At 36.5% G+C, this 139848-nt stretch overlaps 4 protein-coding genes and 2 long non-coding RNA genes across 11 annotated transcripts; 2 read left to right on the top strand and 4 right to left on the bottom strand.

Annotated features, from left to right (window-relative positions):
• Positions 1-3259: 3259 nt before the first annotated feature.
• On the top strand, positions 3260-4644 carry cldn2 (claudin 2). Its single transcript, XM_065287379.2, has 2 exons — positions 3260-3466; positions 3569-4644. Exon 2 carries the CDS (start codon positions 3640-3642, stop codon positions 4456-4458), a length of 819 nt encoding a protein of 272 aa, XP_065143451.1. The 5' UTR covers positions 3260-3466; positions 3569-3639; the 3' UTR covers positions 4459-4644.
• A 4802-nt stretch (positions 4645-9446) lies between these two features.
• Positions 9447-13006, bottom strand: rbm41 (RNA binding motif protein 41). Its single transcript, XM_065287378.1, has 7 exons — positions 12950-13006; positions 11781-11897; positions 11445-11646; positions 11163-11367; positions 10656-11086; positions 10212-10359; positions 9447-10078 (listed from the first exon to the last, which is right to left on the bottom strand). The coding sequence occupies exons 1-7, from the start codon at positions 12967-12969 to the stop codon at positions 9864-9866; spliced, it is 1338 nt and encodes a 445-aa protein (XP_065143450.1). The 5' UTR covers positions 12970-13006; the 3' UTR covers positions 9447-9863.
• A 6136-nt stretch (positions 13007-19142) lies between these two features.
• klf8 (Kruppel like factor 8) lies at positions 19143-63479 on the top strand. 2 transcript variants are annotated; one of them, XM_065287375.2, is made up of 6 exons: positions 19143-19938; positions 40140-40244; positions 52745-53207; positions 59112-59223; positions 60353-60495; positions 60737-63479. In XM_065287375.2, exons 1-6 carry the CDS (start codon positions 19912-19914, stop codon positions 60916-60918), a joined length of 1032 nt encoding a protein of 343 aa, XP_065143447.1. In that variant the 5' UTR covers positions 19143-19911; the 3' UTR covers positions 60919-63479. The 2 variants fall into 2 exon arrangements, with proteins under 2 accessions (XP_065143447.1, XP_065143449.1); XM_065287377.2 differs by lacking the exon at positions 19143-19938 and adding an exon at positions 39718-39827.
• Positions 63480-66650: 3171 nt separating this feature from the next.
• klf5l (Kruppel like factor 5 like) lies at positions 66651-82646 on the bottom strand. Its single transcript, XM_065287374.1, has 4 exons — positions 82372-82646; positions 76015-76807; positions 75620-75679; positions 66651-68248 (listed from the first exon to the last, which is right to left on the bottom strand). Exons 1-4 carry the CDS (start codon positions 82501-82503, stop codon positions 68070-68072), a joined length of 1164 nt encoding a protein of 387 aa, XP_065143446.1. The 5' UTR covers positions 82504-82646; the 3' UTR covers positions 66651-68069.
• Positions 82647-86198: 3552 nt separating this feature from the next.
• Positions 86199-139478, bottom strand: LOC135776919 (uncharacterized). The gene is made up of 3 exons (XR_010544231.2): positions 139411-139478; positions 88170-88366; positions 86199-86478 (listed from the first exon to the last, which is right to left on the bottom strand). It is a non-coding gene; the product is annotated as an uncharacterized lncRNA (long non-coding RNA).
• LOC135776570 (uncharacterized) lies at positions 96726-103724 on the bottom strand. Of its 5 annotated transcripts, none has more exons than XR_010544119.2 (6): positions 102564-103724; positions 102024-102047; positions 101506-101932; positions 100612-100770; positions 100403-100498; positions 96726-98924 (listed from the first exon to the last, which is right to left on the bottom strand). It is a non-coding gene; the product is annotated as an uncharacterized lncRNA (long non-coding RNA). The 5 variants fall into 5 exon arrangements; XR_012335398.1 differs by having other exon boundaries at positions 101506-101794; XR_010544120.2 differs by having other exon boundaries at positions 103452-103724.
• Positions 139479-139848: the final 370 nt, after the last annotated feature.

The raw sequence follows: 139848 nt of genomic DNA, 5'->3' as shown, positions 1-139848 counted from the left end.
ATTACTGAGACGTAAATGATAAATTGTAGATTAAAGGCTCTTGCGCTGGAATGAGTTTATCTCCCATGTTGACAGAGATTTACGATTAAACAGAAATTTTATGTAGACTGCAACTAGGGGGCGAACTCCGACAGTCGTGTCCGAATGTAGCGTACAATGGAAAGGTGGTTTAGCCTATATCTCTTTAAAATATTAAAAAGAAAATATGAAGTGCGATTTTAGTCATTAGAAGAAAGACTATATGTGAATACTTGAAAAGTAACAATTTGAAAGTTAAACAGTTAAAAGTGTAATACAGTTAGTGCTATACAAAAATATATGTGTTGATTATCATTGCACATTTTTGTGCAATGTTCATGGTTGAACTGTTAACATTTGTCTCTCACAATGTTAAACTGCAATTTTTTTTTAATATAAAATAAGATAATATGAATTTTCAGTATTTAAAAGGCAAAATACTGAATACAAGATGTGTGCATTTTTGAAAATGCATGTTTTTTAATATATATTTAATATATATAAAACATCAAATTTTGTTATAACACATATAATAATAATATATAACAGGAAGAGTAAAAATATAATTAAATGTAAAAAATAGGGGTAAAAGTTTGGCCTGCATCATATTTACATTTTTTTTAATCTGGCCCTCGAAGAAGAGTAGATGAAGAGACTATGAAGCAAATTCAGTACTTCTGATGCTTGTTTTTCTACCTTATATTTGAGTAATTTGGTATTATATATGGTTTTTAACGTTTTATTTTCAGACTGATCTCACAGGAAAGTCATGTTATAGTGGTGTAAAATTTTTTTATAAATTTACCATGGCACGAAATTCAGCTTTTTTGTGTGCTTTGAGCACAAATGTCTTTTTCTTGACACTTGAACGAATTTTCTATAAAAAGTTTTTCGTGTGCGTTGCATGACTTTCTTTTTTGTTTCATTTTATGTATTGTTTTCTCCTTTTTTTCCTTATTTTCTTACCATTGTCGCTTGTGGTTAGAATCACTTTCTGTTACATTTATAGACATCCAAACCTCAACTCTAACTCCATGCGAGAATAGTTTTAAAAGCAGAAGAAAAACATGTAGAAACCATAACTACATAAAAGTACATCCTATCCCAAACCCAAAATCTAACCCCAACCCCAAGCGACAATGATTTAAAAATAGGGTGAAAAAAGGAGAAAACAATACATAAAATGACACAAAAAGAAAGTCGTGCCATGCACTGTATAAAAATTCGGTAACTTACCGTAGATTTACATTTATGTTTTTTACTGGCAACATTTTGTTCAAAGTTAAATGAACATTAAACATTTACAAGTCTTTATCTTTACAGAGTAAAACTAAAAAAAAAACATCATCAAGCAAAACATTCTGGGAAACAAAATCTGGAGCAAAAAAACTGAAAAAGGTTGATGATGATTTCTGGTTCCCAAAAAAGAATGCTTTGCATGAGGCTGTTATTGTATAGTTTTATTCTGTAAAGATAAAGACTTGTTAATATTTAAAATTTATTTAACTTTGAACAAACTCTTGCCAGTAAATAACATAAATTTAAATCTACGGTAAATTACCGACAACCCAGCTGCAATATTATTGCAATTTCTATGGATTTTTTTACAGTGTGGGCACGAGAAACTATTTATAGAAATTCGACTGTCACGAAAAAGACATTCGTGCTCAAGGCATGAATAAAGCAGAATTTCGTGCCATGGACACAAATAAATTGATCAAATTTTGCGTAACTATTACACGGCTTTCCATGGGATCATGTTGTTTATTTTCCACTCCCTACAAAACATTTAAAGCCACAAAATCATGAAGACAATCATATTTTGGCATAAGAGAATTAAAATGGTACAAAAGTTTAAAAAGTTCATATAATGTACAAAAGTGTACTTTTGTACCCTTTATTCTGTGAGCATATAAACCGTTTTTGCTGTTTCCCAGTTGACCTTTCCAGTAAGACTTTGGATTATTAGTATAATCTTATTACAGTGAGATGTGCCATGTGATTTAACTAAGATTGAATTGCGTGTTTAGTCAAATCTAGTTGAAACACACACACACACACACACACACACACACACACACACACACACACACACACACACACACACACACACACACACGGTCTTAGTGAAAGATAGGACATTTTACTTGCGTGAAGATTTACCAACAGCATCGACTTGAAGATACAACTAACCAGGTAAGTTTAAAAACGTTTGCTGCAGGGTAACTGTTGTATTTTTTTTGTGTAATTCTTAATAAACCATGTTAATGAATTTGTTTATTATCATATATTTACAATAAGTACATTTTACACTCTAAAAATGCTGTTTTTTTTTCAACCCAGCGTTGAATCAAAATGGGACCAAACCCAACCCTATTTTGGTGTAATTTAACCTATGCTGGGATGATTTAATCAAATTGTTAAGTCAAATATAACAATGCAATCTCATGGCAACTCTTACGCATTTTACAAGGTGGCTAATTTGTGTACGTTTGTATAACCACACAAGGTTTTTATTATTGATTTTTATGATAATGGTACATTTTTTGTACAATTGACTTCAAATTCATACAAATAAACCAAGTCGTAAAACATGTAAGAGCATATTAAGAGTATTCAAGATTAGGCTGAATATAATATTTTTTTTAGGTTAATATAGCCAAACAACTGGGTTTGTCCTTTTTGAAACAACTTTGGGCTGAGTCCTAGACAGCGCATTACTCTGGGCCAGATCCGAACCGTAACTGCTAACTTCGGTACGGATCCGGTGCTGATCCGGCCCGAAGTGTCTGCTGTCTGGGTTAAAATGTTTAGCTCATACAAGTTACATTATTATGCAATAAGTTATAAATGATAAATATAAATTCATAGGCATAGCTAAACATCTTTTAAGGTTCTTTCCACTTACTATATGCTTGTAACTGTAACAAAAGCGAATAGCAAAGTTATTATGATACTGAAAATAAATGTGTGCTATATCTAATGGCTTATTTACACTGATCCAACAAACTCAATTTGGTTTAAATGCCAGATTTTCAATGCGGTCTTTGACTTCTGGGCTCCTTTGTACATATAATAAAATATTTAATAGATATTTATATAAAGGAACAAATTATAAAAATTAGTCATTTTTAAAACTTTAATTATGTTAAGGTCATAAAAGACCTTATTGTACACATGACAAGACAATAAAGTTTTTTCAGTTACTCATCTAAAACAATATCACTGTGGTTGCTCTTTCCCACAGTGGCCTTGTTTTTTGGGATGGGTACAGAAAAGATTAGTTTTGGGATTAGTTACGGGTAAATCTTTAACTTACCTTTTCCAGAGGTGCCTGTGTGTTCGTGAACTGGGGCAGCTCCTAATATTTAAAGAGATGATAGGAATCAAATGTATACATACAGTACAGACATAAACAAGTGAAGGCGGATAACATCTCACTTCATCCGTAAGTACATTTTCCACTTCTGCTTTATTCAACGTATTAAATTGAGTCCTGCGCCCTTTAACAGATTTCATAAGCTAAGCGTGAGTTGTTATTTTGTTACAGTAAACAACCAAGAAGCACAGTTTGTTTGACTTTGTAACTTCTTTGGAGAACACAGTGATTTTGAAGCCGACATGGCTTTAGCGGGGCTGGAGCTGATGGGATTCTTTTTGGGCCTCTTTGGCATGCTTGGGACCCTGGTAGCCACTCTTCTACCCTACTGGGAAATCTCGGCACACATCGGTTCCAACATTGTGACTGCGGTAGAGAATATGAAAGGTCTCTGGATGGAGTGCGTGTATCAGAGCACCGGCGCCTTTCAATGCGAGACGTACAACACAATGCTCGGGCTCGCCCCTGATCTACAAGCAGCCAGGGCTATGATGGTCATCTCTTCGATCTTTTCCCTCTTGGCTTGCATGGTGTCGACTATCGGGATGCAGTGTACTACATGTATGAGCGGTTCTTCGGCTAAAACCAAAGTGGCGGGGGTAGGTGGTTCCCTGTTTCTCCTGGCAGGGCTTTTGTCTTTGATCCCTGTATCTTGGAAGACCCATGAGGTGGTCCAGACCTTCCACATGAGCAACATTCCAGACAGTCTTAAGTTTGAAATAGGTGACTGTCTGTATGTAGGATTGGCTTCTTCGCTTATGTCCATGTTGGGTGGTGGACTGTTGAGTGCATCTGGTTGCGATGACTTAGACAGTAGCAGGGGTACCAGGCATTCTTACCCCTACCCTGACCAAAAAGGCGTTGGGCGCGTTCCACATGCAGCATCCCATTCGATGTCCTTTCGTCCAGCTACGTTACAAACCAAAAACACTGTCACTGCCAACAAGACCCAAACCCTTAACAGCCAAACCAGCACCAGTACCCATTCATTTGTGCCGGCCCAGGATTCAAGGAAATCACAAAACACAGCTGCCAGATATGATGTCACAGGCTATGTATGAGGATTTATGTGATACTGCTTGTACTTTTTTGTCTCAAACCAAAACAGACTCCTATAAAAGCAAAATTGTTTTGGCACAAGAATAACAGACACATTGCTAAAGCGTAAGTGAACTGAAAACATGGCACATATGTTTATTTCGTAGTTTAGGGACAAAATTTAGATTTTAACACAAAGATGTTTTTTTTTAAAGACACCAATCAATATGTTTGGGCAAAATGTATGGGAGGCGTTTTGTCCTCTTTGCAAACATTTCACAATGAAGTCTATCTGGGTCAGTCCTATAATAAGCCGTGCACTTAAACATAAACTCTTTTTGTATGTAGAAAAACATTATTTGTTATTTTTTTTGTACATTTACTGTTATTGTGTTTATTTTGTTTGATTATTGTGTGTTAATTTGGTCAATTATGATAGAATTTACACAATTTTATAAATAAACATTTGGACTGTGTAAGGAATAAGCATCCTTTTCTCGCATAAAGGCACGCTTTATTGTTGCATGATTTTAATGTTGTATTGTGTTTAGATCAGCCACAAAGGACTCTCTGTACTTATCAGAGACAACTTTAGTTTTGGAACATCAAAGGGACACAAGCACAATGATGTCATGTTCATTTCTCAAATGCACATAATAAAATTAATAATATAATAAATAATTTTGGGGTGGTTTCCCAGGCAGAGATTATTTTTAAGACAGGACTAGGCCGTATAGTTCAATTAGGAAAAATAACTAGTTTGAACAAATATGCCTTACGAAAAACATTACTTGTGTGCATTTTGAGGCAAAACAAAGCATATTTTAAGATATGTCAGTGATAGCTGCTTTTAGTTTGGACAGCTCTTGCATTTATTTTAGTCTAGGACTAGTCTAATCCCTGTCCGGGAAATCCTCCCTATATATAATTTCACAGCACAAGGTTGCTTACCTAACAAAAAGTAAGCAAAGCTTTCAAATCTTAAACACTTTATAGACAGTTTTAGCTGCAACAAATTGCTTTTGTAAACCAAACTTATCTTCTGACAGACTTCCGCAAAGAATCAGTAAGTTAACAACAGAGTCCCTAGAGTAGATTAATTTAAATAACAAGTTAATAACCTTAGTTTAAATCATAGCTAGAGTATCAACCACTAAACTGAGCTAACGTTACTGTGTAAAATTAATTTATACAATGTTAACTAGACATTTAAAGGAAAAGTTCGGTATTTTACACTTAAAGCCCTGTTTTCAGATTGTTTATGATGAAATAGAACGGTTTTGACTTAAATTTCTCTATAATGGGTGTATAGGTGCACTGGAACAATCCTTCCTAAAATGCATGAAACTTTCGTTTACAAAGACGTGAAACTCACCGAGTGGTCAGGGGTGTTCACTGATATGCTCACACAAAAATCGCTGCAAAAGATGCTTTTCAACAGGTGTTTTAGCATTCGTTGTAAACTTGTGGACCTATTTTTCCAAACGCCTCACACCCGTACATTCTTCCGCTTAGAGCCTGAATAATAGACACTCCAGCCCAGGTGGTGGCGCTAATCCGCCATTGCCAATTGCAAGAATAGAAACAAAGTTGCCGGCGCGGAGTAATACCGTACCTCACAGCACATCTATTACAAGTAAATGGAGTTGGACAAAACTACGATAAATCCTGTTGGAAAGCATCTTTTGCAGCGATTTTTGTGTGAGCATATCAGTGAACACCCCTGACCTCTCGGTGGGTTTCACGTCTTTGTAAATGAAAGTTTAATGCATTTTAGGAAGGATTGTTCCTTGTGCACCTATAAAGCCATTGTAAAGGTGGGAGGTGATACAAGAAACACCCAAAAATTCTCGGGCCAGCATCATATGTCGAAATTTCAGTCAAAACCGTTTTATTTCATCATAAACAATCTGAAAACAGGGCTTTAAGTGTAAAATACCAAACTTGTCCTTTAACTCATTCCCCACCAGCCTTTTTTGTGATTTTCACATTTCTTCTATAAATACATAAACATACAAATATATCAAATGAAAGAACTCTGCTTTCAAACAAACAAAACGGAAAAAAGGGTTTCATCCTATCTTCATTTGTGCTCTTTTTATAACATCTATATATGGGTAAATTTCTTCAAAAGTACCATATTTTGAGCAAAAAGCTGAAATAATTGCATTTTTGTAAAGGAATTTTGTTAGAGATCAGATTCAGAATGAAGATCAAAACATACAGAGAGTTTAAGTTAAATTAGTTTTTGCTTCAGTTTTTTATAAATTGGGTAAGAGCGACATCTAGTGGATAATAGCAGATTACAAATTAACGTAAAAACTCATCAGGAAAGCGTAATTGGCAGGGAAATGTTTTCTCCTAATTTATGAGATAACTCATTAATTGCGGGGAAAGAGTTAAATTCTTGCCTGGCTCTTTTTCACAACAGTGATCCGTGCTCACAGTCTCCCCTCATCTTTGGAAAACTGAAACGTTTCTGATATAGTGTACTCAAACTTTTTATCTTTGTTTAATCATTGTTTAAAATGGTTACATACATAAAAGAAGCCAAGCTAGTATTAAAAAAAAATAAAATAAAAAATAAATAAATAAACATTAAAATTGAGCATATTAATAGAATGTGCTTTGGCAGACAACTCGGTGTGGGCATTCTGGTGCCTGTTGGAGAACACTGCTTTACATGGACTTTAATAGAATATTCAAGCTTTTGATGCTGTGCCCATACGTCAAAAAGATATGAAGAGTTTGGTTCCAAAACGCAATAAATGCCATTTTTGAAAAAAATGAGTTACTGCTAAAATTAGTATTATTTCAGGTCAGTATTTGAAAGTAAATTCTAAATTTTACACAAAATCCAATATCCGCCGTGTTATTCTGTCATCTTTTTTCCCAAAAATGCAAAACACGCCACTCCTCCTTTTCTACAGAATGCAATAAATCCGCTCCACAAATCACAGCGCACCATTCCACGCAATGTAAACAAACAATGGCGGCGCGTTGAGTACACAGAGTCCTAGTTTTCCTCATCTACTTTGTACTTCGTGATCAACAAACAAACAAAAACGAAATAATACTTTAATAGCATTGATAAACCTGTGGTTTTCTGACGGGAAAGAAACGTAAGCCATCAACATCTACTAATTTACGCGAGAGGCACTCGGGAGACGATCGCTTGTTCTCCCGACAGCCTCTAGCTTCTCTCATGCTAACACATTGACCCCAGGCGATCTTATGAAACACTTTCCATAATTTTATTACTTTAAGTCAACGAGAATCACAGCTGATCGCTGTGAAAAATGTTAAGCGATGACGTCAAGTATAACCACAAAGCAATGACAGTGTTCTTAATATGACGAAGTAAGTGTTTTGATTAATGACATTAATGTTTATTTTTTTAATCTGTGTGTACAACTGTCCAACTAAATGAATATAAAATGGCAAAAATTAATGCACATTTATACATTGATTGAATAGATTTATAGAATTTTGAAAAAAAAACTTATTAATAATTCGTTTTTATAATAAATCTTTGAAAATCAAGTAATGGATTTGAATTTTTTATGTTTTTATAACCTAAAGATGCTATGTGAAAGTTTGTAACAGAAAATAGTGGTTTTCATCTTGTCACATTTTTACCGAAATTTGTCAAAATGGATTTATTGCGTTTTGGAACCAAACTCTTCATATTTTCTTAAAATTATTTTGAATAAAATTATTTTTAAATATATTTTAAAATATAAAAAATGGCCATAAAATATATGTGCTGACATATATTTTGAAATGTATATTTTTACCAATATATTTTATTGGCCTTTATTTTATATTTTAAAATATATTGTAAAAAAAAATATTTATTCAAAATAATATATTCACGTTGCATTGGAAGAAAAACTTTGTATGTTACAAACCTGTAAAGGTTCAAATTAAATATATTTTCAACTGCAAAAATATACTTATAATTTTAATATTGGATACATTTTATACAAATATATTTTGGCCTGAAAATAAATCTATTTTTTTTGCCATATGGGTTGTAAAATTAGAAATGTATTTGTTGCCTCATTTTGAAATCTCAATTATGAAGGTTAAAACTTCCGTAAATATATTTTCAAATTTAAAAATGTTTTTAATTAAGCTTTACTTCCTACAAAATATATTTATCATATATTTAAAACATATTATTGGACAGAATCTGTATGGGTGGACATATTGGTGGGGATGTGCATAAACTCTTGAAGTGTAATACTGCAAGTGAATAGTTTGTATTCTGCCACTGATTTTTAGCTAAGAGTGAATTGCATTAGTTAACATAAAAGATCACGAGGGCCTTAAAACTTACGTGAACAAGGAATTAGTCTGGAATTTGCAATGTTACAAATGGTTTGAGTACGAGATTCATTTTATGGCTTAAAAATTATTTAAACATCACAACAAAACAGATCTGACTGAAGTAGCATATTAGTTTTGGTAGTGATGAATTGTAATCAGAACTCCCAATTAAAATGTACAGTATTGCTTAATGTTATTTACTCAACATTGTAAGTGGCTGTTTAAGTGTGTGTGTGTGTAAATGCTTGAGGTTTCACACTGATCTTATCATTTGAACAAAAGTTACAACCCAGATGAAACCCAACTCAAGTGACTATCTTGATTTTAATGATTAACTATGTGGGAAAGATGGTGTGAATAGCCCATTGAAATGTAATTTGCGTGACTGACTGTATATTGTGTATATAGGCCAAAGCCTGGCAAAAGCTGCCAACAGCGACAGATGTAGTGTAGTTTCATTCTACTACTGGAGCTGATCATGGCATCTTGACATTTTTAAGAGAAAATTGGTCTCCATAATGCTGATGTGTGGTGAGCTTTGCCTTTCACTGTCTGCAGAAAGATAACAACAGGACATCTCACTTTAACTAAACACAATTTGAGGTATTGTTTAATGTCAAGCCACATGCCAAATTCTTGTTACTGTTTTTAAAGGTTTTCACAGATAGGAAACACAGACTAAAAGCTAAAAACACAGTATATTTAATGGGGAATGGGTGACACCTTGTGGTCTATAGAAGTATAACATTTTTTTTTAAAGGGATAGTTCACCCAAAAATGAAAATTCTGTCATAATTTACTCACTTTCGTGTTGTTACATACATTTCTTTGTTCTTATAAACACAAATGAAAATATTTTGAGGAATGTTTGTAACAAAACCATGTGTGAGCCCCATTGACTTCTATAGTAGGAAAAAAGAAAAATATCTACATTTGTGTTCATCAGAACAAATTAATGTATATAGGTTTGTAACAACATTAGAGTGAGTAATAATGACAGAATTTTCATTTTTGGGTAAACTATCCCTTTAAGAAGTTTGGTTACACAGTAACATTTACAATATTATTATTTCCAAATAAATAGTTCATAAAAATGTCATTTTTTGTCATAAAAAAATGAACAGCATTGTACAGGTTTCTTATTGCAAGATTGTGCGTCATTTTGTGTTGATGTGGTGTCGTCATCTACAGATCCATCAGTGCCTGCTTTGGTCTCTTCATTTTTCTTCCTGCCAAACTCAATGACCAGAGGTTTATCAAGCATCATGTATCCATTTAGCAGATCAAGAGCTGCTTGCGCACTTTCAACATCTGTAAAAAGCAAAAGTTAGCAAAAAACAAATGTGTAAACATTGCATGCGCTTAGATGTATAAATTTAGTAAATAAACAATTATAGTTGAATAATAAATGAAGGGCACATCTTTTATAACCACTTTCTCTTACCGGAGAGCGTAATGAAAGCTTGTCCCTTGAGTCGGCCGGTCAGTAGGCGGTACAGAATGGGCTGTGTGTCATCTTTCTGAAACCGTGAGAAGAGAGAAACCAGCTGGGCCAATGATGCCCGCGGACTCATGTTCTTCACACACAGCACCTACACACATCAAAGCAAGACAGAAATGCATTCAGCATCTTTTTAGATTTTAAACAGTATTTAAGTGGTCTGCTTTATCAGCGTGTCCTTAATTCATTTTCCAGCAACGATCTATAATAATACATTTGCAAGTCTGATAATAAAAGTATAGCTCATTCCCAACACGTTTTTATTAAAAACGAAGCATGGCCTTAAAACTAAAATGAACAGGACCTATAAAAAAATCTTTGCATATCATTATCTCATTTAAACAGTGGTTAAAGTTGAACATCTTTAATCAGTCATGCTGGCCTTACATTCGATGGCGTCCCTTTCTGATAGTTCTTGAAACGTCTAATATTCCGTATACCGTCTTCCGTTTCCCGATTGCCCTTGATCTCTTCCTCTGAAATTTCCTCTATTTCTCCACTGATAGTAACTGGTCCATCATATCCTTGGACAAAAGTAGGTTTTAATGTACCAATGGACTGGCCGATAGTAATTTTCCTAGGTGCAACTCTGGGCTGTGGCTGGTTAACAATGTCCGACACTGAACTTGTGTGTTCATCATTGTGTGAAGCTTGTGATTGGCTCGAATCAGAGCAGGACTGATCTGTCTCTTCAGTGCTTGTTTTTGGTCTTTGTGAAATATCAGAGTTTTTGTTGTTATTTTTAAGAAAGTCTTCATAGAAAACGTCCATTGCGTTGGTGGATGTCGCCCCCTGCTGGCTGGCCTGTGAATCTTCCTCTAGGAATATAAAAAGGTCACTATTGAAATAGGAAGAACGATGCTTGTGTGTAATTATGATTAGTATTATTTTAACCTTGATGGTAAAGGGCCGTGAGAAAACTGCTGCGGTCGCTGCCCTGAAAAAGTGCCTTTTCTATCTCCATTTCCCTGCGGGAGAGCGGGCGGCTACCCGAGAAACGCTGGGGTCGGGACAGCAGCTCTGCGTGCGCTGCCATTTTATCCCGGATGGCCTGCAGACGCTGATTCCTCGCATCGGGTGCCACACAAACCCCTTTTTCCTGAGAAAATCATGAACAAGAAACATTACATTTGGTAAGATGACCTTCCATCCATCAATTGCTTTCAGTCTTCAGACCTTCCACAAACTCTCTGGCAGGTCTCTGGATCTCCATAGCTCGATTTCTGCATCAGTAAGGCCCAGGTCTCGAAGAGTGGCCAGCTCCTGATCCCCATCCTTCAGGGCTTGAAACTGTGACAGACTCCTCACACCAGCTGCCTGCTCCCCAAAAGGCTTGTATACGGCTGATGGGGCAAAGCATTTCTTCTTGGCTACACACCTACAACAATTTCATATCATTACTGCATGCATTCATTAATTAATATTAAATGTTCTGCATATAATTTAGTATTTTATATGCAGATCTTTGTTTCAAACAGTAGATAAAGCCTAGCTTAGATATCAGACACTGACCTCTCAATATCTACATCTGTGTCTAGTTGCTGTAGTAGTAGATTGTGTAGTTGCCTCTGGCCTTCGGTTTCCTGTTCTTCAGGGATGGGCGCATCCTCACAGGCATATCGAGTCACCCTGAAAATCCAAATTAAACTTTAAATTAATTCTAGAAAACTGAATATAATAAACCTGTTTGGGTCACATTGGGTCCCCAAAAACAGTTACCAAACATATAGCCCAACCCACCAAACATCTTCAGAGTATTCATTTTTGAGGTTTTTTAAACAATTTGAAAGGAGATCCCATCTATTTTGCTTCTTATTGGCTTTTTGTGCTTCGTAATGAAAGAAATTAATTTGTTGAAATAATTGTATATGTATTTCACATAACAATTTTCAAACATACAAGCATCTGTATGCACACAAAGGTTACAAGCAAGAAATATATTAGGGTCATGTGACCTAATAGAAGTGTACATAATCCAACATACAACACATCCATAAAGAGTTTCTTTTTAAAGCAACACTATGTAGTTTCCATGTAAAAATGACTTACAGCTCCCCCATGTGGTTGAAAAGCGCAACAGTGCCTGGTATCAGACACTCTTCTGCAGGCAGGGGGAGGGGAGGGGCTGTGTGCTCTACCCTCCACCGCCACTTTCAGAGTGTGCTTGTAGCAGCTAGGAGGCTGCTTAGGTTGCAGCAACAGTACAATTTGTCCAGTTAAAAGTTGTTCTATCACTGAAATAATTTTAGAGACATTATTTAAAGGTAAAAAAACTACATAGTGTTGCTTTAAAATGTCACACATAAAAATAAATATCGTTTGATGAAGTACACCTCACTGGAATTAAATTGACAGACGATATTTCAACAACCGATAAACAAACACCCATATATTAGAAAACGGCAGGTATGTTACCCATTATAAAGTAAAAAAAGACCAAGTTAATGTCAAACGTTGCGTTTTAATTCATGACTTTGTAATCTGCTGTTGATCATACGTGATGTATCGAGACACCTGCAGCATTTAATATAGCAATGTTAAAATACATTTCATCTTTTTCATGAAAAGCGTCAACTATATATCCAAAATAGATATCCGTATTAAGTGAATTAAATACCCAAACGTATTTAGTCACTCACTAATGAATAATAAACCATTTTAAAGTAAAAACTAACCCCTACCGCTTCATGTTTATCACCATTCAGACATTTCCGGTTAAAACCGGAAGTACGCGAGGATTCTTCTACTTTTCTTTTAATGGCGGTTGGCAAACCCACTTTCCGCCACCTGCTGGACTGGAGTGTGGAGCATGATTTTGATTTGTGACATTATTGTATTTACCATAAATAAAAGAATAAATAAAAATAAAAATATTTACATATATATATATATATATATATATATATATATATATATATATATATATATATATATATATATATATATATATATATATATTATTTCATATTTAAACAGTTATTTACTTCTTTATACGTTCTTAAAATTCTATTAATTAGTCATATTGATTTTAAATAATTAATAATTGTGTTATAGATTTTATACTGTGCTGGAGCATTCTCTAATATCATCTTAATTGTTGTATATTTAATACTCATCATAAGTAATTAATCCATTAATCTTCCTCGCAAGGATTCTTCTTCTATTGACTTTTTTATGGCGGATGGCAAACCAACTTTTGGTGCATTTACCGCCACCAACTGGACCAACTTTATATAAATTAAACTTTAATATATTTTATAATATATTTTATAATAGCACCATAGATTCTACTTTGTTTTGCATGTTTTTTCAAAAGACTTATCAAATTGAATAATTCAATACCCATGTTTTTAACTTCATTAATGATTTTTAACCTTTCTTTTTCATACTTTTTATTTTTACATTTTATTAATACATGTTCTATAGTTTCTGTCTGATTACAAAAATACATTGACCTGATTCATGTTTTCCTATTTTAAACAGAGAGTGATTTAATCAAGTAATTCCCTATTCGGATGCAAATTTTATTTTCTGTTCCAAACAACATTTCTTTCATTTCCTACTTGCTGTTGAATATTATACATAAACCTGCACTTTCTATCACATTTCCATGCCTCTTGCCATTTGTTGTTTATGAATTCTTTAATTTCAGTACATGAGGATTGTGGGAAATGTAGCTTAAGTTGGCATCTAAATTGGGCATAACTGTGCAAATGAACACTTGAGTGATTCATAACTAAATCTAAATATATTTTGACATATACTAGTCAACATTTAAAATATGTATATATAAATATGAAGAGTTTCGTTGCAAAACGAGATTTGGTTGTGCATTCCAATTAATATCAATTCAACTGCAGTTGGTTTGTTTTGATTTAAACATTCATAACTTAAAAAATACAGCTAAGTAGCACCATAAAACACAATAATAACATAATAATAAACATGTTTTGACAAAAATGTTAAAAACGGATTTATCTCGTTTTGCAACGAAACTCTTCATACACACACACACACACACACACACACATATATATATATATATATATATATATACCCCAAATATAAAATGTCCATCCTATGCCATTTATGGAAACCATACACTGTAAAAAATAGGTCATTGAATATCGTCATGGTACTGACGTCACAGCCGTGAGCACATTAACATATGATCGACCACATGTATTAAGGAAATATGTAACTGCAGAAAAATATTATTATTATTAATTTAGTCTGTGACTATATATGTGGGGAAAAACCATCAAACGATGTGCCATCCCTGGCTGTAGGATTGAACCTGTATCTCATCATAGCCTGCCAAAAGATCCCAACTTAAGAAACGAGTGGCTCAAGTTCCTCTTTAATGCGATTCCTTATCGTTACAGTCCGACCTTGACGATTTGTTCCGCACATTTTAGTCAGGACTCTTTTGTGAACCTGCCACAGTTTAATGCAGGCTTTGCAAAGAAGCTCTTATTGAAGGAGGGGAGAGTGCCGAATATATTTGACCCGACACCAAACCCGCAATCCGTAAGTCAAATTCAGTATTTTTCTGACACAACACTGTTGGCTACCCATAACAAATGTCACGTAAATGTAGAAATCCCAAAATAACCATTAAAACACATTAGTAAGTGATTTGCTTCTTATCACCTCACGCTCCCAAATAAACTTCCCGTTTTAAGAGGAAGTAGTATTGGGAACATGGAACGAAAGAATTGTGGGAAATGTAGTTTAAACCACAGGGACGCAAACTCCTCGAGGGTGAAAAAAGTGACAAAGATGCGAGCTCGAGATGATAGATAGATAGACAGACAGACAGACAGACAGACAGACAGACAGACAGACAGACAGACAGACAGACAGACAGACAGACAGACAGATAGATAAATAAATATAAAGATAATAATATTTTTGAGAAGTAAAGTAAAAGTGACTACGTTTTTAGTACAAACAACTAAATAACAATTAAAAGGAAAAGGATAAAACCTAACAAAAGCTAAATGAAACATTTATCTACCAAGGCATCAGCTGTTCAAACTTTCTTATATTATAAAATTTTACAATATACCTAAAAAAAAATTGGGTGGCAATGTAATATGGAATGTTACAATTACAATATTATAATTGATATAACATAATATATACATATTTTTAATATTACAGGACTGATAAATTCAGAATGTCTTTTTATTGGAGAAATATATACCATACAGATTTAGCCTAATCTTTACTAAAAAAGATCCTCCATATTTCTTTATGCATACATATAAAACAAAATAAGGTAGTGTCTTCTGACTGGGTTGACTGTATAAAATGTCTATTAAGATGCAAATGAGACTAAATTTTCCAGACCATATAAATAAATAAAAAGTCCAGTCAACAAAGGCTGTTTTGTGGAATTAACCTCTAGAAGCAAACAGCACTGAAGGGATCTCAGCTGAATCATAGGAAAAGGGTTTAGCTTAAACATCTATAAACTATTCCATAAGTGTCCTGTGTGGTTAAAAACTGTAAACTCAGCGTAGCTACCTGGAAAGAAAGGGACTAATGATAATACTTAAATGCAACCAGAGAGATATTAGGCATATCAATATATTTCAAGATGAACGGGAGGTCAGTTTTATTAAATATAGAATTGGGAGTAACAAAGCAAACAGAAGACCTAAAGACCACCTTAGTGGTTCTCAATAGTCAACCTGGGAACCCACTGCTTTGCACATTTTGTCTCCCTTATGTAAAACACACCCATTCAAATCATCAGCTCATTAGTAGAGATCTCCATGAACTAAACTGAGTCTGTCATATAAGAGACATAAAAAATATGCAGATCAGTGGGTCCCCAGGATCGGTATTGAGAGCCACAAGTAATAGAGCTTTTTTTCTAAACCCTGAATAATTTAATTTAATTGGTGCATATTTTGTTGTAAATACCCATCATTTGAATGCATCATATTAATTTTTAGCCCTGGAAAGATTATATAAATGTTACTTTAATGTTACATTAATGATAATGTTGAGTTTATAGAATTGTAAAATTTTGTAATATTCGTAATTGGCCTTTCTACACTACATACAGTTATAACCCCTACCTCTTTCTAAACTTTAGAATTGACTCGATGTCACGCCTCAACCCAAACAATCTGAACCGAGGCACAAGTGTCTTATCTAGCAAAACAATCATAATTTTCACCAAGAAAATAAAAAAAGTACTTTTAATCAATTACTTGCATTAGCCGTGTGATGCGCCAGCAAAACTACTGCCCCAGTGTTTACAAGTGTGGAGATACAACACCGTTCACACTAATATATACTAATAAATGTCTTTGTGTCAGTTTATTGTTTAAAGAGCACCTATTATTCGATTTTCATTTCCTTTGGTGTGTAAGTGTGTACATGTTAAAAATATGCAAACGGTACAAAACCGTCTATTATCGTCTCCAACGTAAATCCATTTTCTTCGACTACAACAAACACACAATTTGTAGGCAACAGTTTACTTCCTGAGATTAGTGATGTGGACAAGATCGACATTATTATAATTTCTCCCGCTTCAGACTCACAGCCTGTAAATTAACTCCTGTTAGCATTGCATTGTGACTTAATCCAAAGAGTATAGAAGCACAAGAGGGGAAACTCTCATTCGTTTTTGGCAACAGTCACTAGGTGGCGTTTCAGTAGCGCAGCCGCCATTTTGGAATGAAAATTCTCACAGCCAATTCATTCTCAGCGAATCTCACAGGCAGCCAAATCAGAAGCGCAATAGTAAATTTCTTGAATTAAAATTTTGTTCACTTGCTACACCTACACGAAATGCTGTATTGTCTTGTATGTATGTGTTGTGTTGTTATCAGTTGTGGAATCCAATCATTAAATAGATACACATTTGAGGTAGTTTTTTCTTGCTTTATTATGTAATTCTATTTTATGCTACTTTACACATATTATTAGTTTCCAACTCCACTAGGTATGAAATATATTTTGTACATATTAATCCCCTAGATCCCGCTACAAACATTATAATCTTATAGAACATGATGCATTGCTCTGTCTGTTATCCTACAGTATAATTGCCACTTTTGGACAGTGGCTGTTTTTTTTTTACTTAATCCATTTCAAGCAATTCAGATGTATGTGTGTGTATATGTGTATGTATATGGAGCCAAAATATTATGTGTGGATGAGTGTATGTCAGTATGTTGTATGTAAAATTAGCCTATATAAAAGTGAAAGACTTGTCTAAATATCTGAAAATAAGCTGTAAAAAGGGATTAATGATCACTGTTCTGATTGTATGTTATTCTGTGTTATCATCATTCAGTTTGAATTTGATCTTTTAATGTACAAAGTAGCTGATATTGCCATTACTTCTAGTTGACTCCCGAGTCGCTTTCATTCCAAAATGGTGGATTTGTAGGGCTGCAGCTGGGTGCTGGTGTTGCAATGGAACGTTCTATTGAGTTTCACTTCTTGTCAATATAACTTCTTTGCTTAATCTTTCAAACATGGTAAGGAGCGTCACATTTCCAGCTGACGTCAGAGAAATTCAGGCCAATCACAATGTACAGATTAGCTGGCCAATCAGGGACACAGCGCTTTTCAAATCTGTGCGTTTCAGGAATAGAGTGAAATCTGGAGCTACAAAAATGTACGGCATGTGGAAAATAATGTGTTTTTTGAACCATAAACCATGCAAACACATTGTATTATATCAAATACACAAAATAACATTGTTTTATAGAAATGAAATAGGTGCTCTTTAAAATTGTCTGCAAGTGTGTGTTTCACATAAGTAATGCGCAATCTTTCGATGTGATTACTTAATACGTAGGGTCACGCTGGCGCAAGACGAGAAGTTGTGGTTTAAAAGTACTTGCTTTTTATTTTTCTTGGTGAAAATGACAATCATTTCACTAGATAAGACTATTATGCCTCATTTGGGATCGTTTAGACTTTAGAGCCTTTTAAAGCTGCATTGAAACGGCAATTTTAAACTGCATTGAAACGGTAAACTGTAGTGATGCACCGAGGTATCGGCCACCGATATTTATCGGCCGATTTTTAATGAATTTGAAACCATCGGCATATCGGCAATAGCACGAGAAAGGCCGATACCGATTGTTTATTAATTAACTGCATAAAGAAATCAATTATATGTAAAAATTTGTTAATGTCGTTAATAAAATAAATGCTGAATAGCAAAAACCACCTTTGAAGGTTGTCATGTTGTCTTATTATATTTGTTTTAGCTTAATTTATGCCTCTCTTATTATGTTGGTCAGTTGAATGTTAATTAGATAAAATCCATGTTCAGTAAAAATAATTTGATGCAGAAATAAACTAGCTAATAGACCAACTGTATAGTATTGTATACAAGTGTTTAATATCGGTATCGGCCAGAAGTTGTCTGGTTAAATCGGTATCGGCCCAAAAAAATCCTATCTGTGCATCCCTAGTAAACTGTTAATAAGTCTATTCAAAAATAGAAAAATCCTGGAATGTTTTCCTTAAAAAAACGTAATTTCTTCTCAACTAAACAAAGAAATACATCAACATCTTGGATGACATGGGGGTGAGTAAAATATCAGGGTTTATTTTTTTATGAAAGTGGAGTGTTCCTTTAAGTAAAAACTTTAAATTTTTGACATGTAATAAGGATTACATACTTGTGTCTTTATACAACTTTTAAGTATATTATTATGTATTGTACATAAAGTGCAGTAATTACTATAATATACTACAGTACAGCTTACAATTATACCACAGTATGTTTTCATGTGGGGTGTGATAAAACATGAGTAATTGATTTATTCACCCAATGAAAACACGAGAAACAAAGTAATTTTAAATCAACTTGACACCATCAAACGTAACAACAACCACTCAGTAATAAACACACATCTTCTACATTAGCTATATGATTAATGCACTCTCATAAACACATTACTAGATTCAAGATCCTATACCAGGCAGACCCCTTAACCTTAAAAGAAACCTGTTGACCTCAAAAATGTCCCCACATCTCAGTTTCTTTTTTACAGTATCTTTAGGACATAATTGAAAATGTATATCTTGCAAGTATAACCAATGAACATCAGGTAACTCAACTAACGGAAAAAGCCACAACAGTTAAGCCAGCCGCCGAGTTGAGCAGCCCAGAACATCCGGTGCAGCCTGACGTCATTAGGTGAGGTGACATGTTCACAGTAACTGTACCGAGCATTATGACCATGACGACGATAATGACGATAACACTGAAAGACTATTATCGCGATGGGTGCCGCTGCTGGTTTGTGCTTCACTTACGCACACACAGCGGCTCTGATTGACACAGTGAAGGGGTGGGGACGCAGGGTGGGGTCAGCAGCAGGGAGAGGCGGAGGAGAGACTCACAGCTCGAGCCCAACCCTGAAACACGGCAACAAACACTCACACACACTGAAAGACGGCCGGGTCGACGGAAACAGGGTTTATTTCTCGACGCCGGGGATATGATTTCTGTGAACCACAGAGGCAACCAGCGCACCTTTGTCCTTAAAAACTGAGGTGGACAAACTGACATCGAGATCACTGTTATTCAAATATCACCCCGCCCGACCGACCCCCCTCCACTCCACCCCTTCACCGCCGCTTAGCTACCGAGATGCACACGGAGACTCGGAACAAAAAAGTAAGTCCGTTTGATCGTTCGCTATCCACTCGTTTCTAAGCTAACCGGCATGTGCATTTTAATCAGCATGACTTCATATCACTATCGCTGTACGTTTGCGCATGACTCTGTTGTACTCCAAACCTCAATTCCTCATTTATGTTTCGGTTTGCACACCGGTAACCGTAAATGAGCCGATAATGTACGAGCTGCTGATGATTAGCGCACCTATTACTTCCTTTCTGCACTATTGCCTCCTGTGCACGCGACTCTGAGCCCATGCTTATCCGGAACCTCTTAACCACACACCTAATGCACTATAAATACGTATGCATCTTATGAACAAGGTCGATATATGTCACATTTGTGTGAATCGGACTCGTCGCGTCTGCAGTGTTGTTTTAAAAGCGGCCAAACGCAGGAAGGAAGCGCGCCGAATGCAGCTCGATCGAGACACCATCTTAGCAGCTTTCTTAAAGTGACAGCAGCCTCGCATTTGCATGCCATGACGAAATTGAAGTCGGTCCTGTTATTGATCTTTGTTTATGCTGTGTTTTCTGTTTTTAGGTTAATTAAACTCTTCAAGAGGTCAATGTCAGTGCGTTAGTTAATTGCAGTGCGTTTCCTGATACAAAGCTGCAGCCGGTTGGACTCAGCTATGATTTAAAGGGATAGTTCACCCAAAATTGAAAATTCTGTCATCATTTACTCACCCTCATGTTGTTACAAACCTGTATAAATTTCTTTGTTTTGATGAACACGAAAGAAGATATTTCGAGGAATGTTTGAAACCAAACCGACCATGAGCCCCACAGAAGGAAAAATAGTACTATAAGTGAATAGGGTTCATGAACAGTTTGGTTACAAACATTATTTAAAATATCTATATTCAGGTTAATAAGAAAAAAGAAGGTTTGTAACAACATACGGGTGAGAAAATGATAACCAAATTGTCATTTTTGGGTGAACTAAACTGAATTCACATCATTCAATTTAAGAAGGATTTTATATTTGTAATATGCTTATGTAATTGTGTTTTTATTTTATTGGTGGACAGAGATTTTTTTAATAACAACTATCTAAAGTGCATGGTAGCTATGAAATATAATTTCCCAATAGCAAGCAAGGAGTACTTTATCCATCATCCAGATGGTTTTTGCATCAGATACTAGGTGGAAAGCAGTCAATCTGACATGATTAGCTACTGATTGCGATAATCTCAAAATGACCAAATATTGGCTTTTTAATTGATCTGGTCGATATGTCAATCTATGGCTACAGAGAAGCATTGCAAAGGCATTGCATCTTTAAATCGTCACCCCTGTGTTTATCTGCTCATACGGTAGGTGGATCTACTCGGTGTAACTGTTTACCGTACACCACGGCTCTGCTATGGATATTATGGATAAGGATGTTGTTGTGGTATATTCTGGTTGTCCTGCAGGAGCTGATATTGGTGGAGTCAGGGAGGTGAACAGAGCGAGACATTATCATTGGATGAACAGTGAGTGCTCTGCCCTGGGTGTGCCAGACAGCTGCTAATCATTAACAGCTATGGACAAACTTTGGTCGAACTGGTTAAACACTCAGCCACCTCTAGTCTGTACGTCTCAGAATTTGGGTTTTGTCAGGATGACATCGCTATGTTGTAGCCTAATAAAACTATCCAGGGGGTGATGTGGAGTGCATCTGTTTTTAGGTGTTGAGACAGTTAGGCACTGACGCTGTCCTAGAGCACAGTTATTTTTAGGTGCAGGGTGCAGTCGGCCCTGGGTGTGACTGAGGTTGTGTTTTTGCAGGGCAGCCTTTCACGCCTTAAAGTTCCACTCTCTATCTCTCACTCCCAATTTTATATCGTCTTTCATGTTGTTGACTGCACTCGAGTGTCTTCGCCACACCCTTAACCTGTCCTGAAGCTTAGCTGTTAAAGGGCAATACAAATTAGTTGGTGTTCTGTTTTGTAACTCAATTCTTTGTAATTGAAGTTGGAAACTTCCTCCTTAGATATGTCGGTTAAGTCAACAACGTGGTGTAATGCCTAAACATCATACGCTTTGTTGACCATTGCCCCCTCCTTTAAAGGGGAGATATCCTGAAAATGTGCTATAATTGGGTCCCCAGTGGATCAATCAGCTTAGAAAATGTGAAAAAGATCAATGCAGTAACTTAGTTTTGGTAAAGTATTTTCTGCAAGCATGTGAAAAAATAGGTGATTGAAATTGGCTCCACTTGTGATGTCAGAAGGGGATCTTATTATAATGATACCTCCCCTTAATCTGCACTATCCAACCATGACACTACCATTAAGTGCAGAAAGAGAGAAAATGATTGACAGCACAATTGGGTTTCAATTTCAACAAACCGATCAGTTTTTGCATTTCATCAGCTCATTTGCATTTAAAAGGACACACCCAAAACCGGCACATTTTTGCTCACACCAATAAAGTGCCAATTTTTACATGCTATAATAAATTATCTATAAGGTATTTTGAGCTAAAACTTCACATATGTACTCTGGGGACACCAAAAATAATTTTACATGTTAAAGTCTTGTGAAATGTTCCCTTTAAAGCCTGGGATATACTGCACGGTTTATGCCTGTCTCAGATTTCTATGATCGTGGCTTTTAATCGATGGTCCTATGTCGTACAGTGAGAAAAGTTCAAAACAGTTGTTTTCCCGGTCTTGGGACCAAAGATAGCCCACCATAGTTTTCAGACAGTGTCCGAAATTCAGCATGATCAACACACATTGTGTTTGCTGCTACGACCTGCATACCGGTATTTGTTGTCCAGTAGCGCATGCGGATGACGTTGCACTAACGTGTGTCGCAGACGTCACAGCCAACAATTTAATAGGTGTCATTGTACAGTCTATGCTTGTCGTACCCAAGTTTAAACGCTCCATGTCGCACAGTGTGATAAGGTCTCCTGCAATGTGTCCCGGGTTTAAGCCTATTGTCTCTACTGCATCCTTAAGGATAGATGGATTGTCACATGAGCAATTTCGACACATATTTATGTCTTGTTTTGAATACAGTGGGATACAGTTGGGACAATCCCGCTTTGTCTGTGATCTCAGATTCATTCAGGTGTAAAATCCTTTATATTCTAACACACTGTGGCATGTGGTCAGCTTTACACCTGCAAGTCGATTGCTTACTGGTTTGCTGTTGAAGGCAATTGAGTATAAGTTGTACATCGGCAGCTGCATTGTTTTTCAATGACCTGTCCTGCAGATACTTTCACCGCTGTTAACAAAATGCTTCAAACATTATTTAGTGGTTAAAAAGTTAATACATTCATTCTGATGAAGAAGCGTATGTTAGTCTGTGTCAAACAAAATCCTAAAAGGAAAATTAATCCGTCTTGTGTGATGTTTTTAGAAATGACAGCTTAGTATATGTAGTAATGCACACCGAGCTTACGCTCCAAAAATGTTAATTTTAGCACCATTGACTCCAACTGTGCGTCTTAAGCCCGGAATACACTGCACGATTTTTTCCCTTCTATAAGATCATTACCTTATCACACTGCGCGACATGGCTCGTTTAAACTCGGGTACGAGAGGCATGTAGACTGTACGATGATGACACGGAAGCTTCGGCGGCAGCGTCACACGTTGCGCAACGTCACCAGCATGCGCTCGTGGTAAACAAATACCGGCGCGCAGGTCGTAGCAGCAAACACACTGTGCGGTGATCATGCTGAATTTCTGACACTGTCAGAAAACTATCATAGGCTATCTTTGGAGGCAAGACCGGGAAAACGGCCGTCTTTGAACCTCTCTCATTGTACGACATAGGACCACCGATGAAGAGCCACGATCACAGAAATCGCCAAGATTGTTTCACGATGGCAATCTTTCGTCTGGGACAGCCAATAATCGTGCAGTGTATCCCGGGCTTTAAACCACATACTGTGACGGTACATACTTAAACCTACTCATCGACCATTAAAACGGCATGTTTTATATAGTTTAAGTATGGATAGTCTGAATGAAATTCGCACGTACTACATCCGCCCCCCTTGTGCTGGGTTATTTTTAACCCATTGCTGGGTAAATATTGGACCGAACATGTTGGGTTAATAAATAAACCTATGCTGGGTTGTTTCAATGCAAGGCTTATTTATAACCCAACATGTTCTGTCCAATATTTACCCAGCATTGAAAATAACCCAGCAGAATTTAGAGTGCATGTTAAAGCATTATGTGACGTACGTTGTCATAACAACAAGTGAGCCGTTAACGTAGATGTGTTTAAGTGAGCGCAATTTAACCATGATTATCAGCTATTTTTTATGTACCGTATTTACATTTGAATAGAGCCGAGTTACCGCTTTTTGACATTTTTGAATAAGGCAACACCTTTTCTACATTGGGTGACTTCTCTCCGGGGGGGCCATCGAATGCACACTTCAAAATCTTGCCGAAGTAGTAGGTAATTCGGGTACTTTTCACCTACTGTTTTCCGAAAACTTGAAATTCGGACATGCTTCGCTCCTCGCCTTGCTTTTCGCCTACTATTTAGAATAGAAGTAGCTGGTTTCGGACACAGCACAATACTACCGTTTGACCCTTTGTAACGTTCAATTTCTTGTAATCTTACTTTCAAGAAAGTGTCTTGTCAAGTGTTTATTTTATGCTATCTTTCATTTTCACCTCATTGGCTAAACACACAACACCATTTTATCTAAAAGCCTGGGGTCTCATTTATAAAGCGTGCGTACACACAAAACAGGGCTTGAAACTTGCGTACGGCAGTTCCCACGCAAAGTTTGTGATCTATAAAAACACACTTAATGGGTAAGATCTAAGGATGATTCATGTACATACAACTTGCAGGTGATCTTTGATTTATAAAGGGATACATACGTAGACTTTTCGTAAGGATCCTATGCACAGTTTTATAAATGAGACCCCTGGTGTTTCCACATACGTGGACATCACATTTTTTGTTGTTTGCACCATAATACTTAAATCTGTGTAACTGAAATCTGTTGTACACAAACATGGACAATTACACAGCTTCATGTTCAATGAAAAATATTTGTTTATTATATGTATTGGTTCTTCCTAACCCCAAATAGCTGGACGAAATCTAAAATGCAAGCCAAACCAAAGCTCGGGTCTTAGGAGGTTAGTCCTTCACTTTTAAAGTCATTGTGAAACAGCTTTTGCAACCCATTAGGTGATATTTTTGTGTAAAGGACGATGTAGGATTTGATTTCAGGAGACACCAAAGTCAATTTTATCAATCAGTAATGAATTAAAAGTGGTCTATATTTAACCGGTGGATGTAGGGATTGAGTAATAAAGGCTTGTTGATGTCAGCCAAAAATGAGTCCTTCATTGGTGAAAGAATTAATTATCTCTTAGTTATGATTTTTTTCTTTGGAAGGATGTGAACTGATTAGATTTGCATTTAGACCAGGAACGTTAATAAAATTAACATGAATCTTAAATTCAAGTTTAAAGACATAAATGTTATTCCAGGAAAAGCGCTAACGCTGGGCTCAGAATACACAATACCAGCCCAATTCTGGCACTATCAATTTGACATAGGGTGTCTTGGTGATTTGTAAATGATGATAAGGCGCAAGAATAAACTGTTTTATTATGTGATGTATGTCATTGCGGATGACAGCCAGAAACAATTTGCACTCAATACTCCTGCCTTCATGATGTTCGTTTATACTCATGTTTACTAATGGTGTTAGTACCGCCTTCTCAATGACATCATGCATGTTGTTAAAGATGGCAAGTGAAGATTGGTGGCAATGCAACGTAATTTGGACTGTTTAAACTATTTTTAGTAGTAATAGGCCAATATGTCAGCCGATATATAGATTTTTTTCTAATACTGGCATTGATACATCACCAGCATAGCGGCCAATCAGCCACATTGCTTTCTTTGTATCGGTATCAGCGTTGGCCATTTAAACATATATCGGTTAACCACTAGTTACTTATTGCCTAGGAAACAAACATGCAGCAGATATAGTCAAGCTTTTTTGTCTGTTTTAAGAGAGCTGCCCAAAGAGTACACAGTGTCCAAGAGGATGTAGCCTAAGTCACCAGTTTAAAGGGATTCGCAGCAAATGTGGTTTAGCTCCCAGACCTAAAACAAGTAAAGTACCCCCCATCATCAATTCCCCTCAAGTTGGAATGGGTGAGAGTGAGATTTTGTCCGGGTGGGGGCTCCGGATCGAGTGCGTATGTGTGTGGTACGGGACTGCGAGGATATTGTCCATGTCTCCCCAGATTAGAGGCGATGTGACAGAATGACCCCCTACCATTGCGGCACAATCATTAACCAGGGAAAGAATCCCGTCCCCATAGCAACCCCTGCAGTTCTGCCAAACTGTCTGCAATGAAAAAGAGGGAGAGGAGGTGAAGGGGGTGGGGTGCTCGGGGTGGGGAGGGTGTGTCTGAATGTGTGTGTGTGTTGGAAACAGCATGCCAGCCCATTGCTCACTATGTGAAATTACGTGATCTGGAAAACTGCGTGCGAACCTTTGTTTGAGCAGTCCCCTCTAAATGTATGCAAATGCCGGACATTTGCATCAGCCTTTTACTGTAGCCTAATTGTAAAGAACGAGGCGTCAAATGTGTGCGACCGCATTCTTCCAGGGATATGGCACTATAGGCGATCCGCTCAGGTATGTGCTCTGGGAATAGCAGCCTGCCCCAATGCCTCAAAAGTTGACATCACCGACTCGCTTTGTTTTTAACCTCTGTGCTGCTCTGCAGCATCGATGAGGTGGCTTTTAGATGTTAAAAATCATCTTCCTTCCTGTCTCGGGTGTTAATTTGCCCCAGGCCAGTCAATGGGTTAAATGTTGAGGTTTGCATCACAATGGCAAACCCATTATCAATCGTACAATCACATGATCTTACCACTAAGAAATGTCGTTCTTATATACTGTGCAAATCTTTTCTTGAGTAAATGAAAGTGAAGGAATGAGCCTGCTAGTACTTTGTATGTGTGTGTGTTTTAGGGTGGGGAGGGCTATGGGAAGTAGCAGCAGAGTTTGCGTCAGAAGGGTGTGGTGAGATAAGAGCAAGTTCACTGCTGTGGTGACTCTGCCAGCCGTATTGAGAAAATCTTGTGTGTGCATTTAAACACTTTGTATTTATTTGTAGCTGTAACATTGACAATAAATAGTTGTATGTGATGTCGTCACATATAACTATTTATATGCACTGCTAAAGTCGCTCCATCTTCTGACAGAGTGAATGAATTAGAGATAAGCTCGGACATTTCTATTTGATTCTCTCATTTGAATCTTGCCGAAAGAAGAGTAAGTTTACTGCATAATAGCGATGCCTGGTTATGACAAAAATACTTGATGATTATTTACATTGATATTGTAATTTGCGAATAATAGATTAGAAGTTTTGAAATAGCGATAGACCGATATATCGGCCGGCCGATATATCGGGCCGATATTTGCGAGTTTTATGTGTATCGGCATCTTTTTTCCGGCATTATTTACAGACAGAGTGCTGGAAGCCGCAGGCGATTGCAGGTCATGTGACTAAAAACAACCATCCTTTCCATGACAACATCGAAAGCTCGGCCTAACAGCTGATCATAGCTGAACAAAGCAGGTTTTTATTTCTCATTTGTATGGGGCGGTTTCCCGGACAGGGATTAGACTAATCCTAGACAAAAATAAATGTAAGAAACGTCCAAACTAATAACATCTCTCTTTAACAACATGCCATTTTTTTACATAATTTTTATGATGTAAATTGAGTGAGCAAAAGGAATATCGGCTCAAGAAAATCGGCAGCCTGTATCGGTCATCGGCTAAGGCTGATGACACAAAACTCGGTATTGGCATCAGCAATGAAAAATCCATATCGGTCGATCCCTATTTTGAAATGTTTAATATCTTTCTGTGAAGCAGATGCATGCTAAATTCTAAACATTGAAAACTTAAAAATCTAATGTAAATAACAAATAATTATGGATGTTATGTTGTTCGTAAAAAATCCAAAACGAATTATTAAAGAGCACCTATTGTCCGATACATGTTTTTACATTTCCTTTGGTGTGTAAGTGTGTATTAGTACATGTTAACAATATGCAAAGGTACAAACCCCAAAGCAAACATAGACGCGAGTTATCGTCTCCAACGTAAATCTCTTTTTTTGGACTGCAACAAACACACAGATTGTAGGCAACAGTTTACTTCCTAGGATTGGTGATGTAGACAATTATTTCTCATGCTTTGGACTCACAGCCTGTAAGTTAACTGCATTGTGCGCGAATCTTTCAAACATGGTAAGGAGCGTCACATTTCCTGCTAGGCCAATCACAATGTACAGATTAGCTGGCCAATCAGGTACACAGAACGTTTCAAGAAGAGAGTGAAATCTGGAGCTACTAAAATGTTCGTTATGTGGACAATAATATGTTTTTTTAACTAGTGTTGGGCGATATGCCCCATTTTGAGATCGTCCTATCGTCAGCCTGTGAGATCGGCGATACACGATAGTATCGGGGGGCGGGGCAGTAGTTTACTCATTTATTTATTTGTTCATTTATGACAAGACTTGATTGGTGGAAAAAAGATCAAGAGCAACACCGTCATGAATGCATCTTTCTTAAAACTAATGCCATTAATCTGAGCGCGTCATTAAAGCCAGACGCTCTTTGCGTACCAGAGAGCGAGAACAGGACACGCGCTGGTTTTAACCCTCTGTGCGCTAACAACCTCTCTAGTGCAAGGAAATGTCAGAGATAGGGCTGCTCAATTATGGGAAAAATCATAATCCTGATTTTTTAACACGATTACTTAATGACTGTAAAAACATGCACCTGCGCAGACACACGCAGCGCACATAAAAATAATTAAATGCATTTGTTTAGTGCTGTTGCAGAAGGTTACACGTGTCAAGCAGTGGTGCTCTCAGAGGTGCTTTTTAAACACACTGGTCCAGCGGAACACGATCATATTTTAAACACGAGGGATGTATTGCTAAAACTCCTTGAAAAGCATATCATAAACAGGATTACTATCTGACTTCAAGTTCAGACAGAGCGCAGCTCTCTGCACGTACGAGAGAGTGGCGCCAATATGCAGCGGGTTATATTTTAAACAAAAGGAATAGTTTGCCTCAGCTCTCATGAAACGCATTAAACCGCACAAATACATAAGGATTACTACTTTAGTTTATGTTTAGACTTCGGACAGATGCGAGAGCGTGTGCATGTGAGACAGAGGGAAGCGTAGCTGCTCATCCACGTGCTGCTGGATTAAGGTGCTAGAACGAGTCCGAGACGCGCACATGAAGTCCATCTGCGTGCAAGAAGGAACTCTCTCTCTACAAGCTCTTACCGTAAAGTGAAGCACAAACCCTCATGCGAGGAAAAGCATGCAAAACTATGATGATGATAATAATAACAACCATTCGCCAACTATCGTCATGACTATCGCCATGAAAGCCTGCCATTGGCGATATGTCGGACGATCGTCGATACACGATACTATCGTCTATCGGCACAACACTATTTTTAACCATAAACCACACAAACACATTGTATTGTACTAGATACACAAAATAACATAGTTTTGATTCTGATTCATCACTGTATTTTGTGGCCAAACATACTGCCGAAGCGCACAGAAATGAGCAGAAATGGACAGTTGTAGTTGAGGCTTTTGGCAATTATGTAATAATTGTTTCACATGTAATTGTAATCCCGATCAGGTTTTGATTAATTGTGCAGCCCTACTTTATTTGTCTTTATGCTTGCTTTGAAGAAAAGTTATTGTTACTGCTGTCACTTTCCTATTTAATTTTTGGGCTTTACCTAGCTTCCTCTTCTATACGTTGCTTTAGTAATACGTGCAATTATAATATTGAGTCATAGCCGCAGCAAATTTAACTGCTCATGCTATCATGTATTTTGTTGTGCTATCTGTCGTTTTCTGTGCTTTTCACTGCTTCTATTTATGTAAAGCTGCTTTGAAACAATTGACTTTTGTGAAAAGCGCTATATAAATAAAATTGAATTGAATTGAATTGAATTGAAAAATAATTGGACATTTAAGAGTAGTTGACCCCAGAAAAACAACCAACATGTTTAACAATCAGTCTGGATTTACGTTTACTGAGTTCTTCAGTGTAAAAAGCTCGTTTGTCATTGCCAAGACCACAGAGAGCCCATTCCAGTGACTGAGCAATATTTTTAAACTTGCTGGAAGTTATATTTGAGTCGGTTGAGTTGTTAATGTGTCAATGTTAACACCCTCCCATTTGAGAGACGTGGCTGCACATAGAATCCTTCTGATTTTCCAATGACTATGCAAATTAATGTTATGGCTGACACAATTTAACCCCATTCACACAGCACTTTAGTCCCAGAAAATTTCTGTACAGAGGCTTCAGTGTGAACACAAACACGTCCTGTTAATGTTCTGCGATACATAAAGAGGACTTAGTAACATTGCCGTAACATTCACGGAAAGCATTCTGTGTGAACAAGAGGCAGAAACAATGCCGTAAGGGGCGTGTCGTAGTGAGGACGCGCATGTCATTACAACAAGAAGTTATGGTTCAGCTCTTTGACACAGGATTTTAAATGCATATGAACATTCACGATGAGAAATGTAAGCAAACTGGACTGAAGCAGAGATCAGGGAGCGCGCCACTATCCGCGCTGAAGCTGAGATCATCACCAGGATGACAGAACAGCGCATCATGTGCTCCTTGTTATGATCTTGTCACAAACTAAAATTCTTGAGACTGAAATCACGGATAATTACCCAACATCAGACGCTGTGGAAAAAACCTACCAAGTGCAGGACTTTAAACACATCACATGTCTTTATGGGATCTTTACGGTATGTGTGTGAATGCATGCACAGATTCCATAAAATCATTGGCAGTGTGAATGAACTAGAAATCCAATGATTCCGGAGAAATCCCGGAAGCATTTTCAGTGTATTTTCCAGAATCTCTGTGCAGGTTTTTCACTGGTCCTTGAATTCCTTGAAAGTTTGTGAATCTGGGGGGAAAAATTGAAGGCCCTGGGAAGTTTTTGAAAATATACATGCATAGATACATTGAAAGTGCTTGAATCTATTTTATGCAAGTTCTGTAAAAAAATCCATATTATTCCCATTTGTAGTGTAGGATAATATCATAAAAAAGACTTTTTAAGCACACGTGCTAATCTGTTCGCTTTAAATGCTTATATCTTCTGTATGCGGATGTTGATTTATACCTAAATGCTTTTTGGCATAGTTGTGTTTGACACATGAAAATGTCTCTGGTTATGTATGTAACTGTTGTTCCCTAAGAAGGGAACGAGACGCTGTGTCTCCCTTGTCATACTTCCTGCGTCCCTGTAACGCCGTCTTTGGCAATATTTCATATAGCGATATACTTCCTGAATCCAGCGTCACCCTGTCTTTGTCGTTAAGCCTCACCATTGGTTGAATTTGATATACACATTCAGACGCACTTACCCCTGGAGGCGTCCCCAAAGTGTCACCGCAGTGACGCAGCGCGAGTTCCCTCGAAAGGAAACTTTAACAATGTATCTTTTAAGGTAACATAATGTAACTTTGCTCTCACTTGAAATGTGTCCTTGAATTTGAGGGTATTGGACCTGGCAAGTCCTTGAAAGGTCCTTGAATTTGAAGTTAACTAAGGTGTGGGAACCCTGTCTGTGTGAAAAGGGCTTTTTAGAGAGGCTCTTTGTCTTCAACTGATATTTTTGGACCTTTTGTACGCCAAATATGTTGTTTACAGTGTGACCTACTAAAGTTACAAAGTCATTTTCTATAGTGTGATACAACTTGGTTTGCTTTGCACTGCAGTTTAGTACCTCTTCAAAGTGGGTAGGGTTATGGACTTATCGATACCCCATATAACACGGGAGCAACGGAGTATATGTATGGTGTTCTTGATTCTCGGCATGTAGATGGTCTTCACTGCTCTTAGGGAGTTCGGGAACTTGTACAACAAACCGCATATGCTGACATCACTTGGTTTGCTCGATGGCGCACTCGATTGCATTTAGCTATAACGCTGTTAGTGATGATTCTCTCTGGCCAATCATTGATCTGCAGTGTTTACACGTCACATTTTAGTATCAGTTCGCTCGGTTGGAACATCTACTGAAGTTGTACTAAAAAGTATCTATTGGTACTGTAAACAGTGCAAAATCCCCCAAAGTGAGCTATACTGGGCCATACATATTAGGCTATGCAATGGAAAAGCTCTATTAATTGGTCTTGACCTTTTCGAGTGAGCCTTACTCTCATTCTCAACTCACAAAGCTTTTACTTTCGCTTTTCTTCTACTGAAGTTTTCTGAGACTGCTTGGTGGTTCTCGGTTTATCTCCCTGCAGGCTCCGCTGAGGCAGAGCGGTCTGCCCTGTATGTTGCACACAGCCCTTTTGTTCAAGCCTGACTTGTGTGAGACACAGCAGTGTCACTTTCAGACAAACATCTCGCTGAAGCGGAAGGGTGGAGTCGTCGGCAGCGAAGAGACTTCAGTCAAGGCCAGCCAGCATCAACGTCTCAGACATAAAAGCATCTCATGTTAAACCTATAGACTTCCTGTGGTTGTAGTCGTGACGTGTATGTGTCTAACTCTCTTTGTCCCAGCAGTCTTTTCTGCTATCTGCATCAACTATATCTAACTTTTTGAAGTTTTATAAAAAATTTGTGATGCACAGAAAGGAAAATTATGTGCTTAAAAAAAAAACGATACACAAAAGTCTGGATGCACTTGGCCGAAAACCGAAAATGACAAAGTTTTATAAAAAAGTTGTATAATTATTAGACTTTTTGTTTTATTAATTTAATGAATCGGAGTTGTACTACAAACTATTAACTACAAACCAATAAAATAATCAAACTTGTAAGTAATGCCTAAATTTTTTGAAAATAAAACAAAATTAAATATCCATTTAGTTATATACAACAGAATCAAATTTTACAGCTTTTTATTTAAATAAAGTTATAGAAAACTTTTAAATGCAAAACGGTAGTAAAGTAATGCAGAAACTTAGCAGCTAAATTTAATTAATTAATATACAATAATTTTATTGAAATTAATAATTTTATTAATTTTATTGACAACAGGCAAGACACAGTATGATAGTGAGTCTCTGTTTTGCATATGTCAACAGGCTTAAAATGATCTTCAATGTCGTCCTCACCTGCCGCATAACACTCCAGCATGAGTTACTGAAAATTGTGCACTTCATCATCAGTTACTGACAAACCTGATTAACTTTAACAAGTATATGATACCCTGTTGTGTTTCAAACAAGGTCTTGAAAGTTTAAGTGCGATGCTAGAAATGTGCCGTTTTTCTTTTGCTCGAGAAACGATAATGCCATTTTTGCCCCCAAAAAATTCAGGGGCTAAAATTTCAATGCATCCTTTTTTTAAAAATCAGTTATTTCATGCATAGCATTGTGATATATGCGATATTCCAATTTATATTGCAACCCCACTTTACATTTACATTTATGCATTTGGCTTTCTAAACAGTGCATTAAAGGTGTACATGTTTGTTAGTATGTGTGTTCCCTGGGAATTGAGTCACAACATATGCACTGCTAACACAATACTTAACCTAGCTACGCAAAAACAATTCGATACTACTTCAATAAACCAGACCCATGACCTTTGTGCTTCTAACATTAAGTAATGCTTTCCAAATGAGCCACAGGAACAAAACGTCCCGACCATTTGGTACCATCACAATACACAGTCATGTTTTGAGCATAGTACTATAATGGAGAAAAGCCTTGGACACAGTGAGGTGAGGTCTTTGGACAAGAGTGACGTTGTACCTTTAAGAGGGTAACATAATGACCCGGAGGGTTGTACCGAATTCTTGCACCACAGCCACTACTCGGTGTGTGTGTGTCATCGAACCTTCTGCCTGCTCAGCCCCCCACACACCCTGCACAGCTGTGACCTTACATGTGTATCCTCTCTCTCTCTCCACTCTTTTTCTCTCTCTCTCTGTCTCTCTCTCTCTGTCTCTCTCTCTCTCTTTAGCTTTTGGTCCGATGAGTTGATTATATGGAGGGACGCAGTGACAGTGCTGGCTGGTACACGGAACAAGATGTGCCCTAGGCCTTAACAGACTGCATTAAAATTACACTGTTCTGACATATTAAAACAACAGCAGCAAACATGTACACATGCACACAGACCTGTACCCACATAACTATAGACCTTGCATCATAAAAAAATATCAGCTCCGCCCCCCCCCCCCCCAAAGTGTTGCAAAGTCAAGCTTCCTCTGTGAAGACTGAAGGAACATCTCGTTTGTTTTTGTAGACGGTCCTTATTTGGCAATGCGTGTCGTGGAGTGACTCTGAGAAAAGCAATGGCTAAGTTTACTTGTCAGCCAATTACTAAGAATTTGGTTCGATTTACAACCATGCCACCAGTTATTGCATACAAATATTATAGCAAATAAGTAGAGGAAAGAAAAATATGTTACCCTGTCGATGAAATGCAGGTTAATGTTTATAATTATGAGTTTAGGAGCATCAATGTTTGATTTCACATTGATTTCAATCTCTGATGTGGGGTTCCTGTGACTCTGTTTTACGTTTTACAGACAGCAGAACTGATTATTAGTGGTTGACATGTACTAAAAACCCATTGAAATGGCCTGGTATTTGACTATGCATAGCTTTTTTCCTCTGTTGATGTATTTATATTGATAAAGGAAGTTAAGCATGGTAAGGGGCGGGACATATTAAAGATTATTTTTTTTTTTAATGGTAATCTTTAGTTTTAATAATGAATTTTAATTTTGGCCCTGAGTTTTGGTTGGAAATGTTTTAGTAATACTGTACTACCTTTGTTCTTGTCAGCTCCTAAATGCATACAAAATTATTATGTGGCTCAATTACAAAACAATCTCCTAAAAGCAAATAAAAAAATAAACATATATATTATTAAATACTGTGTAATGCATAATGTGTTTAAAAAGTTTTGTTCATTGAACAACATTTCAGTATATTGTAATGATTTATTACAATATTTTTATATCCCCATTCAAAAAAATGTCAGGTGGTACAACCAATCATTGTCTACTTGCCAAAGAAGCTTTAATGCGCTCCCTGTGTCATGCTCAGTGTTTGTTTATTTTATATTTGGCATTTATGATCCTAAAAATAGTTTGAAGGTGTAAAACAACCAGAAAGTGTTTTTATTTCTCAGGGGCATTCATAACAATTGCACCCTTTGACTTTCTGGTTGCACCACCTGACCTCTACAATGAATTTACAATTATTAGACTTCTTCTTTAATGTGTATGGCTGTGAAATCAATCAAATTCATAAATACATTTTTTAAATAGAATTAAACTGTGTTTGATAAAATAGCTTTTTTCTAGTTTTACATGGGTTGCTCCACCTGACACCAAATATGTACCAGCCTACCCATTACATTAAAGTAGCTATTTTTTCACTTTCAAAGAGAAATCTACAAACTTTACAGTCATAAAGACCAACTGGGGTTCACTGGATGATATGATATCATGTTAAGTGTTTATACTTATTACTAATAAAAGGCCCATGATTGCGGTTGTACTACCTTGACAATTAAGAAAATCCAAATTGTTGGACAAAAGTTTTTCAATTTACCTTTGCATTCCAAAAACTACTGATATTTGTGCACTTTGTTTATAAGAAAGTTTTTGAACATTAAAAAGCCAAAATATCTTATTTTTAATTTTTACTAATTTAAAAACCATTTTTAACAGTTGTCTTGAAGCGGTTCACATTTCGCATTTAAAACTGCCAGAAAAACAATCGTTGGTTAGTTCTTAACCAAGCCCTTGCAGCATTTTGAAAAGTTGAGTTTTTTTTACTCTGTGCGGTGCAGACGTGCCTGGAAAAAAGGAGCGCTTCGCATTGCGTCGCGACTGCATCACTTCCTATGGGCGCGCATACAGCGCACACCACGCACCTACAGTTGAAATAACGAACTTGAGCGTTGAAAATACTGAAAATGTATTTAAACTAAATAGAATAAATAAAATACCATATCAAGTTATTTTTATAGTACATTATGCCTTTGGACACAACAATGTGCCTGTTATTTCATTGACCCATGTACATGCTAAAGTGAGCAATAAATGTATCGTTTTTTTGTGCGTTTCTGGAAGTCAGGATCACACATCAGCTTGTTTCCTTCAGTCATCTTCTCGTCTGTTTACTCTGACAGAGATAAAGAAAGCTGAGCTCACAATCTCACATGATGTTTTTCCTTTCTGAACTTATGGAGCAGCGTACGAAACTGTAGACCAATGTCTGAATACTGGTTTATGTGCCGAGCACTCTGCCAATGCCTCTGTTTATGTCTGAAGCAGAAACGTCTGAGATTTTAGTTTCCCAAAAGTTTGTTCTTTTAAATCTTTCTTGAGTGACATCTGGTTAAATGATTATCCAAAAGAACATACGTCGGATTAAATTACAATTCTGTCATTATTTTCAAACTGGCATACATTCTAGTCCACAAACATATTTTGAAGAAAAGTTATTTTCCACTTAGTGACACCGTAGTGTCCTCTATCCTCTTGGAATTTCACAACTTTCCTGCTCAGATGACATCCACACGTCTTTATCACCCTTGCTGTGTAAACCGGAATTAGTTTGGGATCTAATTTTTTGGTATTTGTTGGTGTTAAAGGAATGGGCTTTCCTTGTTGTCCAACACCTCATTAGTCAAGCATCTTGTCAGTTAAACATTTGTACATTCTTACTGGCAAATACATCCCTCCCACCTCCATCTGTCTCCATCACCCATAGAAAGCCGGTCTGAGAGTGGGGCAGCTCTTGCACTTTGGAATTTGGGCAAAGGTTTAACTTGTGTACTTATAGCGAAGAAACACTACACAACAGCAGGGGAGGTGGAGAGACCCAGCCCACCTTCCCTGCTGCTAGGGAAACTGTCCCACACTGCTCCGAAAATCCCCCCCACACCCCCTGTACACTATTCCAAGGGGGTCCAGTCCGGCCCAGCCTCGGAATGGAGCACGAGCCCATTTTCAATCTCGGGTTACACGATTGTGCAACACGGACGTCTGAACAGACGTTTGCCCCATCGCAACCGAAGTCCTCTATCTTCCTTTTCAGGGCCTCATGTATAATGAGTTTATCCCATTTTGGTTTTAGTAAGCCTCATGGTCTTCTGGTAGAAACCACTGAACGACCTCAAAAGAGTTACTGCAGATCTGAGATTTGACTTGACTTGTCTTAGTTGAGAGTCAACTGAGAATTGCCAAAAAAGACTCAGAAGCCCCTGCTGTTTTTGCCTAATTGTACCCGAAAGATTGTGTGTCATGGTGGTATGATTCGGTGTTTACAAACTAACTGTGCGTTCACACCAGGCATGGAAGAGGCGGCAAAAATGCGTTATTCATGCGTAGTTGGATACTTGAACATTTTGTGTTTACTTGCTTCATTCGCGCATTAAATTCTATTCATATAAGACATTCACGCATAAATTTGTGTCATGGGAGGGGCTTATATAGCTTAAATTGAATAAACTTAGCAGATTGTTCGACCTCCTCACTCACTTTCTTCCAAACAAGATCCTTTTAATTTCTGTTATACTACGAAGATGTCTAGTAAAGTGATGATGATTGTCCTCCATTGTTGTTTTGTTTTTCTGCCTCCGTCTGCTTCCTGTAATCATGTCACTGCTAGAGCAAGCTCCTGATTGGTTAACGCGGCGCGAAAATCCGCCAAAGTTCAGATTTGTCAAAGCTCAATTCGCATGGAACGCACATTTGCGCTTAACGTGGCGCAGGATGCCTATTCGCGTGTAAATCACTCGTGCTTGCCGCCTCTTCCGCATCTGGTGTGAATGCCCCATAAGTGAAATCATTGCCGTTGCTGTTTTTTGTTTGATCAGTTTGCTTGCCAATCCTTAAAGTAATTAAGTTATTGTAAAAATATTCTTTGCAAATTGAACAGAAAAATCAAATTATTGACCTTGAATTGCACCACTTGAAGCAACATTTAGCTTCATACCGTGTGGTCTGTAGGAACTTCGGTCATCATCCAAATGACTGCACCTCTTCTTAAAGCCTAAACATTATTGGGATTGTTAGGTTAAGATTGAAGGATTGTTAAAGTTCTCCACTGGCGCCAGTACTCCCTAAATGTGAGTACCAGTGAGTATGACTCTTCGGGGAAGGAGGGTTGGACAGAAGGGCGTGTGTGGTGAGCTATGCAGTCCCAGAAGGCCACTCTACCCACACTGCACTGGGGCGGAGACTCGTTGCCACAGGGGCTTGGGAGCGACTAAGCGAGAGAGAACGTCATGACCCAGATTGTGATGGTTTTCTGTCCCCCACCCCCATTCATTCTCTCTCTTCTTCACATCTTCTCTTTTCTTTTTCCTATTCTGTTTTCTATCTCCACTGTCTTCCAAACTTTCTACTTTCCTCTCTCTAATCCCTCACATTCCCTGTTTCAGTAACAAGAACCCCCTCCTCTGTCCATAACTTCCTGCTGGGATGTAGAGGGGCTGGGGTCACACCCACCCCACCCTCTTTTATTCCTGGAACTACCCACTTCACAAGCTCACAAGGGAATTTTTGCACACACATGCACTCTTTGATAATGCTTCCCAACCAATATGCATCATCATCGTCATCTCTGGGAAAGATTGGGTGAAGAGTATTTTAGCAGTTGAAGAGTGTAGATACTCAATGTCAATGATGTGGTCTGATCTTAACTTTATTAGTTTAGACTCGTTTAATTTATGCCACAGATGATGAGCGAGTTAAGAATTTTTACCAGTCAAAAATTGTAACAGGTGAAAGATTCATTGTATCTATGACAATAGGACAGTGTAGCTTTTTTGTGCATACTTTGATAAATGTTGCACGTCATTGAGTCTACATCTTGGTATAAATGCAAAGAACATTTTTTTTGTCTTATATTTTTGCTTAGGTGCATCAAATGGAGCACCAGAGGACATTGACATAAAAAGGCGACATAAAAATAAACTTTAATGATAGATCTTTACATTTACATTCATGCATTTGGCAGATACTATGATCCAAGGTGACTTACAGTGCGTTACAAGTTATACGTGTGTTTTATCAGCATGTGTGTTCACTGTGTTCGAACCTGTGACCTTTTGCACTGCTAATGCAATGCTCTACCATTGAGCTATACAGGAGAAGTAATTTACTGAGGAGTATGTTATGTTGTTATGTCGAAGTCTTTGGCTTGAGTGTGTCACGTATGCCAAGTAATGGTCATCTCGTATTCTTTTAAAGTTTCTCGCCATTTGGCCACTAGCACAGTTTGATTTACTCTCATTTGGCGAGTGTTCGTTTTGGATCTGTTTACAGATGTCCTGCCGTCATCCGTTGCACATGAATCATTTGGCTACGCTGGTAATTATCAGCCATCGAAGAACAACATAAGCTGTTTATAGTAATGCATATGTGTTTGTTTCATTAGTGCATGTGTTTGCAGTGTGTGTCTGTGCCAAGTTGGGGGAGGGGCACATTAAGCACGGCCACACCCCAGCTTATGGGGGCCACACCCCTTTGTGGAATCTGCTGCAGCTGGGTCACATGATCTCAGTCTCCCACCCCCATGCCTAAGCATTACCACATTTCTCTCTCTCTTTTTACTAATACTGCTGGCCTGGTGTGTGAGACTGGACCTCTCTCAGTCTCTCTCTCTCTCTCTCTCTCTCTCTCTCTCTCTCTCTCTCTCTCTCTCTCTCTCTCTCTCTCTCTCTCTCTACTCAAATGTAAAGAACTGGGTGTGACTCTGGGCTTAGTTGACGCAGGATTGCTGAATACTCCTCCCTTCTTTTGGTTCGCTCGCTCTTTCTGTCCCTCAGTATTTCTTCAGTTGGTCAGTTTTTAAAACCAGGTTAGGCTGCATTTTATTTCTCTAAATAGGAACTCTGCACCTCCATTCTTGATTGATATCCTAGTTTCTTCCTTTTCCTTATCCTTAAGAGTCTTTCTCTTTTCTTTCCTAATATTTTTTCCTCATCCACCCCCAACTAACTCAAACTTTAAAGAGTTTAACTTTTTTTTTTACATCGGTTTGGTGAAGTTTATTAATTCTCACAACTCGCCAGGCAACTTTTCTGTTTTGTTTTATTCATATCATTTCGCTTTTTACACCTTGATGCTCAGATTTCTTCATAAACGTTCTCCTTTTCTGCTTCCTTTGCAGTGTCAAACGAGTCCGAAGAAATCCACTGCAGCCACCTCTGAGCCTGTTGAAGAGATGCCATCCATACAGATCAAGCCAGAGCCAGAGGAGGTGGCGTGTGTGGTGGTAAGTGGGCTTTTGTAATGTGTATTATGTGTGTGTGTGTTGGGGGGGATGTGTTGAAATTCGTAGTATGGGATGGAGGTTTGTGTATAGGGGGCTGTGAAGACCAGAGTTATAGGAAGGGGTGTGGTGACCGTGTCATGGGAATAAAGTCAGTGGTCCTTACAATTACTCTAGACTGGGGGAAAGTTGGATCTCCTTTTCATTATTAAGACCCGGATGTTTCTGAACCTTTACTCTGCAAATGTGATGATTGCAACGTTTGACCTGGTGCTCATTAGTGGATAAGCTTTGTATGGGAGCTGGAACCATACTTTTATCCTCTATTACTAGTTGCTAACACTAACATTAGTGGCACGCCCCAATGCGAGTACTTCCTGTCACTCGTGAAATTTAGAGATAAGAAGACTGCTTTCTAGCATTCAGGGTGTAAACTCAAAAAGAAAAACAACTGCCATGAATCTTGTATGGTCGATACAGTATTGGCAAACAAAATATCCCGATGCACACGTATTTAGCATAGATCCGATCGACCAAAACACATCTTAAAATTGATACTTTAGCTAAATATAAAAATTATCCCATGAAGTTCCCTCTTAAGCAATCTGAGATCCATATGTCCATCATCTTTTAGACGAGTAAATGTCCTTGCTCTTTCAAGCTTTATAATGGTAGAAAACAGGGATCAACAAACAACATGTGACTTTAAACCCCAAAATGTGCATTCATCCTTCACATAAGTAATCCACATGGCTCCAAAGGGTTCATATAGATCTTTTGTGGGTAATTGATGTGATATTGTAAGAAAAATAACCATATTTAAACTTTCAAAACTATAATAACTTGCTTACGGTAACTACGCCATCTTGGACTCATGCGATTCATGATAGTTGCTGTGCAACGTACCTATGGCAATGAAATCTGGATATTTTTCTTACGAAATCGCATAACCCCTTGGAGCCATGTGGATTACCTCTGTGCAGGATGGGGGGTTTAAAGTTAGAAGTTGTTTGTTGATCCTTGTTTTCTACCATTATAAAGCTTGGAAGAGCAAGGACATTTACTAAAATAACTCCTTGTCTGAAAGATGATGGACATGTGTATCTCGGATTGCTTGAGGGTGAGTAAATCATGGGGTAATTTTGATATTTGGCTTGTGTATTGCTTTAATACCAGGTGTAAACAGCCTCAAAGACACCTTAAAATAATGTCCATTAACACAATTAGAAGCTGTCCAAACACAACTGTCGGGTGAACTAATAAAAATCTAAACATTTTGTCAATTTAAAAGGCGGGGTGCATGATTTTTAAAAAACACTTTGAAAATGGAGTCGGGTCGAGTACCAGAACACACTTGTGGCCAATCAGCAGTAAGGAGCATGTCTACTAACCGACATTGTTGCCTGGGTTGTGTATGTATGGGGCGGGTCTATCAAAAGAAGGTCCAGATTCCATTGGGGTAGGGGCGTGTTTGTTTAGGTGATTTCAAATGTCAGATCATGCACCCCGCCTTTAAAATATTTATTGAGTTTGCACCTTGAAAACGGTTTCACATCTCCTCAGAAAAGTTTAACTTGGTGTTTTGGAGATTTTTGGGGTAGTTTCCCAGACAGGGATTAGCTTGAGCCAGGACTAGACCTTAGTTTAATAAGGAAATATAACTAGTTTAAACAAACATGCCTTACTAAAAACATTACTTGTGTGTATTTTGAGGCAAAACAAAGGCCACTGATGTATTTTAAGATATGTCAGTGCAAGATGTTTTCGGTTTGGACAGCTCTTACATTTATTTTAGTCTAGGACTAGTCTAGTCCCTGTACGGGAAACAGCCCCTTTAAGTTTGTTTGTTGTTGTTTGGTATATTGTTTTAAGAATATGTTTTCGAAATAAGCTAAATTTGAATAGACATATTTGTTATTTGCTAAAAACATATGTTTCGATCGTGTCAAGATTTAAAAGATTCTTTGGCCGTTTTATTTAAAACTAGGGATGCACCGATATGGAAATTTTGGCCGATACCGATAACCGATAACTCTTTATATTTGGGGGCTGATAACCGATATAAATAGGCCGATAAATATTCATATTAATTTCACAATGAAAAACTCCCAGACTGCGGACATCTTGTCTTTGCGCTAGACTAGCATACTCTTCTTAAGCCCGCAACACGTGTCATCTTCGTGCTATGTCACAGAAAGCACCAATCAAAACTCCACATGGCCAGCAATGAGTAAGTGAAGTGGTTCAACATACCGAAATAATCCTTCATTTATCTGCCAAATTTTGCTATCAGACCGATAACCGATAATATTAAGAATAAGCAGTTATCGGCCGATAACGATATGTCGGCCGATATATCGTCCATCCCTATTTAAAACTAATCGTTTGCAGAAAAAAGTTTTTGTTTACGTCATATATGTGTGTGTATTGTGTATAATAATTATGTATATATAAATACACACATACATGTAAAAGTTAAAAAAAATATTTGTATATATTAAGTATTCATATTTATATATTATATAAATACAAATATATATGCACATGTAAATATTTCTTAAATATATACATGCATGTGTGTGTATTTATATATACATAAAATATTATACACAAGACACACAAATATATGACATAAACAAAAACAAAAACTTTTATTCTGCAAACGATTAGTTGCGATTAGTTGTTATGCAACCCTAGTTTTATTTCCATTACAAATATTTGAAAGCACTTCTTTGGAGGAATTTAAGTAGTTATTGCTAGCTAACAGTTTACAACAAATTGCCATACCAATTTTAACATTGTTTTATCTGTATGCGTGTTCCCTCAAATCCATAATTTTTGCATTGCGAATGCAATGTTCTACCAAGAGGAATACTATTGACATAGTCGAATAACAAACTAAAATGTCATCATACAAACCGAAGTTCAACCCGATAAGAACATAAAGCACAATTTTTTTTACTTTGCTAGTGCTGCGTGCTTATCTTTTTCTATCGATTTCCGTTTCGGTTCTTCTATGTTCCCTTCCAAGTCGCGCCAAAGCCTAATAGGATATATCGAGGGAGGCTTCCGTTCTCCTGTAGTCATGGCAACGAGGCTCTGGCGGGAGTTGGAACGGCTGTGATGTAGCCTCCCCACACCCCTCTGCCTCAACACACACTCGTACACACACACACACACACACACGGACACACTACCCCACCCCCTCGCAACACTCCCACTACCTCACAAAACACTCCTTGAGCCATAATGCACGCTGAACACCACATACCTGCAGGGCTGTAGATACACTCACATACATCGTACATAACCAACAAAACTGTACGCACGAAAACACACTTACATCAGTGCTAAAGGGGAGCATTGGTGCACAAAGATGTGCTCCACACCCTTTATCCTCATCTTCTTCTCACACACACAGCTTTCTCTGTGTCTAATGTGCTTTCGCCCAGCCAGCCCTACATAAAGACTCCACTCACAATCACTGTTTATTCTAGAAAAGCTTTACTGGTCAAAAGAATCTATTTTTGTCTAGTGACGCTTAGTTTTTATCAAGGTCAACCGTTTTCCATTTTTTTGGAAAAAGTACCTCTGTGACGGTTAAGATCTGCCGTTTGGTTGATATCACCTGCGCAATCTGATACGCCGGGCAACTGTGAAAAGGAAGTCGAGGGCTTGCTGTTGGTTGCCAGGTATTCCGAAACTCAGCACTTAAACACACAGGCGTTTGTTTATTGAGTCATTTCTCAAAACCAGTATAATGTTGTAATTCCCCGCCATGGAGCGGTTCATATTGGAAAAACATCTGGACACACCTTGGTTGTGTTGCAAACGTTGTCTCTGCAAAATGCTGCATGTGTGATTCCCTTTTACCCAGTTAGGGCTCCTGGTTGGCATCATGTTTGTAGGAGTGGCCATGTGACACTCCCTCTTAAGCGATGGGCTGGGCCGCAAACACAGATGCTAATATCGTTCTCAGTCTGTTGTATCCTGCACTCCTATGTTTTATCATCTATATCACTGCCTTTACACCACACCCTTACAAACAACAGCCCTGACTAAACATCTGCCACAACATGCAAACTGGACCATCGAGGATATATGCTGGTTTCTACTTTAAGCATGAATCTGGAGAGCTAATGGCCATTTAAATTGAGTTAGTTAGTTTGCCTATGAATGCTTTATGGGTTGTACTGAGGTCTTGTTAGAATGATGACAAATGTTTAGCGCTGGACTGGAGAGAAACAAAACTGAAGAGAAAGCGGTTTAATGAAGCTCCTGTTCCCCAAGATGGTATAGTGCAGATAACCAAATGCATCTTTACAACATGACGAGATAGCAGATGATGGATGAATCAAAATCATGATAGATATTCGGTGGTATTCATTACAGAAGTATCAGTACTTTAGAAATTGAATGCTAAATAAATAAATATGATAGCAGGTCTTGCTGCAATATTATACCTTATTTAGTAACCAAGTCTATGGAAATGTCTGCACCTTCTTGGAAAAACAATAGTACTCTTTAGGAAAAGCAGAAGTTGTGAGGGTCACGTAGCTCACTTGGTAGAGCAAAACGTTAGGCATACAAAAGTCATAGGTTTGATCCCAAGAAACACAGAAATGGATAAATAAATGGGTTGAATCCACTTGTAAGTCACTTTGAATAAAAGTATCTGCAAATGCATAAATGTAGATGTAATATCTAAATGTAGAAATTGCTTGTAATGTTTTACGTAATTTTAAATGATGAAAAAATTGAAAAATATTATTATAATTAGGAAATGCAGAACAAGCAGAGTCTGTAATATTTTCTCTCTATAGCTAATTGACTGCACTCATTAAAGATCATAATGTTTATTTGCAAAGGAAAGTTAATGGTTTAATTTATTACTGTATTCATGTTCATTTAAAGAAGGCTTATTCAAGCTGGTAAAATCAGTTCTTTAATTATGAGCAGGTTGTGGCCTAGTTGTCTTTTAGTTTGTATGGGTAATGTCAGCATGATAACGTTTGGCTATCATTAAGGGGACATTTTTTCCGAACCGGCCCTCAGCCCAAATGGTTTTGACACCCCTGACCTTTAACTTAGCATATTGCATAATACACTGTCAGAAACAAGTGTACAAAAGTTACTTAAAAAGGCCTTAAATGTACCATTTAGGTAGAGATGTGTACTTTTTAAGGTATCAAAATGTTTCTCTGAAGTACCAATATGTATTTTTTGAGGAACTAATATGCACCCTTTAGATAAAAAAGAAAGTGTACTTTTTGACAGAAGTGATCTTTATTTCTGAAAGTGTAGGCATTAGTTGATCCCTGATCTTTTTCGTCACAGAGTCAGCCTCTCCCTTGTGCTTCCTTTTTTTGGGGGGGGGCATTTGGTTATAAAAAAAATTGGCTAATGGTGTATTTTTGCGACTGTAAACATAACACAAATTGTTTTTTTTTGCTTTTTGTTTTGTTGTTTGTTATAATAATGAGTTTTATTTGTATTGAAGTCTTGTGGGTTGTGATGAAACTTGCAGCCTCATTGTAAATATTAATGGCCACTTTCCCTAATTAATTGTCTTTGGAAGGTTTAGTGTAGAGTCATACTGTTATCATTTCTAACAATCTTAGAAAGATTTTTTTTCTTGACAAATACGTGACCATTTCAACTGTTCTTTCCCTACACTGTAAAAAAAGATGTTGGTTCAACTTAAAAAAGTAAGCTCACTCTAAAAAAACAAACGGTGCTATATAGCACCAAAACAATTGCTTTGGATCGTAACGATAGAAGAACCATTTTAGTGCCATATAGCACCGGTGAAGAACCAGTGAAGCACCAGTGAAGCACCAGTGAAGCACCAGTGTAGAACCATATAGGGGCCATATAGCACCACATATGGTTCTACATAGCACTATATGGTTCTACACAGGTGCTTCACTGGTGCTTCACTGGTGCTTCACTGGTTCTTCACTGGTGCTATATGGCACTAAAAATGGTTCTTCTATCGTTACGATCCAAAGCAACTGTTTTGGTGCTATATAGCACCGTTTGTTTTTTAGAGTGTACCTGGTTCCCTACAATTTGAGTTAACTCTAAGAGGCTGTTTACACCTAGTATTAAGATGCATTTTGGTTGATCGGATCACAATTAGATGATGCTAAAGACAGGTGTGAACGAGGTGTAAAACACTTTGAGCTCGTCAACTTTCTACCACATTCAGAGGGTCGTCGAAAACGCATATGACCGGATTGCTTTTGTGGTGTAAAGGTGCATGTGGACGAATTGGTGATTCTCATGAAATCCAGATTTAGAAGGTGTCTGGCATCAGAATTTTTAAAAAGCCCTTGAATCCAATTTTTTTTTGCACATATAAGATTAAGGTCTGAACTTACTATTATTATTTTTAGAGGATTTAAAAATATTTCCTATAGAATTATTTTTTAGATTATCATTATCAAAAATTTTCATTACCGCAACATGATATTACATTAAATATATATGCATTTACAAACTCATGTTTCTGTAATGAGAACTAAAAAGTTGTCTAGGTACTATGACAAACAAAATTTCATCTTTTATCTGGAGAGAAAAAATAAGAACTGCTTACCTGGTAGCCATCTTGTGTGTCACAGTCAATTATGTCCATTACAACAATAATTTTTGTTTTTGAAAAGTTAGTTCCTTGATGGCTTAAAGAATGATTGAAAATTGTTGCGGAGGATGAGAAAATTGGTCTTGGACACATCTATTCCTTATTATTGTCTCTACATTTACCAATGATGTTTCTTTACTGTAAATGTTTATAGGATAACATGCACTGAAGCTTTTTATTTTTTTTTTTATTTTTTTTATTATAAATTTTCCATGTCAAAGAACCCAAATCCAGTCATGGACACGTTGCGGTAATGAAAATTTTCCCCTTAAATGTGGAAAAAACAACAAAATTGGTTTGTATGATGTCATTTGAAATCATGTGCATAATAGTACGTGAAGAGATGTTTGTAACTGTATGCTTCTTATTTTGATACTCTTACTTTGTATTTACTTTTTTTATCAAAATGTTTCATGACACCTCATAAGTCTAATTTCGCGAGAATCACCCGGATGTGTTTGAAAAGCCACAAAAGACCGCCCACTTTCCATCTTTCATTAATTTAACATGTTTACTTACAACACAAGCAGCGGACTCTGACATAATATTAGTTTGCGTCAATGTAAACCCATTATCTCTCCTACTCGTGTTTAAACGAAAGCAGACTTGTCAAGCAGTTGACAAAAGAGAATGATTAAAATACCAGGTGTAAACGTGAATGTGTCTCTCATGTCCAATTGTGATCTGATCAATGGAACGCATCTTAATACCAGGTATTAACTTATTAGTTATGTGAACTTATATTTTTAAGTTGTATAAACTAAATATTTTAAGGCAACCAGGTAACTTAATTTATTAAGTTGAACCAATAATTTTTTTTAACAGTGTATAGACAATGGAAAAAACATAAACAAACGACTTTTGTGGTGCAAACTTCCGGTAGACGTCCGCATAAAATCAATAACAACACTCTACTCTAGAGCAGGGATTCCCTAAGTGTGGTGCGCGCACCCCCAGGGGTACGCGAGCTGCCACCAGGGGGTGCGCGAGAGGAAAAATGTAATGGCGGTCTGTTTCTTTAAGTGGGATTTTTCCATACAATAAATAAATAAAAAAATGAACAGTAAACATTTCCTTTGTAATCGCTTTTATTTTAAATAAAAAACTATAATTAATTTGTTTTTGATAGAAACGTAGAAGACAGCTGCTGTCTTTTTCTACGCACTGCTCTTCTGTTATGCACTGCAGCCGCTATGCGTGCCAACTCGTTTCATTCGTTCCATATATATTATAAATATGCTTAACTGACTGAAATCAGGGAAACTGTCATGTGGGACGTCTTATGATAAAGTTGTTAGTCACGAAGAGGAGAGGGACCAAGAGAGAGAGACTTTTTTATGGCAAAAATAGAAATAATGAAATATGATGAGACATGGGCACAGGATACGCGAGCAATGTGTTTTCATGCATGGTAAAGAGACCGCCAATGAATTATATAATAAAATACATAAATACTTACTGTAGAGAACTTATTAAAAGCTTTCATTTAATTTTGTTTTAAACCTGAGCTGTTATAATGAATCCGCAAACTATTATACACCTTTTGTGCGAACAGTAAAGGCTTTCGTGAATGATGGGTCTACACGTTACGCACGCATTTAGAAAGAGAGCGCACTGGTTAACATGAGGAAACTCTCATATATCATCTATTAGCTGACGGCAGTAAGTGTAAGTTTTTAACCATAGTAAACTCGAATGGCATCTAAATATCACAGTGGTTAAACGCATACATGGGGGCGCGTGTCACCTATGCTGAGCGTAGCTGCGTCTGGTCGTAGTTTCAGATGGTGCAACACGCGTAAATATTTTTCACAATGTCAGACGCTAGCTAAGCCCGACATAGGACTTACACCCAACTTCTTAACGTCCGGCTGTTGCAACCAGCCCCTGGTTATTTGCGCATGATTAAACATGAGTCTTCAAAAACAAATCTTTTAGCGTTATATATTTTTTTTTTTTTAAGTGGGGATTGGGGGTGCGCCAACCCGGTTGGGACATAGAAGGGGGTGCGCAGTAAAAATGTTTGGGAACCCCTGCTCTAGAGTATAGTAGTTCAAATCATAGCTGAAAACATAACTACTATGCTGAGCTAATGTTAATATGTAAAATTTATGTATACAATGCTGGCTACAGCTCCTTGAAATCTTGCCTGTCTGCCAAATCCATTCTCACTGTCTCCACTCGTCTTTTGAAAAAAAAAATCCGCAAGGTATTTGTTCTAGAGGTTCATTTAGTCACTATCTAGGCCGATAAACAAGCACAGGCCGGACGTAAACTTTGGGTCAGGCGTGTAATTGGGGCAGCGTGTGTACGTGTAATAAAACGATGTCAATAGTACTTTATTGGGATAATTGTTATTGCCAAAGCATTATACACAAAAAATTAATGGCAAAAAAAACAGTATTGCAATTACAAACAATTTGGCAGTATTAAATGGGATGTTGGGTAAAGCATAAATAAGATAAATAATAAAATATGGTCTCTCCCTCTCTCTCTTTTACTGCTAACATGTACCATAAGCTTTTTATTCCTGAGAACCTGAAGCTCTCTTTCATGTCAATCTGAATTTTTGTCCTAACCAGCCACAACAAGCATTAAGTCAGGATGTTTTGGTTTCTTCATCCATTACATAACGTTGAGTCACCAACAGTGAAATCTCATTGGTCTGAAATCCTATATGTTAAACATATATGCTCTGATTGGTTGTTCATTTTTATTTTTAGGTGGAAATGTTTTTTAATTTTCTCTGGAAGCACATGCAAATCCTAACAGGCCATTGTCAAACACAAAAGCAAGACATTGTCTTGACAAAGTTTTGAATACACCTGACAATTTTGATGTTGATCGACCACAGTGTGGTGCTTTTGCAATTCTTTGTTTCGCCCATTTAACAGAGCCTCAATTCAAAGTCAGTGTGAAAAATCCCGCAGCCTCGACACAAAATCTATAGAATTGGTTTTCGTAATGACAGCCGCAAGCCTGGTCCTTATCACAACATTCACTCGCCACCGCAGGCCTACAACTGCTAATAGATATTGAACACACTCAATTAACAACCCATACAGCACGCTAGTAATAATTGGGTCACTTATCGATGCCGTCCTCTCGACTTGAGTGCCACACCTTTGCGTGATGTGTTTTGGTTAGACAAATGTAAAAACAACTCATGGCTATAGAAAAGGTGGAGTGGATGCAGAGAGAGAGTGAGGTGGCAGGGTGGAGAACCGTACAGAGAAAGAAAGAAGCGGGCGGGATGGAGTGAAAGAGGGAAAAATGAGTCAGCTGATATACCTCCCAGTTTCCATGGCAACCGGAGGCCTTTCCCACCCACTCTCCCCTTTTTTGCTGTTTCCCTAGCCCACTCGCTCCTGCTCTCTCTTTTCCACCTAACACCTTTACTTACTAACTCCGTACATCCTCAGTTCATACCTGTCTTGATGTTTTATTGGTATAGTTTGACTTCATGACATTTTATGTTTTACGGGAGTGCCACATACATTTTTTTAATCCCCTTGTGCATGGATGCTCTAAGATGAAAACAACGTACTGTATAAAACAGGTTATTTATCCTAATTGGCATGGAGACGTTTGAAGTGTGTGACTTTAGCAAACCAACTGATTGCTATTATTGTTCATAATTAAGGCTAGGGATTTGAGAGCTGTGCTTTTTTAAGATAAGATAGACTTAAGTCATAAGACTTTAATTTACTCACCTCACACCATCTCAAATGTATATGACTAAAGATATTGGGTGAAATCCAGTGTCCATTCTCACGAAATCCGTGTCCAGCATCAGAATAAAAAAAAAGTGAAACCAATTCTGAACAAGGTCTGAACTTACCATAACCATTATTTTGAGAGGATTTAAAACCTATTTACTATACAATTATTTAAATTTTTTAGATTATCAAAAATGTTCATTACCGCAACATGATATTACATTAAATATATGCATTTACAAACTCATGTTTCGGTATTGAGAACCAAAAAGTTGTCTAGGTACTATGACAAACAAAATTTCAACTTTTATCTGGAGAGAAAAATAAGAACTGCTTACCTGGTAGCCATCTTGAGTGTCACAGTCAATTATGTCCCTTACAACTATTTTTTTTTTGGAAATGTTAGTTCCTTGAGGGCTTAAACAATGATTGAAAATTGTTGCGGAGGATGAGAAAATTGGTCTTGGACACATTTATATTCCTTATTATTGTCTCTACAATTACCAATGATCATCAAATACCTCATGTTTCTTTACTGTGAATGTTTATAGTATAACATGCACTGAAGCTTTTAATTTTTTTGATTTTTTAATTATAAATATTTCCATGGCAAAGAACCCAAATCCAGTCATGGACACGTTGCGGTAATGAAAATTTTCCCCTTAAATGTGGAAAAAAAACAACAAAATTGGTTTGTATGATGTCATTTGAAATCATGTGCAAAATAATACATGAAGAGATGTTTGTAACTGTATGCTTCTTATTTTGATACTCTTACTTTGCATTTTTTTTTTTCGCGAGAATCACCCTATTGGATTTTACAAGATTGATCACTTTTATATTACTATGAATAGGAGGGCAATTCAATGCTGGCAACTCTGGCAACAGACGTCCCATTTTCAAGTTAAAAGAACCAATCATTAATTTATTATCTGTAGGAGGGGCTCTGTACAAAGTTTTGGGAGGCATTTGCCAACCTGTGCGCATGCGCAGTACCTGAAACAACCTCTAAATAGGTGTTTTTAGTGCAATTTGAGCTTAAAGGGAAAAATATAGAAACTCTTTGGTAATTTTTGAGCGCAATGCTAATGGTCTAATCAGATATAATGGATTATGCTAAGCTATGCTAAAAGTGGTACCGCCAGAGCAGGAGATCGGCTGAATGGATTCCAAAACGGTAAAAATCTAATGTTTAACTCAAGGGGAGCTGGAAAATGAGCATATTTTCAAAAAAGTGGAGTGTCCCTTTTAGAAACCAAAGTTCAGTGTTTACGCAAGGTTACCTTTGATGAATTGGTCACTGTTAATACGAGTGTGTATTGGTGGCTGCCATTTTTCCCCTTACTGGGGACAAAGGCACATAGGTTTAGTGTAAAAAAATCACAAATTCCTCCTTTTTGGGTCTCCTATCTGACAGAATTCTCTGGAAGCATAGCCAAGAATTGTCTTGTCGGTTAGCGCATTTTATTCAGTATTTAAGCTGAACAAAATAAATCACTCCCCTCTAAACCTGTGTTTCCCTAAGTGTGTGATGTCACAGGAAATTATTCATCGTTTTATCAGATTTGCTAAAGGTGTGAACACATACAACACATAGTCGATAGACCGTTTTACGAAAATGAGCGTGGATCACAAGACATTCAAGAACCAGTGATATATGAACTACTTGCTGTTTTAATCTGTTTTGTATCTCAGCGTTATCATCCTCCACTTTGATCTTAGCATTATCATCCTCCACTTGTATGATAATGGGTTTTTTGGATGTTCGGCCAAAATGTGTTTTATTGAAGAAACCAAATAAAACGATTCCTACAAGGTTAGTTAAGTCTTGCTGCAGAGGGAGTAACTACACAAACACAATCCGAGGTCTAATTTGTCTTTGTATGTCTGTTTATAAATGTAGAGTTCCTGGGCTTGGCTGTGTTGAACTGGACGGGTGCCAGGTTCAGGCCTTCTCTGCAGCTCGATCTAGCCAACCATTGTTTTTGTGTTTGTGAAGCTGCTGCTGAACAGCTGAGCTGCATAATCATAAGCTGATCACCTCCCTCCCTCTCCTAATCTTTCCCTTGCCTCGTTCACCCCATACTTTCCTTCCTTATCTTATAGCCTCATTTTTTTTCTCAATTGTCTTCTGTTTTCAGAAAGAGGAGCCTTTAGACGATTGTCCCGAGCCTACGAACCTCGCAATCAAATCCTCGCCCCCTCCGCTGTGCGCCATCAGCATTCAACCCGCCGATGACGACCAGACGGAACCCGTTGACCTGTCTCTCAACAAGCCCCGCCCATCCCTTCCCGTCGCCACGGCAACCTCCACCTCCGCAAACCTGCCGGCCCATACCATCACGGCCAGCGCCACCATCCCGACGGTGCTGACGCAGGGATCCATCCTAGCATCCACGCAAGGGATCGGGGGTCAACAGATCTTGCACGTCATCCACACCATACCCTCCGTGACCATGCCCAGTAAAGTCGGACAGCTTCAAACTATCCCCGTGGTGGTCCAGTCCTTACCGGTGGTCTACACGACCTTACCCACAGACGGAATGGCCACCGCGGCCATCACCGTGCCTCTCATTGGGAGCGACGGGCGGTCGGAGGGATCAGGTGAGATGTCCGGGTCCCGTTGCACATGTGTCCACCACTCTCATGCTGTTCTTTAATTTAGTACAGTGCACATTTCGCAGGTGTCAGGTGGCAACCGTGTGCACGCTGACCAATGAGCTGGAACCTCTGGGTGTTCCATTTACACATTAGTCTACATAATAGCCTTGTGATAAAATCTTGAGTAGTTGGGTTAGAAATCGTAAACCAGTTTCAGTTTGTGTGAAAAACCGTAACTAAAGGTTGTCATGACGTCTATGGAAACGCACCTTGGCATGAGATGCATCACTGACAATCTAAAGTATGGTTAAATGCAATAACAAAGACAGTGAGAGAGCAAATTTATGTAATAAATGTGAGCGGGTAACAACATGTTTGTTCTGATTTGTTATTTCTGTTCTGCTTAAATATAAAACCATCTCATCATTCGACAGAAGTGGCGTAAAATGCAATTTTTCAGGTTTGTAATATTAATTTTCTTGAGGTGATATCATAATCGCTAAATTGTTCCCATTCCTAATGAGTAAAGCTCGTAGCACCATTCGAAATGTTCCCGTTGTTATGCACTAACAGCGGCTTTGTTGTGACAAGAATGCAAATATGAGCCTAGGACAGATATTGTCTCCTCTATTTAAAACTCTTCATATGGAACTGCTGATCATCTGACCTTCTTTATTTCTGTCATTCGGTTTCCTTTAGACAGTCACACCCTCGGTCTCGCCCTCTTACCGTTTTGTGCCAGTGCAGTTGAGCTATCAGCATACAGACACGTTTTCCCACACGTATGTGGACACGCACGAAAGACACAAAAGGGCGGGCGAGGCTGAAACTGGCTTAAACTTTTAATTAAGAAACATAATGAGGCAAATCTTGCATCACTTCATCGGAGTGAGCTGCTATTAAATAGTCTCAATCATGGAGGCCTTTTAAAGGGTTTCTGTTGTTTCTAATTGAAGCCGTTTTCATGAGAGTGATGCTCGACTCGCAAACTAAACTACTAAATGGTATTTGTTGGAAGTTGTTAGTTACAACAGTAAAGAGTTGAGTCTTGCATAAAATGTACATGTTAAAGGTTAACAAACAAGTTAAGACTTCATCAACTTTTATACGTTTTTTTATGTAGACTGTACAGGGCACACAATTTTGGCATAACAAGGAACAAATACTTTGGTACCTAGTTTATACTGCTTATACTTAAAGGATTTACTCATGTACTTTTTGTGGTTTAGGATTTCTCTAACCCTGTTACTCTTTAAGAGTTTTAACTATTAAACTTTGGCATTTAACTTGTTCCACACAATTTAAACTGTAGACCTAAAGCAGCAGGCAGGTTGTTAATGTGAGATTTACTACTATTGCTTTTCTATAAAATCTGACTGTTTTTATCTGGTGATTGATAAAATAGGGAAAAACTAAATAACAGGTGTAGATGAAAGAGACAAAATCCATATCTTAAGATCAGAATAACAAAGACATTGACTCTTAACATGGAATAGAAAGCAAACTGTCAACCATCTTGCAGTTACGAACCATTTTTATCATTTAGATTTTGAGTAAACCATACATTTGTTTTATCGCATGGAAAACTCAGAATTCAATGGATTTTCCTGTCCACCATTGGCAAACACACCTTGGCCTATGATAGTATTAGCAGCCTGTGCTGTGACAGTTAAGGAGATCTCGCTTGTCTCTGTCAAATACGTTACGGGACAGTCAGCATACGATCATTTGAAATCTGTTTACAAGAAGATTGCTCTTGTTATGTTTAATTTAAAGTTAAATTTACATGATGTTGTAAAAATTCTGAAATTACCTTTATACATGCTAAAGTCATTCTAAGAATAGCACAAGCTATTTTTTATAATATATGAGACAATAATATATGTAATTTTATATACAAAATACAATTCTATGGTCTTGACATGCACATCATCTGGTTCATGTAAGGTTAGTTTAATTCAATTCAGATGATTCATTTGGTTTGTTATATTAATTGTATTTTTATTATATAATTATAAATCAATAAATAAATAAATGTGTATATACACACACACACACACACACACATATGTGTATATGTGTATATATATATATATATATATATATATATATGTGTGTGTATATATACATTTATTTATTTATTTATTTATAAGTAATATATTTATTTATAATTAAAATATATATATGTATATATATATTCCAGATTTTCAATTATTTATATATATATATATATATATATATATATATATATATATATATATATATATATATACAGGGTTCCAGACTAACTTTTTTTACTAGGAGCACAGTGGCCCCAACTGAAAATTTTAGGGGCGCAATCAAAAAATTTAGGGGCACACACCGTAAATCAATATGCTAACCAAATAGTCACATTTCTACAAATTTCCACTGTATAACTAATAAATACTTTGATGATAGATGCAGAAAATACAATGTGCTGTTTCAAATTCAGTGTCACATCACAAAAAAAGGTCACATTTACTGGTCGCAGATGTGCAACTGGATGTAAAATTCAGTGGCACACTCTCAAATTCTGGAGCCCTGATATATATTATATTTAATAATTTAATTTTTATATTTAATTTAGAATTTTCTCAGATCTTTTTAACACATTTAAAATCATACAGCAGAATTTCCAAGATTTTTTTCAAAAAATGTTAGATGTCTGCAGATTTCATCTGGCTCTGGTGATATTAAGTTAAGTTATTGAAAGCTTATTTTAATTTTGGGAGAATATAATGTTTCAATCGTGTGTTTTATATGGTTGTCTGTTAGTATGTGTTTTATTATGTAATTTTTATGTACAGCACTTTGGTCGACTTTGTTTTTTAAACAGTGCTGTATAATTAATAAACAACCCAGCTCAGCAAAGCTAACTTTTGTTTTGGAAAATTTTTAAAGAAGAAAAGTAAGAATAGTAACTGATGTTTTTGTGGAAACTTTTTAGCTTATATTTTTGGAAAGAAGAACCATCAATATTAAGTTCTCTTTATGAATTTGAGCGTTTTCCAAATGGATGTCCCACACCCATCCCTGTAGAGCATAACGCTTTGGCCCGCCCCGGTTTTCAGTTTTCCGTTAAATCTCATCATTTTCAACTTTCCTGACAGGTCTTGGAAAGTAATAAGAACATAAAAATATTAAAAAGGGTGGGTGCATTTACTGGAAAACTCCACCCAAATAATGCTGTGATATAAGGCTAAAGGTTATTTAATGCACAACCCCTAAGTCTGACCTCAGGGCGGTGTACTGTTTGCCCCTCTTTTGAGTTTTTAACTCTTTTCATAGCTCTGTACACCTAGTTTAAAGTCATGGATAGAATACATGGATCCATTTGGTGAATTATGTTATTTGGGTGGAGACCATTTTCAAAGTGATCTGTTTCTTTTGGACTCAATATATGTGGAAAATACAGAGGTGAAGGCCTATTGAACTGACCCATATTAACCAAAATGTGTTTCTTGAGTGATCTGAAGCAATTGTGGTTGGTGGGAGGAGACAATTAATGAATGAACTGCACCCTTCCCCCATTCATTTCATTTAAAAGATAATCTTTGTATACTACGGAGCTTCTCCCTAGGGGGTTAAAGGTCACATCAAGAGAAAACAGCCCAGGTTTCAATCGACCACACCCTGTGTCAATATGAAGTTTGAGTTTAACTTGCATTATTTGCATTTGATATTTTTTTTGGAAATTAGAGGTCTTAAGTTTTAATAATTAATATTCTGAATCATTAGCTCCTGGATGTCATGTTGTTTGTATTTAACATCAGCCAGAAAGTCAATGAACCTCCTTTCTGTCTTTGTTGTAATAACTTGCTTGAAGAATGGGCTTAGTCACACATCATTTTAATTGGAGGCTTTTCAGAAAATCTCAACATGCCAACAGATGTAGAATATACAGTTTGGTCCAAACTTCTGAGACCACACTGGAGATTTGGGTTCAAACCTTGGTCAAACACTTAATTAAAAGGAATAGTTGGAAAAATGAAAATGACCTAATAATTTACCTTAAAGGAATAGTCTACTCATTTTCAATATTAAATTATGTTATTACCTTAACTAAGAAGAGTTGATACATCCCTCTATCATCTGTGTGCGTGCGAGTAGTTATACGAGCAAGTTTGGTGGTACAAAATCAAACGTAGCGCTTTTCTAAGCGGATTTAAAAGAGGAACTATATTGTATGGCGTAATAGCACTTTTGGGAGTACTTCAACTCGCCTGAAAAGTCCGCTCCCCTTCTCCCTCTCATAATGGGAGAGGGAGGGTGTTACTGCGCCGAGTCGAAGTACTCCCATAAGTGCTATTACGCCATACAATATAGTTCCTCTTTTAAACGAGGAACGGTTAAAATAGAACGGTTTTGACTGAAATTTCGACATTTGCGGCTGCCCTGAGAATTTTCGCGTGTTTGTGTTTCAGCTCAGACCTCTACAATGGGTTTAATGGTGCACTGGAACAATCCTTCCTAAAATGCATTAAACTTTCGTTTACAAAGACGTGAAACTCACCGAGTGGTCAGGGGTGTTCACTGATATGCTCACACAAAAATCGCTGCAAAAGACGCATTCCAACAGGTTTTATCGTAGTTTTTGCCAACTCCATTGACTTGTATTAGTTGTGCTGTGAGGTACGGTATTACTCCGCGCCGGGAACTTTGTTTCTATTCTTGCAATTGGCAAAGGCGGATTAGCGCCACCACCTGGGCTGGAGTGTCTATTATTCAAGCTCTAAGCGGAAGGTATGTACGGGTGTGAGGCGTTTGGAAAAATAGGTCCACAAGTTAACAACGAATGCTAAAACAGCTGTTGGAAAGCATATTTTGCTGCGATTTTTGTGTGAGCATATCAGTGAACACCCCTGACCACTCGGTGAGTTTCACATCTTTGTAAACGAAAGTTTAATGCATTTTAGGAAGGATTGTTCCAGTGCACCATTAAACCCATTGTAGAGGTCTGAGCTGAAACACAAACACGCGAAAATTCTCAGGGCAGCCGCAAATGTCGAAATTTCAGTCAAAACCGTTCTATTTCACCATAAACAATCTGAAAACAGGGCTTTAAGTCTAAAATACCGAACTTGTCCTTTAAGGTAATAACATAGTTTAATATTGAAAATGAGTAGACTATTCCTTTAAGCCCGATTTTTAGCCGTGCATAAGTTCGGCGTAGGTTATCCGTAGCCTGTGCATAGCTCTGCGTAGCCTGACGTGCACCTCGCAAAATTTTTAACAGCGTGTCAGTTCTACGAGGACCGCAAGCGATGTGATTGGTCCACCATAACCCCTACCGTCTGGTAAAAAAAACTGCATCAAAGGTATTTCCGTTTGGGACGGTGAAAACAAAGAATGGCGAAGTTGAGGAGTGATTTAACTCAAACTGCAACAAAAGTCACTGTTTATTTACTTCCATCATTGCTGGTCTTCTCGAAACATACACAACAAGTTGCTGTTTCTTCATTGTTTGTGGGTTAACTTGCCAAGCTTCTTTTTCTTTTTCTTTGACCGTCACGCTGCTACTGTGCGCGTGCTTGTACGACGACGCCAAAGTATAAATGAAAACCGATGTGGAACCTACGCCGTCGCGCTCATTTTGTAATGAACTATTCCTTTAAATTGTATAATTCCTTTTGTTGAAAATGATTTCCATACAAGAACATTCAGAAATCATGCTGGGAAAACATGGGTCATGCAAGTTTTGCACACACTTGTGGGTTACATGCCACCTCAAGCATCTGATGTCACTAAAGCAAAGTAAACCAAACATTTATAAAACATTTATGATAATTGTTCCGTTTAATTCAAGACATTTTCCCTAGTGACCTTAACCTTTGATGTTTTAAATGACCGTAGCTAATTCTTTTACTTGCATCTGTCTATTTTCAGTGCGTATAAAGCCAGGTTCAACCTCTCCAGTCGAGTATCAGACTGACAGTGATGCAGAGAGCGGCACAGAGTCTGTATCTGCCTCTCTTAGCGTGCAAGGGATGGAAACCAGGTGAGCGGTCTTAATATATCCTTGTAAATTTCTGTTGGTAAATGTATTTGTAATTTTATGTAAATGTGTGTGTGTGTCTCATAAAATATTTCCCAACTGCCATCCTGGTGTAACGGTCCTACCACACCACCCTTTCAGCGTTATGTAACCCCAACACACTGGAGGCCCATGGCTCTACTTTGCGCTGATTATAAGCTGAATACGTCCTTTTCTGATGGGGGTGTGTGTTGCTGGGCAGGGTTCTCTCTAGACTGGGTGTAAACAGTGTTACATAACTTGCAATACCGTCACACCTTATAAATGCTATGAAAGCAAGAGTAAAATGCAAAGTAGAGAAGTGGAAGAGAAACTGGGAAGGATGGAAAACAAGGGGGTCTTTTGCTAGTGTGTATAATTGTTTAGACGTCTGGTCAAATGATCGCTGGGAGAGAAAGAATAAGATGGAAATGAGTTAGGAGAAAAGGAGAGAAGAGGGTGAACTCATTTGCTGGCGGGGAGGGGAAAGGAAGAGGCTGAGAGAGAGAGAGAGAGAGAGAGAGACACAGGAAGGAAAGGAGGGGAGAGAGACAGGCAGAAAAACACATCGCGGGAGGGAGGGGAAAGGGAAAAGGAGAGAGATCGGCATTGAACTGGAAGCTGTCCTGCTGTAGAGAATGTAGACACGCATTCAGCTCTTCGGCGCCCCCTTGTGGTCATTTTGAGTAATTGCACCACTGTACTGGGCAGAATGTAAAGACTACAGTGCCATGGTGCAGTATGTTTATCCTCATACTGCTGTTTTGAAAAGTATAAACCCTCTGACTATGGTGCGTGTCAAAACATCGCTCTTATTGTTCGATCAGGCAGGTCTTCCCTTTTGTAAAAGTAATGTTAGGAAAAACGTTTTTGCGACTTGAAGAAGAATGTTGCGATGAAGTTTGTATTGCATCACTTAATGGATGATTTGATCACCATAATGCGAAGCCGTTAGATGGATTTATATGTGTCATTCATGAAGATGGCTCTGAATGAATGCACCTGCCTTCACATGTCTAAGGGCTCTTTTAATCTTTAGATTATCAGTCAGATTTAGGTATGACAGAACTGGTTTCTACACCCTAACCACCGACATGTCTCATCTCATTCTCAGTATAAATACAGATGTGGACATCCATGTCGACCCCGACTCTCCAGACATGAAAAGAAGGCGCGTGCACATGTGCGATTACGATGGTTGCAACAAAGTTTACACCAAGAGCTCGCATCTGAAAGCCCACCGGAGGATACACACAGGTACACATTTTTTGGTGCACTTAATCTGCAGAAACAAGTATCAGTAACCTGTTTGTTCGTTGCGTCATCAAACTATTGCTCTGTTTAGGTCTTTCAACCAGCCCTATAGAGCAACATGTGCTTTTGGGGCGGCATGATTCTTGTTATTGTTGCAGACAGTTATTATAGCCATTATTTATTTTATGTACAACCGGTTTGTATGCTCCATGTCACGTTGACTGATGTCATGATGCCTCCGCAGGTGAAAAGCCATACCAGTGCACTTGGGAAGGTTGCACATGGCGCTTCGCCCGTTCGGATGAGCTGACGCGGCACTATCGCAAGCACACGGGCATCAAACCCTTCCGCTGCACCGACTGCGACCGAAGCTTTTCCCGCTCCGACCACCTGGCGCTTCATCGACGGCGTCACGTCATGATGTGAAACTCACTTCGGACTTCCCTCCCCAGCTCTCACGTCCACACCTGCTCCTCAGGAGACACATACACACCAGTTTGGGGGGTCCCGAGAGCTCCCTGACCCTATCTCCAGATACAGACATACATGTGGAAGGGGTGACACAATCATACTGGTCACCCCTCCTGATCAGAACATGGCCACAGTTTTTTGCCATGCTTCCGAAAGCCACAATCCCACCCGTCCACAGTTGACCTCCGTCGCCATCTTAATGCCTGGTCATTAGCAGTTACTTGAAGGAACTACAAATAAAGGCAAACTGCAAGCAGTACTGCTTTAAGCAGAATGTGATGACTGGGGAAGGTACCTCTTGTTGAGATGATGATTCTTTTAGAAGAATGGATATGATCGGAGCTTAAAATCGATAGAGGAAATGAGTTTATGTGAGACGATAAAGGAATACAGGTTTTTAGTCACGTAATAAATGTGTTTATTTTAATGAGAAGTTTAGAGATGCATCTACAGCTGCCTTGTTAAATTCTTACTTTTTATTGTTTTGTTGTCCTAAATGCATTTAAAGTCTGTATGTTGTCGAGAGTGGATGGAAGTTGGTATAAAGCAATTTGTGAAGTCAGCTGAAAATGTACCGTACCCCGTTGTAGTGTATTACTATTATGATTATTATTATTATTATTATTATTATTAGTTTTAACAGATCAGCTTGGGTGCGTACTGTCTTTTTCTTACATCTACCCTAACCCAGGTAAGACTTAGAGGAAGAGGGCTGACACAACTGTGAATTTTTGTACATTTTATTTCTGGATAGTATCTGTTGTCTAACCATCTTCCCAAAAAATTTCCTGCAAAAACAGTATTTGTGTTCTTTCAAAAGTCACTTTGTTCTCGTGGATTATGGCACCTAACAGAATTAACACCCATCGAAAGATTCTTTATCTAATCATCAAATATTATTATTTTATAACGCTGTGAGCATTTTCTTTAAAAAAAGAGACAAATCGCAGGGAAAGGTGAGCTTAATAATTTAGTGTGTATGTGTACGAGTGTCTGTGTGTGTGTTTGCATACAAGCACACTTGTTTGCCTATTCATTTAAAAGACATAATCAAGAGTTATAATAGTGGAGGTGGCACATGTCCTTACTTCTAGCCCATCAGAGCCTTAATTGAAGTAAATGTGCAAACCTGATTTGCACAAGAGGTTTTCGGGGTTCCTCTGGGTTTTGTACTGGGACCTCACCTGGTTTTATGAGGCACTCTGAAAATCCATATTTGCACCTAGTTAACACGATAACAAAACATGTCTTTATCAGCTCCTGCCCTGGGTTCACGTAATTATGCAAAAACCCCCCCTTAATGTTGTTGATGCTATGTGCTGTTGATGTCCAGACTTCGAGGAGACGGCTCTCTTGGATGCGTTATATCTTCTCTTAAGCGAGCACTCATAGCCATGGTCATAATTTCAATCGCTAGCAGCTGATAGCAAGTGTGCGTTATGAGAAGCAACGCTTGATTCCAGCCTTTGAGGATTAGGTGCATGTGTGCAAAAGCTGCACAGTCTTTTGTCCGGAAAGCAATGCAATCTTCCGATTTTCTATCATTCTCTCGCTTCAACTCTAAAATGTTACTAAGCACATCTTTCTAGAAGAGTATATGCATTTAATTGCGATCCTTTCTTTTTTTAAACTGTTCATAGACATACAGACAATTAATGAATAATGAAAGAATTCATGTATATAATGTATATAATCTACAAAGTTCTGAAAAATGTAACGGGTGGATTTCTATTTTTTAACACTGACTAGATAATGTGAAATACCCTTCCTTTCTGTTGTTGTTTTTTTCTTTTTTATCCCTTTGTGTTGTACATCCCTAATGTGTTGCATGGAGAGTAGACTTTTCTTTGTGAAGTTGGTGAGCATGTCGAAGCATTGGTGCCCTGACTTTGGTGTCGTGGCCTATAAGCACTGATAATCCACATGAAATTCATGACATTTGACATTGCATGTGCAACCATGGCCATCCGTTGCACTTGCACGTTCTGTTTCTTATTACATTTCTTATTTCATGCTGTTAACTCTTTCAGTCCCAAAAAATATACTTTCATATCTCTGGTATTTATTACTCCTAGAGCTCAGTGTTTAAGTGCCCACGACTGAAATTTGTGACGGCCTCGTCTATATGAGCATGTTTGCTTACATCACTTGTACCTGATTTTAAAAAGTGTGATCTTATGCTCGAACCACGGCAGGGTTTGGGTTTCGTGTGACTGTATGTGTGCAAATCATTAATTTTTTCTTGAAAACTTTCAGAATCATAGGTATTTTATATTGAATGCAGTAACTTATGGGCCAGTACTATATTACTCAGTGCAATGCAGTTATCATTATAACAAGACAAGTTATTAATGTTATTTCTTTTGTATTTGTACAGAAAAAGTGTGTAAAGATCAGCGAGGAAAACGCGCGCTTTTTGATACTGTGAGAAATGGTGTTAAAAGTCAGTTTCCCCTGTACAGTTGTGATTGCCCACTCCTTTTATAGAATAAACTGTTTTTGGTGCAAAATGTTTACATTTTGTGGATTCATTTGTAACAGCAAGATTTCCCCACCAGGGGGCCTCAGAATGACATAAAGTAATATTTAAATATATAAAATAAGACAAAACATGCCTTAAAACATGTAGCATCTATAAATAAATAAAAAATCAAGATTTTATGAATATCTAGATATTTCTTATTGTGATAATTTTTTTTTATACAAATTTACATCATTATACATTCTAAAAAAATTGCTTACATTTTAAATATAACCAACTTGGTTCCACTTTGATTTTTTTATCTTAACTAGTGTTGCTGTGACTTAATAAAGTTAAAATAACTTAAGCTAATTCAACTTTATAAGTTACAGTAAGTTACATCAAAGGTCACAAGATTTGTAAATGAAATCCAAGTTGATTTTACTTAAAAATTTAAATGCAGTTTTTACCGTGTACTTAGGCCAAGCCGTTCACCTATTAAACCTGTTATGTAATATAATACATTTTATTGTTGTAATATAATTTTGAGGTGGACAATGGGCGAGGAGGTGGTTTGGGGTGTGCTTTATGTCAATAATATTAAGACGCACTGATTAATTTCACGCCTTCTAATAGATTCCACTTTAACCCCCAAACCCTTTAACTGTCACTGTCCCACAGGTGGGACGTTTGGCATTACATATTTTAAAACAATAAATTAATAAAACAATAATTTATTGTTTAAAAAAATACACTAATCTTGACAAACTATATATTGTTTGAAAGCTTACCATTTCAACACCATTTTCCAACAACAAAAAAATGACGTAGTAAGAGTAATTTTCCAAAATGTCGGGGGTGAACAGGTGGCCCCAAGGTGGTATTACATATTTATTTGTTAATTTCCTATAAACCTGAAATAATCTTGACAAATTATATATTGTTGGAAGTCTCTAGGAATGTAGTTTTCATATTTTAAGGCCATTTGATGATAGAAAATGTATAGTGGCAGTCATTTTGTTAAATGTCACTGACCCCATAGGAATACATAGGAATGATTATATATTTATAACTAATATCCTATAAACTTGAAATAATCTTGACAAACTATAAATTGTTGGAAAGCTCTAGGATTGTAGTTATCATATTTTAAGGCCATTTGATGATAAAAATTGTATAGTGACAGTCATTTTGTTAAATGTCACTGACCCCATAGAAATACATAGGAATGATTATATATTACCATATTTTAAGGCCATCTGTTGATAGAAAATGTATAGTTAAATGTCACTCACCCCATAGGAGTACAGATAAATTCGTATATATTCATAATTCTAATATTTTTCAAATTAATCTATGAATCTTCAAAACTCGTGACAAACTATATATCATATAAAAATGTAGTTTTCACATTGTAAAGCCTTTTTGCATTTATAAAAGTGCAGGTACAGTAATTTATTAATTTGTGACAAGATAATACAGCTAACCATTGACACCTAGTGGCCTTCGTTGGTAAAACCACTAAAAGTGTTACAGAAACCTCTTGGTTCAGAACTAGTTGAGATTTATTTTTTTACCATTTTGGGTGTAAACCATTTTCATTTTTATGTTTTAAAAAAAATATAAAATAAATACTTTATTGCATTACTTTTAATTTTTTTAAATTCATTTAAACTGGTACAACTTTTTTATTTAATATTTACTTCTTTAAACACTTTGAAGTTTTTGCTTCATTCCTGAGTTATAGCCATTTGAATGTGCACATCACCTTTTTACCCCCCCCCCCACTCAAAAAGGAGGGGGTTGATGGTTAAAGGGTTAAGCAACAGTAATGTATATGATATTAATTGACCAACATGTTACAGTAAGACATAAACATTAAAAAGCTATTTAATATTTTTTCTTAAAATGATCTCATTGAAAACACAACCTACGTTTTCCCATCATGCTTGTGATATTAAATTTATTTTTAAAAGATAATTTAATAAACCCACATCACATTCATTTTATATAAATAATTGAATGTGTAATGTAATGTAATGGTGCTGATTGTTTAGGACTGGTGGTGATCGCAGTCACGTGACAGCGCCCTCTAGTGGTGCAGATTTGTAACAGCTCTTGGTGAAGCATTCAGTGCTGCCCCACCCAAACACATTACATACACCTGTAAAATGTCACTGTCATATTTTAAAGTCTCATCATTTCAAAAAACATCAAATATATTTTCTTTTTTTAGTATGACTGATAAAATCAGGACTTTACCATGTAAGCATTTGTTTGTTATAGGCTGAACCTTTATGGCACTCACTTCTCAACTGATGTGATAATGATTAACACTGACCCTGAGATACACTGACAATAACAAGGGCTTTCCTTTGGTTTATGAAGAGTGATGGTCAACAACACAATGCATTTAAAAAAATTGCATTTCATTATGCTATGCATATTTCATTATTAAGTGATTATTTTAACTGGCGCTGCATTAAAAGGAGTGAGCAATGACTTTTATCACATTGTATTCTCGGAAAAACAAAGTTATTTTTACATTTTCTTCAGAGCTGTGTTGTTTTATTCGATTTATTTTCAGCATATACAACACATGCTGTAGCATAATGAAAACAAGGGCGTAACCCTCCAAGTAGTAATCATCTCATTGTGTGCTGGATTTCATTCAGTAAATTATCTTGTCAGACAGTGCAATTATTTGTTTCCATCTAAGCTAAGCTCATCTCCACCCAGTTTTATGACTTTGCCACTTGCTGCTGTTTTTCTGAATATCACTATAGCAGCTGACTCACTGTTTTATCAATATATCAACTTAATGCCTTAATAATAGAGGTGTGTCTCGCTTTCATTTAATAAGAAATATAGAAAGTTGTTTTAGGCACCATTTCAAAAACTGCAGAAACTTTAAATCCTCACAATCTTCTCCGAGAGGTCAAGGTTAAAGCAATAATTAACTTTAAGTGGTCTGAAACCTAAAGGCAATCAATCAGACTTTTAACACTTTTCCATGAAACTACCGACGGTCATTTATAATAATCTCTGACAATATGTCAAAAACGAGAAATGTAAACAGGTCCGTCTTGTTACATTTCTAAGAAATGCATAATGTTGCAAATACGAATAATTATCGATATATTCACATGACATTCCAGTATCGATATGTCACCAACACGTGTACACGTGACCACAGAATTGCACAATGAAAAGAATGCACGCCACACAATGTGATTGTTCTTTTATTTTCAAAATTCTGTACTCGACAAGAAAATACAAAATGTTAAACCGATCATCACTTAGTTTGCCAGATCTATTCACCCACATTCAAGACAAGCTTAACAAAATCCCATTTGTTCATAATAAAAAGTCAAAATCAGCTTCAAAGTATTTACAAGTATTTACATCACCTTCATAACTGTGACATGTACAAAGATGAAGGGGACTTGAGAACTCTTAAAAACAGTGTGGTCGCTCCAGCATACAGCCTGTCATGCTCTCATCGCATTCAAAACACAGAAAAGGTTTGTTCTTGAGGGGACAAATGTGAGGTACTTCCTTCTACGTGACCTTGTAAAGTGGATTTTATTTAAAGGGTGAATCTTGATACAAAAATGTTGCAATGTTTATGTTGTTTTTCAATAAACAATCTGCTGTTGTTGAAATAACTCTGTCAAATGCATTTGTTTTAGCAATAGCTCAAATTTTTCATACTAAAATGAAGGCTGAACTGTCTTAGTAATGCACACCCATCATCCATTTTCTGAGACATGCAAAGAGCAGAAAAGCTATAAAGCAGTGAATTATATATAGAGCCGTGCTTTTTACACAATCCTATAAAGATCTGTAACCATAGACACAGAACTGTGAGAAAAGCAAACATCAGGGTAACTCAGTTTTGTATGGCAGTATCGTATCCAAAAGCAAACATCTTAAGATTTTCAATAGGGGTGGGGGATTTCCATACAAATATGTAACCTTGGACCACAAAACGCAAGTCTTAAGTAGCACGGGTATAGCCAACAGTACATTGTATGGCCCAAAATAATAATTTTTCTTTATTATTAAGATATAAATTAAAGATCATGGTCCACGAAGATATTTAGTAAATTTGTTACTATAAATATATCAAAACTTTAATTTTTTTGTGATGCAGTTGCTAATGATGTAATTTAATAACTTTAAATGTTATTAATATTTGGATTTTTTTCACCAATATTTCAGATTTTTAGATGTAATTTTTTTTATTGACTCTTATGGTTTTGTGGTCACACGTTTTAACTACATTACACTAGATTTTAATGTTAAAATATCTAAATTAATTTGGACTGATTAATTCAAGCCTTACATTTCAAGTTATTAGGAAGACATTTATGGTCCCAACAAATGCATTTTCAAATTTAAACATGATGGAGGTCAAGTATTAAATTCATAACATTTCACAATAAACACATACAAAACATATGTACACTATACATCCTTTTACGCTCTTTCTTTGACGGTGTCATATAATGTCCGGTCTATAAGCATCGAGTCCTGTGTGTAATTGGCAGAGCTTGTACTTGTAGTATATTGTATACTATTTTTTGATCGCCGTTTAAAAATGATTGAAATATTTATGTGAAAAGTACAAATATAAAGTCCTTTAGTTTTGATGGCGCTTCATGTGCAGCGCCAGGTGGTCCGAACGGGAGAAGCAGCGACTGCAGGCGATGCATTTGAACGGTTTCGCCCCTGTGTGTTTGCGGTAATGCCGCGTCAATTCATCCGATCGGGCGAAGCGCCAGTCACATCCCTCCCAACTGCACCGGTATGGCTTTTCACCTATAAAAACAAAAAAGCGATTTTGTTAAAAACATTCATTTAAAAGGGGTGATATATTTTCCTTTCTCACAATAAGCCCTCTATATTTAACCTGCGGCTCATCTTGAAAGTGACCACATGAAAGAGTCTAACAACATTAATGAGCGAAATCGTCTCTGTGGTAAAGCAAAGGCCTTGAAGAAACCAACCAGCACTTATTTTAATCCACAGTAATCTTTCAGCGTCCACACATGACAGCCACATACAAAGTCCAGCTTGAACTTGCAACGTCTGTGTGTATATATCAGAACGTTTTAAATGGCAGTTATAGAGGAATTAGACGAGTATGTGCTTGCGGTTTGGGGAGTAATACAACTCCCATGTGTAAACACGGAAGTCATTTACATAGCGCTTTATACACATGGTGATAAGATCTGACATTGTGAGGTTTGCCACAGCGTTCAATCCTCAAAAGCTTCAGAATGATGGGATAAAGATCATTCGGGACACAGACGCACAAACGTTTGACAATATCACTTAAAAACTATTACTGTGTGTGAGTACGTATTATAGATTATACATCACAAAATATTCCAATAATGTACCAACAGCCTGTGAATTTTGTTAACACATGCCACTTCAGTGAGAAATCTTGGCAGGTTTTTGTGTATGATGGGTTAATGTTGAAAATCCTGAATGGTAACTAACACGTTTTATTTAGCACAGGTGTCCTTAGTTAACATTAAAGATCAAAACAAACATCGGATGACAAATAGAAAAATGTGCCAGCCAAAAATATACCTATACACTGTAAAAAGATATGCATGTATTTTTATGTTACTTTAACTTGAGTAAATTAAGTTAAACAATTTAAACAGTTTTTATAAGTTATGTTTACTTTTTACAAGATAAAACTTAAGAAAGTAGGTTGAATTGACTGCCAAAATCAAGTTGTTTTAAATTCATGCTGCATTTTCTTTTGTATTTTGTTAGTTTAGCTTAAAAAAGTAAGTTACCTGGTTGTTTTAAAATAGTTAAAGAGATATTTCAACTTAAAAAAAATATTTGTTGAGAATATTTTTAAACAACTTTTTTGGGTCAACTTAAATCAAATCAACTTTAACTAGGTAACTTACTTTTTTAAGGGAAATCAACACATTTTTACAGCTTAGATGAAAATTAGATTTAGTCTGTTTTTTCATACAATTTCCACCAAGGTAGTCAATGCCAAAATCACAACATATGTTTTTATGTCAAGGCTCACAGTCCTACAGTTGAACTTAAAGGGATAGTTCACCCAAAAATGAAAATTTTGTGAACGTCCCTTTATCATAAACGGTTTCGACCCGTGTGCAGCAGACACTTATTTTGACAAAACACGTGATGCACATGTTTCACATTACGCAACAAACACATATTTTGAAAACATGAGCAACACACATGACACTGCTCGTGAACGGTTTGGTTACAAACATTCCTCAAAATAACTTCATTCGTGTTCATGAAATTTCTACATGTTTGTAAATGATGACAGACTTTTCATTTTTGGGTGAACTCTCCCTTTAAATCAAATAATTTTACAGTTCTTAAAAAGATAGTTTGCTAAAAATAAAAATACTGTCATTATTTACTCTCTCTCATGTTGTTCCAACAACACCTGTATAAATTATTTTGACACAAAGGAAGATATTTTTAAGGAATGATCTGGGGCACCATTCACTTCCATAGTATTATAGGAACTATTGAAGTCAATGGTGCCCCAAATTTGCTTTGTTACAAACATTCCTCAAAATATCTTTATTCGTGTTCATCAGAAAAAATACATTTCTACATGTTTGTAAATGATGTCAGATGTTTCATTTTTGGGTGAACTTTCCCTTTAAAGTCGCCATGAAACGGAAGTAGCGATTGCCTTATTTTCCCCGTGGTGACGTATATCCGAATGAAACGGCTTTTGAGATGAAATAAGGCAGGGCTGGATTTGAATTTGTCCATCGAGATCTGATTGGATCGTTTGAAGTTGGGTCGTGTTGCTAATTGCTAATCACTGCGATCTTCTCCCGGACCCCGCCCACCTGCCATACTTTTGACCGGAAGTGAAGAGAGATCGTTTTGAGGAGGGGAGGAGATTTGCATTTTTGATTAAAGATTATGAGCACACACGAATTTTTAAAAAATAATGAAGCTCACAGATAAGTCATTTGTTAATAATACCACACTATTAAAAATACATATATAGTTTTTCATTTCAATTTCATTGCGACTTTAAGTCAAATAATTTTACAGTTCTTAAAGGGATAGTTTACTTAAAATAAAAACACTGTCATTATTTACTCACTTTCATGTTGTTCCAACACCACCTGTATACATTACTTTGACACAAAGGAAGATATTTTTTTAAGGAATGATCTGGGGCACCATTCACCTCCACAGTACTATTGGAAATAAAATATCTTCCTTTGTGTTCATCAGAACAAAGTAATGTATACAGGTTTGAAACAACATGCGGGTGAGTAAATGATGACAAAAACGTAATTTTTCAGTGAACTATCAAGTTCAAGTTCAAGTTTAATTTGTCAAATACAGATTTATACATGGTACACATGCAGTGAAATGCTATTTTTCGACTGTCCGAATGAGAAATAAGAAACAAAAAGAAATAAAAATAGAGAAAAAGGAAGCAAAGAATAAACTTTATATAAATGGGGTGAAACAGTGCAGCTGTGTGTCAGCTTAGGGGGTGAAAGGTTCGATATACTGTAGGAAGTTTCCAACAAGAGCAAAAATTCGCCGCTTGGTTTGTGCTAAAAGCTGTGTATAATTGAACCCTGGCTATTGTAGTCCAGCGTTTTCTATACATGAAAACAGAATTCAAAAATAGACAAACAAACGCTCTTCTATCAAGCTGACAAAAGACTTCAATTACTTAGGGTCTGAATGAGCTAAAGCTCCCCTATCAAACACTTCAGCTCGTGGAATCTGTGTTTAGGGACCAACAAGCTCAAACAACTGAGAGATATTATTTGGTTAGCTGGCGGTTGTGCAACGGCTAATCTGTTATCGCTAAAGCATTTTACTGCACACACACACACACAAGCGCAACTATTATAAAGACATAAAAATGTGGAAGTTGAATGTTGCTAACAGAATTTGAAATATTTTGCATTGAACCATTATAGTAGTAGACTGTGATTTGGCTAACCTCAATAAAAATCGAGCATGTGTGGTAACATGAAAGTTTATCGTGTAAGTCAGATTGTGTGTAATCCTTAATCATTTAAATCGGTGTAATGACAAGTTTATTTTCTCTTGTTGTGTAATGTCAGCAAGCATGTGATGCATAGTATCATAAAATCTGTTGTGATGTTACACAATAACTGCAAGCAAACTCACAGGGATCCTCATAAAATCCCCAATGCGCGACCTTTATCAGTGGCTTCTGTTTGAGTAAGGTGGGCAACAAGTTCAATTACGACGATAATAGCAGCCCTCAAAGCAATTGGTTAAAAGAATCATCATTAACAAGGTGAACAGCTTTTAACTATCTCTTATTGTTAATACGAGGACAGGTTATAACTTTGAAAAGTATTCATATACATTTCTTAAAAGCACACTTAGATATGCTCCACCAAACTGGCAAATGTTTTTAAAAACCGTATGCATAACCTTGGCTAACCGCAAAACAAGTTTGGCCAGCTTATTTTTATTGCTTACAGAGAGAACATCCTGATATACTTTCACTGATTATCGTCTCTTTTCATCTTCTGTCCAGTACACATCATTCCTGTAGACATCCAAATTACAGGTGTCGTCAATCTGTCATAACGTTCAACTAAATTTAGCACCGAATGTTCTAGAGCTCATTGTTTGTCAGCTTTCACTGTGGTGGTCTCATTCCCAGCCCCCAATGTCTTTTGAAACAAAACTCTTCACCTGGGAAATGACAACCTGATCTGTGTCAACATAAACATACGACGTTGAAAGACAGAACATCGGCGTGATGGAGGATCCAAAGGCTCATGGAAAACATACAAGGTAGCTATGTTTCCATCCACCTATTTTTATGAGCATTTTGAAGTATCGCATAAAAACACTGGATGAGAACGCCAAGATGCACATGAATTCGAAAAATGTGCATTAAAAAAGGACGCAAATAATTTAGTCGGATAAATGTCTAATCAGATAAGAAAACATGCGCATGAACTAAGATAGAAATACGTCTACGCACATCAAAAAAGTCACGTATATTTGCGAGTTGGACTAACCAGCTTACAAAACTCACTGCACAGCATCTATATACGGTTTCAGCAGTAACAACATAAACAAACGGCTTTCGTGGAACAAACGTAACTTCTGGTAAACTACTTAAGAGTAGTTTATTTCTGATAATAAGCTAAATGAACAACAAGTAAATTACCTTGGGTCAAATCACAGCTAAAGTGTATCAAAAACTATACCGAGCTAATGTTACTGTGTAAAATGTGTACTATATAATGTATAAAATTTTAACTACAGATCGGCTGCTAAACCTCCCTTCGCATAGCAGTGATCCATGATCGCCATCACTCCACGTCTTTAGAAAACCAAAACATTTGTTATTTTCGACGAGGTATTTGTTCAAGAGTTCAGTTTAGCCGCTAGTCAGACTATTAAACAAACAAAGAAGTCAAAGACCGGAAGTTAAGTTCAAACCGCGATTTTGGAAGTTCTGAAATGAATCGGAAGTCTGTCATCTCAATGGTTTGGCAATATTACTTTACAGGACTGTCTTAGTTGACTGTCAACTCAAACAGCAGTTGAAAGCAAATCTCAAAACAGGTGTATAGTGTTTCATCTGTGCGCTCTGAGGTCATTATACACAAAAATGGTTAAATACAGTGACTTTATACTTTTCTTACTGATATTTAGTGACAGTTTATCTGGAAGTGACGATTTTGCTCTCTTCAGCTTACTGGATGGAAATGCTGCTTTATTCACAAATGTGTAATGCGATATTTCAAATATGCACATAAGTTTAATACGCAACTTTGGATGGAAACATAGCTAGTAATGCCATAGAATAACCATTTTTGGTTCCCCAAAGAATCATTCAGTCAAATTTCTCAACTTTTATAATCTAATTTCACTACAAAGAACTTTTATTAAGCAGAACGGTTCTTTAGATGTTAAAGGTTCTTTATGAAACCATTAAGGCAAAAATGAGTTTTCTATGGCATTGTGAAACACCCTTATAGTGTACATCAATTTCTGATTTGAAGATCTGCATTTAACGTTGTTGTGAAACACCAATAAATACCCATTTTATATGAATGTACCACGTTCCTTGGCTCTTAGAAAAGATGTACAAAATCTGTCACAGGGTCAGTACCATTTATAAAGTTTCCTACTATGTATGTTTTATGTACAGATATGTATACATTTGATACCAGTATGTACCGTTGAGGTATTAAGGTGTATTTTTAAAGGGATAGTTCACCCAAAAATGAAAGTTCTGTTATCATTTACTCACTTTTATGTTGTTACAAACCTGTATAAATTTCTTTGTTCTGATGAACACAAAGGAAGATATTTTAAGGAATGTTTGTAACCCAACCGTTCGTGGACCCCATTCACTTCCATAGTAGGAAAAAATAATATTATGGAAGTAAATGGGGTCTAGTGGGGTTTAGTTACAAACATTTCTCAAAATATCTTACTTTGTGTTTATCAGAACAAAGAAATGTATACAGGTGTGCAACAACATGGACGAGTAAATGATGACAGAACTTTCATTTTTGGGTGAACTATCTCTTGAAAGGAGCATTCCACTTTTTTTGAAAATATGCTCCTTTTCCAGCTCCACTAGAGTTAAACATTTGATTTTTACCATTTTGGAATCCATTCAATTGATCTCCGGGTCTGGCGGTACCACTTTTAGCATAGCTTAGCACAATCCATTGAATCTGATTAGACCATTAGCATCGCGCTAAAAATTACCAAAGATTTTTTATATTTTTTCCATTTAAAACTTGACTCTTCTGTAGTTACATCGTGTACTAAGACCGACGGAAAATTAAAAGTTGCGATTTTCTACATCGATATGGCTATGAACTATACTCTCATTCTTGCGTAATAATTAGGACTTTGCATAACATATTATGCAGTGCCAAAAAATATTCCCCTTGCTAACTTTCAATAGCAGGGGACTATTTTCGGCCACTGCGTAATATCATTGCGCCTGCTGCAACTTTAAATTTTCCGTCAGTCTTACACGATGTAACTACAGAAGAGTTTTAAATCGAAACTCTTATTTTTTTTAAGCGCAATGCTAATGGTCTAATCAGATTCAACGGATTATGCTAAGCTATGCTAAAAGTGGTAGCACCAGACCCCGAGATCGGCTTAATGGATTCCAAAACGGTAAAAATCAATTGTTTAACTCTAGAGGAGCGGGAAAATAAGCCTAATTTAAAAAAAGTGGGGTGTCACTTTATTAATGGTACTACCCCAGTGACCCCAATTTTTTGCCCCAGTAAGGCTAATTAATTATTTTACTCATTATTATCATTAATAAGAACTATTTATTAATAGTTAATTCTATATGTTTTCTATCACCTTATATTACGTTTACCACCAAAGCACTAAGTCTCTCAAATGTATGCAATATAGTGATTTATCTCTCTTTGTGTCATGAAGAACAACCCTTCCCCGCAGTGAAATTACTGTAATGCATGGCCTCAAGTGGATTATTCCTTTGGTTTCATCCATGCTAATACTTGTTGCACTGCTGAACCAGCTTCTCCCTTTGCCTCTGCGCCGCATGGGAACGAACCCGCCGCATGAGCTTTAACAGACTCGTGAATACACCTCGAGGCGCCGGTGAATGAGAGCACAACAATACTGATACCTCAGGCTAAAGGGAATCCCTCCGCATTTGTGTGACCACCCCGAAATGGAAAGCCAAGAAGAAAAGGGGCAAATGGGCGGGAAAGCTGCTTTTATCAGCTTAACGTAAAAAAATGATGCCCTACTGGAGTATGAGGTGGGAAGATTTGGGTTTCATTCAAGTGTGGTGGGATTCCAGTGGGTTTCGTGTTACACAGAGAGATGAACGTGGCGAAACTGCCGAGTTCTTTTCGAGCAGTGGCGTACACCTCCTCCCCCCGCCGAACGCAGACAGAAAAAGCAAGAGGAACAGGTTTTTCCTCCACCGCTCGGCGATTTCCCCCTCGGGAAAGCATGCGGGCTTGTACAGGCATGCAGACACAATGTGTATAAAAGCATGAAAAGAGTCAATTAAGCTCTCCCTCCACCCTGTACTATGTCTTTCTACATCTCTCTCCATACTATGCCGGATTTGTGTTGCTTCAAACTTAAATGTGTCTGTGTTACAGAATGATTTCAGTTTCTTACCTGTATGAGTCCTCTGGTGTGCTTTCAAATGGGAGCTCTTTGTGTAAACTTTGGTGCATCCTGATGGATAAAATGGGATGTTATTTCACAAACGTATATGGAAACCTCAGCTAAGTCGGATTTGTCTGTGAAATTTCTGTGAAATTGTGATGGTTTACTTGCCTGAAAGCTATGTCACCCAATAAATAATTCTCTTTAATACATCAAAGTAATCAACAAAAGCATCAGAAATACAAAGTCATCAATATTGCGACCCATAAATTGATTATAATATTGGTAAACCAAGTAACCCCCTAAGCATTTATCTATCCTTCCTCTAGTTAAGTTTAGTTAAGATCTATCAATATATAGACAAGCTCAAATATAATCCAAACATATCTACATAAAACACTAACCTGGGAAGTCACAGTGATGAATTCTCCTCTTCTCCAGCTCAGGGTTGTTTCGTCGGTTGTATCTAGGCCCCGTGAGGACGCCCTGACCATGGGCCATTAGCATGGAGTGAGGGGTCATCTGTCCAATCTTCATACCCATCCTAGCCTGGTATGGCGGAGGGGGGATGGATGTAATGAGCTCTGCCTGGTTCTCCGGACTTCCGGGTTGGGAGTTGGGTGGCGACGGAGGCAAACTGTGCGGCTGTGGTGAAGTGTAGTAAGGTTCGGGCATGGCAAATTCGCCGGATTGCGTTGTTATTGCCACAGTGTTCAGATTGAGCATGGTTCGGCCAGACGCGCCAACTCCATTTATAGCTTGGCTCTGAGAGAAGGTCATCGTGGCTAGGTCGCTACTGCTGACGGGCATCTGGTATACCGAAGGCTGCTGAGGGCCAATGTGGAGCTCATCTGTAACGCCCATGTCCGGTTTGATGAACATGCTGTTGACCGTTTGGGGCACGCTGAAGACGGAGGTGAAGTCAGGGAGCGTCTGAATGCTGCAGGGTTCGTCCACCCCTGGCTCGATTTTGATCGAATGCACCGGAGGTTTGTTCGGACGATAAAGGCCTGTACGGAGGTGTGTGGTGTTGGGCAGGATGACGTTGATGTTAAGGCTGTACGGAGTAGGTTTTTCATCCGCAAAATACTCGTCCACCACGGAGGCACTGTCTCGACGGTACTTTGGCTTGTCTGTTATAAGTGGGGACAGCATTAGGCCATTTTGGGGCAAATATTTATCCATCTCCATCCGTGTCTGAAATAAACAGAAGATGATTATAGTCTGCAATGATTTATGAGTCAATCACTGAATGATTAGAATTATGATTAGTCAAATATTTGCACACGTTATTTGATTACAATAAATAGACATGGGTCACAACAGCAACCAACAAGTTAAATAGTGTAGTTGACCATTTGATCTAGACGTTTTTTCTTCGTTTTTTATGTGGTCAGCATCTTTACATTCATGAACGATCACAAAGAAATCTTCGGTTGATGCATCTCACTTGTTATTTTTTGTAACTAAAACAATCCAACATTAAAATATTATTGTAAATTTGGCAGTAATGCTTGTTTTATGATCGCAACTAAAACAATCCAACATTAAAAAAACAGTCTTTGGAGTCCAAGATTCATATAAAATTTATAGCATTTCATCCAGCTGTTTTTAAATGCAATAAACATGTCCTATGTGAACATCACTTGGTTTGAAGGTTAAATTTTTTGTTAAAATGAACAAAAATTTTATCGAGCAAGTACATAAACAACAGTGTTCAAAACTGTCTCCTTACCTTGATTCGCAATAGTAAGCTTATCATACTGATTTATAATTTAAGCTGTTAGGTACAATTTTGCAAAAAATGTGAGTTTGACGTCATTTGACTTCAAAGTAACCTGCAGTGTTATGTTTCAAACAGAGATGGCGGTATAGAGGCAGAAAATGTAGATTGCAGTTGGCTAGTAACGAAGGCTGCATCCGAAACCCAAGGCAACTGACATGTCGCCTCGCTGCCTCAATCAAAATGTATAAAAAGTGAAAATATAACCTTATTTACTCTTAATTTGTGCTCTGGTCGCTTTTTTGCCCACCTTTTAATTTTTTCGAACTTGACCAATCACATTCCCCATGCACGCTCACGCATAGAATTGTGGGACAATACAATGAAGCTATCTCATGAGTCCGGAAGTAAACCAAACATTGGATTCAGACGTGATTTTAAAGAGATTTCGAATGCAGACAAAGTCTTTTTAAGGAAGTCGCGTCAAAGGGCCACCATATTTACAACACCTACAGATCTTAAGGCAAGACTTGTTAGTTACTGCACATGTGCAAAGTCCCTCCCCCAGAGGACGTTATTCTGTAACGGTTGATGATTGGCTCTTTTATTGGAAGGCGAGGCAAGAGCGGCCATAATGACCATTGCGATCTCCCCCATTCATATTATCAATACTTGTGACGCATCTTGGTAATATTAAATATCTTTTCCAACCATTTCTAAAAATGCAGTTTTGCACATCTAAAGTTTTTGTGCATTCCATTTTTTTTAGGCTTTGCCCAGTAACTGGATAAGTTTGCACGGACTAAAAAAAAGTCTATTCTGTTAAAGATCCTATTTGAGCAAGGAGATTTGGGAGCTTGGCATGAATATGATGTTATTGTCTTCAGAGTTGACAGAAGTTGATTTGTGACTTGAAAGCCTGGTACAAGCAGTGTGAGAGTCAACTGCCCGCTTTAATAGCGCACACAAAGCGAGAACCTACGGAGCTCCAAGTGCCCCACTGCAGTACAGAGTAAACAGAAACCCTGTGGGTGTGGCAGCCATGGAACACAAAGCAAAACCAAAACACTGACATGCGATAGCTGGAGGAGATATCGGCACAAACAGTGTACAAAAATAGATCGCTAAAAGAGCGTAGACTGGAGAACCATTCAGGAGCAACGGTGCTCGAAGATACAGTGCCTGATAAATGAGGGAATTTTCACAACACTTGCAAACTAGATTTACAAAACCAGTCAATTGGCAAGTCAAATGTCTGATGATGAAATGGTTAGCACATGCAAAATCCCGAACAACCAAAATACCCACGTCTTGGAACAGTTCAGGTTTGAAGGTAGTGCAGTACATAATGACTGCATAGGTTTAGCAAAAATAGACATTTCAAGATCATTGCAGTGGGACCACTTGGGAAAATGCTATCTATTACAATTCAGTTTTAATTTAATACAAATTTAACTACTCACTGGACTAACATAAATAAATAAATAAATACATAAATCGTACAAAAGTTGTCACTGGGGTGTTACCCTTTTAAAAGGTCCTAAAATGTGCCATTTAGGTGCAAATATGTACACTGTAAAAAGTAAAAATTGGATCAACTTTAAGTTGAAAATGTTTACATATTTTAGGTGTAACCAACTGAAGGAAGTTTTTTTAAGTAGAGTAGCTTTCACTTTTTACAATGTTTACATTTGGTACAGGAAGGAACCTTTGAGTTACTTATACGCACATGTAGGTACCAAAGTGTACTTTATGAAAGAACCCCAGTGACAGATTTTGTACTTTTATTTTGGGAGTAAAGAAATCTGACCTTCTATACAAAGAAGTTCACATGGAAAAGTGACTAAGATTATTTAATAAGTGAATCCAAAATAAAATTTAATCTTACTCACTTTATATTATATTTGAATATCCTAATACTGTTATTTACACGTTTATATTTATTTTTATCTAAGATATTTAATGTGATCTAAGACCTTTGAACCCAACTGTATTTAAGCAATTGTTTTGCTTGTTAACCTTCCAGCATTTATCATATTAAGCAATAACAACTACAACAGTACCGCAATGTCCAGCTGTCTAAAGTGGTAGCTAAGTCAACACTATGACAAGTATTGTCGAAAACCATTTCCTTGGCAACAAACTGATGCAGTATCAAGTACCGTGTGAATATCATCATCCTTTCAGGTATGATAACTCATGTACAATAAATGCTGACATGTCTTCAACATTTCATATTGCTTTGGATACGGTGCTTATCACAGACAATTTCTCACTCAGCATTAAGAATACCACACTTCATGGCCAGCGTTGGAAACCAGGTAATTAATGGAAAATAGCTTTTGAATTATGCTCCAGATCACCCCTGCTTTTAGATCTGGGCTAAAACGAGTCTTGTGGGGAGATGGTGCTGGTGTGGAAGAGAGTGCCCTTGGTCTTAGGGTGCACTACTTTGAGCCCAAGTGAACCGCGCTGCAGCCCTCCACTGCAACTCGGCCGAGGCACGATTAACCAATCCGCACCCGCGCGTGGTACAGAGCGATCACACTAGTTAAACAAACCAGGCTTTGGGGGTCAAACGTGCCCGAGCGAGGTTTGTTTTGAATAGTGTGAGTACACCCTTACAGACCCCTTTCTATTAGTTGTGCTCCAAATGGTTCTGTTCTCCGGTTCTGGTGTAAGGAAAGGAAAGACGGCAGCTGAACCCTGGCCCAAGAATTGTGAGTTAATGATTGGAGAACATTTACAACTACCAGTTATGTATTTCTGGGGCCGATAACAACTAGGAGACAGAGTTAGGCATAAAAATAATCTTTTACATAAATACGTTGGTTTCCATGTTGGTAAGTGTTTTCTCCTTAAATCCTTACAGACATGGCTCAAAAATCCCAAAATTCATGGACTAGACAAAATTCGCTATTAAAGAAAGTGTGTTTGTGGTAGGCTGTGTTTATAAGCAGTTTTTCCTTTAAAATTTTTATCGTAGGGCATGATAACATCTAGAAGATGGAGCTAGGCTTTAAGATACCCTTTGACATTAATACGTTGGATGTTTTTCCATGTTACGTTGGAGGTTTCCATGTTGGTTGGTATTTTTCCCTAAATTTTCACAGACAACATGGCTCAAATCCCACAAAATTCATGGACTAGACTAAATTCACTATTTAAGAATGTGTGTTTTTGATATAGGCTGTGTTCGTAGGCATTTTCTGTTAAATAAAAATGTATCTCAGGTATAAAAAAAATGGAGTTAGGCTTAACAATGTTCTATGACATAAATACGTTAGATGTTTCCGTGTTGGTCAGAATTTTTTCTTTCAAGACCACAGACCATAACAAAATCCACAAAATTCATAATAAAATACATTTTTTAGAATTTGTGTTTGTTTTCATAAGAAATAATTTTTTTTCTTAAAATACAAATATATATTTATAACGAATGTCTGTTTACGTTTTTGTTGCTGATTTTAGACCATGTCAGTCCAAAGACCTTCATCCTAATTGCAACACAAATAGTCTTACCCAGAAATAATTGTCTTTTATGGTCAAAAGGAATGCACAAAGATGGAGATTTGTCGATGGATCCCCATAAAATGGACTGATAGGCCTCTTGTCTGTTTAACGGAGTCATAACAGCACAAATCATTCTAGGGCACCAGCGAGAGAAAACAAAACCTTTGAGACCAAAATGATGTTTTATGGCTATGGGGTAAAAAGATAACAGTTGTTTTGGCTATTCAAGACATTGACTGGTAAAGAAACCATCTTGACCGCTCTTCAAAGCAGAGGGCATGACCACACTGACTTCTGCAATATGCCAAGTGGCACTGAGGCGACCAGACAAAAACCTAGGCAGATATTACAGGAGAGACGCATGGCACCACTACTAATGACTCAGACACAGATAAAGACTTTTTTATCTTTAGATTAGATGGTACAAATCAATAAATTATCTTAAGTTAAAGTAAGGACTTTAACGGTTTCAGATTACTTTACTAATTGCATTTAATTGAGTTTAAACCTTTAATTTACATGATTATAACCCATTAAATTGGAGTTACGTGCAATGGCACATTTTACCAACAATTAGCGCTAAAGACAAGCACATGAGGTCAACGGTAAGCTTCTCATCACTAACCACATGAGGTGTCAACAATGAAACAGGGCCCATTTGAGGGCCTACGTTGTTCCTGTCAGTTTAGCCAACAACCTGCATGTTATACCTGCGGCCATATGAACTTTTAAGTACAATGAGGTCATCAGTCATTGGCTCAGGTAGTTAAGAGTTGGTGGGAGTCCAGATAAGGATCCCATATAACCTAATAAAGAATGCTAGATGTTCTATTCAGACGTTCAATGGCTCCATATCATTAAATTCAATGAAAGTATAGGCCTATACAATTATTGTCGCACATAGCAGATATTTATGCACGTGTCTCTTTAAAACACATTTAAAGGTAGTTAAATTCTCATTGAACAAATGCAATTCATCTTAGATGTCTATTAATGACTATGAATTTATCTGGGTCAAAACATTTCCCTGTGGTGTAAAATATATTGAACTTCAGTTTCACCATATCTGCCATTGATGTTAGTGAGCATTAGTGTATTCTTGCGTCTATAAAAAAAATTATTAAAGTAAATGGACCTATTTTAACTATTGTTCCTTTCATATTTTACGTTGTAATAAACCAATAATTTGTAGGTTAATAGCAACTTTTGACAAAATGACTCGTCATAAAGGTGTATATAAAAAAGCATGTGGCCCCACAATGTGAGGATGAAACTTGCATATATTTCCTATAAATTATATTGTGCAATATTTGCAGTATTTTATACATATTTTGTAAACAACATTAGGCTACATGTTCATAAGCCGGTTTTGTGGAAATGTAAGCTACCCATTCATATAGAAACTGGTTATAATGACTAAATTCATTTAAGTGCTTCAGTTCCATAAAATATTTTTGGGCATTAAAATATTATTATTTCTCGGTGCAATAAAGGCCATTTCTACAGCATTATGTGTGAGTCTCACCGCGGGTTTAACGTCCTCAAACACGGAGTCCTCAGGGCCGTCCGCTCCACACATCCGCACGGGCTTCAGCTGCGTGAAAACCGCCCGCTCTTCTGTAACCGACGCGCCAACGGCCACTCCTACACTTGCCATGTCTATATGTCTATATCTCAAATAATATCACGAGCTTATTCCTAATGACGAATACACATTTACGGGATTGTTATAAACGTCCTTGTGTGTACATCCAGACGCACGGTGTATCCAAAAACCCTCCCTGTGTCACTCAGGTAGACTTACCTGAGTAAAATATCGCTTCATGGACGCCAAGGAAATGAATGACACGCATCTCCTCCAATCAGAGCGAAGAAATGGGAGCCTTGTCCAGTCAGAGGGGAGATGTCCAGTCAGAGGCGTGGCTCACCTGAGAAGAGGCGTTACCTAACGTCCATCATGCGCGTTTTACAGATGTTATAGTTTTGTAAACAATTTAATTCTGTGCTTAATTACTTCTAAGAAAACCACTGAAAATCTTTATTTTTATGTTTTCATAAAACAAAATATTTAATGTTTAAAAGGAAATTAGCATGTAGGATATGGCTATATATGTGTAGTTCCCCAGAAACACACACTAAATTAACGCGTTTATAGCCTCTATACATACATTTTACGTAAATCTGTAACTTTTAAAATAAGACTGTACAATATACGGTTATACAACTGCATAATATGGTTACAAAATACCTATTACATTGAAACCCACTTAAGCATCACATAAAATTAGTGCATGTTGAATTGTATTATTGAATTATAATTGTATTATCTAATAATATTATGGCACCCACGTAAAGTCCACGTCACATGTAAGATGTGTTGTGTGTTCTTTTCTGAACCATATTTCTGGTCAAAACACATTTCAGTGAAGATGCATTAGCTCTTACACAGTTTTATTGGTGTTAATGGATTTATAGCAGCACCCCCATAGGTACACAAATTTCACAGACTCACCACAGTAACATGTAAGCAAGATGAGAAAAACGAATGAGTTTGAAACTGGATTGTCTGCATTCCTCATTATTTTATCAAAGTGCCTCAGGTCGAAGGGAACAGACAAAGACAGATGTGGGTACTGCAGGTGTAACTGTTTATGGCAAATCTGCAGTTGTGTCACAGGTTAGACAAGGTGAGAACAGATTTTAAGGGTTAGATTGGGCTGTGTCGTGAACATGATGCACAGTTTAACTAGGTTTCGGGGAGATTCAAATTCTTTGTGTAATGTATGCATTACGTAATGTACATTACTCAATTTCAGATGCATAACAGTGCCGATGAGCATATAAATCATAATTACGTTTATTCATACAATACGTTAACTAGGCTATAACTTCAGATTCATGCCGGCAATTCACATTCATGTTATTTTATCCATAACTTCAACAGGATCCAGGTCGATGACCTGTCATTTTTTGGAAATGCCTCTGGAACTTAATAAATGTAGTGCATTATTGTCCTATACCAGCGGTGGTGAATGTTGGTCCTGGAGAGCTGCAGTCCAAACCTCACCTGCCTGCAGCTTTTTAATGACCCTTTAGACCTTGATTAACCTGTTTAGGTATGAGTGACTAGAGCTGGAACTAAACTCGGGACTGTGGCTCTCCAGGATCGACCCCACGCCACCCCTGCCCTATCGTGTGTGCCCGAAAACATGGCGCCACCTACCCAGAATGCACTGCACAATGACAGTTTCACAGACTCATAGTATAGTTTATGATACTACATACATATATAGTTTATGATACTACATACAGATGCACCTTGCAGCAGCTAACCACAGTTTTATTATTATTATTATTATTATTTCAAACAAGCCACAACTGACATTGGATCTGATTGGTATTTATTTATAAACACACTAAGTACATCACGTATGTGTTTGGGCATAGGAAAAAGGATGGCTGTCAATCTCACGACTGCAATGAAGCATTATTATTAGTTTATCTAAGAACATTCAATGAAATCATCATTGATGTAAACTCAAAATCGCTCTTACAAGTATTTATTAATTGTATAAATAATTAAAGATATCATGTATCTTTTACAGAAGTACAAAAAATCCCATACAGAATTGACAACCTGCAAGTCTGTCGTCAAACCTGTTACCCAAAGTAATTGCATGTTATTAAATCTGTTTATCTTCAATGGTCTTCAACATTACTTTACATTCAATTCAGCATGATGCTACAGAAAGTCAATACAGACACATGTGAAACACCTGACATTTACAAAATCAGCAGTTTTACTGTAACATTGATTTAATATCTGATTTGTATTTATGCAGAATTATATACATATATACAAACACTATTAAAGAACAGACACGTCTTTCACTGGCTGGTATCAAATTTGCATAGGCAATCGGTTGATGGATTGTGGTGAGTTTTAGTGTGTGGTTACCAGCACTGGACCTGGAACTTCTCACCTTCAGGAGCTCATATTACACTGCTCGCTCTCTCACACACTCTTGAACATGTGTGCTGGATTGGTTATTCAGTTTCAATATCCCGTATTTCTCCATTTTATGCCTGCAGAGAAAGACTGTTTTACTAATATTGCGCCCCCTGACTATATGAACACAGTAGCTTTTACAAACGAAAAGTAAAATTATTAAAGCTACAACCTCACTAGCCAAGGCACCGTCTGCTTGTGCAGTGTCCGCTTCACTACAAAAAAACATTTATATTTAGTTGGCAAGACAAAATATCCCCACAACAACTCTGTAAATGAATATCTGAGCATTGAAAGTAACTGATGCATTCCGGGGGCCAGAGAGCCGGTGCCGGCTATGGATTTGAGAGCCAAATGTTGACTGAGGGAGGGTGTCCTTCAGTCCTGAATAGGCCCTGATTGTTCTTCGCTATTACAGCACAGCGGCTAAAATGTGTACTTTTCAATAAAGCAAGAATCAGCATTGATCTAAGCAAACCGTTCAGCGCTAACCAACCGAGAACACACCCAGACTGTCATTGTGAAATGACAGAATGAATAGTGTGACAAAAGGTGAAAAATTGATCTTTTTGTTTCTCCGGTGAATACAAACCATGACCACTTTCCAAATCACAATGGCAATATGTAGAAATGCATTACAGTGTACTATAAATCACTGTTGGGTTTTTATGCTTTGTGTACATTAAGAAAATTCAGCAGAGAGAAGCAAGTGGACATACACGATTGCAGAAATTCGATTACATACACAGTTTCAGAAATTGCAGGCCTGTGTCATGTCTAAAATGTGACTATTGATCCACATCCTTGAACAATGGGTCAGGTCGTAAAGGTTGTTAGAGAAGTGTGTAGCTCTCTTGTATCTTATTTATGGGAGTTTGTGTGTAATATAAGTGCTATTGAAAATCATGTATGTGAAAATTAGTACAGTATGGATTAAGCATTTAGAACAAGGACAAAATACATCAAGTTTTCACATACATACTGAATAGAGGCACCTGGATAAACAAAACAAGCAAAAATCACAATGAGGGTATGACTTCATAAGGGTCATTTGAAATACAGGATAAATACAGTGCAAACAACATGTACTATTGTAACGCTTCAGTGGGAAATGAAAGCATTTATTCTGCCATTGCGGTCAAGAAAATTTTATTTGAAACAATATTAATATTCTTATAAACATTAATAAAAATGTGAGCCGTGGTAATCTTTAGAAAAGCATAGAAAGTATTTTTAGACAATCTGATTCAATGTGGCTAGCAGACTATTTACCAAAGATCTTTTGTGAAAAAAAACTTCAAAGATTCTATTGACAGAACAACAAAGATAAAATAACAATACACAGAGTCAACCTTTCAAAAAGGAATTGATATTTGCAGACCTTTACAATAATAACGCTAAGGAACCCAACAGGAAACCAAAGGGTTACAGTAGACCTCTGGGATGTTTACTTATTGCTTTAACAACATGAGTTATGGCCATTAAAAAAATCTTTGAGATGAAGCAGGATGTTGCGTGTTACTTCAAGAGGAGGTAGTTGCACAATCCAGTACCGGAATCCAGTGGGAGTTGACCATATTTGGCTGCAGGAAATGCAGAAATTCCTTCAGGTGAGATAGGCGCCTACAGTCACAACATAATGGGGTCAGAGAACATAGAGTTAAATCAGTTCAGTACTCTATCAATACACACAAGTTTTACTCTTTCATAACTGATACAGCCACCCACGGTACATTTTGCTGAAGTCACAGTGACCTTGCGTGAGAATAAAGAGGAAACGTTACCATAGACATGTCGCGTGTATAATAAATCAACTTTAATAACATTTTAAAGCAACTGTCTTTTTTGTAGGGTTAAGGGTGATTGTGCAGTGCAATGCTTTTTTTCAGGTCTGAACACCTTGATGTCATGTTTTATATGTCACCTGTTGTGGCGTCTTCCTTGTTTGCCGAGCTCTTTTAACTAGTATGCTGTCCTTGCACAGCTAGTAACCATCTGCCATGGCTTTTATGATTGTTTTAGACAGAGATATATTTTTGCTCTGGTCAGTAACTCACAAGTATGGTCTGTCAATACCAGGTGGAATTTTGAAAAAATTTAAAACGACTCCGTATTATTTCACTTTAAACATGAGTAGTGAATTGATACTTTTGACCCTGATAGCAGGGATGAAAGGAACACACAGGTGGGTCAAAAGTAACACAACAAAACAAGATTTTTTATTAAATATACACTCACCTAAAGGATTATTAGGAACACCTATTTAATTTCACATTAATGCAATTATCTAATCAACCAATTACATGGCAGTTGCTTCAAAACTGAAATAACCACTCGTTACGACCGAGGTATGCAGCAAAGCATTTCTGAAGCCACAACGCGCACAACCTTGAGGCGGATGGGCTACAACAGCAGAAGACCTCACCGGGTACCACTCATCTTCACTACAAATAGGAAAAAGCGGCTACAATTTGCACGAGCTCACCAAAATTGGACGGTTAAAGACTGGAAAAATGTTGCCAGGTCTGTTGAGTCTCGATTTCTGTTGAGGCATTCAGATGGTAGTCAGAGTTTGGCGTAAACAGAATGAGAACATGGATCCATCATGCCTTGTTACCACTGTGCAGGCTGCTGGTGGTGGTGTAATGGTGTGGGGGATGTTTTCTTGGCACACTTTAGGCCCCTTAGTGCCAATTGGGCATCATTTAAATGCCACAGCCTACCTGAGCATTGTTTCTGACCATGTCCATCCCTTTATGACCACCATGTACCCATCCTCTTCCAGCAGGATAATGCACCATGTCACAAAGCTCGAATCATTTCAAACAGTACAAACTTAAATTGTTGTGAATAAAACATTTTAAAAAAGTTTGAACACTATGAAAATGAAATTAAATGAAATTAGGATAATATAAATTTTCAACATGTACAACAGCATTAGCAGCGGGACAAAAGTAACAAGTGTTACTTTTGTCCCGACATGATCTTTCACATTTAAACCCACTTTACTTTTATTTTGAATAACTCTGAGAAGTCAAACTTCAGGATGTTAGAGCACTAAATAACCTGTAGATTGAGCAGTATTGTTACACCGTAAGTTTACTTAAAACACTTTTTTGATCAGTGTGCGAATTTTCTCATATTTATTGATTTATTCAATGCAATTACTAAATTGACACCATAAAGTAATCCATAAAAAAATGATTTTGTCTGATATAGATACTCACAAATTGCAAGGCGAGTGTTAAAGTGTGTGTGTATTTGTGTATGTGTTTAGCTGCATTTGGTTTTTTGGTCCCACTGTATCAAATTACCTTAAGTCCAGTCTGAGAGAAGGCTCTGGGATCAACTCTCTATTGTTACTCCATAAACTAATAACAATCGGGTGAGGAGATTCCCACACTCTGCGTCCTACAAAGGTCTTGTATTTCCTTCTTCACCTGCATCCTCGTGCCTCCCACGCGATCAACTGGACCAAATAGCATTTCTTCTGATCCAGACCAGCTATGAACTGCACCAACAGAAATGAACAATATCACTGTAGTTTATTGTTCTCTTGCCTGATTTATTATGATTTCTAAGAAGTTCAATAAAGGTCAACACCATTTGCATTATAAAGATTTGCTGATAGGATAGTGTTCTTCTGAAGCATAAACCTTTTTCAGTGGCCAGTGAAAAGAGTATGATTTAAGGCAAGCAGGTAACAAGAAACAAACTATAAACAATTTAAGAAATGACTTCTGATATGTAACATCGTGAAGTCAATGAAAATAATAAATAGTATCAACAGGAAAAGTTCTGGTCAGAGAATAGTCTGTTGAAAGAAGTGAATTTATAAATGCTAATGGTCTAAATCAGGGGTGGGCGTTCCTGTCACTGTCCTGCAAAGTTTAGCTCCAATCCTAATCAAACACACCTGAATTTTTAACCAAAAGTTTGAAAATGACATTTAGGTGTGTTTGATTAGTGTGTTTACAGGACAGTGGCCCACCAGGACCAGGAATGCCCACCCGTGGTCTAAAATACTATGGAAGTCAATGGGTGCCATCATTTGGTTACCATCATTTATCAAAATATCTTCATTTGTATTCAACAGATAAAAAAATAATTTGGGTCTGTAACAGCATGAGGGTTAATGATGACACAATTAAATTAACCAGATGTAATAAAAAAAAGATCTAGAACAAGGATGTAATGACAGAAACATGAATGGTATAAATTCAACAGCCTTAAATGAATAAGACTGAATGAGACCTTATTATGAAAGACTTCAACCCCCACACTTTTATCTGGCAATCTAAGCGTGTGTTCCCATCCACCAATCATAAAAAAGCATTACACATGGTCATATGAAAAGATGCACCATTGCTTCCTGTTGTAACTTGAACGTAAGCTCAAGAAAGGTCTTGCAAAATTATCGGACACGTGGCCTTTTTACTTAACAAAGAGTGCTCTGTTTATGAATCATGACTAAAGGTAAACTTTTACAGTAAGTGTAGTATCAGTTTAGTAGATGTGAATTATGAAATGAATTTGCTGGAATACCTCATAACGTGTACTTCATACCTGAGGTAGTGAAAGAATTTCATTGGGTGATCAAAGTGATGTAACATAGCAATAAACTGAATAAAACTCTGGTTATGCTAAAATAAACAATATAGCAACGTCTATGATGACAGTGTGCATCCTGGGAAATGTGAAATAGTGCCTAGGGTCCATCATAATCCTTTAGCAAAACATTAAATGATCATGGCACTCTTTTCCATTACAAGACTTTATTATTTTATGGCTACAAATAAAAAGTTTTCTTTTGGAAAATAAACCATTATTTACTATAATGAAAGTGTAGTAACCACAGTTTATGACAGATTGATAGGCTACCATGCCATTTACTACAAAAACCATGGTTACACGGTGACACCATATTAAATGTGTGGTTACCACGGTTTTACTAATAAAACAGTTATGCTTTCTACAGTTAAACTACTGTATGGTTAATGGAATATACTCTATTATGAGTAGTCAGTTGCATCCAACTTTTTGATACTCCAAATGATCAAAACTAAATTACACTGAAAAAAGTTGGATCAATTAAAAAAATTACCTCAATTGGTAACACCTAAGAAATTAAGTTATTTCAACTGTAATGTTTAAGTAAAAAATATTTTGTGAAAAATGTAAGTTGAAATGTAATTTTATAGTACTTTTGTAATTTGTGCAGAGGATGCTGTAGTGCAACCTAGCTGCTAATTCAATACAATCTCACCTTACAAGGTGGCTAATTTGTATGACCAAATTCATATATTTCTGAACAATTTCCTTTTGCATCAATGATGTTGGGTTTAGGGGCAGGATTAGGGGTGTGGTATCATTACATTTTTTTCTTATAATCAAGCGTTTTCGGACGATTAAGTTTGTTCAAATTCATTCGAATCAGCCACGTCATAAAATATGTACAAATTGCTGTAACATCAGGTTGGGACATTATGGTAATACTCTGGGAACACTAGTAATGATCATTAGGACTTAGTTAACAAGAGTGATAAATACTTGCTAAGCAACTAAAACTTTGAACTGTCACGTAATGAGATTGTAGTATCAGCATACTGTCCCATACATGACAGGGTAAAACCTAGCATAATTGTTTTAAAATTAATCAAATATACTTTTTAAAACCTGAAAAAAATCTGAAAAATCTCTCATAATTTACTCTTCATCATGCCAACCTAGATGTACATGACTTTCATTCTTCAGCTAAACATGAATAATTTTATATTATTTTAATCCAGTTTTCCAATTAGAGTAGTTAATATATTTTTAAAGCATTTATATTCACCTTGCAATGAAAAAAACTTTGTTTATGTTACACACCTGTAAACATAAATGGTTTGAAAGGTTAAGTATATATTCAACTGTAAAAATATACTTTATAAACTTCTATATTTTCACCAGGAAAAAATATTTTTTTGCCATATGGGTTGTAAAATTAGAAATGTATTTGATGCCCTGAAATACATTTTGAAATACACTCACCTAAAGGATTATAAGCAACACCTGTTTCTCATTAATGCAATTATCTAATCAACCAATTACATGGCAGTTGCTTCAATGCATTTAGGGGTGTGGTCCTGGTCAAGACAATCTCCTGAACTCCAAACTGAATGTCAGAATGGGAAAGAAAGGTGATTTAAGCAATTTTGAGCGTGCCATGGTTGTTGGTGCCAGTTGAGCAGGTCTGAGTATTTCACAATCTGCTCAGTTACTGGGATTTTCACGCACAACCATTTCTAGGGTTTACAAGGAAAGGTGTGAAAAGGAAAAAACATCCAGTATGCGGCAGTCCTGTGGGCGAAAATGTCTTGTTAATGGCAGAGGTCAGAGGAGAATGGGCCGACTGATTCAAGCTGATAGAAGAGCAACTTTGACTGAAATAACCACTCGTTACAACCGAGGTATGCAGCAAAGCATTTGTGAAGCCACAACACGCACAACATTGAGGCGGATGGGCTACAACAGCAGAAGACTCTATCGGGTACCACTCATCTCCACTATAAATAGGAAAAAGAGGCTACAATTTGCACAAGCTCACCAAAATTGGACAGTTAAAGACTGGGAAATGTTGCCTGGTCTGATGAGTCTTGATTTCTTTTGAGACATTCAGATGGAAGAGTCAGAATTTGGCATAAACAGTATGAGAACATGGATTAAGCTTGGTTTATTAAATAAGATAGGCGCATTTGAGAGTTCACATTTACTTCAGACATAAATCTTTTGGATTTGTTTATTGCAAATTCGGGACAAATATTCGGGACAAATATAATCATTTTGTGGCAACGCAGCATGATAATTTTAAATTCATGTTGTATTTTAATTGTAATAAAAACCAGGGGACCCCCTTAATTTATATTTTTATGCTTTATAGGAAGTACCTCAATGCTTATTGAAGATCCGGGACCACCCCAGCCCCCCCCTCAATTCAAACACTGATGTTATCTTTTTATATGGGGCTCAACATGTTAAAGCTCCAAAAACTACATCCATCCATCATTAAAGTAATCTTAATGACTTTAGTAGGTTAATATATGTCTTCTGAAGTGAAATGATTCTTATTTGCATCTATTTAGGCAATCAATATGTTGTGTATCAATAGCTTTAAATATCATTAGTTTTTGCGCATTTGCGTGACAAAAAGATCTTTAAAATGATTTATTTAAATTATTTTAATGATGCATATACATGCTTTTTGGACCTTCACCATTTTAAGCATCAAATACACTGTAAAACATATTTTTTGTAAATGTTACCAATTAAAGCAATATTTTAAGTTGATCTAACTTTTCACTTTTTACAGTGTAAGAAGATAACATAACTGCATTTTAATATAAAATATTTTGTTTGTTTTACTAAAGAACGGAAGTCATGCACAACTGGGATGACATGAGGGTGAGCAAACTACGTAAGATACATTTTTTGTCATTTTATGTTGCAGACCGGCAGTCATAGCAGTGGTGAAATACAATGACTCATTCTCATTGAAGGGTTTATGTGTCAATCAACGCAGTTTCTTAAAGAAGTTTCTCACAGCTGGAGAAACGAAGCTCCGCCCACCGCCTTGTCGTCTCCGAAGGTTTTTGCGTCAGCAGACTCCATTCAGATCTATTAGCAGTGGGCGGGAGATGTTGTACATTCTTGTGGTTTTTGTTTTGCGTGTGATTTAAATGTTAGGATGTCTTTTTTCATGGTTACCCGGCAACGTGTGTAACACGGGCTCAATGACAATGTCAACAAACAACTTGCTGAGCAAATGGAAAATTTATTTGACGTGAGGGGAGGGAAGAGCCGGAGGGCGATTTGATGAGTGTTGCGCTTTTGAGACAAAAAATTCGGTTGGCTATGTCAATTAAAAAAATTCTATAACAATGTTCAATTAGATGGATTATCAGGTATTCAAAATGATTTACACAACACACCCTAAATTTGTTCACATTTAACTCAACATAAAGAAGAATACAACCCTGAATATAAAAAATAAAGGCCTGTCAAAACAGCAACTTGGCACAATTAATTATTGTCATGCGATCCTCTTCTCCTTTGATGCACAGTGACGTCTTCTACCTATGGTAACTTCAAGCCACCCTGCCACAGAACTGCATAAGTTAACATGACGTCGAGGTAAACCGAGGCGACAAGCGGTGTGTGACAGCCAAACAGCGTTTACTTAAACGCCAGTAGCTGCATGCAAGGTGACGCAGTCAATTTATGGGTAACTAGTGTGGAATTTCACCTGCGCTTTTGTCTCGCAGCACGAGCAGCGATATGCTGTTTCCTCACTTTGAGCCACTGGCCATTGTGATGATGCCACGAGGTGCCAGAAGTGATAAATTATTTCGGCACCTGCATCTGTGGGGTCAGCTTTCCTTTAGATGCCACGGAAAACAAAGTAAAACAAAGGCTCCAACGACAGAATGTGACACAACGGCGAAAACACAACAGAGACCGAGAAGGTGTCTAAATTAGCTTTCGATTTGCCCACGGTGTCGATTTTCACTGTTGGGATTTGGTGGGATTTCAGGAGTGAATGAACCGAATGGATCATGGTGAAGCAGAATGCCAGTTGATCCCTCTGATTCCAGACTGTGATTGGTGCAAATGTTGGAATCAAACGTCACTTTTTACCATAGATTTCCAGTTAAGATGACTAATAGACAAACGTGGCAAAATACAGTAAGACGGCCATTATTGCAAATTAAGAGTCATCATTCAATTAAGTAGCTAATAAAAGGCCAAATTTGTACCATGTATAAATAAATTGACATAGAATTTAGATTTGAGTTTAATTATATCATGTGTCATGAAAACATATATTTTTACATTAATTTAACTCAATAAGTGAAGCAATTTCAATTTTTATAAGATTTACTGTATGAGCAACTCATCAGTAGTCAAGATAGTTTAAATTACTTAAAATTTAAAGGCAGCAAACACAGAAGAGAAAGACCGAAACATTAAAAATAAAACTAGCCAAGTGTAGCCAAGGTTGCCAGGGACACCAGTCAAATATTTAGTTTAGTAGTCATCGTGCAAACAAATGAATACATTTAATTGACAGCTGAATATCTTAAATGACCAATCAGATTCAAGTATCCCATAGGGATCTTTACATGGTCAATGATTCGGAATGCAAAGGAAAATACATGAAGAATTGGATTAAAATGTAACTTTAAGAGTCTCGTTGGTGACGCATGCCTGAGGCTGGACAACAAAGAGCTACAGAAGCAAGATTTGATGTTTTACAGTACATTACTCATAAAATGTCAGTTTTAATATTGCATTAAAACAATTAAAACGATTTCTCTATAGAGCTGGAGAAATGTGCTGAAACTAGTCCGAACGAGTGCTTAAATATTTTCTTTAAGTTCAAAGAAACCGCAGCAGTTTATAACGCCGTTGTGCCATGGTGTAGACTTTGATATTAAGGAAGTTGTCAGGCAATGGAACACAATGGATATGTTGGTACAAGCAACAGGTTTCCCACTTGCCAACTGTTGACTTAATACTTAACAACAATTAGTAGAGTTCATTAGTTGAACTATCAATCATAAATCTTGAGTAGGGAGAGTTACATTGTTTCATTTTCCTAAATAATGGACTAAAGTGTACCTGACATTACAAGACAAAGTGCTACTTAGGCCATCTATATGTTTCTATGTATCTATCTGTCTATCTGTCTATCTATCTATCTATCTATCTATCTATCTATCTATCTATCTATCTATCTATCTATCTATCTATCTATCTATCTATCTATCAAAAAGTGAAAGTTGGATTTGTAAAAAGTGAAAGTTGGATCAATTACTTCAACAGGTAATACTTATAAAGTTTAAGTTTTATCAATTTACATTTTCTCAATTTAAGTTAAAAATGTAATATGAAAATTTTTAAATTTTTAGTTAATGATTTTGTTAATTGGTAACACCTAAAAATGTAAGCTTTATCAATAAAAAATTGACTTTCGTTTTTTTAAGTTTTACCAATTGAATAATTTTTTAATTTAATCCAACTTTTTTTTCTATCTGAAATAAATAATATATAAGCTAACATTACACTGTAAAAAAATTGGTGCAATTATGCAGCGGATTGCCAGTAACTTACTGTAGAAGATAAAGACTGAAATGTTTCATGTTCATTTAACTTTGAACAAACTGTTGCCAGTAAATAACATAAATGTAAAATCTACAGTAAGTTACAGTGTAGTACAAGTAGTTTTTACAGTGTAACTAGACTACCTAACATGAACTTACAAGAATATTTTTAAAGAATAATTTTACAACATGTATTAATTTTACTCTTATTTATGATTTACTAGTACAATTTTTTAACGAAATCTGTTGAAATCATGTAATGATTATTTACCTAACATAAATTAACAATAAACAATTGTATTAACGTTAAAGATAGTTCACCCCAAAATAAAAATTATTTAAGCCTAATTAATAGTTGTGCGTAAGGTCTACACCATAGTTATGCCGTAGGTTATCTGTAGCCTGTGCGAAGCCTGACGTGCACCCCGCCAAAATTTAATCAATTAAAAACTAATCCAAGCAGTAATAAAATGTCTTCTGAGGCAAAGTGATTGGTTTCTGTAAAGATGTATATTTCAAAGTGTATAAACTACAGCTGTAACCGTGTTTAGAAGAAAGTTGAGGTCAGGCTGGAGGCTGACCACTGACCCAACATTACAAAACCCCATCACTACATCTCAGAAGTGCTGGGCAAGATGTTGTTTATTATGAGTCAGATTGTGTTCAGCTAAAAGATAAAAGTCATATACACTTACAGTAGGATGGCTTAAGGCTGAGAAATGTTACAGTTTTTCTCAGTGGCTTTGGTACATTTCTCAGATCAAAATTGAAATTCTCAAAACTACGCGTTCAATTCTCACATCATTGTATCACTTGTGCACATCAAAAAAGCAGTTTTTCATTTCTTTGAACAAGTTGCAAATGCTTTGGTACATCCATGCAAATGATTATGTACAATTCTCTGCTTTTCCTACATTATCAGTTGCTTATGTCATGTTGATCAAAATGTATTATAATTAGGGCTGTCAAAAGATTAATCGTGATTAATCACATCTAAAATAAAAGTTTGTGTTTACATAACATATGTGTGTGTAATGTGTATAATTATTATGTATATATAAATACACACACATTCATGTGTATATTTAAGAAATATTTGCATTTATATACTGTATAAACATTTATATAATTTATATTATATAGAAATATAAATATTTTATATATAAATATAACCAATTTTTCTTAAATATATACATGACTGTGTGTGTTTTTATATATAAATATTAATTATACACACTACACACACATATGTTATGTAAACACAAACTTTTATTTTAGATGTGATTAATCACGATTAATCTTTTGACAGCCCTAATTATAATGGGTCTCTGTTGAATAGTCTCACCACCCACAACATTTAGGCATTAGTTCATAGTATAAGACTTTACATGCAAAATGACTAAACAAGTTGTCATAATACAGGGTTTGGTCAAACATATTTCTATACATTTCCATTAGACGTTTTTTCTAAATCTCTCCTGAATTGGTAAATTGCTCCCAGGTGAATCTTGACTTTCTCTTACAGACAGGAACGTCCCCAGCAAGCAAAAAAAAGAGACGTTGAAATGATGGCTAACTATAGGTCCAATATAGTCCGGCTATGAGTCACCCACTTGTACCCTAAATAACCTTGAATTTGGTTACATGCCATTATTGCCAAAATAACTTGAAGATGTATGATATTCCAACATGTAAGCAAAGTCAACAGGTGGTCAAGGTGTTTGCACTGTAAAAAAAAAATTGCTGCGAAAACGTAAAAAAGTGAGTCAACCTGATGCATTAAGACTTTTGCGTTGTCTCAATGTATTTTAAATAATTACACATAGTAATAATAAGATGTTCAGCCAACTAACACTTGCTTGTTTTTGCAATTCTGATTTTCTTATTTTCCTAATTAAGATTTTTGTTTTACACCAATTACTGTTGTTCAGTTAATTAGCTTTTTTATGTTCTGTGGATGAAGAATTTTCAATTAGCAAAATTATTATGCATGTTTGCCAACTAACACTTGCTTGTTTATGCAATTTTGATTTTTAAATTTTCCTAATAATGATATTTATGTCACCGCAATTGCTGTTGTTCAGTTAATTAGCTTTTTTATGTTTTGTGGATGAGAAATGTTCAATTGGCAAAATAAAGACAGGTCAAAAACAATTCTTTTTAGCATAATTTATTTCAATTAGAAATAAGATGCTACACAACCCCAAACTCTTCACAACATTTAACTTTTTTTTTAAAGTTGTGACACAGCAGCTGCACTTTAAAAAGTCTAGATTCCGTCTTCAGTAGGAACTTAAATTTTGCATACACGAAGCATACAGACAATCACTTAACTGTAACAGCATAAAACTTGTATCAATTTAGGATTTTTTTTTTATCCAACAATAGTGTTTTTAATGCCTTGACATGTTCTGTAATCTAAACCTTTTCAAATTACCCCATTTAAACCAACATTTAAAACACTTGTACAGTTTTATTTAAAAGGATAGTTCACCCAAAAATGAAAATTGTGTCATTTTCTTACTCCCATGTTGTTACAAACCTGTATAAATGTATTTGATTTGATGAACATAAGATATTTTGAGGAATGTTTGTAACCAAACAGATCATGAGCCCTAAAAACAGATCATGAGCCCCATTCATTTCTAAAGTATTATTTTTTCCTACTATGAAAATGAATGAGGCTCATGAACGGTTTGTTTACAAACATTCCTCAAAGCATCTTTCTTCCTGTTCCTCAAAATGAAGACATTTGTAAAAAAATAAGAGTGACAAAATGTGACAGTTTTCATTTTTGGATAAACTATCCCTTTAACAATTTCAATTTTAAACAACCAGTTATAAGAGCAGACATGCTTACTGAAACCACTAACCTGGTATGGTATGATGTAATACAAAATTACAATTATATACACTTTAAAGGGTAACTAAACCCCTGGTCAGAGCGTGACTCCACCCACTGGCAATATTTGAAAAATGCAAGAAAAGTGGGCAGATCCCAACGGAGATAGAGATGACGAACTAAAGCTCGTACCAAGTGTGTGTTGAGATCGTAACAAGGGCGTGGTGAGCTTGAATCTGTTTACGTCACGAGTAATTTTTTGAACCCAACATCCAATAGGAAAATTTAACTGCAGTAGCCACCGTTCAACCTGAAGAGGGCAGCACTCAGATGTTTTTACACTATATATTGCAGTATTGAAACACTTTATATCCAAATGTCAAAAAACTTACTAAAATCAATGAGCAGCACTAATAAAGCATCATTCTTACAGATCATTAACTAAAAAAAGTTGGTTTAGGGTTTAGTTACTCTTTAAGAACAGTCTTATGCATCTTATGACAAGCAAAATAGATGTCACCTTAAAGAATCACGTTGTATCCAAGCTGCACTTTAGGTCTATTAACAAATGAATCCCAAAAAGGATCCCAAAACACTGTTCTGATTTTCTTTACAACAGTTTGTTCTTCAGAGAAAGCACACGTTTGGTGCATTTGGAACAGTTTGACATCTGTAACAAGAAATAGAGATGCCAACTAAGAATCCCCAGACCTTGTATCCAAGCGAACTTTAGGTCTTAAAACAAATGAACATCAAAAAGAATCCAAAAACACGGTTCTGATTTTCTTTACAACAGTTTGTTCTTCAGAGAAAGTACACGTTTGGTGCATCCAGATCCCAGCTCCATGAAAACATTCTGAATGGTGTCAAAAGTGTACTTAAGAGCTTGAGGATAGGACATGTTTAATGCATACAGAAGGCCAAAAAGGTATGCAAGAGCAGTAGAAATATCTGGGAGATCTTTCAAAACGACGACCTGCTCCAACACAACAGCAATGTTTACAACCTCTGGTGATGGTCCCTGGGTCTCATCTTCCAAAACACAGAATGGCAATAGACACTCCTTTTGCCCCATCTTCGTTGTCCTGTTACACAAACAATAATCTATTAGAACAGATATTTTGTAGTTGCATTCTATCCATAATAGACCATAAAAGTCATAGTCATTAGGGCTGGGATGGTTGTAATTACCACAGAACCACCGCGGTGGTGGAGTGCAACCCACGGTCGGGAAGTGTGCATGTCACAAATTATAAAAAATATAAAAGTATAATCTTGCCCAGTGAGATGTCTTAAGGTTAGTGTTAACGCAAACAGCCCGCAGACCCAGAGTTAATGCTCTATTTGCAAGGAAAGACAACTGATATAAGTGATGACCCGCTGACTTGGGAGCAGAACAATGAGGCAAGATATTGGCCGTTTCTCAATTCGAAGACTGTAGCCTCCGGAGGTCGCATTTGCAAGCTGCATGCGTCATCAAGATGTCTTATTTCATAACATTAACAATTATAAAGTTGACTATTATTCTTTGATAATCATACATTGTTGTAATATGCTTATGACTTGCAAATGTTCTAATATGCTTATGACTTGCAAATGTCTGAAAATAATAAACCAGGCTTGATGACATGCAGCCTGCATATGCGACCACCGAAGGCTGCAGCCTTTGGATTGAGAAACGGCTGTTCTGGCTTGGTCACTTAAAGTTGCGAAAAAGTATCAATCTGCGCTACCAGTATACCATCAGAACGCGTTTTCAGCGCCTCCGGAAACATTATAACCCAAAAAAGGTTTCTCACTTGTTGTTTCATGAGTGTAAGTGCTACAATAAACACGCAGATATGCGGCGATCCCCTGGGTCCTCTGGGGCTCGGCTCGAGCAGCCGACGAAATGGCCAAGTACATACGCACAGTTGCTTAACATTTACTTCACGTCGCGTCTAAAACCACACGGAAAACATGATCGCGCCGCTTTCCCCCTCTTCAAAACGCCTTTCGTTGCTAAGTAACCTAAGCATTGCCTGACCCTGTGACGAGCACCCACCAGCAGAGAAAGAATTTCACAAACACAATCTATAACCACCGCACCAAGAATGCCAATATGCAAAACTAACAGATTGAAGCTTTCATTTGTTCCTGCCTCGATAAAAATGCTGAACTCTACCAAAAAATAATGTCCACACAACATATTAGAACATCGTGTATACACACTTAACATTTTAGATTTATTAATGGATGTATTTTTGTTTATTATTATTATTAATGTTTGGGTTTTTTTATTGTCTGTTCAGAACAACACTGTAGCACCTTTGCCCAAGACAAATTTCCCTTCGGGGAAAAATAAAGTTTGCCCTTTAACCTAACCTAACCACCTTGGTGAATTTGTGCATTACCACCGCAGTGGTAAAAAAACTGCCACGGTCACAGACCTAATAGTCATTAAACAGTCAACATTTGCAGACTCACAAATATAAGACTAGAACAAGTAAATATTCACTTTTTTTAAACAAACCTAATGAACAAAAATAATCAAATCTCAAAACTTTAAGCCTTTACTACTTACTTTGCATGTCTTGAACAGCTTGTTTGGGTCCTCTCAAAGAAACAAAGGCAGGCCTTTCAAAGCAGTAGTCCTTCTGTGATTAACAATATCGGTCATCTTAAAAACATACAAAGGTAACAAACAATTAGCCAAAGTAAGAAAACGGTTCATATCAGACAACCTAATGTGAATAAACCTTCACAACAGTTAAGTTATGAAACTAAACTTGCCCTTTCATCAAGTCTTTCTAGGAGCTGTTCCATATCCTCTCCAAATGCAGCTTTTCGAGCTCTGTATACTTTCAAGAGCTTTGTTGTAAATCGGTCCATTGCTGCCCTGAAGACATCAAGAAGGTCTTTATCCGGGATTCTGAAGAATTCCTCAGCAATCTGTTTATAACAAATACATATTGTAGTAACGGTAACAAAACTTAAAGCATAAACCGGATAAAAAAAACATGCGTCTTAACTTGAAATACTATTCATGCAGAAACACTACTTCTTGTAGCAAAATCAGCGTGAATCTAATGTCAATGTCCTTTAATACACCAGAAATGGCATTTACAGATAGTTAAAATGTGTATTACATGTGGTGCCTTAAAGGGTTAGTTCACTCCAAAATGCTATTTTTTTTAATAAATCACTAAATCACTTGTCGTTCTAAAACACAAAGTGATCCGATTGTCTTCAAAAATATCTAAAAAATGTGTTCTGATGATAACCAGGAGGCTTTGGTCTGTCCGATTGACTTCAGTTTGTTTCACAATTTCCCTACCACCCCACAAAAAAAGAAAAGGCATCGCCAAAAAAGGTCCATGTGCCATCAGTAGTTCAATAATAATATTATGAAGCAACGACAACACTTGTGTGCACAAAAAACAAAATGAGCAGTTTTATTCAACAATTTGAAGTCAATCGGACAGACAGAAGCCTCACAGTGTTAATTAAAAATATCTAAAAATGTGATCTGGAGACAATCAGAAGTGTAAGTGATTTTTGATAAAATTATCATTTTGGGGTGAACTAACCCTTTAAGTAATAAAAACATTTTACACGTTTCTAACAAATTTAGGATAATAAAACAAAATCATTCAAATTAGCCTTTTTAACAAAGAAAAACATTACCTGTTCCTGGAGAAAAAGTGCAGGCCACCTCTGCTGCAAGTCTACAACCATTGGTTGATCTTCTACCACTTCTTTTCTCCTCAGGGAAAAAGTTAATTCCATTTTTTCACGTATGATCACCATGTTGCTTCTTGCCTTTTTTGTTTCATCAATCAATAAAAGTTTTTGTTCTTCAAGTGAAGCATCTGTGTGGTTGCATGGATGTTCCGGGAATATGCAAGACTGCTTTTTCATTGGGCTGTTCCGAGATGTCAGTCAGGCTGCAAAGGGCATTCCCAAAATCAGGGTCCTGAAATTGCAAGATGAACTGTCCTTGTAACTGCAGTTTATCCTTCAGAATACTAATAAGGGACTCGACAGACTGTGGCACTTCAAAAAGCTGAAGTCGGGCATCGGTTAAAGAAATGACAACTCACAGTAGTAAAGCCTGTAAAGTGAGAGGTAGACAGAGAAAGTTCTTTAACTAAAAATTACAATGATTTTTTCCCCAATTTAAAAAAAAACACCTTTACACATACCATCAGGCAAGTATTTTCATAATCCTGGAAAATAGAAAAAAATGCATGAGTTACAAACGTATTTGAAAACACATGAAAAAAAACTAATTTGACAATATATTGCACTCAATATGGTAATATTCTTCAGCATTTTTAACTAATTTCAAACTGTTTAAAATCATGTTCACATGATAATAATCTAGTTCCAATTTATTTATACTTTATTGTCTTACATTCACCAAGGAAACCAAATGGGTTAAGGTTTACTGCTTAAGGCAAAGTAGTCATTTGGTGACAACTAATTACAAAAGTGCTAACTATAGTGTGCATTGATACACAGAGACAAAATATATTGTCAGTAATTTTATATACTGATAATTAAGCAAGTATAGCAAATAGCACTGTAGTGTGTTCACCGTGGAACACAGCATGCTTCAGAGAAAAACATGTACAGAAAATTACCGTTTGGTGAAAATGTAAATAAATCCTATACCCAGTCATTGGTGAAATGTTTACAGAATTCAGCAGATTTATAGTTTTGGTAATTGTTCATGTACATACCATAAACAAGAGCTTACAAGTTTAAGTACGAAGCTGAAGGAACAAATCCGACTTCTTTTCGCGAGTAGTCTTATTTATTGCGTAGTCAGTGAATTTACGATGCCTTCCAAATGGCGCTTCGGTCACACACACAACAAACCCACGTGATAGTCCGATAGTCGCATTCATCTCGAAGTTGTTAATGTAAACTGCTTTTTCCAGACTTTGGAAAGAGGTTGATTACGACGTGGGTTTCGTGTGATGTCGACAAGGCACAGGTACGACGGATAGATTGAAAATACATAATATGCATAGAGCGCTGCGCAGACTGAACGGCATATGACGTCAAAGTACAGCGAGAGCATACACAGCAGACTGTTCTAGAATCAGTATTGCCGTACAGCGTAGTAAAAGTCAAACACATCAAAAATCCGGTTTAACACTATGAAAAATATATTTAAATTCGTTAATACGGAGTACAACCACTTCCTCTTAAACATTACAATAGCACCACATTATCAATAGCCTAACAAAAAGCCATCAATATTAACTCTGGACATTTTTTGCTTAAACCATATTTTCATTAAGTACGCTAATATAACCGCGTAAAGTTAATATATAATTTGCTTCGAGGTCCTGATTGGATTGCGTTATTGATTCCGAATCACTAGTTCATATTCAATTTCAATATTTAACCTTACATCTAATTTTAAATTTCAAAGATAAATATAAGTATGTCAACATTACAACTTTTAAGTGAAAATGATAATTACCTGCCACAATAAGTCTTTATGAAAACTATGCTTCCACTGCGCAAACATATTTGCATCACTAATGAAATACATTGTTTGTAAAAAGAAAAAGCTTTTCATTTCAAGTGCTTAAAATTAATTAACGTTAATTACTCACCTGAAACTGTTTCTCCCTGCTCCAAGTCCAAAATGGCAGCCAGAAAACGTGGCGAGGCTGATAATGAGAAAGGAAACCCCGTAGATGCATGCGCGCGCAACTCAATTATAAAATGTATGTTCATATAACTTGGTTAAGGACGTTGCTACAACATTTTGCTACATATTGTTGGACTAACATGGATTTTTACATAGACTCACAATATTCACAATTCCAATTATCTGTAACTAAAAAAAAACTGTTTTCTGAACAAATGGTCATTTTATTTTTTACAGTGTGCTTTCATTTCTTTTACATGTTCTAAAAGTATATGCATCGTCTATTCTTGGGCTATGGTAAGACATCTATTAGACTTTCACTGGCAGTCCAAATTTAGCCTTGTTTTAGCCAAACATGCTTTGCTGGGTCAGGAGGTATAGGAAGTCTTCAGTGTAATTCCCACTTTTGTTTTTCTTTGTGCTATGCAGTGCTGTCTTTTCCTTTCTGTATGACAATGACATGGTCTGTCAACGAATTACAGTACAAACAGTAAAAGTGTAAATGTACATTTTGTCCAGTCTCTTGCAATCAAACTCCCACATAACTTACACTAAGGTGTAACCTACAATTTAAAAATACTGCTCGTCAAAACTTTAGCCATAGTTTACATCAGAACATTACTTCAGAGTAAAGTGTTATATTGACAACATGACTAAACAATTAGACTGTCTTATCCGTAGATAATTCACAAGGATTTGTCATTCTGATGGCACTGACATGTTCATTGACAGATATTTACTTATGAGAGATGAACTAAGGATTTTGAGTAAGAGAGGGGGTTTTGCAGATAATCCATGGTGTTTTGCTATTTGTACGAATTGTTTTGAGAAATGCACTTATTGTTTTGCAAATTGTGAGTATGATTCGAGAAATGTACCAAAACGACAGAGAAAAACTGTAAAGGGGACATACCATAAAAATCCGATTTTTTCATGTTTAAGTGCTATAATTGGGTCCTCAGTGCTTCTATCAAGCTAGAAAATGTGAAAAATATCTACCCAGTAACTTAGTTTTGGTAAACCATTCTCTGCAAGCATGTGAAAAAATAGGTATTTGACATTTGGCTCCCCTTGTGATGTCATAATACCGCCCCTCAATCTGAACTATTCAAACACGGCACTGCTATTCAGTCATATATGTACACTAGATGTCGTCTTGGCTACAGCAGTTCATTGGACCGAATGCTTCAAATAGAGCCGCCATCTTGAAACAGGGCAACCCCTCATCAGTGTCATTGTAGGCAATGGTGTAACGTAAATAAAATCACCATAAAGAGAATCGTCAATGCAGCGTCATCGCTATAATGTAGATTAGCTTTTCCTGTGCTAGGCTAGCTTGCGCTGTCTCAAGCAAAAATGTTGTCATCTGTGCTCTGGTATAAGTTCCCAAACTCACGAACAAACATCCACAGGTTAAAAATCAGGGACACCATAACAGTTTTTTCCAAACTTGCAGTTTGTGGCGGAACATTGGCGATGAGCACGTCAGCATTATATGCTTAAATGCAACTTCAATGAGGCTCAGCGGAGCGCCTTCGACTGACGCCGTGGTGTTTAAACAGAAACTGTCATGAGAGACAGAGGTAACGTTAGTGATAAATGCGATGTGCAAACATCTATTTGTGGTGGCCAATTAAAATTTTTTGGTGGACTGAGAAATAATAAATGTATGGGAATGTACAACGCTCTCACTTGTATGATGTCACAGCAGTAGGCAGCGCAAATATAACGGAATGCCTATAATCCCTCCCACTGCGAAGTGAGTAGTAAACTTGATGGAAAAGCTAACCACGCCAAAGTGAGGTGAGCTGACCCGACCCAAACTAAACTCAGGGTTCCCACACCTTCGCTAACTTCAAATTCAAGGACCTTTCAAGGACTTTCCAGGTCCAATACCCTCAAATTCAAGGACTTAATGTGGGGACACATTTCAGGTGGGAGCAAGGTTACATTGTGTTACCTTTTAAGATACACTGTTACAGTTCCCTTTCTAGGGAACTCGTGCTGCGTCACTGCAGTGACACTTTGGGGATGGCTCCAAGGGTATGTGCGTCTGAATGTGTATATCAAATTCAACCAATGGTGAGGCTTAACGACAAAGACAGGGTAACACGGGAGCCAGGAAGTATATCACTATCTGAATTATTGCCAAAGACGGCGTTACAGGGACGCAAGAAGTATGGCAAGGGAGACGCAGCGTCTCATTCCCTTATCAGGGGACAACAGTTACATACGTAAGACGTTTTCATTTGTCAAACACAACGCTGCAAAAAAGCATTTTGGTATGAATCAACATACAGAAGATATAAGCATTTAAAGCGAACAGTTTAGCAGGTGTGCTTAAAAAGTCTAGAATTTTTTTGATATTATCCTACACTACACAGGGAATAATATGGATTTTTTTTCTTGCATAAAATAGATTCAAGCTCTTTCAATGACCTGTATCTTTGTATGTATATATTTCAAAAACTTCCCAGGGCCTTGAATTTTTTCCCCTAGATTCACAAACTTTCAAGGATTTCAAGGACCCGTGGGAACCCTGTAAACTAAACCGTGGGGTACAATGGAAAAGCGCCATATAATGCATAGTTCTAGTAGGCCTAACATCCATATGCAGCACAAAATTCCGGCATCATCTATGAATTCGAAGTACAGGCAGAGCTACTCCCTATGACAAGACCCCTGTTCCAAGATGGTGGCAGTTTTGACGCATGCTTAGAACCCCAAGGCGTCATCTAGTGTATATATCTATGGTATTCAGTGCAGAGATCAGCTCATTTGCATTTAGAAGGACACACCCAAACACGACACATTTTTGCTCACACATACAAAGTGGCAAATTTAACATGTTATAATAAATGATCTATGTGATATTTTGAGCTTAAACTTTACTTATGTACTTATGTGGGGACACCAAAGATTTATTTGACATCTTAAAAAAGTCTTCTAATCTGAAATGTCCCCTTTAACAGAAAAAACCGGTGTGATCCTTTATAAGCCTGTACTGTAGCATGTAAAAAATGTAAATATAAAAAACTGACCTAAAATCTCACATTTACTGTAAATGATTTAAAGTGTGAATCAGTATTTAATATTTTTACATTTTACGTAACATTTCTAATATTATTTATTATGGAATAATAACTCAAACACATGTCTAGTTTCTGGAATATTTCGGAAAATCAACATTGGCTTTATTTAACCTAAATACAACGTTTATAATGAATTTATAATATAGTGAGGAGTTGCTATAAATTTATTTAAAAAAATAAAGTTGAACTAGCTTAAGCTATTTTAAGTTATATTAACTGAAACATTTTAGTGCAACAAGGAATTTTTACCATGTAGAGTTATGTGAACATTTTGTGTTTCTCTAGTCATCATTTTTACAGGCTTCTAAACTGGCCATGTAGTAGAGTTTGCTCAAGTGTGCTTGCTAAAGTCTAGTAGACTGTGCTTTGCATAAGATCTCATGTTCTCACGACTGTCCTGTGTTTAAGTCTGAAGCGAATATCTCAGCAATGACATCGTTCCTACAGGTTGTGGTTTCGGTTGGGTCACCCACCCTTTGAGACAGGAGCTATAAAGGACTGTGGCGTCTTTGTGTCGACGATGACAAGATGACATTAACACAAGCTACTGATGGACGCTGCTGACGCAGAGCTCACCGATATCACACAGCCAACTATAGAGATACATGCGTTAAATGTTCACACACTGTTAATGCAATCATTGTGATTCTCTCAATACAAAGAACTAAACCATTAAAACAATTCCTAATAATTATACATACATAACACATTGTTGATTCCCTTGCTGTTTTCATTGTAATGGCCACTGGGAGGTACCCATAAAAAGATGCACATGTACACACACCTCTTATATTGTTGCGTTGCCCAGACACGTCAACCACTTGCACTGATGCTGTCGTGTCATAAGATTCAGCGGTGACAGGTGCAGATAGACAACGTGCAGACACACACACACTTAGATGTGCTCGCACGCATACATACATACACACACACACACACACACACACACACACACACACACACACACACACACACACAGTGAGAGTATTACCATAACCACCATCATGTCTGTTCTCACAGCTAAACCCTTGCCTCTCCCGGATGGATGTATAGAGAAGATGGCAGGTCCTTAAAGCCATTAAATAATAAGCACTGTCTGGTGAAACAGCACACACACAAAATGTTTCCAGTCACAGTTACTGGTGCCCTTTTGCTAACTTTAATGAACTCATTAGAATTCATCCATTTCCAAAGTAACCACACAGAGTGAAAATACCTTTGCAGTAAATCTGTCAATCAGAGCATTTGAGACTCACAAATGACATGTGTGTGAACATTCCTAATGGTTTATCCGACAAGCATGTGATGATATGGAATATAGTTTTAACAAAGCGAGTTACACATTGTGTGGTATGCTGTTAAAGATATTTCAAATATTACAGAGAGAAAACACCCTGTACTCTTCGTTACTCAGAATACTAAAAAAGAAGACATCTACTGTATAACTTTTTAGGACAAACCCTTAATGGATCGAGAGATTTACAGTACATACTTTGTTATGATGCTTACATTACAAAGATTTTAAAATAATCACTTGGTATACAGTCATATTTTGCTAACATACTACATAATATTGTCATTTTAATGAATAGATTTTTCGTTGCACTATAGATCGGTATAACTGTGAAATTTTATGTGTTTTATTATGGTAATATTATTTTTAAACCACATAATAAAAATAATTACTCAAAGACAATTACTGTGCAGTTTCCAGGCACTAACAATGTAAATTGCGTTGATTTAAAGGTGTAATAAAATAGTAATAATTGTAGTGAATATATAAATATATGTTCAGGATTTCTGTAAATACACCAGCCTTGTGGTGTTATAAAGGAGTAAAATGTTGGTAAGTACATGGTTACCTTTAAATGTTATGGCACGATAACACAGTGATCAAAAAGACTAACCAAATCATTGTAATAGTAAGATGGTAAAATTTTATGTTTTACTACATGTTTTACTTAGTAATTTTACAGAAACTACATGGCTGTAAAATACAGTATATCCGGTTCCTAGTTAATTTCTTAGTAATATATATAGATAAAAATATTACAATGAAATGACTTATATTACCATAATATTACACAGTTATTACCGATCTATAAAGTGCTACCATTTTTAATGTTCTTAATTTTAATCGTATTTTAATATTTTTAGCCTATGCATTTTTGTTTAATGACTAATTTATTTAAAAATAAATAAATAAATGAAAAAAATAAAAATCAAACAATATTCAAAGGACCCTATGTAATATCACCATGGACCCACAAGAGGCCGGGACCCCTCGTTGAAGACCCATGTCTTATTGATATATATTCAGTCACTGTACACCAACATTGAAAATAAACCCCATATAATAAACCCAGTGAAGTCATTTGCTTTTTGAGTATTTTCACAACAATACACAGGTTATTTTCAACTGAGCTTTGTGTCAAAAAGGGATGAACCCAACCCATTGGTTTGTAATTTATGCTGAGTTGTTTCTACCCAAAATGCTGGGTTCACTGAAAAAACAACTTCTAAAATTTCTAAAATCCTTGTAAAATTGACTGCTTTTTTAAGTACAACTTACCTACTAAAATCAAATAAAATCTACTAAATAATGCATGAAAAACAAATTTTTAATAATTAAGTAAATGTTACTTCATTATTTTTTTTAGAAGTTAGATTTATGTTTAATCGTCTATTAGTTTTTTTTTATTGAAGCATTGCTGTCCTAAAAATATTAAATAAATTGTATTTACTGTTTGTTATTTTCTTTAACATAGTTTAACATGGACTTTTGGTTATTTTTAGTCTTATAAATGGCATTATAACACAAAATTCATGTCAGTCATTGAATAAACTTGATTCTGAACAGAAACGCATGCGTGTTTGACATGCATTGTCAGCACTGTGGAGAGAAATACAATATAATGTTCCGAACAGGGTTCACAGAGTTCACAAAATTATCATTTACAACAAAACAACATTAATAATATAAGAGCTTAAACCTTTATGAAATTTTATTAATAAATATTTATGTAGTTAAGGTTCTCATCAGTTCTTATTCTGTGATAAAGCTGCTTAAAAAAATAAAAATATTCAGGTGCAAGGAATTGTGGGTATTCCTTACAACAAGTGCAAATACATTTATGTTAATTTTACTTGAATTTTTTTAGTTTAATGGATTTTGATTAAAATGTACTTAATTATTTTAGGACTATGTGAAGTCAGCGACTATAAAACAGTTAATTGATACAAGAAAATATTTAATATGACTCACTATTCCCACACAGTTCATTTTCCACAAGAATTAATTGTGTATTTATCATCATTTTACTTAGAAAAATCTAGTTCTTAATAAATGTTAATATAATTATGTAAAAATTATGAGAGTTAATCTAATATATATTACTACACCAAAAAGTTTGTTTTTTTCAGTGTTGTTTTAATCCATTGTTAGGTCAAATATACACATTTTCTGGGTTCATTTAACCCAACGGTTGCATTCATCCCTTTTTTTACCCAACACTGAGTTATTAATAACTTTTTAAAGTGTACATACAGATGTTTTATTCAAGAACAAAAGTGTGGAGTTATTAATGCATTTATGTAAAGTATGCAAAATACTGTATAATTGAATCTGCTTTGATGAAATCAAATTCTAAGTTTGCTTTTGTTTTATGTGATGTATTTCATTGGTGGAGCAGATAGGGAAGCCATACTAAGGGAAAAAAATCACCGCACTGCATTTCAATATCTCTGATATGAAGTATAATAAAAAAATCTAAATGTGTAATGTATAGAGAATTCAAACACACCGTACAAAGTGAAATCAACTTAAGTTGGATCAACTTAAAAAAATTACTTCAATAGGTAACACCTTAAAAAATGAAACTAAAGTGAAATTTTAAGTTGAATAAACGTTGATCCAACTTTTCACGTTTTACAGTGCAGTGTGATGAGTTGCTATGGTTATATCATGACCTCATGCATTAAACTGAATCTGAACTGCACGTTCATGATCACTACACCCTTGGGCTGTACCCATCTATTAAAACGCTACATTCATTTAACAGCACAATGTAAAGTACAAATCAGAGCCACACCTTAGTCTTTTCAAAACAACTGCTTTCATTCTAAGAAAATGCTAGGCATGTATATTGGTAACGCCTAATACAGCAAAATATGCAACAAGCACCCCTAATATTGTTATTGCATAAACTCTAAACAATGCTGGGCTGTTTAACCCATTGTTTGCTCTTATATGGAAAAAGCCAACCGTTGAGTCGGAATTACCTAGAATTGCCATGCATAACCATGAATATTTTGAAATACAAATTTGCGTTTGTGCAAGCTATTAAATATTATAGATGTTGATAACAGAATGATTGAGACCAGAATGAATGATGAAATTGAACATAAATGTCACTCAATATCAGCTATGAGGATAAACACAATGATTTGTTAATCCACAAAAAGGTGTCACATGTTAGCAGAGACGTTTGCTGTTTGTGGTCTTAACTGTGATGTCATCCAGTGTCCTCAGTTTTGTTTTGAATAAGATTTTTTTTGTGCCTTCACAAGTGAGCCCTGAGACCTGGACGTCTGAAATATGGTCTTCCTACGTAATGGAAAAACAGATTTGAAAACATGATTTCTTTTGTTCGTTTGATATTGTTTTGGTCGCAAGGAGAACAGACAAAAGTCAGATTTGACATTCATGTGGTTTTATGTATTGTGTTGATTGAATTTTAAAGATTATGAAAGAATTAGACAGTATTTATCAACAAATGCTTAGTTTAAAATAAAATAATTCCAATTTCTTAAATTAGCCTAGAAATATTTACATAAATGCTTTACTTGTGACAAAAATGTATAGATACTTTTGAGTTAAAGCGCAAATATTAAAGCATATTGGGACACAGTCATAAATGATTTTCTGCATACTCACTGAAAAAAATTATTCATTAAATTTACTCAATTTTTTAAGGTAAGGTAAATGTATTTAAGCTACATTTAAACAATGTAGCTTAAATAAATTGATTGCAACCACTAACCTTAAAAAATTGAGTAAATTGAATGAATTATTTTTTTCAGTGCAGGCAGCATTAAATTCCTTAAATGTATGCATTTGGCAGATGCATGTATTCAAACTCACAACCTTTGCACTCCTAATTCAACATTGTAAAAAAGTTGGTTCAACTTAAAGTAGGTTACCTGGTTGACACAAAAGTTTTACACAACTTTTTTTGAGTCTACTAATATTGAGTTGAATGAACTTGAAATTTTTAGGCAACAAGGTAACTTACTTTTTTAAGTTGAACAAACAAATCTTTTTTACAGTTGAACCATTGTTACTCATTGGAATTCATTTTAAATTTAAGATTGATGCTTTTGAAACTGGATCACAAGGCTGTTTCACAGACGGCGACTTCCTCAAACCTATTTGTTTCTTTAAGGCTGACACTACCCTCTACTGTACAACAGAGAAACTTTGCATGCACAAGACAATTTGCTTATTTGTATGCTGAGAAAAAGCATGAGTCACCATTTTAAGACATACATTTTTACATGAAAATCTGTCAAAACTGACTTAAGGTCAATCCTTCCTGAGACTTACAGTTCACGTCATTCTGAAATTTCTCAGTACACACACTTTAACCAGCATGCCTTCATGACTCCGAGAAACACTAATAAAACTCTGTACAAGTTGTGCTTTGAGTCAAAGGAAATAAATCATTTCATCATTGGAGCTTTGCCCAAGTTTTCCAGAAACAGCATGAAGTTAGAGTAGTAAAATTTTGAAGTGATCAAAGTGAAACATGAAAAACGTAAAAAAATACGAGCTGTTTACATTTAAGATTTATTTATAGGCTACCATATAGTACACAGTCGACCCCACCCTATAATTTAAAAAATATAACTATAAAAATGTGTTACTGCGACTCCTGAATTTCCCAGATGAGTAATCCTAAAGTAAACTATTTATTGGATAGATGTTATAACATTATAAACTCTCACCGCAAAATATGCTATACTTATCCCCATGCCACCCCAGATTTATATGACTTAATTTCTTCAGGTGAACACAAACAAATAATTTTAAAATAAAATACCAACATGTTATCTTCTTATATAGGAGCCAACATGATGAAATGCCATAAAGAACAAACATCCATCATTAAACTAATCAAAATGACTCCAGTGGGTTAATATATGCATCTGACATGTTAAATGAGCATTTTTATGCATAATTTTTAAGCATAATTTATTTTATAATTTTTTATACAAATTTTAAGTTAAGGTTCAGTAAAAAGTTTGATCTACTTAAAAAAAGATTTTTTGCATAAATTTTTCTGTTTGTTGAAATATAATTTGTATACAGTAAACTTAATGTTAGTAAATGCACATCGTCTTGTGTTTTGAACAAAGGTTGATTAGTTTAAAACTAGATATATTCATGTTAGATACAAACTTAACATTTTATTTTTAATATTACAGCTTTACACCCACCCCAGATTTATTTATTTCAGTGTGACATAGTAGACATAGTAAACAGTTGCAAAATAACAACAGATGCAACTGGAAATGTGCAAATGATGAAAATCAGAAAGAAACTGAACCACAAATTAGGGGGCGCTGTGATTCATGTGACTGTCACATTCGTGTTGTTATTAGGACCAAGGGAATCAAGTTTGAATGTGACCCATGGTTGTTTTGTGCATTTTATCAGGTTCTTCTTCCGTGCACACTTTGACTTTGTTAAAAAAATCGTTGTGGAAGTGAATGTATTTGATGAATTATTATATGTGCTGAAAGCATTCGGCTTATTTTTGACGAAGGTGACGTATAGCGGATTTTGCATTTGAGCTTCTCATATGTCTTCTGAAGCAACATTATTAATTTGTGAAAGAAACCAAAATTTTTTTTAGCTTATTTAAAGAGCACTATTTTACATTTCCTTTGGTGTGTATTAGTACATGTTAAAAATATGCAAAAGGTACAAACCCCAAAGTAAACAATGACGCGAGTTATCATCTCCAACATAAATCCATTTTTTTTGTTTGGACTACAATAAACACACAGATTGTAGGCAAAAGTTTACTTCCTGGGATTGGTGATGTAGACAAGACCGACATTATTATAATTCCTCCCGCTTGGACTCTCAGCTTGTAAGTTAACTCCTGTCAGCATTGCATTGTGAGCGAATCTTTCAAACATGTTAAGGAGCGTCACATTTCCAGATTCAGACCAATCACACTGATTAGCTTGCCAATCAGAGACACAGCGCTTTTCAAATTGATGAGATTTTATTATACCAAATACACAAAATAAAATAGTTTTTAGAAATAAAATAAGTGCCCTTTCAAAAATGAATGCATCCCATATCAGTGACATTGACTCTTATTGGTTCTTGTGACTTTTGACGAAATGTGCATTTAACATCTGTAAAATAAGCAAGAACAAATAAGATTTAAGATTCTATCCCCTAAAAGTAAGAATAGGGAAGAATTTGATGAATAAGACTGACATGCTGTGCTATATATTTCTAAAAGACAAAGATCACTTATGAATAGACAAACAAATAGCAACATTGAGAAGACGACAAAACAAGCTCTCAGACACAATAAGAAGAATGGTGTTGTTCAAACACTGTGTTGTAGCCAAACACTTGAGTATTGATCAGCTAGTGTTCCAGTGGGTTAGTTGGCTAATTAAGAAAAAGATGCTGTCTATTTCAATACATTTTAACATAAGGGCATGCTATCAGTCTCAAGTACAAAACATGTGAGCAAGCATGTGTTATATATAAGACAGGTGTGTTAGTCTTACATTGTTAGACTTTTGAGCATTTGCACAAAGCCTATAGTCAACTTGCAGATTATATTGCAGATATAATAATATTATATTGCAGATTATATACTGTCACTGGGGAAGTACCCTTTTTAAAAGTACAGCTTTCGACTTCATATAAGTAACCCTACACTGCAAAAAATGACTTTCTTAGTTAGTATTTTAATCTTGTTTTAAGCACAAATATCTACAAAATATACAAAGAACAATTCCCGCACACTATCTGCTTGCTGATGAAGATCAGTTGATCGAAACGTTGCAACGCAACTTTCATTAAAATAATTGTTAAATTATTAATTATTAAAGAATTATCTAAACATTCTTAAATTTTCTTGATGAGCAAAATAACCTAAGAAAATAAGTCTAGTTTTATTAGAAAAAATATCAAATTTAAGTGAATTTGTGGAATAAACAAGCAAAAAATTTCTTCCAATGGGGTAAGCAAAAAATCTTGAACTTTTTTCTTAAACACTTAATTCAAGAAAAATTTGCTTACCCCATTGGCAGATTTTTTTGCTTGTTTTATCCACAAATTCACTTAAATTTGATACATTTTGTCTAAAAACTAGACTTATTTTCTTAGCTCAGTAAGAAAGTCATTCATTTTGCAGTGCAGAGGTACATGTTGGTACCACCAACGTATACATACCTAATTGTACATAGGATTTTTTTTGGCGTACTGCCCCAGTGACAGCTGGGGTTCATAATGACCATTTTTTTAACAGTGTAGCTAAGACAGGATATTCTTTTAGACAACAAGAGATTCATCATGTAAAAAGATCAATGCACTGCAAAAAAATATAAATTTAAGCAAATTAGTGCTTAAAACAAGCAAAAAAATCTGTCAGTGGAATAAGAAACATTTTCTTGAATTAAGTGTTTATGAAAAAAGTTTTTCTTATTCCATTGGCAGATTTTTTGCTTGTTTTAAGCTCTAATTTACTTAAAGTTTAAAAATTATGTCTATTTTCCTAGGCCATTTTGCTCATCAAGAAAATACATCTTCTTTTAAGAATTTTTTCCCATTGACAAGTTATCTTGTCAATTAAAAGAAAAAGTTTCCCTGTCAATGATGCTTTCCTGATTAAATTTTACCGTAATCTGTAATTCCCAATTTATAAAAAAACTGAAGCAAAAACGTAATTAATTTTAAACTCTGTGTATGTTTTGATAATCGTTCTGAATCTGATTTCTAAAAAAGTCATTTACAAAAATGCAATTATTTCAGCTTTTTGCTCAAAATTTGATATTTTTGAAGAAACCTACCCATATTTGAGAGGTTATAAAAAAACAAATAGGATGAAACGTTTTTTTCCCCCCATTTTTTTGTTTGATTGAAAGCAGACGGTCTGTTTTTTCATTTATATATTTGTATGTTTATACATTTAGAAAATTTTCTTCAAAAAAGGCTGGCAGGGAATGAGTTATGTGCAGCTTAGGGAAAGATGAATCTAAAACAATAGACTGGTAAGCAATAAAATAGCAATATCAAAATACAAAAATGAATCAAAAATGTAAGGCGTTATAATCAGAATTTGTATGTCTATGTAAAAGTGATTAAATATAAATTATATCAGATCCACACCTGTTTTTTGTGAACCATGTGGACTATATAGTTTGCAAAAGCATATCTTTATAAAAACCTTAAAAGGTTCCTGTAGCTCAGTTAGTAAAGCATTGCTTTAGCAAAGCAAAGGTCATGGGTTTTAGCCCGGGATCAGATATAAAATAAACTAATAAAATGTATACCCTAAATGCACTTTTAATTATTTTGCATAAAAGTGTTTCCAAAATGCATAAATGTAAACGAAACGTTGACTATAATAGAATGTGTTTTTTATTAATTGCTTTCTATAGCTAAAGTAGCCGCACTAGTTGTTGTTCATTTGCAGTCCAGACAGTGTTGCTGCATCACTACAGTAGCTTCCAGTAAAGACATGTGAATGGTTTCTGAATGTAGTCACCCCCCACTCCACCACATGTGCACACCGCACTTTCAGTATTCAGTAGCGATAGTAAGGGGTAGAGAGAAGTGTTCCCAAAGGCTCAGTGGATTAGACACAATCTCTCTGGAGGGGTCATTAACCCATACTGATTATCTAAAGATCCAATGACCTGCCCCCTCCCTCTTTGGACAGCCTCCTTTCCACATACAGCTCCCCTTGGGGTTCAGGTGGGAGGGCTGTGGACAGATGAGGGGCCGTCATTTGATATCATTGTGTGTGGAGAAAAGAGAAAAGGAGGCCACAGATGAATAAAGACCAAGATGATGGTTAAAGCTCTGAGAATGAGAAATTACAATAAGTCTGATATCACACTCTAAAAATGGCTGGGTAATATTAGACAGAACAAGTCTGGGTTAAAAATTACCCTATGAGTGGGTTAAAATTGACCCTAAGTTGTTATGCAACCTTGGGTTATAATAATAACCCAGCAGTTGGGTTAAAACAATGCAGCATTGGGGCAATTTTAACCCAGCGGTGTGTGCACTCCAATATTTCCCCAATATGTCTTTTAAATATTGTAGCCATTTTTACAGTGTAACTAAACATAAAGATTCATTATCACATATAATTGAATTGCATTGTATCGCCATTCTAATGGAAATGCACTTAAAAAGGCATTGCAGTGCAAATTATAGTTGTGTTTTTAAGTACTGCAATACTACAAAAGTATTTTGTGCATGCTGTAGACTAAAAGTATACTTTTAAAAAGTACATATTAAATACTCTTTAAATAAAGCCCAACAACTAGAAGCATATTTGTTTTATACTTCATGTACTTCAATCATATTTCTAATACACTATACTATTTTACCTGGGTTTACAATGCATTATTCAAAGTGACTTACATCGCATTTATCCTATACACTTATCAGTATGTGTGTTCACCACTGTAAAAATGAACTTAAATGTACAATTAATTTCAACTTTCTTGACTAGTGAGGAGTTGCTATTAGTTATAAAAATAAAGTTGAAATAACAAACTAATTCAACTTCATTTTCAATCATTTATAGCAACTTCTCACTAGTCAAGAAAGTTGAAATTAAATCCAATTTGATTCAATAAAAAAAATGAATTTTTTCCAGTGTGGGAATCAAATCCATGGCCTTTGCGCTGCTTCCACAATACACAACCAATTGAGCTACCGGACTTTAATAATTAAAAACCATCCATTTATAGGGATGTTCTGGTGGTTCAGGCCCAACCCATCAATCTTCTTCATGGCCTGAAGCCCTTGCTCTTATACAGCTCAGTGGTAGAGCATTGCATTACATAGATAAAAGCAGGGGCGTTGCACAAGATCTCGGGCCCTATGCATAGGCAGTCCTGATGGGCCCCAATGCCCCACCACCATATTCCAGACTTTTCAAAGGCCCTTGAAAAAGGGTCTCTTCCTTTGGGGCCCTGGTATTTAGTACTGGTTTTACCCCCAGTGTGACGCCCCTGGATAAAAGTACCTTCTAAATATAACATGTTAATGTAACATGTTATAAATCATCAATAACACACTTGTCTACTACCACATCCTATAAAAAAATGCAGCATAAAGATAAAACTTGGTTTTGCAAATCAATTCAAGTTTTGATCTGCGATAATTTGACATAACTTATAAAATAACTTAATTTTTAACTCCTTCAGAAGCTGCGTCCACTAGAATTGACATCACGTTTTGTGGTTAAAACAAAAAAAAATGCTGATCAACCAATCAAAATAAGGAACACTGATCAGGTCTGAGTTAAAGTAACATAAAAAATATGTTTATTTGACAAAAATGCTGCATTTTTTACAGGTTTACAATGCATGTGTAAAAAAAGGGCATTTGGCATTTACATTTATTTGGCAAACGCTTATCCAAAGCAACTTACATTGCATCCAAGATATTCACAGTGTAAAAAATGACTTTTTTACTTAGAATTTTTGTCTTATTTTAAGTACAAATATCTAAAAATTCTGCAGTCAAGATGCATTGTCTTGATGAGCAAAATAAAGAAAATAAGTCTAGTTTTAATACAAAAATATTAAATATAAATGAACTTGTGCAAAAAACAAACAAATAAATTTGCCAATGGGATAAGCAAAAAATCTTGAACTTTTTTTTAAACACAAAATTTGCTTAACTCATTGGCTTTTTTTTAGCTTGTTCTATGCACAAATTTACTTAAATGTGATATTTTTTGTCTAAAAACTAGACGCTTTGCTCAATAAGAAAATGCACACTGAAAAAAATTATTATTAGTCTCTGGAAATATTGGAATCAACATTTGTATGTTTTTTTAATATTGGACACACATTTGTGCTATGTGCTATTTATGGTATGTTTGTTGTGGTTGTTTGTGGATGTTTGTATACTGTGTGTTTCTTTTATATATTATGGATGTTATATTGTGTATGCTTTTTTATATATTATGGACGCTTGTATGTTGGTATGTGTTTTTATATTTGGACTTCGAGTCTGTTAATAAAGAAGAATAATAATAATATTCATTCAATTTACTTAAATTTTTAAGGTAAGTGGTTGCAATCAATTTATTTAGGCTACATTTAAACAATTTTTTTTCAAATGTAGCTTAAATGAATTGATTGCGACCATTTACCTTAGAAAAATTGAGTAAATTGAATGAATAATTTATTTCAGTGTATCTTGATTTAAGAATTTTTAGATATTAAAAAACAAGACAAAAATACTAAGAAAGAAAGTTATTTTTTTCAGTGCATATTTTATTTAAGTGTATTTGGGAATCAAACAACATTTGCACTTTTACATAATACCTTACCAACTAAGCTACAGGAACATCAGCATTCATTAAATGTTCTCTACTGAATGTCAGATCTACTGATTCATGACCACCAGGTGGCAGTAACCGACCAGACTTCCGTGGTCTGGGTGAAAACACAAAGTTACCTCTTGCCTGTCAAACACACACATTTGGCAAACAGCCATATTTATATTGGTGACATTTAATGTGAGCTAATTAGCACCTGATGTTCTCTTCATTAAGATCACTCAAGCAGTCCCAGTGAGATACTCTTCATCACATTACAGATTGTCAACATTATGCCAAGCTGCTTAATTAAGACCCACCCGCACACAAACAAAAACACTTGCATGCATACAAACAAACAGATAAGATTTCACTGCTGCTTCACTTCTTGCCACAATTAAGTAAATGTATTACACTTTATGAACTTCAATCTTCCAAGAAACCTGTTTTACTAAATCATTGTACATTCATATAAGTACTTCTGCATTAAAGGAATATTTCGCCCTAAAAATTCACTCATTTAATTTTATTTACTCACTCCCAGACCATTGCAGATGTATATGACCGTCCTTTCTTCAGTTGTAATTTTATATTTAAATGCTATTATATTAAACATGGCGAAGCTTCAAAAAGCACATCCATCTATCATAAAGGGGGCGTGTACACCAAACAAGGCTGAAAATGGCAGGCAGCTCCGACTGTGGGCACTTGGTAGCTTTTTTACCTAAGTGCTTTGGTTGCTATGATACTTCTGCTTTGTTTATCAATCGTTCAACAATGCGACGGTTGGTTCTTGTGATATTTGTCCAGCCCCTCCTCCACTGTGATTGGACGGCTGAGTGAGAAGTGACATTGGCAAGCTGAGCGTTTCACCCAAAGCTGAAAATTGTTCAACTTTCAGCGCTTAGCACTGAGCATGGAAAAAACGCAGAATGTCGGTGCTCAGCACGGACAAATCTGCCAGCTTCTGCGTTTTTTTTAAAGCATGAAATCTCTTGAAATGTCACAGAATGACCGCTGTTTTTATTCTAATTCTACCCCGAAACCTAACCCTAGCCTAAACATTTTACAGGATTTAGGATGTAGCCATCTTGCCAGATCCACTGGTTTCATCGTAATCCTACTACCAAATCTAACCTTAAAGTAAAACACCACCGTTTTTCAATATTTTACTATGTTCTTACTTCAGCTTAGATGAATGAAAACATACCTATCTTTTTTCAATGTGTGCACTTAATCTTTGTACAGCGCGTTGTGAATGTGTTAGCATTTAGCCTAGCCCCATTCATTCCTTAGGATCCAAACAGGGATGAATTAAGAAGCCACCAAACACTTCCATGTTTTCCCTATTTAAAGACTGTTACATGAGTAGTTACACAAGTAAGTATGGTGGCACAAAATAAAATGTGATTTTTTTTAGGCGGATAAAAATGAGAACTATATTGTATGGTGGAAGAGCACTTAGTTTGCAGAACTTTGATCTCTGCCGCAGTAACATCATCACTCCTGACTTCGAAAGTTTGAGCGAGAGGGGGAGTAGTCAGGAGTGGTGATATTACTGCGCCAGAGGTGGAAGTGCTGCAAACTAAGTGCTCTTCCACCATACAATATAGTTCTCATTTTTTCCGCTTAAAAAATCAACACATTTTATTTTGTGCCACCATACTTACTCGTGTAACTACTCATGTAGTCTTTAAATTGGGAAAACATGTCACATGATGAAACATGCACAAGACATGCATGAACCAGTGACATTTGACGTAATGATGCCACCATATCTGTTGTTATGGAAACACAGCATACTGATTGCTAATAATAAATGACTATGAACATTTCTTTTAACCCTCCTGCATTTGTGTGCAAGATAAAACACTTAATATAAACATGCAATGATAAATGTAAGAATGTGTCTTCACTTCAAGTTCTAGCTGCATGGCACATTGAGTCTGTGAGGGTTTATAAGGACTGGATGTCCCATCATCTGAGTCCAGAGCTTTTCCTGTTCTAATCGCTCCAGCACCATTAGCACAGATCCATTAGAGCCCTCGTTTATTCTCCATCTTCCTCTCTCTCTCTCTCTCTCTCTCTCTCTTTAGAGCACCTCTGAGACAGTTACTCACACTGCTGCTCATATAGCACAAACAGGTGCTGTGTGTGGGTCAGTGGCTTAACATTGAATGTATTTATATGTTTGGATATAACAGTTTAGGAAACCACAGTGGGAATGTTGGGAACTGAATTGGGACACTTGAGAAAGATTCAAACTTTTGCTGCTCACATGAGCACCGTAGTGTCAGAGGATGTGCATCAGTTGTTACGCCACAACTCCAACAAAGTAAACTCAAAGAGAACATGAAAGACCCCATGCAGGCTGTAAGTTTAAATATGATGGGATGTTTTTAATGCTGTTGTCTCATGACTAGTTGTCAACATGACTAGTGTTTCGTCACAAGACATGCAAAAACCAATAAAATTAGATGATACCGTTCTGCCGTATTTGAATTTACCATGCTGTTCTGTATGTTGCCATGCACTGTCAGAAAAAAAGGTACAAAGTTGTTTGTTTTTCTGTCGCTGGGGTGGTACCCTAAAAGGTACCTTTTTGTACCTTTATGCTGCTTTGAATCTGATTAGACCATTAGCATCACGCTCAAAAATAACTAAAGAGTTTTGTTATTTTTTTTTGTCTATTTAAAACTTGACAGAATTTTGTGCTCAATTTTCCGTGGCATTCTCACGGATCTCCGCTTTTTTCCGTGGCCCTGCTACGGACTGTCTTTTTCCGTGGCATTCTCACGGATTGGTTACTCAACTGTTTTGTTCTATTTTCTTACCATTTTCGCTTCGATTTAGGGTTAGATTTACATGAAATGACATCCCTACCCAAACCCAACTCTAACCCCAACGCCAGGCGACAATTGTTTAAAGTTTAGAAAATATAAAATAATAAATCAGAGAGAATAGTATAAACCAATAGTAAAAGTGACATACTAACGAAAACAACAAATCTAATCCTAAACCGAAGTGAAAATAGGAAAAAGCAGTTGAGTAACCAATCCATGGGAATGCCAAGGAAAAAGACAGACCTTAACTGTCATTTTTATCTTAAATGCAAGCTTAAGAAAAAAAGTTAAGAATATTTGGTATTCTCAAAAAACCTTCTTAAGAAAAAACTTAAGAAGAATTCCAATTCTTGAAAAATAAACTGTCTTAAATAACATCTTAGAGTTAGGATAACCTTACAGTAGTCTTAAAGGAACAGTATGTAGGATTGTGGCCAAAACTGGTATTGCAATAACAAAACTTGTGGCTAAAACTGGTACTGCAATCTGGTACTGGTGGCCAATACACAAAATGACAACATAAACATCAGTTGAGGGCTGCAACTCCACTTTTTAAATTACAATATCCTGGCCGGACCACTGTTGCCAGTGATATAAGTATTTGAAATGAAAATTATTTCTTAATGTCTAGTGACATATCAGGGCCATTTAATGATTCATTGATATAAATTTCTTACATACTGTTCCTTTAAATCTCAAAATGTAATAAGTTAATTTGATTGTTTTAAATGTGACATGTTGTATTGTGTAGTCTGAAATGGCAATTTAATCAGTTTACTTCAGCTTTGTTTAAAGATGAATTTCACACTCATATAATGAAGTTTAATGGCTTACTCAGTAATATGTCATAAAACACAAATAAGTATTAGTGATAATATTATCAAACATTTAACTTTCTTTGTAATAAATTCATTGTGAAATTACTTAACAGCTAAAAGTCGCTCTGGGAGTCAAGCGCTTCGAAAACCACAGGCACGCTTCACCTTCTGCGTCCGTCTCTTGACGTGTAAGCGCGGGTCGCGGGAGACGAAGCCGTGGGCACGGAGAGTGAAGCACGCACGCCCACAGCGCTCGACCCGCATGACGGACCGATTGGGACATTAGGGAATGAAATAAAAATGATAAAAAAGTGGAGTGTCCCTTTAAGGGACCACCTTGTAGATTTTTTTGTTGCCTCTAGTGGTGAGATTGTGAATTGCAACCAACAGCTCAGTTCACAACTCACCCCTCCATTCTGAAATGCATAGAGAAGCTACAGTAGCTGATACAGGACAAACACGTCACCGTCTGAGACAACGTAGTGACGAAACACGCTTTACAGCGCAGTTAGTCCATTTAGGGCTACTGCATAAACATGGCGGCGCAAAATGGCGACTTTCATGTGAGGGGACCCACAGTGTAGGTCTATGGGTATAAAAACATCTCAGTCTAAGGTAATAAAAACAATACAGTTCATTATGTAAGGGCTTTATACACCACTAACAATATAGTTATGTAGATTATATTGCATTTTTGTCAAAAGATCCTTCTAAAAATTAAACATCTTTAAAACTAAAGTATATAATTTTTGTGCCACTTAGCATTAGGGCTGTGCAAAAATATCGATACATCTAACTATCGTGATACATTTTACCCCCCATAGTGTATCAATATTTTAATCTCTACTATCGATATTTAAAAAACCCATCAAATCCCTCTGTGTGCATCAAACAACCTCCGCCGCTGCTGTAGTCGTCACTGTCCAGTTGTCTGTCATATACGGCCATTCGTCCAATGTCTCAGAAGTTAGCGGGAGTGAGAAAATGGCAGAAAATTTAAATTAAAAAAGTTTGTTTTTTTAAATACAGCTCTTTTTTTATTTTATGATTAAAAAAGAAAAAGTATTGCAAAGTATCACAACATGCAATGTATTATATCGTGATACATTGTACCATGACGCATATACTGTATCGTGAGACCCTGGCCAATACCCAACCCTACTTAGCATCACCGAATACAATTGTAAAAACAATGGATGTTGGACAAACACATGGCTAATTATGAAATGAAAATAATTGTAACACTTTAATCTATTGACACATGCCACCCTTTTATAATAGAAATCAAAACTCAGCCTCTCTGTAACATCAGCGCATCTCAACGCAATAAATTGATCAACCTCTGATCAGAGGCTTAAAAGCAACAGCTTGTCTTTACGGCTGCAGACTGAGATATATACTGAGCACCTCTTTGTTCCAGCACAGTGGGTATCTGATGTTACATAAGTCCAACTCGACACCTGCACCAGCATCCCACAAAGAGGATCCTGTCAAGGCACAACGCTGGGTAACATATTTATTTAATTGTGAGATCAAACCTCGTCCCTGTAGTAAAATTCCCATACAGTGTCAGCTTCTAAAGATGCATTTTTCATAGGGCACCATGTGCCTTTTCTGTCACTCATAGCTGCAGGGCATTGGAACTGCTGGATTATGTGAGGGAAGGGCAGGAGGAGGACAATAAAAGGGAAAGATTAAATATTAAAGTCGCACTCTTCCATAACACCACGAGCCACTTGTTCGGCAGTCTCAAAAGAACCGGGGCCAAAGGCCCAAGATCAAGATTGGGTTCTGAGGTCACTGCCTTGTGGAATTTGGTGGAAGAAAACCGCACGGCTTGTCCATCAACCCAAGCCTAATGATCTCCAACGATGTCATTATTCTCAGGAGATATGCGCTGTAACATTGAAAGCTGATTGGCTGGAGTCAATCAACCTGTGCTATTCGGAAACCGTGGTGCTGTTGAAGTAAAAAACAAGTCATATCACACGGCGGCCTGTCAAAACAGTGACAGGATAGTGAACTGACTCACTGAGCATCATCAAAAATAAATCCCCCCCAAAAATAAATGCTGCATGCATGCATTTCTATTAGGGACACTAGATGGGGCTCAAAGTGCGGACACGGAGAGAAACACACTGAGCACTGACAATGTAATGCACAGCACAAGTTAAAGTTATTTAAAGCTCGGTTACTTAAATATTGTCATGTTAATAGCGAATTAGTGCTACGAAACTTGTATGTCAATCAATAAACAAAATGGAATTCTGGGATTCAGCCACTGAAATTTAGGCCAACAGTTAATAGTCGCCACACTCCTTACTTTCAAACTGGAATGGTATTTTGCATAAGGCCAAAAAAAAAAAACACACATGCGTTTCACTATTAATAACGCTAAGAATAATTTTCTGCCTCACCGCAAAAGCTGGAAAAGCTGCTGATCGGTCCAGTCTGGAGAGATGTAAATGTAATTCATGTCAGAGAGGGTTTTTTTGAACTTGAGTGAGAGGCAGAAAACAGCGGCGAAAGGGCTCCATTAATGGGACCCAGGCCGAGGGCTTTAAATATTGCATAGACAGCAGAGTGAATCATTTCCACCTCTCACTCTCTCCCTCTCTTTCTTTCTCTCGCTCCAGTCTACCCATGAGTAACATGCACACAGGTTCAAAAGTTTTGACTTAAAGGGCTAAAAATGACCTCTATGACACAGATTATTTCTTCAGTGCAGTAGATGGTTTGTTCATTTACACTTAGATTTGTGAAACTCTACTGTTTTGTTTTTCAAAGCATCAGTACATTACAGTACATCGATACTGGCACTTTCATAGCTTTGTTTGTTTGAAAATCAAACACAGCAACATCGGCTCAACCAATGGTGTGAGTTTGGGGGCAGGACTACTAGCCTATCTGTTGTTCTGACAAACTGCAAGGGGAGTGAAAGCCAATGTTGATATTTGAAATCACCTAAACTTAAACAAACACGCCCCTACCACAATAGAATCTGGACCTTATTTTGGTAGACACGCCCCACACATATGCAACCCAGGAAACGATATTGGTTAGTAGACACGCCCCTTACTGCTGATTGGCTACAAGTGTGTTTTGGTAGTCGGCCCGACTACCTTTTCCAAAGTGTTTTTTTTTTAAATCACGCACCCCGCCTTTAAACAGAAATTATTTGCAATTCTAAAGAATAAACAAGAACACTATACTGCCCTACATAGGCTAAGTGCAGTAACTATGCAAACACAGAAACCGAGAAAAATGCCCTTAAAGAGTAACCAACCCCCTGGTCAGAGCGTGACTCTATCGACTGGCAATATTTGAAAAATCCAAGAAAAGTGGGCAGATCCCAACTAGTGTGTGGTGAGATCGTAACAAGGGCGTGGTGAGCTTGAACCTGCTTGTGTCACAACGTATTTTTTTGGACCCAACATCCAATAGGAAAATTCAACTGCAGTAGCCACCGTTCAACCTGAAGAGGGCAGCACTCAAACGTTTTTACACCATATATTGTAGTATTAAAACACTTTATATCCACTTTTATATGTCAAAAAAGTTACTAAAATCAACGAACAGCACTAATAAAACCCCATTCGTACAGATCATTAACTAAAAAAAGTTGGTTTAGCGTTTTGTTACTCTTTAAAGTTTTTTACACCAGCCAGTCAAACTTGTTACTGCAATTTTGGCACAGACGTTTCTCTGAAATGGGCAAAATTGAACCAGGAGACACAACAGATCTCACAAAGCCCATTTCAACCCTTAACTCAATTTTGACCAAATGCGTAATTACTGCGCTTTGGCTTTGTAGGGCAGTATACATTCTTTAATCTTATTTGAGCTGTTAGAAGGACATAAACAGTTTAATGCATGCAATAATGTCAATAAACAATCTGTTAGAGTTTCCATTGCACTGTTTGTGTTTGTTTAAAGTTTAATTATTTAAGTACTGAAAATATGCTAATAGAAAGCACTGCAGTTCATTCAACTTAAATTTTAACGAGGTATCTTACTTTAAGTTGAACCAACTTTTTTTTACAGTGTGCTTAGCGGCGGCCGGTAACTTCTTTCTCGAGTGCGTACGATGCGAAGCTTGTGAAAACATGTATTTAGCGCATCATGTCAAAATATGTGTTTGGCCCTCACGTGAGCCTATATGTGCATCACGCGTGATGTCAAAATAGATGCCTGCTGAAGTCGCTAAAACGTACGATCATCGTGGAAAAAACAATAACCTAACCCCAATGTCACAGGGGTTTATGCAAATTGTAAAAGTAAAAAAATCTACGAATGTGATCCTATGAATTAACCAACTCGTAAAATATGTAAGAATTCTTGTGAGATAGCGTTGGATGCACCTAGCTTCACATTATGCACCAAACACATATTTTGACATAATGAGCCACACACAACACACATTTTTTTATTTTGCGCCCCTCAGTAGAGAAGTCACCGGCCGCCACTGAGTGTATTTATGTTTTCACTATTACGGCATATGCTTACACAATGTTCTTATTGTTACCACATTGCTTAAGTAACTTAATTATTGAGTATTACTGAAATTGCAACACTGTTGTATTTAAATAGACAAAACCAGCAGTTACAAACAAATATTTTTGCATTTGCAGAAATAAAACCAAGCAGTTCAGTACCCTGCTTCTGATCACAATTTTTAACAACACATTTAAAAAAAAAATCAACGAAACTATTTTATGACCCAACTGTTAAGAGTGCCTTTTATGTAAAGACAGATGATAATCAAATTCCATATGTCAAAAACAATTTACATGCAGATTAAGCATAAAGTGTTTTGTTTTAAGCTATATCAAAACAGATATAGATACGTTTGAAACGGTTATAGCGGCAGGCACGAACAAAAGGTGTGTCAGATAACCACACAATGCTTTTAGACGGCAGCTCAGCATATGTTTTATTGGCCCCTGACTGTTCAGCACTGCATTCTGGTTTGTGTAGAGTTCATTGAAGCCATCGCCTCTCAACGGGTTGCATGCTTAACCCCATTCTGTTGCATCTATATAGACTCTGCAGGTCATCAATCCCTCATTATTGAGCCAATTGTGTCATTATCCTGCCGTCACATGATCAATAAATGAACTGTGCTAACGGGCGGATCTCAAGCTCTTTGTATTCAATGGCAGAAAACAAATAAAACTGATTTTTCTAGAAAGTAAAAATTTTCTATGCCAGAGATTACATTCAGTATTTTAAATTCATTTTTTTCTAGCTATAATGGTAATGTAGGGTACACTATCAGAATTTTTTTTCATAAAACAGTCCCAAGCTATCACTGGGGCAGGACCCTTTAAAGAGGTCCTAATATGCACCGTTTAGGTATAGATATATAACATTTGGTACCAATATGCACCTCTGAGGTACTAATATGACCTCTTTAGATGCAAAAGTGCACTTTTTGAAATTCAGATACAATGTTGTTCATTCAAAAAACAATTTGTATTTTTAGGATTTGAGCATACCTGATGGATTAGTAAATGGCATAAGGTAACAACTAAGGCCATCACAAATCAAATACAAACAACAAAACCACTCAGGATGCATCTAAATAAACTACAACAAAGCAAATTACAAACGTTAGCAAACAAAGCATTTGCATAAAGACTTTCATTGAACTGTCAGGGCGTTCCAGAGAATCACAGGGTTGTGCTTGCAGTTCCTCTTTTGGCTCCTCTCCGGGGTATAATCTAAACTTTTCATCAAATCGGGTTATTGGCACTTTTCCACCAAAATTAATATCGGCATATTAATCATCTTGCTTTTACTGCACTTGTTACGCTATAGGGATTGACTGGCTTCAGGGTCTAAACATGTCACAATGTGAGGTCAGGTTATATTCCCCACCTGCTGTGGCAGGAATCACAATGACAACAGAACATGCTGTTTTCTTTTCCAGCGAAGCAAAACAATAAGCTTACAAGCCCTTTGTCACAGGTCTATTATTTGACCTTTTTTAATGATTGGATAAAATTCAATGTAATTCATTCACTGTAAGGCTTTCACTTTACACAAAAGACATAAAAATATCAAAACAAGTGGCATTTATTTTTGAAACAATAAATAGAGAACAAACACGATTTCACATTATAAAACAAATGGATGTACTAAGTAAATTTAAGACTGCTTGTATAATATTTATCCACAGTTGACCTCCTAGAACGGATGTGTTAAAAAACAACACAATCAGTGTTAGGTTAGGGACAACACACTAAATGCGTTGTCCCAGAATAGTAACCCAGTCTCATGAAATTACGTACCTTTAGTCACATACATTTTTTATTCTTTTAATAAAAATTTCTGCGTTTTATTTGTGACCATATCACGAATTTCTGTCATTGTCACGTATTGGTTACTCAACTGCTTTTTCCTATTTTCAAACCATTGTCACTTGGGTTTAGGGTTAGATTTGGTGTTTGCATTAGGATGTCACTTTAAGTATTGGTTTATACTATTTTGTTTGATTTGTTTTTTATATTTTCTGATTTTTTTTATATTTTCTGATCGGTTTATGGTTAGATTTGATGTTTGCGTTAGGATGTCACTTTAAGTATTGGTTTATACTATTTTTTTCGTTTATTTTTTATATTTTCTGATTTTTTTATATTTTCTGACCATTTTAGTGTTTGATTTGGTGTTTGCATTAGGATGTCACTTTAAGTATTGGTTTATACTATTTTGTCTGATTTATTTTTATATTTTCTGATTGGTTTAGGGTTAGATTTGATGTTTGCGTTGGGATGTCACTTTAAGTATTGGTTTATACTATTTTTTCTCATTAATTTTTATATTTTCTGATTTTTTTATATTTTCGGATTGGTTTAGGGTTAGATTTGATGTTTGCGTTAGGATGTCACTTTAAGTAATGGTTTATACTATTTTGTCTGATTTATTTTTATATTTTCTGATTGGTTTAGGGTTAGATTTGATGTTTGCGTTAGGATGTCACTTTAAGTATTGGTTTATACTATTTTCTCGTTTATTTTTTATATTTTCTGATTTTTTATATTTTCTGATCATTTTAGTGTTTGATGTGGTGTTTACGTTAGGATGTCACTTTAAGTATTGGTTTATACTATTTTTCTCATTAATTTTTATATGTTCTGATTTTTTTATATTTTCGGATTGGTTTATGGTTAGATTTGATGTTTGCGTTAGGATGTCACTTTAAGTATTGGTTTATACTATTTTTTTCTGATTTTTTTATATTTTCTGACCAATTTTGCCTGGCATTAGGGTTACAGGTGGGTTTGGGTAAGGGTGTCATTTTATGTCAATCTAACCCTAAACCAAAGCGACAATGATAAGAAAATAGGACAACACAGTTGAGTAACAAATATGTGACAATGACGTGTAAACAGAAATTTGTGATACGATAACAATAAAATGCGGAAATTCGTGACATTATCACAAAAAAGAATAAAAAATTACGTGACGATAGGTTCGTAATTTCGTGAGACTGGGATGATAATTCATAAATCTCTGTGTTATTATTGGAACACCACATTTTGTGTTACTTAAAACAACTTAATTGTTACTTAATGTTACTTAAGATAACACAAAAAAATGTGTAAAAAATGAACACATGCTTTCTTAGAGTTAGTTAAAACATTTGCATAAATTTGAGTGGAACTTACCAAATAAAATCTACTTAAAGTAAATTTCTTGCAACCAGTTGATTAAAAGTAATCGTAAAATAGCTGTTACTGCAAAAAAGTCTGTTTAAAAAAAGATCCCGGCGGTGGCGGCCGGTGACTTCTTTTTTGAGGACACACGATTTGAAGCTCGTCACAACATGTATGTATCCCGTCATGTGTGGCTCATAATGTCAAAATATGTGTACGGTGCATCATATAAACTTATGTGCATTACGTGTGATGTCAAAATACGAGACGCATCTAAGAGTTTATGATAAAAGAGATGCTCGCTTTTGCCAGTTACTCACTTAATCTCATGTGTAATCAGAGTTTAGTGTTAAATTAGTGTCCTGCGAGTATTTTGTGAACACAAATTTATTATAATTCCTTTCGACGCGTGTGAAGCAGGCTCGAATTTTGACAAAACGCATGATGCACAATGGTTCACATGATGCAACAAACACATATTTGAAAACAAGAGCAACACACATGACACTTCAAACACTTACTTTGAATTCGCGCCCCTCGGAAGAGAAGTCACTGGCCGCCACTAGATCCTAGCAAACTATTTTGCATTTAAGAGGCTGTTTACACTTGGCATTAACATGCGTTTTCGTCGATCGGATCACAAGTGGACGACGTTAATGCCAGGTGTAAATGGTGTTCAAAACGTTTTGAAAACGTCCACTTTCGACCACTTTCAACCACATCCAGAGGTAGTCGAAACCACTTTCGATCGGATCGCTTTGGAGTTGCGGAACGCATATGTGGTTGAATGTGTTCGAACAGCCACACGCGACCGCCTTCTCTCCGCCCATTTATCTAATCTGAGGTATTAAACACAAGTTTTACGTCTTTTTTTACTTCTGGCGTGAACATACGATGAACAGCACTATTTTTAGCCTTTCATTGATAAAACTACAGCGGGTGTTCTCCGTAGTTTCGTTTTGAAAGCGTGAAAGTTGCGCGATCTTATTTCATCAATTGCGCTGAAAATTCAGAGAAAGCTCGAACATAAAAACTTACAAAACACTGTGCAGCATGTATACTTGCTAAACAAGCAGCGGACTCCGACATAATATTAGTTTGCGTCCATATAAACTCATCATTACTCCCACTCGCATTTGAATGACAGCAGAGAGACTCGCCCACCGTCTCACGGACCGTCCCCTCACAGTATTCAGGACAGAAGCGGTCGAAGGACAAAAGAGACGGATTTAAATACCAGGTGTAAACGTAATGTGTCTCTCTCGTCCACTTGTGATCCGATTGATGAAAACACATCTTAACACCAAGTGTAAACAGCCCCTAAAAGACATCTAATGGCCGTCCAAACATGTCTACACTGTAAAAAAACAGTGTTAAGTTAAATGTTACTTTAACTTAACTAATTAAGTTAAACAATTTCAACTTGTTTTTATAAGTTATGCCAACTTATCACAAGTAAAAACTTATAATAGTAGGTTGAATTGACTTGCAAAACCACGTTGTTTTAACTTCATGTTGCATTTTTATAGTGTAAACTAAAACAAGGTCAAAGCTGTCAGTGAAAATTTAATAGAGGTCTAACCATAGCCCCAAAATAAATTAAATTAATTAAATAAATAAAAAAACAAACACCTTGTAATCACTATTGACTTTACTAAATGTTGAATATCATACATCTCACAAGATATAAAACATCTTAAGTTATTTTGCAGAAAACGACATGTGGGTTACTAATAGGCGAACTATATCGGGTCTATAGTTAACCTTGTTGGACAGCATTATTTGTTAGCAGATGGCACTTTTGTTATCTAACGTAATGTCTTTCATAGCTTTAAAAGTGCTACCCAAGTGCCCAAATATCACTGAACGGTAAACAAATGTGTGAAGTATACATGCAGGAATGATTTGATTATAAAGTGACAAGCTATGAATCATTGATTCATTCATGACTCACTGACTCACCACTTTCAGCTGTGAGTCGTATAATCGCATGCTGATCTAACATCTGGGATGTTTAGATCGGTCATTGTCAACACCAACATTCATTAGAAACCCTAAATGACTGCTAAGTACTGAAGACCGATCAGTGTTTTGCTGAATTTCGGGTCCCTTAGGATCTTGCTCTGTGATCCATGCCAGATCACGGCTGGGTGACAGAGTCTCGCTAACAAGAAGGGACTGTGTCATCCATCTTGGGAAACTGCTCTACAGACTTATTGATCCAGCCAAGGCGTAACTCCCAGAAAAGCTGTTCTTTGACGGATTCATTGCGGGGGGGCATGTGGCTACAATGCTCTGGAGATGTTTCCCCCTGTCCCACAGACGACAGGGAATGATGGGGGATTTAGGGCCGATGATGTGGGAAGGTTTGGATGCTCTTGTTTATTGCATAACCGGACTTTGCGCGAAGTCTCTTTGAGCAGCAAACTACAATTAAAGTGGACAAATTACACGTGGCCAGTCAATAGCGGTCGCAAATAATCTAGAGCGTCTAGATACACAAGTGCTCATTGACACAAACTTCAATAAACCTGCATGAGTGGATGTGAATAAAAACAGCGCCATTAATCAGCTGCTTTATCACAAACCATAGGTCAAGACCGATGCCAGTCTTACTTTTTACAGCTGATTGAATCTCTGAATTACTGAATAATCACTTACTGAAAAAATATGAACCCACAAGATACTGGATCTTTTCTTTAGTCGGTTGTAAATTAGCACTTTTTGCTTACAATTTAATGAAGCATTGAAAGCTATCAGGTACAGCGTCAATTGGAAATTGGCTTAAAAATACTGTTAATACCAATGCTATCTCTTGGCAATTTGTACGTATTTTATGAGGTGGCTAATTTGTATTAATTCATACGATCACATTTATAAAAAAAATGTACAATTTCCTCGACCCCTGTGACACAGGTGTTAGGGTGGGTTTTTTATTGTTTTTTTTTATGATAATCCTAAATTTTTGTCTGACTACCCTTTTACAAATTCATATGAATTAGCCAACTCGTAAAATATATACAAATTCTTGTGAGATCAGGCTAGTAATACACATGTGCAGACGTCTTCACAAATTACACCAGACCAACTGATTTGTTTTGTTTTTATACACCAAACTGATGGTTCGGTGTTCAGGAGGGTTTTAAGTTTCGTCTGACTTAAAGGTGCAGTGTGTAAACTTTACAGGCATCTAGTGGCGAGGTTGCGAATTGCAACCAACGGCTAAGTTCATTGCTCATCCCTCGCTTTTGAAACACATGGAGAAGCTACGGTAGCCACCACGGCACAAACATGTCATCGTCGTAGACAACTTAGTAAAACAAGTTTGTCCATTAAAGGCTTCTGTAGAAACATGCCGGCCCAAAATGGCGACTTTCATGTAAGGGGACCTTCGGTGTTTGTAGATAAAAATGTCTCATTTAAAGGAACAGTATGTAGGATTGTGGCCAAAACTGGTATTGCAATCAAAAAACTTGTGGCTAAAACTGGTACTGCAATCACACAACTGGTGGCCAATACACAACATGACAACATAAACATCAGTTGAGGGCTGCAACTCCACTTTTTAAATGACAAAATCCTGGCCCAGACCACTGTTGTCAGTGATATAAGTATTTGAGTTGTGAATGATATAAATATTCTTACATACTGTTCCTTTAAGCTTTGTATCATAGCAGTTATAGATCATTCGGTTTTACATTTTAAGTAATGCTCACCAACTACTGCCACCTGCTGGTATGGAAAGTTATCTCATCTCACGCAGGTGCAGAACGGATATGATACTTGGCCGGCATCTTTTTTGGTGTGTCAGGGCAACTTTGAACCCAGACGCAGCCAGCACGCGCTAACGTGGGCTGACTGTTCACGACTACTTTGTTGCCATCGGTTTTGTGTGTCCCTATCTGTGTTGAGGAAAGTTACTTTTAAAGGTAATGCATTACAATATTAAATCACTCCCAAAAAACTAATTATGTTACTTAGTTACTTTTCATGGAAAGTAATACTTGCATTACTTTTAAGCTACTTTTGCATTACTTTTTCTTATGGCTTGATCTCTTTTCAGGTGTTTTTTATGACAGAGAAGTTCTCCATTCAAAAAATAAATCTCAATTTTCATCGCAAAAATGTCAAGCTCTGGCCAGCCATCTCTGTTTCTGACTCAAACTGTTGCGCTCAGGCGCTCACACACAGAGCGCGTAATCCTACGTGACTACGTTCAGTGTAATTCAGTACATCATTTTTTTTTTCAAATTAATAAAGCTGAAAAGTAACTTGCATTATTTTTTTTAGTAACTCAAATATTAATGTGTACATTTATAAAGGAATGCATTACTTTACTCGTTTAGAAAAGTTATATTATTACGTAATGCACGTTACTTGTTATGCATTTACCCCAACACTGGTCCCTATCTTTAAAAGACATAAACAAGACAAAAGCCTTAAATGCTGGTTGGGTGCTACAGACAGCAGATGACTCCGGGCCGGATCCGCACCGTCTGCTGTCTGTACCACCCAACCAGTTACCCGATTTTTTTATATTTGATATTTGTTCATTTTAAATGTATATTCAGCAACCTCCACACATATTGACATATAGTAAATGAAATCATGCTGGAATAACATGATTCATCAGGATTTACAAAACAAACAGCCCTTTTAAGTTACACATGAATCATTACTGTTAACTCACCCTGAGGGCCATCAATAGCGAAACAAACATGACAATGTACAAGCCAACAGACAGCTCTCTTCAAACACGCAGTTCAAATTGCCCGCCAACGCATCGATTCCCGATTTCACAAAAGAAAAACCGACACAATGCAAGACGCCACGCGCAGTAAGAAAGCGGGTGTAATCTTGCACACTGTCAGTTTGCCCACACAAAGAGTAAAGAGAGGAAAAGAGAGATGAGATGACTCTACAGTTAGTGACAGATTTCAAAGTCCTCCAGCATCTGTGGCAGGCGCCTGCGTGGTGTTTTCAAACCAAACTGATATGATCTTATTGTCTATTTGCCATTCTTTCTAATTGTGAAACACTTTCTGTTTTGTCTGCAGCATTTGTAATGAAGTGCCTGAGGCCAGCTGTACATGAAGTTTGAATGGAGAAGGTGAATTGTATGGATTGTGGATCAACTCAAGGGTAGTGATTAGAGCTTTGAGACTTGAGAGCATCACGCTCTTTGAACTCATCCATCCAGCTGTTAAAACTTTTATATAAACTGATGTAGGAGAGGCAGGGGCATGGAGAAGTTGACACAAGAACTATAAGGTTTTGAGACAAAAATCTAATTACACAATTGAGTGTTTACTCTATAGCTGTGGTTTTATATGTTGGGTTCAAGCATTACATTTTAGCCATAGCTGTTCGGTGAACAATTAAACTTACTGAATACATGTTAGAGGAATAGCTCAGTAAAAATGTACTGATGTATTGGACTTTTTTTCTTTCACCCAAACACAAATGGAGTTATATTACATAATAACCTGCCTCTTTTCAGCTTTATAATGGCATTTTCCAGTTTTAAAGCTTCAAAAAGCACATCCACCCATTAAAAACGAATTCATTCAGCTATTAACTCTTTCCCCGCCAGCATTTTTGAAAAAAGTTACCAGCCAGCGCCAGCATTTTTTATGATTTTCACAAAAGTTAGTGTTTCATAAGTTTGGTAAGAGCACCACCTAGTGGAAAATAGCAGAATGTGGATTGCCCTAAAAACTTGTCATTGGCAGGAAGGCGTTTTCTCTTAATTGACGAGATAACTTTATGGAATGGTGAGGTGGTGAATTGCAACAATCCTCAACTTTGAAACACAATGAGTAGCAGTCATAGGACAAACATGCCGTCGACTGAGACAACGTAGTGGTAAAACACACTCTATACAACAGTTTGTGCGTTTAGGGCTAAACATGACAACAACTTTCTTGTTAGGGGACCCGCGGTGTATGAAGATAAAAACGGCTCATTGTAAGGTTAAATACCCTAACCCTAACCCAAACAATACAGTTAATTATGTAAGGTCTTTTTACACCACTGATAATATAGTTATGTAGATTATATTGCATTTCTGTCAAGAGATCCTTACATTGCACCTTTAAATGCCCACGAGGCAAAGTAATGGTTTTTGTAAGAAAACATTTATATATCAAGCATTATAAACTTTGGGTGTACGCGTGTTTCTAATAGAGTTGAGGTAGGGTGGAAGACTGACCTCTGACCCAACATTTCATAAACTCATCGCTTCACCTCAAAAGACATTTAATAACAGTTGTTAAAAGTAATTTAAAGTCCCCTATAAAGGGGACATCTGACTTTTCCATGTTTAATTGCTATAATTGGGTCCCCAGTGCTTCTATCAACCTAGACAATGTGTAAAGATCAACCCAGTAACTTAGTTTTGGTAAACCTTTCTCTGCAAGTATGTTAAAAAATTGTTCATTGAAATTTGACTCCCCTTCTGATGTCAGAAGGGGATAAAACGGCCCCTTACTCTGCACTATCCAACCACAGCACTGTCATTTAGTGGAGAGATCAGCTCATTTGCATTTTAAAGGACACACCCAAAATAGCACATTTTGCTTACAACTACAAAGTGGCAATTTTAACGTTATAATAAATTATCTGTATATGTAAGGGATAATGTAGAGGCAGCCGGAAGTTATCGGGAAATAAGCCCCGACAGTGTGATCAGGACCCGACGCGAAGCGGAGGGTCTTGTATCACACTGAAGGGGCTTATTTCCCAATAACTACCGGCTGCCTCTACATTATCCCGCTTATTACACGGCTACTTGTCACATAAGAAAAAAAACTGGACATGAATATGAATTTGAAACATTTTATTGGCATATTTGTTTTAAATTAACATTTTTATCCTTCCGCGAAACTTTGCACAGATGCATAAAATGATCGTAATACCTTATTAAGATCCTCTGCTTCATACTTGTCTGTCTCCATTTTTTTCTCTTTTAGCCAGTCTTTGAGAAGTTTTAATGCCCATTCTGTATTTTTTTGTGTGTTGGCTTCGTAGCTGTCATGCTCTATTTTGTCAAGTTCAGTCTCAGTAAGCTCTCTGTGTCTTGTCGTGGTTGTCCAGTGTTTGTCACAAGATGGCGCCAAACAAACAGTAATCTTTATTGGCGCGGAGCGATCTTACTCGTAAAAGTAGTACCGGCTATGCGTTATTATTTTGGAGAAGTTATTATTCGAAAAGAACGAACCTGCAAATGTCTCAACTGACCAATCAGAATCAAGCATTCCAGAGAGCCGTGTAATAAGTTGAGCTAGAACATCACATATGTAATTTGGGGACACCAAAGATTTATTTGACATCTTAAAAAAGTCTTGTAAAAAGTCCCCTTTAAAATAGCATATATTCCGGTTTCAGATTAAAGCTTGAACTATGCCAGGGCTATTTTTTGTAACTTTAAAGGACAAGTTGTCTGTCTTGTTTTAAAATCTTGTAACAATTTAGTATTTAAAATAGTGGCCTTATTGCTATAAAGAAATATAATGTATAAATTATGAATTAAATTTTGAGGGTGAACTGTTTTTTAATAGTATAATACTTTGATCTGATACGAAAATATCTTTAACTTATTTCCTATTATTGTTTTTTTTTCTAAATAGTATTAATGTGGGTAAAATCACAGTAAAAAGGTGGTAAAAGTGCAAACATTTAATTATGAATATCTAAAGAACCACTCTAAGCCAATAATAGAAAAGCAAATTACCCAGATCGCTATTACCAAGGCCTGACAATATAAAGATCAGCTGAGGTCTGTCACGCATTGAACTTGATTCTGAGCATGAACAACAGCTCCACATGGACTCCTGCAGTCACAGTTTTGTTCCTGGTCACACTGCCCTGTATGTCTTATTGTATCCCCGTTCTCACCGCTGAGAAATAAGGACCTGGGGTCAAAGGGGAAACAAGTCTTCTTGTTCCACAGCTGACCCTCTTCACCTCTCACACATGGGTTCCTTTAGACAGCTCACAAACCCCAAACACAGCAGACACTGGTCTGTGTTTGCTCAACTGTAGTGTAATGACCGCACTAAGCATCTAATTAGGCGAGGATACACCACTCCTATAGTCAAAACCTCACCACCGATCGGGCAACTGGTGGCAGGCTTTCCAGCTGACAGGTCCCTCACGTGACCCCAGTCGAGCGGCCCTGGGGGCGGAGGGCCCTTGGACGCCCATCATATGGCAGAGCAAAGGGGGGAGGAATAGGAGAGAGAGGAGGTGGTTGTTATAGTGGCAAGCCGATAAAACTAATAGAGACCCCCAGTCGGTTTACCCTCGGGGCAGCTTCTTTGATCATCTCACCCTCTCTTAAAACACTCACTATATGATCTGCTATGCCATTTGGGGTCTCTGTCCAGTTTTGTTGTTCAGCCACAGATCAAGATTTCTGTTCTGATCTAATCTGCATGTTTTTTACGTGGAACACAAGTGAGAATTTCTAAAGAAAGTTAAACTGAGGGAACTGAGGCTGTGGGTCACTAACTTTCTGGATAATATCTACATGTTGCATGGATGAAAGAAAGTCACGCAGGCTTGGAATAACGGATGAATACATAATGAGAGAATTTTCATTTTTGGGTAAACTGTCTGTTCAAGTCATAATGTACAACAATCCATGAGCGAAAGGTCCAAAAATGTTTCTTTTATGGCACTTTTAGCATCTTTATTTTTAAGTATGTGGAGATCAATTTGTACTTTTCTATAAAAAAAACAATGCAAACCTGATTGTTTAAACATTCGGCACAGGTGCGCTATAGAAGTTGCTGCAGTAAAAATCTTTCATACATCACAGCACATCACCCACCAATAAAACAGGTTTGATGCAATCATTTCAACTCCCCTGAAATTCTTTTATTTAGCTTTGGATGATGCTTACCTCATATAACACAAGCCTCATGTAGACTGATATACAGCAAAACAACACGGCTCCATTCTTCTTATCCTGGGAATGAGATAACACCCACAGTTTATTTAAGGTGCTATGCAAATTTTCACTTTAAGGTGAGTTGCATTTTCACCACCATGCAAATCTATACTCTGAAGTTTGTACTATTGTTTCTGCATGCACAGATGTTGCGCATGTAACTTTTAACGGTTGTATATAAGAAAATGTTTAGTCAGTGGTAAAGCATTTCTGAAGTTTCAGTCTACCGACAGATGGGAAGAGAATATCAGTTTCATCTTTTCTCTTGGTGAAGAGGATTAGGAAAGAATGAGAACAGGAGGCCGAGAGATTAAAGACTCGAGCCGTAAAGAGCAAGAAAATGAGCAGCCGGTAGAGAAGAGCATGCCACAACACAGACATCTACTGACT

Source organism: Paramisgurnus dabryanus, chromosome 18 (genome assembly GCF_030506205.2).
Source record: "Paramisgurnus dabryanus chromosome 18, PD_genome_1.1, whole genome shotgun sequence".
Taxonomy (NCBI): Eukaryota; Metazoa; Chordata; class Actinopteri; order Cypriniformes; family Cobitidae; genus Paramisgurnus; species Paramisgurnus dabryanus.
Note: the sequence above shows the minus strand (reverse complement) of the source record. Positions and strands in the feature narration are given on the sequence as shown.

Bases quoted from the DNA above. Each gene is read 5' to 3' on its own strand.
- klf8 (XM_065287375.2), top strand. From the start codon at position 19,912: ATGCACACGGAGACTCGGAACAAAAAA. The intron at 53,208-59,111 runs GTGAGATGTCCG...GTCTATTTTCAG, and splicing joins CGGGCGGTCGGAGGGATCAG to TGCGTATAAAGCCAGGTTCA. The intron at 59,224-60,352 runs GTGAGCGGTCTT...TCTCATTCTCAG, and splicing joins GTGCAAGGGATGGAAACCAG to TATAAATACAGATGTGGACA.
- rbm41 (XM_065287378.1), bottom strand. From the start codon at position 12,969: ATGGTGATAAACATGAAGCG. The intron at 11,647-11,780 runs GTCAGTGTCTGA...AAATTGTTGTAG, and splicing joins ACAGATGTAGATATTGAGAG to GTGTGTAGCCAAGAAGAAAT. The intron at 10,360-10,655 runs GTAAGGCCAGCA...TGATGTGTGTAG, and splicing joins AGAAAGGGACGCCATCGAAT to GTGCTGTGTGTGAAGAACAT.
- klf5l (XM_065287374.1), bottom strand. From the start codon at position 82,503: ATGGCAAGTGTAGGAGTGGCCGTTGGCGCGTCGGTTACAGAAGAGCGG. The intron at 75,680-76,014 runs GTTAGTGTTTTA...TTTATCCATCAG, and splicing joins TCATCACTGTGACTTCCCAG to GATGCACCAAAGTTTACACA. The intron at 68,249-75,619 runs GTAAGAAACTGA...TTGTTTTTATAG, and splicing joins ACACCAGAGGACTCATACAG to GTGAAAAGCCATACCGGTGC.
- cldn2 (XM_065287379.2), top strand. From the start codon at position 3,640: ATGGCTTTAGCGGGGCTGGAGCTGATGGGATTCTTTTTGGGCCTCTTT.